Source organism: Triturus cristatus, chromosome 7, assembly GCF_964204655.1.
Source record: "Triturus cristatus chromosome 7, aTriCri1.1, whole genome shotgun sequence".
NCBI classification, from domain to species: Eukaryota; Metazoa; Chordata; class Amphibia; order Caudata; family Salamandridae; genus Triturus; species Triturus cristatus.
The window spans coordinates 426,354,228-426,498,406 of NC_140590.1; the positions used below are offsets into that span (position 1 = coordinate 426,354,228).

The window sequence follows — 144,179 nt, forward strand, 5'->3', positions numbered from 1 at the left end:
AGTTTGAGCTATTGGCATTGTAAAATTACAATGCCTTTTATTTATGTTTTGGTTTTAAAACAAATAAAAGGCATTGTCATTTACAATGTCAGTAGCATAAACTCGCATAAAAGCAGTGTGTGGAGTGCAGCAGTGTGCGGCGTGCAGCAGTGTGCGGCGTGCAGCAGTGTGTGGTGTGCAGCAGCGTGAGGTGTGCAGCAGTGTAAGGCATGCAGCAGTGTGCGGTGTGCAGCAGTGTGTGGCGTGCAGCAGTGTGTGGCGTGCAGCAGTGTTTGGCGTGCAGCAGTGTGCGGCTTGCAGCAGTGTGTGGCGTGCAGCAGTGTTTCGTGTAGCAGTGTGAGGCATGCAGCACTGTGTGGTGTGCAGCGGCGTGCAGCAGTGTGTGGCGTGCAGCAGTGTGCGGCGTGCAGCAGTGTGTGGTGTGCAGCAGTGTGTGGCATGCAGCAGTGTTTCGTGCAGCAGTGTGCGGCGTGCAGCAGTGTGCTGCGTGCAGCAGTGTGTGGCGTGCAGCAGTGTGTGGCATGTAGCAGTGTGCGGCATGCAGCAGTGTGCGGCGTGCAGCAGTGTGCAGCGTGCCACAGTGTGAGGCATGCAGCAGTGTGCGGCGTGCAGCAGTGTGAGGCATGCAGCAGTGTGAGGCGTGCAGCAGTGTGAGGCGTGCAGCAGTGTGTGGCGTGCAGCAGTGTTTCGTGTAGCAGTGTGAGGCGTGCAGCAGAGTGTGGCGTGCAGCAGTGTGTGGCGTGCAGCAGTGTGTGGCGTGGTTTGTAAACAACAAGAAAAGCGGACATCAAAGGAAGGGTGGGAGGGAACGAGCATATGGGGTGTGAGTTATAACGAAAGTTAATTGTTGTAAGAGGGGATGCAGGAAGTGAGGCCCAGCGCACGCTGGCGAAAGCAGTCTGCTGCTTTCAAGTCCGATGCCAGATGCCAGCTTCGCGCTTGAATGCCTCGCATGCACTGGCCATAAACCGCATTCCTAAGGTCTTGTGCCCCTTACTAAATCTCTCTGAATGCGTGAGGCGGCGCACGCACAGGAAGTAGCTGGTGGCAAATGGAATGTGCGTGGTTGTGCACGTAACCGCCACCCGATCCACCTGGGAAGCCTTTGGGAGCATTTTCTGAAGCCCCTACATAAGTCTCGCTGGTCGATCGCTTGCGCGATAGCCAGGCGAGACCTAAAAAGGTTCAACTAAGTACCACTGTAAGAAGGGAAATTTGACCATGATGTTGAATTGATTCTCGATCCCATCCTTCATCATGGTTTTTGGAGTCTAATAAAGTATATGTTCACTGCTGGGTAGCATTTTGAATAATAACACTTCAAGCAATATCTACTCTGAAGGATATCTCTCTAATTGTTTGGGCCTGGCTTAGTATACCTGACCGTGCCTCTCCAGTAGTGAATACGTTGAGTGTGCCCATACATGGCAGGGTTAGGCACATCAATTAGTGGTCAACATCATAATCCACTTAAGGCTTAACCTTACTGCAGTCCTTGCAGGCCCACAATAGCCTTCTCAGGGTCTGGTGGGTTATACAGACACTCAAGCAGAACAGAAGTGACATATTCTAACAAGGCTTCTCCCAAAGAGAATCGGTCCTAACTCACGTGCCCATTCTATGGTAAACTATCTCTGTTGTCATTTTCTCTCATATAAGTATTACACTTAAACTCTTCTCAAACAAGCATCCCACCCAGTGTCTCGAACTTAGCTCACTGAAGATAAAATTGTAAACTACTTCATTCAAGAGTTCCAGAACAAACTGCTTCTCGAACTCCATGCTTAGAAATCTTCGTCTTAGATTTTAAAACATATGCTTTATTATACTGCTGGAATTTTCAAGATAAATATTGGAAATCATAGGCAACATTTCATATTGATAATATTGACAAATTCTGTTCGGTAAATTAAAAAAAGCTGCCAAACATATGAAACATTACTGAAGCCAATCAACTGAACCACAGATATATGTTTCTTTCACATTTTATTCTTCCCTAATTAGTTTACAAATCTAAAATTCACAAGGTTCTTTTTTGCATTCAAAATGACAGCATGAATTTTGACAATCGTCTACGGAAATTACACCATTCCTAGATGTTTGCTTTTCATGTTTTATGTTGCAGCTGTATCGCGTTTAGTAAACTTATTGAGACACATTCAAACACAAATTTCAATGGGTGTGGATACCAGCATTTGATTATGGTTTCCATCCTTGGCTACGTCATCAATACTGCTGGATGATGACAGAGAGAAATTAGTGCGGGAGTCTTGGTTGATACAGTTCTTAGCATCACCATTTGCAAAAGGCAAGCCTTGGTGTTTAATTCTCGCGAACATATCTTCGTTCAAGTTCATTGAAGAAGCCTGTGAACTGTCTTTCTTCAATACCCAACATTTACCAAAGAAACACAAGACATCCTTTATAGAACAACGTTTTTGGGGTTCAATAGAAAGTAGTTTCCTAAACATTTTAAGGGCATTGGGGGTAAATCTACACCACTGAGAGGGGGTGCCAGCATTTTTGAATCTTTGCCATTGTAGAAATTCCTCATAGAATGAGTCTGAACTTAGAGCCTTTTCCCAGGGAAAATTTCCAGTCAACATACAGAAGAGAAGGACACCAAAGGCCCAGACATCAATGTTGTAAGTCACAAGGAACCCATCGTGCTTGGAAGCTTCGCAAAGCTCTGGTGCCGTATAAGGAATGGTGCCGCTTACTCGTTTCTCCATTGTGCCAGTGATGCGGGTCATTCCGAAATCTGACAGTTTAACTTTTCGACACTCCTTGTCAAATATAAGGATATTCTCAGGCTTGATATCCCTATGCACCAGTTTTCTGCTGTGAAGATGGTCCAGTGCTAATGCAACTTGATAAATACAACGCTTAGTGATGTGTTCAGACAGGCCGACCTAGAAACAGATAGAAAACACAAAGTATTATCCTCAATTATTTCAATTATTACGCTGGACATATTAAATTCTTCACATCCATGTACTGCTAAAAAAAAAGCCCAATTAATGGCTGTTCTTATTTCCTTGAGGTGCTGATCCAGTGTCACCTCTGCATTACTATTATACCATTGGCAGAAGCCTCTTTTTGACAGTCCCCTAACCCAGTGTTTCATAACCTGTGGTCCGCGGACCCCTGGGAGTTCGTAAAGCCTACTCAGAGGGTCCGCGACTTCTTAGAAAATGAAATAATATTGACAGCTTAATAACATGTATGTAAACAAAGACGTTAAATGTAAAACTGATAATTTTGAAACGTTCTGTAAATGTGAAGGAATTTGAAATTGGAGATTAAAAATGAAGTTGGTGTCATCAGATTGATTCGTGGGAGCAGCGCGAGTGCATTAAGCAGAATATGGTATGGAGGGCAGGTGGCCTCATCTCAATTAGGAATAGCTCCAACCTGCCTGTTAAAATAATTTCGATTTTTTTTATATTTGTGTGTGAATTAAATAAAATATTTCATCATTATGTATTTGTTTCGTAAATGCTTGTTTCTGCATTTCTGTAAATTGTTTTGTTGTACAAATCAATGACATTGCTTGGGCCGGGGTCCCTGGATTCTATTAATGAATCAAAGGAGGTCCTCGTAATCCAACATTGATTTAGTTGGTGGTCCCAAATTCCAGGATTTATTCAGAGGGGTTCCACAGAAGTCAAACGGTTAAGAACCACAGCATTAACCAACTCCCCTGCTCAATACATAATGGGTGCTAACTATATATGGTCTTCCAATGATGTCACGGTTATCTAAACAATCCTAATGTGCCCTATGCTTCTCAAAGAAAGTTTTATTCGGTTTATTTGAATGTAATGTTTGTCATATGAAGCAGGGAAATCATCAGGAAAGGCACACCCAGCCTAATTAATTACAGTGACTAATGGCCCACAACCTGCAGGGGAGTTTTCTAGGATGTTACATTTTTCTAGAAACCAAATGCCACATGTCTGCAAGGAGCCTTAGGATTTGAAAAGGAGAGGGGAAATTATCAAGTAATTAAGCAACGTCAAGAGTTTTCAAACTACACTGCCATCAAGCATGACATTTGAAAGTGAAAGAACAATTCAACATCTCTGTGCCAGAAAGTCATTGGAATAATGTTGTGATCGATGCCAATCCACTTTGAATGCAGAGTAGGCAACGCGCAATAGAAGAAGGAGACTACTTGGCCAGGAGAAGTTCAATGGTGTTTAAGACCATTATAGCAACAAGCATTGACAATGACAATCGTTTACGACGTTTTATTAATGAAAGGTTATTACCAAGATTCATTAACACAGAATAGAGGTCCAGCATGGGCAGCAACAGGACAAGCACCCATAACACACAGAACAGCAATTTAGCTTCTCTAACACAGAGACGCAGGACAAGTGAAGACCACAGTAGTGTAAGGTCCACACACACGCGCACACACACACATATCAAGTACAATCAATGTAGCAACAATGCACTTTTATTCACATACACAGAACATGTTTAGAATATGAAGCAGCAGATCAGGCTTTCCTCAACACAGAGCAGTACTGACACAAGGGCCAGCAGAAATGCATGCTGTGAACATGTTTTTACACAACAAGAGCACCTACAGAATGCCCTCAGCAGAAGGGGGGCCGAGGCATAAATGCTACCAAATGAGACAGGTGATGAGAAATGCAGACTTAGAGAGGGATATTTAACAGATAGAGTGAGGTGTGGATAGAGGGAAGGGAGTTAGTAAGGTGTGGAGAAGGCCAATTAAATGAGGTTTGTAGACTGTGGAAGGGAGATGGAAAGAGAGTTTAGGGGAGAAGGGCAAGGAAATGGGAGGCCATGTCTGTGGCTGTCTACCACTAGGGCTCTAAGGGAAGGGCTGGGCTCTCAGGCTGTGTAGAAAATGCTGCCCTCTTTCTCCTCTGGTACCAGGATATGGAGTCCTACATTCTTTGCTGGCGGTAACAGGACCTAAGTCACAAAGCAAGAGGGGGATGGGCTTGGGCCAGCATTGAAAAGCCCCTGTTCCTGGAATGATCTACGCTATAGTGAAGAATCATGGTGACACCCAATGCATGTCCCAGGTTGTCTCTTCCTTCCTCCTGCAGCAAGAACACTCCCTGGACACTGAGGTGAACTGTACATAAACTCTGAAGTGTCCTGGTTCAGTGTGAATAACTCTCTAAACACTGCACACTAGCACTTATAGACATAAGAGTGCTGTAGCACAAGTCTAACATGAAAACCATGTGACGCGCAAAGCCCAAAGAAGACCTAGGGCCATCTGGAAGGTGAGTGCCATAGACAATCGGCTACTTTGCTTATGCCTTAAACTATCTCTGGAACCAAAATGCAGCAGAATCCAGAAATATTCCATAGCTACAACATGGCATATGTTGATGATAGTTATCTTCCATAAAGATTATTTTCCTGATTTTTCCTGATATCATCACCCTTCTTGGATGGACCATTGAGAATTTTCAACTTTGGATGCATCACTACCCTCTTTAACTAAAATCAGCTGAAGCAGTCTTTTTTCTCACCCATTCCTCATTTCTATGCAATCCTTTTCAGACTCTCTGAACACTCAAGTCAACCATCAAAAAGTACACAACATCCTAAACTTTCATTATGTACGGGAAACTCAATTAACAGGCACACATACATAACTTAGCCAGACATGTGCAGAACCAAATGAGACTACTGAGATGATTAAACTTGTACAGCTGAGATTCCTATTTAAAAACGTGGTACTGTCCCTAGCCTGTTGTAACACACTATTGATGCATTTATGAAGTAGACCAACTGCCTTTAAGCCAGTCTCTTATGTGGTAGCAAGAAAAGCTTTTGAGAAAATATATATGAACATATTACTCCTAGCCTCCTTAATACTTCAAATGTTGCTGTGGATACTTTTTAATGTTCATATGCAATGCTCCATGAAGCTAAAGAGGCAACACAACAACCAGAGGAGTGAATTAAACCATTAAACCATCTGAGAAAAGGATACACCAGAGGCCAGAAGTGTGTGAGGAGCAGTATTGGATTTTAGTGTTTCCCTAAATCTTGGCAAACTCAACTCAGTCTACAAAGTAAGGGAAACATAATTCCAACTTTTTGCTGTTGGTCAATAAAAGATCTCTTACTCTTGATGACAGTTCTAACTTTGGACCCCTGCAGTAAGAATTGCTAAGCGAGTGTAGGTCTCCCCACAACATGCTACTTGGATTTATCAACCAGAAAATCAGGAGTTCTCATACAGATTGCCTTTTGGGAAATCAAGAGTGCTCAAGCAGATTTCTTCTGGATGATGGCCACAGCCTTGAAAAATATCCTGATTTACAATGCAAGGTGCTAAAAAGAGGTATAATATGCACTTGCTAGAAACGTCTCATGATCCATCTGTCTGCAGAATCCTTCACCAGCTGACAACTGGGTAATTCTTTCACTCATGAAAGAAAGATGGTTTGGACAAATTCCAACCATTATTGGACAAATGCATTGATCAATGAAACAGGTTTGGCTGATCAAAAGTACCAGCGTCTTGGCGAGCAGAGAGAAGGTATTAGCCACTTTAATAACCTGGGCCTCTAGAGAAAAGTTGGAGTCAAGAGCGCTAGTAGTAAGCTACCACACATCCTCGATTTAGGGAAGAGCTGAAGAAATACCTTGTTGGAGAATACTAGTTTCATGGACAACTCTTCTATCTGAAACCAGCACCCACCTACCCCCCTGATTTTATATCTGCCTTTTACATTGTAAAGTACTTCGTTGCCTTTCAGATTGCTTTTCACTATACAAACTCCACATAGATACATGCATACATACATAAGATGGAATGATACATTATTTAATCCTTTATTGTATCTACTAAAGTTTGTCTCACTCATTTTCTTTATTGATCACATGCCGCTGTTTAAATGTATCTCCCATAAATTGTCCTGTAAAATGCAAGCGTATTACCTTCAATATTAATTTTCATTTATGCTTCAGTATTTATCTTTGTTATTCATAAGAATATTGCCTTGAAATAACTGCTATTTTCCCCCTCGGACTGTATTTCACTCTGTCTGTAGTTTGCTGTTTTACTCACTGCTGTTGTAAAATTGTTATCCAGTGTTCTGGTGCTCATTGGCCCTTTTCACAATATAGAGAAGTAGAAGCATAACATTATTATTTCTATTTTATAGAGTATTTTTTTAATTTAATAAAGTTAATTTGAAAAGGTCCATACAGGAAAATGATAGAATAAGGTTCATGTTAGATGCTAAAGGAAATGAGGTGTGAAAACGAACCAAATGAAGAATAAGGGGAAGGGAAAGTCAAATTTTTTAGTATTACGTAATGTCTTTATGCCACTTAGCTCAGACAAAAAGTGAAGAAATCACATTTTGCATTAATGTGCATTTTATCTATTAATGCTACTGCACATTCTCAAATACGGAGTTACAATTTTTCTTACTTACTGAAACTATTTTAAAAAGTAAAACAAAGGCAAGAGGAATGATCTGCCTGCAGAGCTGGACTGAAACAGTCCATTCTTAAGAATCCAAACTCATGTATTAGCATAGGCCAGCGCCATTTCAAGACGTTTAGCCTACCCCGGGGTACCCTGAGAGTCCACACTCTCTATGAAATGAGGGGCGAGTGAAGGGACCATAAACACTTTGGTATACAGTACACTCTTACACACAGGGCTTGGACTGAAGAATGTAAGATAGATGTCTGTTCCCTAACTTCTTACTCACATTAACAAAAGAACCACTCAGAAGATACAAGGCTTGGCTTGGGATACTCTAAAATCATTTACACATTGCTCGTGGACAAGCTAATAATGAAATTGAAGAACTACAAAAAAAACTGTACATCAAAGGTGGATAGAATGTGCCTTCCACACCAAATCTCATGAGGTCATCTTTGAAATTGATCTAAAAATATCTCATAAAAGAATACAAACTGCCTGTGTCTAGACTATTGCAACTAAGTGTACAGTGGTATGTATGACTCTGACCTTCAGATCTTATAACTGGACAGAACATGATCGCAAGACCTGTAGCTGGTAATGGAATTCACTGGCTTTCAACTGAATGCAACAACCATATAAACACTTTTGCAATGTAGCAAGTCACTACTTTGAACCAAACATGTCTATAGATTTCAGTTGCTGCTGTTTTTGCTGTGTCTTCTAGTCAGGGCCGGACTGGGAACCAAAACCGGCCCTGGCAAAGTGCTCGGCCAGGGGGGCTGGGGGTGCCGCCGAGCTCTTTGCCAGGGCCGGTTTTCGGCCGATTTTGTCACAGGGCCGATTTTGCAGCTATGCTGCAAAAACGGCCCTGTAACAAAAACGGCCCCCAGTGGCCCCAAATCGCCCCCCACCCGTGCGGCGCACCGGGGGATTGCCGCGGTGCCGCTACGGCCAGTCCGGCCCTGCTTCTAGTACGTACTATTCATGCACTTTCAAAGTTTCTTGTTGGGGCATGTTCAAGTCTAAATCTGAGCAATCCTTTCTCAGTTTTAGGGGAAGATTTTCGAATATGGTAACATTTTGCACCCAGTTTTTAGAATGCCATAAAGCTTCAATGTAGAGGTGGTATTTGTTGCCGTTTCTCTGTCTCCCACAAAACCTTTATTAGAGTATGGAAAATCCAACTTATCATTTATGAAGAATTGGGCAAATATGCTTGAAGCCGGAGTGTTATGAAGATAGGTTTGTCATATTTATCAACTATCCTGCATGAGGTTAGTTTCTATTGAACTAACATTGTTATCACTATCCTAATTGCCTAAATAGGCATTAATTTACACTACAATGAAACATGCAGAACTTTGACTTCTGTAGATGCTTCAGTATGCATGCATTCTGGGGCATATTCAAGCAAGCCATGACATATAGTCAGGGAGTATCAGCATCCAGCGGCGACGCCATTTACTAATTATTCATCAAGAAACAAATGAGATCTACTTGCATCAAGCAAACACAGTCGATGCGAAACACACATGAAGATTAAAAGAATGCTAAAAGATGACATGTATTACAGTCCAATGACACACACACATAGAATAACAATGTACATAACAGCATTCGAAATGCTCTCGCTTCACATATGGGCGTCAGTGATCAGACATGATCATCCTCAAAGAAAAAGTATGTCACATAATTGCATTTCATTGAAAACCTTCACATACACACACATACATCCACACAGGCATGTATACACTCACGCAGATACAGACACAATCACACAGTGACTTTCCAGATCGAGTGCCCACATGACATCAAGAGAAAGATGTCTGAAGCAGGTGTGAAGAGCAGCTCACGCGTGAAAGCAGTGAGAGCTGACAGGCTGTGATCAAGTTGGGGCAGCACAACATAAATGTTTCTGCACATACACACAATGTAAAAACATCAAAAGAGCATAAAACTCAACCATGAGCAAGGAGACTGCTGAATAATGTGCCTGCTTCTCACAACACCCACACACATATGCATACACACGCCCACACACATATGCATACACACGCACACACACCTCCCCCCACATGTAGACTGGCTGATCACACACTCTGACTGTCATACTAATACCTTTACAGGTGATCACACTGATGTCACCAAATAATATAGATAGGAGAAGCCTTGCGGCAGTACAACACCCATGCAAACAGTTTCCTTAAAAATGCAGGTCAACAGCAATAGCTATTCTATGCCGCACTAATAAGACATGTTTCAACATGTTTACACCCACGAACAGGAAATCATACCGCTCTCAAATGTAGGAGGGTCATGGTGCAGACGAAATGGTACAAGGCCCATTGACCACAGTCCTAGCATGATTACTAGCCCAATCCCACGCGGAGCTTGTCCACACACAAAAACTCCTAAAGATGACAACAAGAGGATATTTGCTGGCTGCAAGTGATGGCAGTTACTTATGTGTTCAGGCATCATTCAGAAATAAAAGCAAATGATAGTGCAGGTTGACAATTCAGTTATTTCAGTCTTCGTGATCTGCGCATTCACTGTTCATCGAACGACTGTCAGCAAAAACGTGGTGGGTGCAAGCCAAGATGTTTTTTTATGGCAGTCTAGAATAAGAGGGATTTTGCATGTGTGTGTATAAATGTGTGTGTGTGTGTGTTTTACAGACTGGTTGAATGTTCTTGTGCCTGTGTGTCTGTCTGGTAGCCTGGTGTGAGCATGAGTATAGATGCTTTTGTGCCTGTTCCCCCACTGTAAGCGCATACATGAGAAATTAAACAAACACTTCCAGTCTATTGAAGGCTGGGACTTCAGTACTCTTCGTGCATGTGTCTGATGTTTGTGTGTGTATCCTTGCAAAGGGCATTACAGTTGGGCTGATGTAGCTAGGAAGGGAATAGACCTAATCCTTTACTTTTTGGATGCTTTGCTAGCAGCATCCCAGCCATAACATCGAACCATTTTTGACATTCGTTACTGTCCCAATATTCAAAATGAGCTGATTGTTTATATACTGTGGACCTTCTTGGGTACAATCGGGTTATGCCTGCCTTAACCCCTTCAGTGCCCGCCCCTTTCCCCGCCCTGTGCCGGCCGTTACATTAGCGGGCGGGGTTTATGACGAGCTGGACTCGTCATGGGCACAGCGCAACCGCGGCCCATGACGAGTCCAGCTCGTCATGGGCACCGAAGAGGTTAATAGTGGCAAAACAATGACAATATTGTGGGCCTTCATGGTGACCTTGGCAGGATAGTGGCCCGTGACAACATGGTGGCTAGCCCTTGTAAAACATTGTCCAGTCTTCACACATATTGTGGACTTTCCTGTTTAGCTTCTAGCCAGCCCTTGCATAATAAAAGCAAATTCTGGGAAACATCCTTTACCCCGCAGACAGAACCATGACATGCCTTTACTCCGCAGTCAGTACCCCTGACTGTGACATTAGCACAAGTTCCTTTACCATGCAAGTGGTACAACGACTTGCTTTAGGGGGTGCATTCTTGCACTGGTGTTGGATTTTAAGTCCAACACTTTCCCTACTGATACACTGACTGGAGTTGGAACAGTAATTTATACTACTCAAAAGTCCAGCGCCCCCCTAAGGCAAGTCTTTTTAATGACTTGCAAGGTCAGGGAACGTGTGGTAACGTCACAGTCAGGGTAGTGACTGCAGAGTTAAGGCATGTGTGGGAAATGCATGCGGGGTTCCTTCATACATCCACCAAATCTTGACATATTGTTGGAATCATATGCAGCTAGCCCTGGAATAACAATATCCCATCCATGACACATCATTGGCATTTGTGATAAAACTTTGGCTAACTGTTAGACCTGCCATACTTAGCGTGGTTTTCACTGACAGTTTGCTTTCTGACCTCCTCTTTTCGACTGTTTTGCTGACTTTGTTTTTTTTGCTGGCTTTAGGAATCTGGGAACTTTACCATTGCTAATCAGTGCTAAAATGCATGTGTTCTTTACTTAAAACATGGTAAAATTTGTTTATCCACAATTGGCATATTTGATTTATTTAGAAGTGCAAACATGTGCCCAAGGCCTGTAAATTATATGCTACTATATCTGTACTGGGGTGAATGTTTGAATAATTTGCTCCCCCCCATGTTGCTATGTATCAGTTACTAGCCCATTCTTTGCTGACCCCTAGGATTTGTAACTGGCCTTGTTATGTGAGCCCTATTTGATGCACTGTCTGTTTTATATTCCCATTTGCCTCATGTACTGAACTGTTACCTTCCTTACCCTCAGATTGTAATATATAAAACTTTATAAATAAAATAAAATAAAATAAATTGTGCAGAATTCTGTCCATCAATTGTTCGTTTTGCACTTGTCACCCGAGTGGGACTAATATGCCCAGACGTGGGTCCCGTGCTCTCCATGCCACTGGAGGCAAGCTAGCCTGGATGATGAGGGGTGAAACCGGTCCCACGATGCTTATTTCCAGTCCAGGGAGGACCTGGCCTGGCAGTTTAGGCTGGACTGTTCCCATGGGAACCAGGGTCAAGACTGATTGGCATATGGCTGGGTCTGCACTGGAATGGTATGGGGAGCAGACTGATTGGCATATGGCTGGGTCTGCACTGGAATGGTATGGGGAGCAAAAAACACAATGAATTGAGACCCAGATCTCTGTACTGGGTGAATGTTTGACATTGTGCAGCATTCTGTCCATCAATTGTACTTTTTGCATTTGTCCCCCTGAGTAGGACGGGTATGCCCAGACGTGGGACCCATGCTCTCCATGCCACTAGAGTCAAGCTAGCCTGGCTGATAAGGGGTGATGCCCCAAAACCGGTCCCAGGATGCTTGATTCCAGTCCTAGGAGGACCTGGCCAGGCAGTTCTGGCTAAACTGTTCCCATGGGGAACAGGGTCAAGACTGATTTGCATATGGCAGAGTCTGAACTGGAATGGCATGGGGAGCAAAAAAAATATGGATTTAGGCCCAGATCTCTGTACTTGGGTGAATGTTTGACATTGTGCAGCATTCTGTCCATCAATTGTTCTTTTTGCATTTGTTACCTCGAGTGGGACGAGTATGCACAGATGTGGGCCCTGTGCTCTCCATGCCACTGGAGTCAAGGTAGCCTGGCTGATGAGGGGTGAAGCCCCGAAACCGGTCCCAGGATGCTTGCTTCCTGTCCAGGGAGGACCAGGCCTGGGAGTTCGGGCTGGGGTCAAGACTGATTTGTATATGGCTGGGTCTGAACTGGAATGGCATGGGGAGCAATAAAATGATGGATTTAGGCCCAGATTTCTGTACTCAGGTGAATGTTTGACATTGTGCAACATTCCGTCCATCAATTGTTCTTTTTGCACTAGTGGGCCTGCAGCACTGATTGTGGCACCCACTAAAGTAGCCCTTTAAACATGTCTCAGGCTTGCCACTGCCGAGTCTGTGTGTGCGGTTTTCAAACTGCTATTTCGACCTGGCAAGTTAACCTGCTTGCCAGGCCCAAACCTTCCTTTTATTACATAAAGGTCACACCTTTGGTAGGCCCAGGACAGCAGATGGCCAGGGTGCAGTGCACTTAAGAAGTAGGCCATATATTTTTAAGTTTAAGATATCCTGGTAGTAAAAATACTCTTAAATCTCTCCTATAGGATAAAGTTTCCAATTGGAAAAAGATGAAACCCCCAATATGATGTCTCTAGAATCACAATTTAAAAATACAACTGATAGTGAAGTTTGTTTTTAAATTGCAATTCTGAAAAAGCCACTTTTAGAAAGTTGACATTTTATTACAATATTCATGTGGTGCCTTCTGCCTGTCTCTGGGGTGGGTGACAGTTGGCTCTCTGCATTACCACTGGACAGTCACAAACAAAGGAAGGGTAGGTGTGACTGAGTGGCCATCTACATTTTGATGGGTCATCCTGAGTAGGATGGGAGAGAGGAGCTGACACATACACCTGAACGAACTGTGTCCTGTTTACACACAATGGGTTGCATACCGTCCTGTAGTGAGTCTGAAGCCAGTGCAGGAAAGGCAGGGTCATATGCACTTCAAAGGCATCTCTTTGAAGTCTCCCTACTTCAAAGGCCCAACTGGGTATAAGTACTGGACCTCTGACATCACCAAATCAGAATACTTCTGGAACTGAGGACATTCTACCAGGAAGAAGGGTTGTTGTGCTGCCAGGAGGGACTGCCAGTTTGATGAACTGCTTTGCTGCCTGTAACTTCTTGCCTAGGAGTGAGAAGGACTGGACTTGCTTCTATACTTCCCAGAATCAAAGTATTTGCTAGGCTTGTTTGCTTGTCTCCTGTTTCTGAAGTCTCAGGGATATAAAAGACTTCACCCTGCAACCTGTAACCAGCACATGGACTCTGTCTGCTGTGAGTCCTGCTCTGCCAAGTGGTGCCAATCCAGTCCTGCGGCCCTAGAAGTACGTTTTCAGTGCTGCAACACAGAAAATACACGCATTGACAAAGTTGAGCTGATCGGATCCAGCGCATTTCCTTCAACACTGCAGCATCACCGCTGCTGCACGTACCTCAGACACAACATCACCGACAGTGCAATGCATTGTTCTCTGTTTTCGATGCATCTCCGACTTTGCGTGGCTCAGCTACTGTGCATCGCTTTGTGCTGCACTCATCGCCTACAGCCCAGTAGTTTGACAATGACGCATAACACCTATATTCATTGCAATTTGACTCTCCATGCATCTTGGACTTTGCACATCTCAGAACCGACGCATCGCCCTCTCTGCAAGATTGACAGTGGTGCATCGGCTCATTTACCACATCATTCGTCCTCGATGCATCCAAGGTACTCTTCAGTGGGCCAAGACTGGTCCCTGTACCCGACACGTACTCAATTTCGGTCAGCCTGAACTTTTGGATTCGCCACGGTTAAGCGTGACCAGATAGCCCCGGTTGGCACTATTTGTTTCTAAGCACTACAAAACTGTTTGTTCTTTAAAACTTCATAACTTGACATCACCCAAGTGGATTGTTGTGGATTGGTGTGTGGAATCCTTTTTTTGGTGCTTTTACTGTGTTTAAAGTGTGTTGTTGATATTGATAAAATCGATGCCAATGCTTGTAATGAATGATACACTAGCATATATGAATTAAAATCACATCACAATTGTCAAATTCGCCCGTCATGAACTCTCCATCAACCCTGACTCAGAAATACATGGTCAGGCAGGCTCTGCAGGCTAGTGGTGAGCTAATTGATTCACAGGTCACTAGCGGAGTGGCATGTAGTCGGCAGACAAATGCGCAAACAGAAAACTCAGGTTCATCTCCCAGATAAACGCAGCGACACCAAAAGGGCCCAGGGAAATTGTCCTCAATAAAGCACATATGGTGTGTGGACATTCCCAAAATACCATAAATTCAGATGTCACATGAAGTTAGGACACAAAGCCAATCAATACACAGCACACACAGTACACGCGCCCCTCATGCTGGACATCTGGACACATTATCCACTAGCCCACATTGTGATAATGGACTTGCTAATGTGCGTTATAGAATTCCAATAGAAGCCCAGGTTAGATGTGCAGGGCATCTAACCTGGGCTTCTATTGGAATTCTATAACGCATATTAGCAAGTCCATTATCGCCGTTTTAGCGGCAGTTTCCTGCCGCTAAAACAGCGATAATTTTAACGAGGTTCTTGCTAATATGCCCCATGGTTCTTTAAAGAACACTACAGGACAATGCAATAATATTCCGCTATAACACTTAGAAACCACCTATCTATTACATGTTGACTTCTTTATTGCCCTTTACTCTGTACAGCACTCAACTGTCTTTTGACTAAGTCGCAATACCTATATACCACCTATAAACATACCTAGTTACATACATACATTCATACATACCTAGAACTTGTTCATGAAGTTGCACTTGTTGACTGATTATGGGAGAGGATTGATTTTCAGATCATGACAGGTTAGAAGAGTGGTTTGCCTCTGTTTATTCCTTTGTTGATTGTCATTTTCCAGATGGTGGCTTTGGTTTTGATGGTGTGGGATCTATTTGATGAGCAGAGTGTTTGAGTTCAGTGTGGTCATCAGGGGCAGTGGTCCACTTCCTGTTCTGCTCTTATCTGGTATGGCACACTGACTGTCTAAAACTTTGATGGTGTACAATCATTCTGAGTGTTTAGGTTTAATTGATTGTATATTGTATATTAGGGGTGCTTTGAGTTTCACAAGGTTCTTTATGGTGTAATTGTAGACAATGACAAGAGTGTTGATATCCAGTTGGCTGGTGAGTGTTTCATAGGTTCTTGACTAATTATTGAAATGTGTACTGCCAGGCTGACCATTTCTGCGTTGTTGATTGTTAACCCTACTTTCACACAGCGTGGTCTTTGGGTCTGCCCCTCACTTATGATTCAAAGGCTTTATCAGTGCCTTGTTCTTGAATCAATGGTGTTCCTCGCCTTTCTTGTGCACACCCTGCCTCTGGAGTATTTGGGTCTCACCATCTTTTTACTGGATGAGTCGTATCTTTCAACCTCTGACTTAACAGAACTAATTTTGCCCTTTGCATGTCTCTACACCATTGGACTTGGAGCACTAAGTGATAATGCATGGCTTCTTACCCCTTGTGTACTTGTATCTGGTTGTTAATTCACTCCTCATTATCTTTCTACTTTCCCTATTCTCTTCCCCATCCATGGTCTCAGTGTGAGTATAGGTATGGGGATTGCTAAATGGTGTGTGTTGAAAATTGTGTGGATATTTGACCTGAGTGTCAGGCTTTCTGGTCTTAAGACCATCCCGACCTGCAGAGACCCAAACCCACAGCACCTTTTTCTTCTTCCACTCTTCACAGAGGATGCTTAACCACAGGTCATCTCTCGGTGCCGACAGCAGAAGGGCGTATGAATGCAATGGTTTGCTCTGTCCAGCTACCCTTTAGCAGGTCACATGACAAGATGACAGACTACCTGCTCAGGTCTGCTGGAAAACTACTTGGGCTAAGTGGCTGAAAGCACTTCTCCCATGTGATTGTGTGAGAAATAGTTGTGGAGGATCCCAGAGCAGCTAGAAGGTACGGGGTCTCAAATGTCACAGGGGTCTTTCACGTGTGGTGTGCAGGGGTTCCTGTACTTTGGACCTCTACACGGGGCACTAAATGTCCCTTTCTAGCACCTGACTCTCTCTGGCTTGCCAGGCAGAACAGTCCAAGGCTTACTCATGGGAGGTGCTCTGGGCTAGTGACTAAAAACTCAGCAGCACAACAAAGAACTCTTAAAACGTTGCTGCCCAGTCATTGTTTTTTATTATAAAAAGAAAAGTACATTGCTCCACACAAAACTAGATACTAAGCATTAATTAGCAAGTAAGAACAGACTGGGGAGTGGTATCACCTATGGTGATACACTCTAGAGGGCTTCCCAACATACAGAATGAACGCAGTAAAGAATATCACCCAGGTCAAAGAACCCCCAAAATGTAGCCTGAATCCCATATGCCAGAGGCACCTATGATGGTCCGCATACTAGCATTACCCCCCTTGCGTTTATCACACAAGAGGTATGAATTTACGAACATTCAGGCCTACAGGCTTCTTCAGAGTGTCACCATAATAGTCAAAGTCTAACCATAAACCCTTCCACCACTGTGCTTTCCAACGTTTGTGCTGCTATTAGAAATATGCACAGAATGTAACTTTTTCATTTGTCCTAAGAATATTTACTTATTTAAGTCTCGCTTGAATGTGTCAAATAAGCTTTGAAAATTCCAGTGTCCAGGGTTATTTTTACTTTACCTCAGTTGCCTACCAATCTCAGAGGACAAAACATAAATTAAATACAATAAAGAGTCCTGCACTCCAGAACATCTAGGCTAAAGCCACAAAAGAGCTTGTATGTGCTGCAAAAACCCCGGGAATCATGGATTTTTAGCCCAAATGTGATTCCTAAAAATGTGACAAAGGCCCCTTTTGTCTACCACAGCTCTTTTTAGAGGTCCCCAAAACACATCAATACTATCAGCTGGGCCTCTCCTTATCCAAATTGAGTGAGCCCCTGTGCCTTCTGTAGAATGCAACTATTTTAAGTTTGAAACCTGTCACCCAGGTAATATTGCCTTCATGTTCTTTTTTTTGTTCATTTTTCTTTAGAAACAAAAGCACCCACTGGCATATTCTTTTTTTTAATCAGTGGATGCCCTTGCCTCAAATGGGGCACCAGCACAAAGTGCTGTGAAACCACATGGGAGCCCAATCCCACACACTCAGGCTGGATTCTGACTTAGTCAATCCACTCCTCCTTGCACCATGCTGGAATTCAGACCACCTGCCTCCCAGTGGACATGGGCAGGAAGCTGTGCCAGTGCTTTCCATGCTCCTAGGGAGTAAGAATGAAGTGTGAAGAGTGCCATGCTTGTTTTAGATATTTTTCCGTGGCACTGACCCTCACCCAGGGTAATTCGAAGGTCCTGCCAGGGACCAGACAACACAATCTGGTTTGGCTGGCGGGGGGAGGGGGGGATTAAAGAACTTGCTGGGGCACTGGGCCTCCCTTTGTGATAATTAGAAGCTGGGAATGTAGAGCTCAATGTGCCCATTACAGTAGAGTCCCCCAAGGGCATTGGCCCAGGGTAAGATGAAATGAATCCTGGACCCAGCAAGATTTTCTTAAGCCTGGAAAATGCCATTTTCTCCATCTACATTGGGCCTTTCTGGAAGGGGTTTTCTGTTCTGAACTCATAGGAGCACATTCCAGCCACCTGGAAGATTCATGTAAGGCCTTCTGGCCTCTACAATTGTGGTAATGCTGTAGAAGGAGCTTATTATTACTGCTCTCCTCAAATTAAGGCTGAAATTCAGGGAACTGCTGCACCTGCCCCAGCTCTATCTGCTTCTTGAACAAGGTTCTTCAAGCAGCAGCATCCTGCAGCTTGACTAGAGACTACACCACTTGCCTGGCCTCCATAGTCCCCATAGCTTCCTGGCCCTGAAGGGTAACTTTGTGTCTTGCAGGAGTCTAGGATAACCCTTCCTAGGGCAACTCCAGCCAGAAATGGTCCACAGAAGTTGAAGGGAATGCACTCTTTCATTGTCCCCAGCACATCCACCCTCTACTGTCCCCTTAGACACGAGCCCTGGAAACAGTGTCCACAGAGTCACAGTATGAGCCTTGTCCTTCTTTCTCTTCTCTCAAGTCTATAATGGAGGTGTAGAGTTGCTGAGAATGAGCATCTCTGTCTAATCTAAAGATGTCACATCACCCATCCAACCCTAACAGACATTTCATAGGAGTGGTCCACAGCCTGACCCACCTCCTTACACTCCATATTGGGTATGAAATGAAAGACTCAAGCTGTGGTTTGCAAGAGCTTTCTCTATGCCTTTGCTCTGCCCCCATTTGACACTGCAAAACTGGTTCCTTCTCACCAAAACCTCAAAGGGAACCTCTTTTCTGGCTGATACCAGGGTTCATCCTGTTCCTCATTTGCTCTGTAAGACAGTCTTGACAAGGCTTATTACTGGAGTTAGCCATTGACCCTGTCTAGATTTCTCCTTCCCTTTATCCTCTACTAGGAGAAAGCTTATTCTCTGCAAATAGGTCTAATGTCTAGGAGAGCTGTTGAACTACCAGCTGACCAGCATATTAATAAATATACAAAAAAAGCAGGGTAGTAGTGGAGCAAGATGTCGCACCTCGTAAAATGAACTATTTAGTAGGCATGTAGTGTTAGTAAACTAAGTATACACTACACCCTACTACCTAAGATGTGATTGCACAACAGACAGATCCCTTGTGTTGAAATATTTATAGAAAATGTACCCCCGCCCTCCAAAATTACTATGATATCTGTTACAACATCGGTTTGTCCTCATACAAGACATTTTTTATTCTTTTCACAGGTTACAGAACAACAAATAGATTTTTGTTAATCATTTTCTTAAGTTTGTCAGTTCAATTATAGACATGATACATTTATTTCAATGTTATTAAAAAGAAGTCAAAACACAAAAAACTAAACAATATAATGGTGAAATTTCCAAGTGCAATTTAAGGTAGCAGTGTTCGGTGACAGACAACAGTCGACACGTGTTGTGTCACTGATATGACTTTTTCAAGGCTGTATAATGGTAAAACAACATGTATTTCAACAATTCTGGAACACCAATATTGGATTGATTAAGAGAATAGTTTATTTCATGCCCAACCTAAAGCAAGTGTCATAGGGAAGATTTTGCTAGTGCAAGCCCAAAGTAAAGAAAAGAAAAAATGGTTCAGTGAATGGTAGATCAGCAGTAATTCAAGTACTTCGACAAGAATGGAAATTGAAGGCATGCAGAGAAAGTGTTAATGGACAGGCCCTTTATACTGCCCATAGGCAATAGGATTGATAGGTTGAAAATAGAAGATGAAATGTTACACCAGCTGTGGTAGATTTGGTATATCTTAAAAATGGTCTAACCTTCAAACTACTGCCCCCGCATTGCACCGAGTAACATAAGGAGTATGGTTTGGAAAAAGAACAATATCGTCCCAAGAGCTTCTTAGTACCAGTCTTGGCTGTTATGTATATAAAATAACACGAAAAGTAGGTCAATTGGTTTATTGAATCCCTATGTGAAAGGTCTAATATGTATCATAATCTTCCAATAAAGTAAACTTACGTGTTCTTAAAAAGTCAAATTAACTCCAAATTCTGATATTATCAACGTAGCAGTCATGTGCAGAATGTACCGTCTTCAACAGAAAGGGAGGCTTTCCAACTCCACTATACGAAGTAGGAAAAGGATATATAGAGAGAGAGATGCGAGGGGGAACGGACAGAGAAAATTATAAACAAATTGGTTGATTGTATAATATAGTATCCTAGAATGAACTATACATTGCCCTACCTGTGTTGCTGTGTTTTCAATAATAGTGCCGAAACCACATAAGTCATAAAAATTAGGCAATTATCGATAGTCTTCAAAATACCAGATACCACAGTAAGACTGGTATTGAGGTTAAAACTAGTAGTCCATGTGCAAAAAAGAGTTATTAAATACAAAAGCACCAGGTACAAAATGATAGATTGAATGTCTCACTATGGTGTGAGAAAGTCAGTCATACACAGTATCCCTGTAACTAGTTACACCATGTAATGGTCAGTGAAGCAATATGACTGCTTGAAGAGGAAGGATCTCTTCGTTCTGAAATACAAAGATCAGGTAAGTAAATACTGTTTTACACAAAAACTAACCTCATTGGGTTATTACAGCTGCATTCCAATAGTTTATAGAACTCGATTTAGTAGGTCTCATGCAGGCCATGATATGTTTCAGTGAAAAAGCGTAACCTAAATGAGACAGGGACATCAACCGCTATCCGACTGTATGTCCATTCCTCGTTAAATATGGGGAGAGGAGAATTCTATTGGAATAGTGTGTCTATAGTACAGACGACGAGGAACTGACCTGTGTTTTGATCGTCTTTGTTGTGTAAAGTCGAGTGCCTGGATCAGTTTGTGCCTACTTTATTTGAACGGACTACAACTTCCGGAGTAAGATGCAAAAATTGAAAATGGACCAGACGTATGTGCAAATAGTTACGATTCAGAACAAATTCCATCAGGCTCGGCTGTCAAAGCCGGTGCCCATCTTAAGTAGGTACTTGAATAAGTCAGATTGAGAAGAGAAACAGAGTCAGGCACCCCTGGGCAAGGGTTGGAGAGACAGTATGCAGATGTTTTTTAAATTCATTCAATTTTTACAATTATTGCTATGGAATACATTATGTGAATTCATTTGTTATTAGCTATATATAAGATCAACATGTCCAGTCTATCATTAAGCAAAGCATATATATCAATTACAAAGTCAATACATGCCTTTCTTAAGTATATAACATTCCATCTTTATAGTAAAAAGAAAATATATAGTGTTATACAGGTATTTCATCTGTGAAGAAGTGTGACCTAGTCAAGGCCTATTTCAGAAACAACATGAGCCCAGCATAGTAAAGACACATTGGCTATATCCCAATCAGTTCAGTATCCTGTTCACATGGGTTGCTCTGTGCCTGTACTATTCCATGAAACCGGATGTTAGTCATGGCCATGGAAGAGTGAGTTGTGTTGAAATGTACAGCTAGTGGATAATCTGTGCTGGTATTCTGAATAGCCCTGATGTGTTTTCGGATTCGCTCTTTTTAGTGTTTGAGAGTGTATATAAGTCCACAGTGACATTTTATACAATAAACGACAAACCTGGACTTACAGTTGATGAATTGTCATACGTGATGTGTGGTAGGCTTATTGTATTGAAACTGTGTTAACTTGTTATAAGCGAATGGAAAGACACTACATTGGGTGCATTTGTAAAAGCCATGCGTTCTGTTTGATAACCAGGATGGATCTTGTTTTTTGGGCATTAGGTAGGTAGGACAAAGTATGTTTCTAAGGGTTGTACCCCTGCTATATGTGACCTTCAGTTTATTTCATGACTGATTTGTCCAGTCTTGATATTTGCCAGTGTTTATATAAGATCTTGTAGATAGCATGGCTTTGTGCACTGTATCTGGTGATAAAGGTCAGCTTCCTGTACTTGTGTTTTTTGTATTTACCATCCCTGTTCCTTAGTAGTGTCTGTTGCGGTGTAGAGAGTATTTTGATTCTTGCTTGGTTCAGAACCTCTGTGAATATCCCCTACTGCTGAAGCATTGTTCCAATTCTTCAAGTTTTGTGCGAAAGACCGAGTCTTAACTACAGTTTCTCCTGATCCACGTTATCTCACCCAATCTAAGTATATTAATAAACTTTGCCCAGGAGGCTAGTTGAAAACCTGAATGTCATTAGGGGTTGCTCAGGGAAATATGGCATTAAATTAAAAAGTCTGCATATGCCACAACCAATTTATTCAAAGTCCCATCTGTGACAGGCTACTGTGTGTAGATAACAGGCTAAGTCAGACAGCAGTCTTCTTCCCTCAGTCTGCACATGTGTGCACATGTCTTCCTATGTAACCAGAGCAGAGCCACTTACCCAGCGGCGCAGCAGTATGATTGATTTTAAAATGCAGGCACTGGCCGGTATCAATAACATCCATTTTAGTAGAAGCTTACATTAGGTGCGACTACATTTTGATATCTTACTTATAGAAGAGACTCCAGAATAGAAAAAATCAGAGGGGACTATGCGGGTCAGAAACTTCTTCCTAACAGATTAACTGTGCGTGACCATGCATTACATACGGTGGGAATTCATGGCAACACTATGACTATCAATAACATAATGGTGGGCTATCGTGTGCAGTATTAAAGCTTTCTTCAGAACGTTCCAGACATCCCTGACATAATAGTTATCCATCCTTGACATATTGTGGGCATTACTGACTTTGGTTTGGCTATCAATGCCACCATGGTAGTCAATCCATGATATATCTTGGACATTTTCAACAACATTTTAGCTGCCCTCTGCCTTACTATGGCCATTGTTGACTTAATGCTGCATTCCCTGACATATGTCTGTCTATGTCTGGCATAATTAGTGATAATAATCTCTGTCTACATGAAGGATTAACATGATATTTGATAATGATGATAAATAGGATTTAGAGGTTGCTGCTGTCCATGTGTGACAGCAGTATGTATTGTTGCTTAGTGTAAAGGATGAGCAGATGTTTGGGGTCCAAACCTGTATATACTAAAAATGCTTTGCCTAACCCACCTGCGAGGATCCCACAGAACCAAAGAAGATGACTATCTACATGGCTTGAAAATGTTTGTCAAACAGTTGCAGTTACAGTGCATGGAAACAATTACATTTTTTATTTTTATCCCATCCATTATTCTAATTAACTGTTTGGTTTGATATGGGAATTGATTGTTCTTATGTAAAGTATGTGTTTAATTTAATTAGTGCCAAAGTTTGACTTAAAGCACAAAATAAGCTCTTCAATACCTATTCATGTGATGCTTACCTGGGGTGGTATGATATCAAACAGGTCCCCAGCTGCTGCATACTCCTGTGCAAAGACATAGTGTTCATCTGTTTCAAATGCTATATCATACATGCCGATGATGTATGGGCAGGCAGAGAGGTATCGTGAAATACAATACTCTTGGAGAAAACTCTTCTGTTTTGTTGTTTTCTTTCTTAGAAACTTTAAAGCCATCTTTGTACCTTTGATAAAAGCAAACAAACACTTGATGATAGTAAACTGTGTATTTATTCAGTTTTTTAGATTTTACAGAAAAAAACTAAATATACATTTATTAAAGATACAACATAAAAGTGTTTCATTGAATTTCAATAATTGGGAAAAATGTTGCTTTTCATAGACCAAATTTTCTTATAATGATGTTAATAATCATATGTGCATTCCAATAGTAGAAGCAACCTCATACAGCCATTATGCCTACACATGACTCTGAATCTGTTATCAATGTGATTGCCTTCTATGTTTTTAACCAGTCTCTAGAAAAAATCTGAATTTTTTCCTATCTATTGGTGAAAGATTAAAATACAAACTGTTTCACTGCTCAGGCATTTAAAAGGATTGTGTCTTCAGTAAGGCTGCCTTTGGTAATGTTTGATAGCATTGTGGGAGATGTAGTTATTCGATCTTTCATTTCCTTTTCAATATTAATCAAGCAAGAAAATGTTGAGCAATTTTTAATGAGATAATCACTTTTTATTTTAACAATTGGTACAGTTAGTTATCTTTTCTCTGAGGTAATATCCTGACATCATGACAAGTCACGTTTATTAAAGTTCTTCAAATTAACTTAACCTTGATTGATGGTGCTGAATTGCAGCATTTTGTTTGAAAGACCTACTATACTTGGAGAGTTGATGAGCAAAGGTGATCAAAATGAAGATTAGAAAGTTGTTTATGAAATATGATATGAATTCCCTATTTGAAGGATAGAAGGCAGATGCAGATAGTGTACATTTGTAAAAAACCCACATTAGAAATAAATCTTTTGACCTTTCTTATAGAAATTATTTAGAGTTCATTTATAGAAAATTTTAATTTGTTCATCTTTTTGATTTTTAAGTCACAGCCAAACCTTGCTCTGTACATGGTTAAAATTATATCACTTTAGGTGCTTCTTAATGCTATTGAGGGTGGCACATATTCCATGCAATTATAGTGTTTGTGTGGAAAATCGAATGGCAAAGTAGGGTCAATGTAAGTGTGAAGATGCTTTTTGGATGACAGTTCACATATTTTGCTACCCCGCTTCGAATTCAAATAAACTATTTCTAGAATACTTAGGGGTCAAATAATCAAGTATTCAGGTTTCTCTTTATGATATAATCTGATCCTGTAACTCTAGCTGTTGACTGCTTATTTTCTAATAACATTTTATGTACTTTCAAGGTGGATACTGAAATGTCAATGGGTTATTATGGTTGTGCCTGAGGTAAACCTTGTTTTAATGTTTGTAATTAAAATTGTGGACTGAAATGGTGCAAAAGCACAAGTACCTGTTCCAGTAAGGTACCAGGTATTTGGGAGAATTGAAAGTTAGCACCATCTAATGAATACCCCAAAAATGTGCTCTTAGAAAAATTGACATATTTTCTGCAATTAGACAGAATCTTTGCATCATGTAGAAAATTAAGATTTCTGTGAGGTAGAAACACATTAAATACTAATAAGAAAATAGATGGTTTGCACATTGCATATAGTATATAGCAACACACACTCACATTGTAGTCCAGTTAAATAAATCTAAAAGTCAGTAAGAAGCACCCAAACCAGTGAAGCAAAATGTTGTAATGGGCTGTACATGTGGCCTGGGATTTCATGTCAGGCAATAATTAATAAAGAAAAAATATAAATAAAATTATAGGTTAATACGCCATTTGTACCACACCAGATGCCATTCCTTACCTCTGGTTTTGTGGATGACTAGATCCACCCTGCCATAGGTTCCCTTTCCAAGCTCTCTTATCACTTCATAATATTTATTAATTTCAAGCTTTTCCATATGTTTTGCTGTTAGTATCTGAAGCTCATTCAGAACATCCATTGGTCCTCTTGTCTGGAGCGATGAAAAGTTCATTATAGACTTCTATTCACAGTATTTGGTCAAGATGTACACGTTCAGTATTTACCTACAGTATTGAGAATGGAAGGTTATAATTTTGAAATCATGTTCACATTATAACATATTTAGTAACATTAAATACAGAAATGAAGACTGCGAGATTAATGTTCTAATATCCAACAAATATTGAAAATTGGTTAGGAACAGTGCTTAATTTCTGCCGGTGGTTGCAGGTGTTGTGCATCAACACCCATTTCTAGGGTCTGGAACTTTTATTTCATTATAACACTTTGGCCAGAAGCCAGACAGAAAATAGATTAATTAGAAAAGGAGGAAAAAAAAGACAGCAAACCTACCACAAAGGGAACAGGTTTTGGCAAATTCGATGTGTCTCATCTGTAAGAGCTATTGGCTTTGGCAATGTTTTGTAGCCATGCTGTACAGCAGAGCAGATGCTTTGTAGTGTGGTGAAAACAATTTTTTAAAAAGTGACATGATTCAGCCAGCGCTAATGCTTTTTTTAAAATAAAAGTGCATTAGCGCTGGGTGCATAATAGTTAATTTTCTTTTAATTATTTTAAATCGTGCTGCACAGCAGCCATGCTGCTATACAGCAGGGCTACAAATCATTACCAAAGTCAGCGATGTCCATGCTGCATAGCATTAACAAAAGGTATTGGCGGAGCCAATAGTACAAAGAGTTAGAGCTATTGCCTCAGCCGATTCTTGTTGAGTCTCAGCACAACACCCCTGTAATTCTGAGCAAATCAGTTAATCTCCCTATGCGTAAAAAAGATAAGAAATCTGCCATTTGAAAATAAATCCTAACACATAGAGAAAGCAATTGCGTCCATATCCATGTCTTAGTGAAAATGTATTTGGAAATAGATAACATCTGTTGTCACAACAAACACAGATTACATCTGTTGGCACAATAAACATACATTTCAAATGAGAAAATGGCTTCTTTGCATGAGGCATAGTAAAACATAGCTACAAATGGTAAAATGCTCAACAAGTAGCGCCTCATTCACAGCGTGATCCGTGGAAGGACAGCACTCGAGCTCAAGTAATAAGTACTTGGTTCATGCTCCAGCGGAAAGAAGCAGAAGCGAGGTTAGCATGTGCTGGCCAATTAGGAGGCAGACAGCAGCAAATAGGAGTGACAATGAAGCCAACTAATGTTACGCAATAAGGGAGCTGCACGCTCCCTGTTAAATACAATATCTCTGGTAAGCAAGAGCTCATTCAGTGCATGCGTTGTCGCAGGCCAGACCTAAACCACACGGTTGGGCCAACGCAGAAGATGGCCACTTCACCTGGGAGCTCCTTGTCGTGGCGGGGAAGTTTTCTCTGAGGAAATTGTTGCCTGCTATCTAACTTCTCTGCAATGAGGTAATCCTTGCCTTGGAAAGCTTACAGGCAAGTGGGATGCCCTTTCCCATTCTCTGAGTGCTTCCTTTCTCTGACAGTGTGGAGGTGTCTCTGCTTTCTCTACATCGTGAGATGCAGCAGCTATTTTGAATATCCTCAGTGCTTCTGAGTCGGAACACTATTCCTCACAATGATGATAAATTCATTACGAGGAAGAAAGTTTTTCTTTCAAAAACTTTTATTGCCTGCAATTTCGTATGAAGCACTGAGCTAACACCTTCTAACATTTCTAGGTCCACCATGCCTTCACCTACTCTGAGACCACAGAATATTACCTCCACTGATAAGCGGGCAAACAAGACCCTCTCTCTCCTTTAAAGTCATAGTCACCTATCTCATTGGAACTCTTGCTTGAAGAAATTAGCACCCTGCGCCCCTTTGTAGAGGATACCAATCTTCGCATACAACATTTGGATGACAAATGGTCTAATATGGATGCAAGAGTCTCTATGATGGAACAATGAATTAGAGATGGACAGGATGAAACTCATAAGATAGCTACCTTGGAGAACTAAGTGGCTCAATTAAAACTTCAGATGGCGGACTTGGAAAACAGAAACAGGCGAAACATTCTTAAACTTTAAGGGTTTCCTGAAGGAATCAAAGCCACAGATCCACTATATTTTTCAACAACTTTCTTGCCCCAACTAGTTGACTTGCCACCTTCCACAGTTATCATTATTCAAAGAGCACATTGACTTGTCCAGTGCCCTCACGCACCACATACCAGCACTAAACCTTGTGGAATCATTGTTTTATTTAGTGGAATTTACTGATCTTCTGAAAATCCGTTATGCAGCACAGACTAAAAAGCAACTATTCTGGTCAGGAAAGAAAATCTTCCTTACTCAAAATGTCTCAAGGGCAACAGCTAACAGGAGGAAATAATTTCTAGACCTCCCCCTACAACTTCGTGTAATGGGTGCTCAATATGGTCTGCTTTGTCCGTGTTCCTGCTAAGTCAATTTGCAAGATAAAAATGCTACTTATGAAAATCCTATCAACCTCAAAAATTGTCTAAGACTTTATTCCTCCAATACTATGGATGTTACAGGTCCTTTTAAGTGTTAATATGATGTTTTGCCTTATGGGTTGCTGATGTTTTATTTATTTCATTCTCATTTAGTCATGGTTTAGCAGTATTATAATCTTTTTACTCATTTCTGGTTTGTTCAATGTTGTCTTTTATTACCTTTTTTCTCATGTGCAGGTGTACTACTCATCCTTGTCTCTTCATATGTGCATTAATTGACCCTGTAGATACACCTTATTCCCCTACGGTATCATCTTCACCTTGTGCTGTTACCATCCAATCCTTATTCACTCTTTCTCCACCATGTTTTCTTTTCTGTCTTTTCCTTTTTTATTGATTTCTCCGTTTCAATTTATTTTCAAACATTGTTGTTCTTTGCTCATAATGAACACCTCATGGATTATACTGCTGCTACTGTTTGTAACATGCAGAGTAATCTCATTGAATCTCAAAGCATCTATTAATCCTATAAAAGTACAAAATAAAATATCCCCTTGGAATCAAAAAGTATCACCACAAAATAAAACCACCACTCACTTGCATCTACACATATGTTAGTCATTCATATATACCACCAAGAAAGAAATTTCACATCATAGGCTTTAATTAAAATTTAAAAAAATCTTTGTATAAAACTCATGTTACTTCATTTGTACACAAAAAGCAGATACTATATATAAAAAAATCTCCCTATAGAAAATTCTAATTTTTAATCCCCCTAACACAGAATACAATTTGAAACACACTTAAAATAAAAACACAAGCGATACAATAAAATGGACCCCAACTCACAACAGGGAGTACCCTAATGCACAGTATGTAAAATTCTGTTGCATATACTGATCCAATAACAAGCAGCAAGTCTGAGTCCTGATGAACGTTAATTAATTCATCACAGTTTCTATTCGTGATTGGATCCAGTTAAACCTATAAACCTATAACTTATAAAAGGACAGAGAGTTTTGTCCTATCTAACAAAATATGATCCCGATTTGTTTTTGCTTGAAGAATCTCATATTACACAACTTGAAGATTTAAAACTCAAACGTGGTTCGATGAGTACAGTTCTAACATCATCGACTCCTCATAAAAGAAATGCTGTAATTATTCTGTGGCACAAAAAGCTACAATTTATCTCAAGTAACAGATAATGAAGGTAGATGGATTACTGTTAAATTCCTCCTGAATAACGCATACTTAACAGCTTTTAATGTTTATGCTCCCACACAAAGTAAATGTAATTTTTGCCCTGATGTCTCTAAACATGGTTTGCAATTTAATGATAAATATTTTAATACAAGAGTCAATTATGACCAGATTATGGATCCATTTCTTGATCGTCATTCCACAGTGAAATTCATACCATTGATAATGCATAAACAATTTTGCTCCACCATTACTCAAAGACACTTGGTTAGCTCCTGAACACTTTGTAATCCCGTTTCAAGAGAATATTCTTTCTTTTTCCCTACACATGGCTCACTACCTAGGTTAGGCCATATTTCTCTTAGTAAATCTCTCTCCCAAATAATATTAAGTCTTACAATGGTACTCCTTTGATTTCTCACCATGCTCCGGTGATTACAAGTTTTCATTCCAGTCCAGTCCAATCCAAATTGAGTAGGTGAAAATTAAATAACTTTTTACTGCAAGAGTCTCTCTTTTTTTCACATTTCTCTCCTTCGTTATAATTCTTTTTATTATTCATGATGATTCTGAGATTTCACCTCAACTTCTTTGGGACACATTTAAAGTGACTACATGCGGTTTTATCATTGATTTTGGCATCAGAAAAAAGAGAAACTTTGATAGAGAGCATAAATCCTTATTAGCCACAATCAAATGACTAGAACATTAATGCTACACATCTAAGTCTGCTGCTGGCTTAAAGGAACTTATATGAGCCAAACTACATTTTAATGAACACTCTACAAATAATGCATCTTCCATATTACTATGGTGATCGCAATAACATTGGCAATCTATTAGCTAATTATCTTAAAATTAGGAAACAGCACAATCCCATTGATTCTTTATGTAATTCCAAAGATTATCGTATCTTTAAAGATAATGATATACTGACTAATTTGTAAAATATTATCAAACTCTGTATACTTCAGAAATTATCCCAAAATCTTCAAGCATGGATCCCTGTTTAGATGATATTCCTAAACCTGTAACAATGCTTTTAATTTTCCTCTTCCTGATGATAACATTTCTTTACCAGAGATTGCTAACATACTTAATGCACTCAAGAGGGGTAAAACCACTGGTCCGGATGGGTTCACAACATAATTTGTTCTTAATTTCTTAAATATTTTGCTGCAGAGATTATTATAATAATTTTTTTTCTCTCCATTACCTACGTGGCTACAGGTACATTTCAAGAAGCCATTATCTGGTTTATTCACAAGGAAGGAAAGGATTTCATGTACTGTAAAAATTACAAACCAGTTTCTCTTGTACACATAGATTAAAATGTTTTGCTAAATTTCTGGCCCTACAAATGGCTTCCTTTCTAATCACCTTATTAAGGAAAGAACAATTGGGTTTTATACAAGGAAGACTTGCCTCAGATAACCTTAGATTATTTTTTAATGTCCGTAATGAAACTTTCCTTCTTCACTATCCATTAGCAGCCATAACAGTAGATTGAGAGAAAGCATTTGATAGGACTGACCAGAACTTTATGCTAAAATCTTCAGCTTGACATAGCCTTGGCTCGAAAATTATGTCGCATATTTCCATACTGTATGTCTCCCCAAAAGCGTCAGTTTTGGGAAATGTTCCCCTTATTCCTCCCTTCAAAGGTGGGTTCGTCAAAGATGTCGATTTTCCCCATTATTATTTGTTCTGGCTCTCGAGCCTTTTCTTTACCATAATCGAAATAATCCCTCAATAACTGATTTTCATTATAATGATAATAAATTTAAATTATCAGCTTATGCAGATAACATTATTTTCTATATCTCAGATCCCCATACTTCCATTCCAACTTTACTTAAAGGAATGTCTAATTTTTCCTCAATGTTAGGTTATAAAAATAATGCCAATAAGACTGAAATACTCCCCTGCAATAAATTCTCCTTAAAAATGTAACTGACTTTCAATGGAACCCTTCAAACATTAAATATTTGGGAAAATGGTTTTCACCCACTATTAGTGATTGAATTTAGATTGACCTCAAGGAAGGTTTGACAAAAGTTAAATCATTTATTCCATCCTGAAATACCTTTTTTCTTTTTCGGAAGCGGTCATCTTGACCTGATTAAAATGATCAGCCCTATTTTATTATTATATTTCTTCTGCATAATCCCTGTAAATGTCCCCTCCATTTATTTTTTAGAAAGATTGATTCTCTCTTTTCTAATTGTTTTTGTGGAGACAGAATATTCCAGAATCTCTATAGCAAGATTTAAGAAACCTAACTAGAAAGACGGTATCAATTTTCCACATTTCTCCTTCTATCAGCGTATGGTTCACAGAAGCCTCTTTATGGATGTCCTAAGCTCCTTTCCCATGTTTTCCCAATCTGACTTAATATTGAAAAATCTTTTTTAACCCTTTTTCGGCTCGAGAGGTGATTTCTTTCCCCTCCCTTTCTTATATTGTATCTTCGCCCCTGTTAAACATACTTGCTGGTTGTTAAAACCTTAATGTTCCCGAACTGTCTTCAAATGTACTGTATTTGTGAAATTATCTTTATTCTATAGTAGGTTTATTAAATTAAATAATAGATCATTACATTGGAAATACCACATCTTTCCCACTCTTTCAGAAAACTTTGAACTGTCCGAATTCATTCCAAAAGAACTTCTTCAGTTTAATGAATATTGTGTTGGTAGCTTTTTATTCATTAGAGGATACATTACCTCCTACTTCAGCTTCTTTAGAACCTCCATGCTTATTAGATTCATTTTATAAAGCCTCCCTCATATTTAAATTTTTTTTCTCTACAAAGATTTCTCAATCTAAATCCATGATAGAACTTCTCTGAATATATGATATGAAATGTCTCTGGTCTGTTGCACTCTGGGATAAATGATGCGGCACCGAATAAAATTATGTTTAGCAAGTGAGTTTTACCCCATTTTAAATCCTGAGAACTGCATTTCTTTTCTCACGGGTACCAGTGGGCAATTTAGTGACACAAGCACTGACAGTGCATTTATACACGTTTTCACCGTTTTTTTCTTCCCTTTTCTCACATCTGAGAATTTCAAAAAAGCACACACTTATTTCTTTTGGTCAAGAAAGTTACCGATGATGATAAAGTGGGCGAGCTAGTAAGTACCAACCAGCAAGCCCCCCTTGGTGATAATACCATGAGGGACTTTCTGACCTTTCTCACATTTTTTTCATAAACTCTGTGTGGACACAAATCTCTTTTTTATGTGGAATGTGGTGTATTGATATTCTTTTCTTGGAATTGAACAATCAGACAAACAGGTTAGTGACAGTGAGCATTTCCTGCGAGGAAGTTTAAAAATGTCTTTAAAACTCCTCAGGTGTCCTTAAAATATAGTTCATTGTTCAGAACTAGTCAGGTCTTTTTGTGCTTGTATACCATTGAGTGGGGGGCGGCCTGACTGTTTATCCCCTGGTGCTCCTTTTGTGTTTCTCATATATTCAGCCTAACAGTAATCTCATGCATATGTTATTTTGGATCCCGAACACTGTAACTTGTTGGCATAGAGTTTGGTCTCAAATCAAAGCAATTCTCCATTTTCACAAACCAATTCAATTTTAACCATTTTCTGGGGGGTTTAGATGATATCACCAATTCCATTGTTCATTGAAATAAGTTGTTAGATTTATTGTTGGTTTAAGCTTTTCAACAAATAACTACTGATTCGAAATTGTCTTCTAATATTTCATACAAAGCATTGTGGTATAATGTATGTCATCATCATAGACTCAACAGGGCCTTTGTGCCTCATTCTCTTCCATTAATACAAAAGGACCTATTTTGATTATGCGTTTTCTGGATAACTGTTGTACGAGTACTTTAAATACTATTTCAGTATTATCAGGAAATGTTAAGCCTCCATGAATGTTGATTTATCTGTTGTTTTCTTTTTCTTTCCCAGCAGTTTTCTATTGCATAATAGTTATAATCATTTTATAAGTGTAATGGTTTTCATTTTAATTAATATTTGATGCATTTATTTCTTTAGTAGTCCTATATAACCCCTCCTCGTTTGCCCTTACTCTTCATAAACTAAAATAGTTAAAAGCTTATTTTCTTGATAACAGAATTTTCTGAATGTTTGGTACTTTTTTCTTTCACTTTCTCTATCCATTGTAATTTTAGATTATTCATAAAGACATTTTGCTCTTTATATCTTAATGTTTATGTTTTTGTTGATTAATAAAGCTTTTCAAGCAAAACATTAATAAAAAGCTTGGGTAATGGAGAATCTGCAAGTGTGAGATAAAGAAACAAGAAGTAGAGTACAAAAAAGAGGCATGCGCATGAGATGGAATCAATAAGAGGTAGTCTAGTTACTAAGCAACCTTAGCATTCAGCAAGTTTGGTATTCAGCAGGATTGGCAGTGGGCCTGTGTACTTGTTTATTATTTTAGAGATCAGGAGCTGAGAATATTGTGAAATAGTATTCTTTCATGGGTATTAGGTGCAAATTTGTTTTATAGACGTCAAACAGAAAATCACAGTCAGTTTGTACAACCTCACAACATTTATATCTAATAAATACCAGACATAACAATGTAACATTGATGAGTAACAACACATAGCTTAAAAAAGAAATAATGTCAATGTTGAGGTGTTAAGTAATATCACCAGTGATGCCATCAATGCCATTTGTGATTTCATCTTTCACATCATGGGCGTGGGTATAGTTTCTGTATTTAAGCACACAAGACAAGTGTCAGAGGTTTTTCAGTTTTATTTTGCAACCATCACTTTATTTCATATATATTTTTGAGCAGATGTGTTTTTTAAACATATGTTAATGTGTAATGACCATAACGCACCTTGACATCACTCTATAGTTATGGTTCAGCCATAATTTGCAGTGAAAAGAAAAATTCCTTATAACTTTGTACCACATGGACAAATTTTCATGAAGCATGCAAATCCATTAACTCATACAACTAAAGGTTCGGCATGCCTAGTTATGTGAATATTCCTGCATGGGAAAAAAGTTAAGGAGGCTGGAAAAATGTATGTTTTCCCATTTTAGCTCCTGTATGGAATTATGTTAAAAGATAAAGCAAAAACCACTAAACAGATTTACACCAACCAAAGCATGAAAGTAGTACTTTACTCAGAAATAGTGCTTTTTTGATCTGGTTTGAATCTGTTTAGTAGTTTTGAGAAATGTGCATTTAGAAAAGTGCTGGGGCTGGATTTATTTTTGTACTTCTTGTAAGTTGCAAAGGCCTTTGTTAATTTGCTTATATCTTTAGCACTGTTTGACAAATTTGATCACAGATTACTTTTGTTGTTTTTGAATTTGTACATATTCATATAGTGGGAAGAAAGTGTTAATATGCTAAAAAGTCTGGAACTTTCTGATGCGTGTGCACAAATATTTCCAGAAGTTAGGAAGGATTAGTTTTTTTATTGGTGTGTCAAACTGTGTGCTAATACATGTTGTGGGGACACAGCCAAAGGGGGGGTGGGGTTTAATAAAAGTTTAATTTACTTATTACTTTGATGCTGTTTGATCAAACTGTGGTACATGTCTAAAGTAGTTATGAAGTAATGCCCAATGAAGGTATTTTAGGTTTGCTAAAGATGCAAAGATAAACGGGGGGCAAAACTTATTTTGATTGAGGCACCTTTTGATGGATCTGCACAAAATTTGCCAGGGACTTATCATGGATTATGAGTGACAAAAGTGTTCATTTGCTGATAATATTGGTACTATGGATTAATCTGCAGAATCTTAAAAGGTTTGATATTTGACTGGCATATTAGTCTTTTAGCAAACAATGAATCGCTTATAACTTTAACACTCTTGAGAGAATCTACATTAAATGTGGAAAACAGTTAGTAAGTTAAACTCAGGTATTTCAAGATGTTTTGCATATCCAATGGGGAGTGGAGTTAAAGATAGTGTCAAAAAACATTTGATTTACTAATAACTTTGGCACTGCCTGATGCAACTGCCTGAAATTTGGCAGCGACTTAGGATGTTTAGCCTACGCTTGTTTTTCCTAATTTCTTAATTCATTTCCTAATCAGGACCATCAAAGGGAAGAGGAATTTAAATAGGGAGCACAAGAAGTGTTTATCTTCTATTGAATGTGGCACTGTTTGATAAATACACACACGATTTGGCAGACTTTTAGCAGGCTTAGTTTACTGATTGGTATGCCCGAATTTGAGCAGCACCATTTGGGGGACAATGGAAGGGCAACTAGAGTTCATTCATTAATAACTTTGACGCTGTAAAATAAATTTGGATACAATTTTGCAGCTAGAAATGTAAGCTTGTTACAAAGCCAGGCACGTCCTGCAATCAAACTCCATTGCACACAGCCGAAGGTGGTTGGGCCAGGAGCTGGCTGGAGGCTGTGCATAGTACAGAATTAGGCACATGGCAGGCCATCAGTGGGTGTTGGGTGGCTATGGCAAGTTGGAAGCAGGACCCCCTGAACATGACCAAAAAGGGTGTGCAGCAGAGATTCAAAATTAAGTAGATCATAAAAAACATACATTTGTCAGGTATGGTTATCAACACAAAAACACATCATAACTTGTAGTACCACCTCTCATATTATGTTGTTATCTGGAAAAATGTTTATGTATGTCTGTGCTGTTGGTAAATTGGTATCTTGAGTATGGAGGGTTATATGAGTTATGGCATGTGTTGTGTGTGTTGCTAGCCACAACTTGTGAATTTCAGTGATTTATTGCATTTGTGCAAGTCCCTTAACCGCTTAACTTGTTTTTTGCAGTGACTATAGAAAAGTAACTTGATTTGATTGTAGTGTCGATGGTACCAGAATGTCTACAGACGTCTGTTCCTATACTCCAAAAGAGAGAAAAATGAGTGCACTGCTGTAACCAAGTACTTCGCTTCAGATGACACACATTCTGTACGTTATGATACGTGCCATTGAAAAGTTCTGGTGATAGCTTAACCATGAGGCCAAAGTCATAGTGATTTATGAATGTCACTATAATGCAGTACCATGAACTACTTTGAATCAAGGGGACATTCCGTGGGTGATGTACTAAAAATGGCATGAAATTTTATGAGAGAGGCCCCTCACATCAAAGGGACAGGGCTCTATGTAGAAAGTAACATGAATTCAGTACTCCTCTTCATCTCAAACCTAACCAAACACTGCCAATCATGCAATTCCAATCTCAATCACATTTTGGATGTACTTCTAGAGCCCACATTCAATTATAGTACCACAAACAAACGAATCATATAAATGATATGGTAGACAGGCCTTTGTGAAAAAAAGGTATGATTCCTTGAAGCAGGGGTGAAGTTTGCGCAAAATTTGCTTTCCTTTAAAACATTTCATAATATGAATTGGTGCAACACTCTATGGCACACATACGAAGTAGGAGAAGTATTGAGCTATATCAAAGCATGGTTGTTTTACTTCCAGTACAAAACCTATGCTTAACTAAATTATGCAGTTATGGATGAATATATATATATATATATATATATATATATATATATATATATATATATATATATATATATATATATATATATATACATAAATATATATATATATATCCAAAGTATGCAAAAGTCTCGTAAATACGCTCTCAGGAAGGAAAGGCAAACACAATAGTCCCAGTAACCAGTTTAATGTATATATTCACTGAAAAAACCATGGGTTTCACACATGTTATAGTTAGGAATTAGCATTTAAAAAACCTTAGAAATTCAATGAAAAAACCAAAGGTTTCACACATGTTATAGTTAGCTGGACATTTCACTCGTAAAAAACCAATGAAATTCCCCCGTTATAGTTAGTTCAGCTAACTATAACTCGCGCGCCCGCAATGCACTACTGATGACGTCACATATTACATCACTCATGACATGGTCAGTGACATCACTCATGACATCACTGATGACATCACTGATGACATCATCCAGTGAATGTGTGTTTTTCTGAAAATTAAATATGTTTTATATATGTATATCTCAAGGTTGATGGAAGAATAAATGAGTATATAAGTGTCTAAATTTATGATTTGTTTCTGAAAAATTGATTGTATAACTGACTGATTAAGTGTATCTTTTTGAATACATGGCTTAGTGAGTAATGTTTAAATGTGTAAATACCTGTATCAGTCTCTCACTTTGTATATAAGTGGCTGCATGGGTTGGTGAGTAGCTACATGAGTGTCTATATAGGTTAATAGTTGGTTTTTGGAGTATCAGTATGAGTGTCTGAGTGTCTTCATGGTGCGGTGGGGGGTATTACGTAGTGCATAGATGCATGAATGAGTGACTCACTGTTTGTATGTGTTGAAGACAGCATGTGTGCAGGACTGTATGGGTGGATGAGTGTGTGCATGGGTGTGTTAGTGAGTGAATGACTGTCTCAATAGTGTCTTCATAAGTAACTACATATGTTTTAAACTAGTATATGTGACTATTGTTGTTTATACGTGAGTATATGTGAGAGTGAGAGATTGGAAGAGTTCCTGTATGAATAAGTATGTGTTTCTATAAGTGATTGTTAAAAAGACTAAGTATGTGTAAGTTTCTGTTAAAGTAAGTGTGCTGGTGTGTGTATAACTGTATATGCAAGTAAATGGATGTTTGTTTCTTTATTAGCATGAGTGACTATGTGTGTGAGTAACTCTATGGATTAGTGGGATTGTGTAACAGGATGTATAGGTGTATAAGTACATATGATGAGTGAGTACATGTATGAGTGACTGTATAGGATTGTTGGTGGATGAGTGGATGTGTATGTGGATCTTAGAATTACTGAATAGGTTGTTGTAACTGTTATTGGTATGTCCATTGTTTTGAAAATTTTAGTGTCTATTTTTGAATGTTTGTATCAAAGGTTATATTAGGGTGAGAGGAGGTCTACCACTCTGTCACAAGGATAATGTCATCAGTGATGTCATTTGAGATGTCATCAGTGATGTCATGAGTGATGTCACTGACCATGTCAAGAGTGATGTAATATGTGACGTCATCAGTAGTGCATTGCGGGCGCGCGAGTTATAGTTAGCTGAACTAACTATAATGGGGGAATTTCATTGGTTTTTTACGAGTGAAATGTCCAGCTAACTATAACATGTGTGAAACCTTTGGTTTTTTCATTGAATTTCTAAGGTTTTTTAAATGCTAATTCCTAACTATAACGTGTGTGAAACCCATGGTTTTTTCAGTGAATTTGCAAGGTTTTTTAAATGCTAATTCCTAACTATAACGTGTGTGAAACCCATGGTTTTTTCAGTGAATTTGCAAGGTTTTTTAAATGCTAATTTTTTTTTTTTTTCTTCTATTTTTTTTTACATATTTTTATTTTAATTTTCTATCCTTTTTTAAAGACTATGGTTAAATTTTTAAAATTCTATAATATGTTTTTTTTAATATATTTTATAAAATAAACATGTAAAATTTATTAGCAATACATTTTTTCCTTTTTTTAAATTTTTTTTTTAGTACGCGTACCGTAAGCTTACGGTAAGCGTACGGTTTACGCAACGTCCGTAATTTATCTACGCTGTTTGCGTATAGTTACGCAATTTGCGTAGCCGCGCGTCCTCCGCGTGGGACGCGTACGCGTGTACGCTACACGCGCACGTTACGCGGAAGTGTCGGGGAGTGACTGTTAAGCGCATGGGCGCAAGCGCGTGTCTTTTTTACGCGCATGCGTACTTTTGCCGTAAGCGCACCGTAAGCGTACCGTAAGCGTACGGTACGTCATGTGATCATGAAACACAACTTTTGATTGGTTGAAACTACTTTCAGTTCTAGAACTCTCCTACACCACACCCATTCCCCTCATTTCTGCTTGTGATCCCTTAGGAGAAGGAGCTGGGTTGTCTTTGTGATACGATGGCAGAACAGCAGAGCCCTTCTGAGAGTGAGGCTAGCAGCACTACCTTGAGGCAGAGAGCGAGGAAACAAAAGACCTCTTACGTATGGGATTATTTTACTTTTCCAGAAGGCCAGCAAAAGGTAAATGCACCCTTAGTGACTTGCAAGCTGTGTAAGCGTGTACTTTCAAGAGGTAATCCTGACAGGAAGTATTCCTTTGGGAATCACACCATGATGAGACACCTTAAGGATGTACACAGAAGGACACATGCTCGACTTACTGAAGGTAACCCTTCAGTAAATCAACCAAGCACATCCACAGCAGCTCAGCCTGGACCATCATCTGCAGAGCCGAGTCCTTCTTCTGCAGGTCAGGTGAGCCCTTCATCTGTGGGGGGAGCATCTCCTTTTTCTGGTCCTCTGGAAATTAACCCTCGGTTTGCGAGGGTTGAAGTACGGTGCGCCCATTGTCACGATCTAATTACTTATAGGGAGACCAGTGTTTCCCTAGTGAACAGTAAAATAGATCAGCACACTTGTCGTACCGTCTAATATTCCCAATCTTTCTTTCCTCTGTCCCTGCATGAACACAACGGCTCTTTTAAGAGCCAACCTTACCTTTCATCTATTTTTTATATATTTTTTAAAAAACTTTTTTTATTTTTTTTTACCGTACGCTAAACACTAAAAATCAATTATCACATTACAAGGTCCTTGAGAGACTACAATTAAAAACTGCAAATGTGATTGTAGAGAAGTGGAAAAAAAGGGACCATGACATTATTGACTTACCATAGCCACTCAAAAAAAGATTTATTCATTTAATTTATTTTTAATTGCTTTTTAAATGGTTACAGTTTTCGAAAATTTTCTATCTCAATCTGAAAAAAAAGAAAAAAGTATTAATATTTAATAAAACATTTAATAATACAGTACACATATTTACATATTTTTCAAAAAATATTTTTGCCTTTTTTTTGCTGTTTTCAGAAAATATTGCATTTCACTATAAATTGTGAAAGCAATTGCATTCATCATTTAACAGCAGGCAAAAAAAAATTAACAATCTCAAAGATTGTTTTTAAAAAAGCCCAGAATCTCTTTTTTCATAAACATAACTTTAAAGAAATGCATAATATTCTAAAAAAATATCATCTAATATCTATACTTATTTCTTTAAAATACCGTCTGATATTTTTGTTTCAGAAGTATAATCACAATAATATATGTCAAATAACTCCACAATACATCTGGTTCCATTTCCTTTAGGCCAAATAGTAATTTTAAAATTCTTTTTTTGTTTAATTTCCAATGGTAATCCAATAAAAAACAAAAGTTTAAATTGTACAGATGTCACCGTTTCTCTGTAACATTTTGGTTTCCGAAAGATTAATTAATAATTAAATAAGTCCACAATAGAATTGTTTACTTTTCCGCATGGCCAAATAGTAATTTTAAAAATCTTTTTTGAAACAATTTCCAATGGCAATCCAATAACATTCCAAAATTTAAATTGTGCAGATGTTACCGATTTTTTCTAAATTTTTGGTTTTCCAAAATTTCCTTAAAAAATGGAAAAATTCCACATTACAATTGGTTACCTTTCCATTAGGCCAAATGATAATTTGTTAAATCTTTTTATTAGTAAATTCCAAATGGTAATCCAATAAAATGGTAAAATTGTTTTCTCCAGATGTTGTCAAATCTCTCTAAAATTTAGGTTTCAGGAAGATTAGATAAGAATTTGCTAAATCAAAAGGCAAACGTTGCTTAAAAATCAATTGGGAATCATTACACAGTGTCCAGCCTTTTTCACATTTAAGATAAACTGTGTAATGACCAGAAGTTACAGTAGGTCCATCATGGAAAATTATTGCAACTGTTACAAAAGTTTTTCCTGAAATTGATAATTGCTGTCCTGTAAACTTCTTTATTAAAGTATCCAATTTTGAACCATCAGCTCTACATCGTTGCATCATTAAAATCACATACTGTCTGTATTCCTTTAAAATTAATGTTGAAAACATGTCAGATTTACACTCACTGCATTGCATGCTATGATTAGCATCTTTAACTAATTTAGCAAAAGTGACTGTTTTACTCTCTGGCAATGTTAAATAAATAAACCTTTCCGAATCAACATTAGAGCCACATATATTATAACAGTTTTCACAACTATGTTCCCATTTATAAGAGAGACCAAACATATTTTGTATTTGCACCCCTTCCTCTTCCAGTACCTGAAGAAAATACATCAAGAATTCCTGTGCATCTTGCTGTACATTTTGAGAAAACTGTGTTCGTCCTGAACATACATCTAAAAGTTTTCTAATTTCAGTAGCACTTTCTATTTGAGTTTTATCATTACTCAGCTTTTCAAAAAGGAGACTCAGCACAGTACAGAATCTTTTTCCCTGATTTACTATTATCTGCTCTTGCAAACTTTCCAGATAAAATGCAACATTCAGCACTACATTAGCGTAGCAGTTGACACCAGAGCTATTTTCAAAATGACATCCTACAACCTGTTCTTCATTTTCCTTATTCTTTTTGCTTGCAATTACATCACTCCTCTTTTTTTTCCTCCTCTCTACATCTTCATTACAGATATTCTCATTTCTCCTTTTACGAGAAACTACACATTTCTCCAACACAGGATACTGACCTAAATGAGGAGCATAGCTTCTTCTTAATCTATTATACTCCTTTACACAGTTTGTATCAGCACTAACTTTTGAATCATCAAAGTCTATCATGAATAAACCTGATAATGTTTTCACTCGTGACAAAGCAACATATGCCATACCTTCTTTGAACACAGTTGAACCAATGTTCACAAATGCACAATCTACAGTCAATCCTTGAGACTTGTGAATAGTTACAGCATATGCTAGAGAAAACGGAAACTGCTTCCTATGTACATATAAGTCTTTCACAAGCATGAAACGAACTGTACAACGACAAATATCTTTAACTTCTTCTATCTGATCAAATTTTATTTTTAAACATTCAATTCCATCTTTTTTCTGATAATTAATAAAACCCACAACTCTTCCCATAGCTCCATTAACTAAACCTTTTTCAACATCCAAATTTCTCCTTAAAAATACTCTACAGTTCATGCAAACATATAGATTTTTTTCTAATCCAGCTGTTTTGGAAATCTTCTTCTCTAGTGTATCCAATTTATTTTTCAGTGTGCCTGTTAATGTGACAGTAATTCTTCCATCCTCAATTTTGTCCACTGCTTCCAATTTCCTGATATCTTCCTTTTCCAATTATAAAAAGCTCCTCATTGAATATTGAGCACTCACGTAGAGTTGGCATTAAGCAGATGACACTTTTGTTTTCTGCAATGTTCTTGTATATCTTCTCTGCAACTATTTCTTCCTTTGGAAATAAATTATGTAGCAGCCGAGTCTGTAATGCTTTTTTGCCAGCTTCTGTGAGTAGTCCAATCCTGATATCTTTCAGAATACTTCCATATTCTTCATCGTTTGCTTGCCTCATATTAGTTGTAAGTTCCTTGTACTCAAAGAAGGACCAAATATTTGCATTACCGATGCTTCCCAATGACTTCTTCGTGTCTTCATGTGTCACAGTATTAAACACTGGTTGTCCTTTAACTGGAGTAAGTTGCAAAAGATCTCCAAAAACTATGACGTGTTTTCCTCCAAATAACACGTCATAGTCTGACTTCAGAATTTGCTGCATTCTTAAATGCACAAAGGCAAGCATTAATGAGAACTTGCATCTTCTTCAATACTCTTGAAACTTCCAAGCATGCTTCTCCAGTTAGCTTGTTGTATTGTATTTTGTTCTCATGCTCCACTGGTAACATTAGCAAACGATGTAAAGTGATTCCTTTTATGTTATATGCTGCTAACCCAGTTGGAGCAGTAACCACACAAGACAAAGTAGAATCCGTTTTTTGCTGTAGGTAGCTTCTGATGACTTTTATAAGGAAACTTTTTCCAGTTCCAGCTTGTCCGCTTACATACATCCTGATTGGATGAAATGATGTGCATGAGCACTCTTTTTTTTCATGTAGAAATCCGTGATCAATTTTGTTTCTGATCTCTTCATAAATTTGTTGCTGCTCTTGATTCAGTTGTCTTTCCAAATTTTGTAAGTCTATAAATTCTTCTTGAGCTTGATTCATAGCTGTTTCCACTTCATTCATGGCTATTGATGCTTCATTTTCAACGATTGGTTGTCCTAGGGGATCTTGACTGAGTGTTCCTGAACTTTGGCTGTCCTGAGAACTGTCTCTAGCTATTTCTGCTGCAATTGTAGTTTCCTGTTCAATTTCTTCATTTAACATTTGCAGATAAGTTGTGAATGTTCTGCATTGTATGCTGTCTTTGCAAGCATTAAATGAATCTTCATAGCTTTGAAATTCTCCCAGTAGTTCATCCTCTGTACACCATGGTTTAAACAGCTGTAAAAGAGCCAAGTAGTAAAATTCCTTTTTGTCAGTAGTGTCGCAACTCAGCTTCCGGTGATTTATCAATCTTCCTTTTGTTTGCTTCACCAAACATCCTTCCTCACCAATAACTTTATATTTTCCATTGTTGATGTCTTCTGCGGCTTTCCGTGAATAAATGTAGTTCTGCAGCACTTCATAGAGACACATGTTCTCCAGATGATGACTTCTCTTTGGGTAATATGTATCCAACATGTTTGATTTCAAAATATCTGTACTTTCTGGGTCATTCTCGGCCAAATATTCAATTTCTCCAACAGATTTCAGTACCCGATTTCTCATTGCTGCAAGGCCTAAACTTGCCCAAATTATTCTTCTTGATTTCGAGTAGAGACTTGCAGAAGATAACCTATCTGAACATTCGTAGGATCCAATTTCTCGATGCGATAACATCTTCAAACTGAAACTGTACAGCTTCTTACTGACAGTTTTCTCGTGAGAAATCTCTTCCCACATTTCCTTCAATTCTGTTTTTTCTGATTTCGTAATGTAAGACGTTACATATCGAGCAACAGCAATGGAATTGTCAGCTACATACTGTATATCCATGTTAGCGTTCCACATGGATAAAATCACTGGGTTGTAGTCATTTATATTTTTTGATTCTTCTTTTCTTTTAAGGTTGTAGGTATTCTTAGGTGATTTTCTTGTGATAGTATGTCTCACAGCTGACATAAAACTGTTAACTCTTCCTTTTGAAAGAACAGGTCTAGGAAATCCAAATCGACATTTAGTGTAGTATTTATCTTTGCTCTTGTATTTCCGTCAACAGTATTTTCCACACCGATGACTTTGGAAACGTAAAACTTGCTCCTTTAACTTTTTCTCTTCTGTGCTTTTTGGTATAGCACATGTTGCATATTCTTCAATGTAAGATAACACTGCTTCATCAGTATCTGTTCCAAACTTTGGGGCATCCTTGATCCACAACAGCATATGAATATGAGGAGCACCTCTTGCCTGGTACTCTTTTCTCCAAAAGAAATCCACTACTTCTCCTAGAGGTGGATTTTTTTTATTGCAGATGAAGGACATCATAGCCTCAAATCTATGATTGAAATATCTGCAAACATTAACCGGATCCAATGAGCACAGTTCTCCTGCTGTTTTGTATTCGATGTTTTTAATGTTTGAATTTGCCTCTCGTAGAAAATCCAGTAAATCATCCCAAGCGTACTGAGCACAGCTTAGGGTAAGGAACCATGTTGGTGTTCCTAAATTCCGTAACATGCATTTTAATTCACCATGGCGTCGGTACCAATATTCATTTGTCCCACGCTGACAAGCCATCAGATTGATCAGTTGTGTTTCCAAATGATCATCTCGGTGCTGCACTTTCTCCATAAAATCCTTAGCAGACACATTTTGTAAATGTACTCCACTTTTTAAAATGTGATTTACTGCATAAGACAGTGCAGACAAGTCGCTTTCAAATAAAAGATGGAACAAATAAGGAATACTTTGTCGAAATCTGGGATCTTCAGCATATAGTCTTGTAGTCCGATACTCAGAAGCTGGAATCTGTTCCGGACGTTCATCGTATCGTCCTCCTTTTCCTTTAGGAAACAGCTGGGGAAAACATCGAGCTTCCAAGCTCTCCTCCCATACACTCACGGGAGTTCCTTTTGCTTTCTTCATCTGAAATAGATCAATATTGTCTCCCATAACTTCTTTTGAATGAAGAGGATGTATGCTAAAATGTTCATAAATTTCTTCTTCCTTTGACTTGTCCACTTTTTCAATTTGTCCAGTTGGTGTTTCTGTGTCTTCTTGTAAATCTTCTTCTTCTTCTTCTTCTATATAAATTGATTCATACCATTTGTTATTCCTTTTCAAATACAAATTTGCTCTTTGTACTTTCCGTACATCTACCAGCTCCTGCCAAATCTTCTTATTCTTTGTAGGTACACCATTAACCAGAATAATTAATGGTTCAGTTTCCAAAGTATCCGCATCAATAGTTTCCATATTTTTTTTCAAATCCAAGGGCAAATACACCACTCTACCTTTTAAACCTCTCAGTAAATCTGAAGGAGGTAATTTACCAGTTTTGGGCTCCATACGTACTATGGTCTGGAACGGATGAACACATTGAATGAGTATAGACTCATATGTATTTAATTCAGAAAGTTCAGCAGGAATAGCATCCAATTCTAAATTATTATGTACAGCTCTGGTCGGCATTCTATTTTCCTCTAACTTGTTGTAACAGTATTTACAAATACGCTGAACTTCACCCAATTCAAAACAATTTTCAAGAAATATATAGGTGGCAAAATCCTTCCACTTATAATTATCTTCATTTTCACTCTTTCTGTAGAGATCAACATACCTGGTTTGTTTTCTATAATGAGTTCTGCGGCAACAAATACAAGTTATATTTGGTCTTTCATTAGAGATTATTGCAAATTTTGTTATGTGATCATTAAATGTCTTACTTACAGAGGGTTCTACATTTTCTTCCACTTCTTCCTCATTTACTGTGTCCTTCTCTGCACTGTTTTGTTCAGGACCAATGTAACAAAACTGAATTTCATCAACAACCTTCTCTACATCTGATACCGTTCCACGGAACAGAGCCCTATTCAATTCATCTAACTTTATTGCTGGACTTTTAGCAAAATACAACCGTCTCACAAACTTTCTCATTTCAGTATGATGAACAGCCAGCATCCTAAAATGATGGAAAACACTATTACACACTTTTCTAGATAGACAAGCCAGAGAATGACCCTGCAAACCAGTATTCTCTCTCACTCTGCATGGATCTAGACTTTGAAGCACCTTAATCTTCTGTTTCACACTTTTTTTGCTATATTCTCTTAGAAACTCACGAAATTTATCAATAGATTCCTGACGCACAGTGCAAATACTACTACAATTCCAAGTGTACACTGGGGCTTTAGGACGTCTCCCCATAGCCTCATCCGCCATCACTTGTACCTCATCTCTTGGAACCATTATCTCCTTCTCCATTATGCAACCATTTTTCACTTCATAAGCACGACCTCTGGTGTCAACTGCATGCAGCAAACTATTACTTTGAAAATAGCTCTCTTCATTAAAAAAAGGTTCACTACTTGAACTATGCATCCATTTTCCTAAAAACACTTTACGAAAGTTTGTTCTGTTCACTACTCTTTTCCTTTTGCTATGTGATTTCAGTACATTAACCATTTTGTCTAATGTACGCATCCTATTCAAAATTAAAATAAATAGTTTCCTTTTTAATGCTAATGCCTTTGCTGCAATGGCTTCAATTTCTTTTTTTCTCTTATAAAACTTTGCCTTTTGCTTATATTTCTTCACATCCTTTATCAAATTGGACATAACTCTCCTCTGAAACATTTTTCTACGTATCTCTTTAAACGCAGTTTTTCTGTTTAAGTTTATCTTTTGAGTTGCAGAAGGTATATTTGCATTAACTAAATTCTCAATTTTTTCCTGTCCTTTTCGATTCAAATCATTCTTTCCAGTACAGACATTTTGTACATTTTTCCTTTTTTTGAATATGTTCCTTAGAAAATCTTTTTTTTGCTTACCAGAAGATTTTTTCTTCTTCCCAACATGAGCATCTTCAACTAACTTAGGTCCTCCAGTTGTCTTCAAATATAGGTTTTTTTTCTGCTCTTTTTTTGCTCTGGATTTTGTAGGCATCTTACATTTTGTTCACTGCTCTTCAGCAATACCTGAAAAAAACTAAAAAAAAAAATCCTTTATTTTATTTAAATATATTACTACATTTGTTTTCACATTAGTCACAAAACGAAATTTCTTTGCCAATTTGAAAGCACACTTACTGCTCTTTTTTTTGGCAAGTGATAAACACTTTTACAGACTGACACATTATGAATCCACTTTTCAGATTTTTTACAAAGCACATGTCCAAACTGCTTTTTCAGACCAGCATCATTTCTAACCTGGGTGTCTGCCTACACTCCAGCAAGGGCAACCAGCCTTAGTGATGCTGAATGTATTTGCATTACTGACTGAAACCTCAAACCCCACTCGCTTGTGAATACTGTGCATGATTCCACATGGTAAGCAGCTACCTGTGTGCTAAGAGTCTGCTTCTGCACAAAAAAATGGCTCCCCCTTTCCATCTAATGCAACTGTGAAATCTCCAGAGCAATACGCAATAAATCTCTGCCTATAATTCCTATTTGCACACAGAGTCATGTTTTCACATTAGTCACAAAACGAAATTTCTTTGCCAATTTGAAAGCACACTTACTGCTCTTTTTTTTGGCAAGTGATAAACACTTTTACAGACTGACACATTATGAATCCACTTTTCAGATTTTTTACAGAGCACATGTCCAAACTGCTTTTTCAGACCAGCATCATTTGTAACCTGGGTGTCTGCCTACACTCCAGCAAGGGCAACCAGCCTTAGTGATGCTGAATGTATTTGCATTACTGACTGAAACCTCAAACCCCGCTCGCTTGTGAATACTGTGCATGATTCCACATGGTAAGCTGCTACCTGTGTGCTAAGAGTCTGCTTCTGCACCAAAAAATGTCTCCCCCTTTCCATCTAATGCAACTGTGAAATCTCCAGCGCAATACGCAATAAATCTCTGCCTGTAATTCCTATTTGCACACAGAGTCATGTTTTCACATTAGTCACAAAACGAAATTTCTTTGCCAATTTGAAAGCACACTTACTGCTCTTTTTTTTGGCAAGTGATAAACACTTTTACAGACTGACACATTATGAATCCACTTTTCAGATTTTTTACACAGCACATGTCCAAACTGCTTTTTCAGACCAGCATCATTTGTAACCTGGGTGTCTGCCTACACTCCAGCAAGGGCAACCAGCCTTAGTGATGCTGAATGTATTTGCATTACTGACTGAAACCTCAAACCCCACTCGCTTGTGAATACTGTGCATGATTCCACATGGTAAGCAGCTATCTGTGTGCTAAGAGTCTGCATCTGCACCAAAAAATGTCTCCCCCTTTCCATCTAATGCAACTGTGAAATCACCAGAGCAATACGCAATAAATCTATGCCTGTAATTCCTATTTGCACACAGAGTCATGTTTTCACATTAGTCACAAAACGAAATTTCTTTGCCAATTTGAAAGCACACTTACTGCTCTTTTTTTTGGCAAGTGATAAACACTTTTACAGACTGACACATTATGAATCCACTTTTCAGATTTTTTACAAAGCACATGTCCAAACTGCTTTTTCAGACCAGCATCATTTGTAACCTGGGTGTCTGCCTACACTCCAGCAAGGACAACCAGCCTTAGTGATGCTGAATGTATTTGCATTACTGACTGAAACCTCAAACCCCACTCGCTTGTGAATACTGTGCATGATTCCACATGGTAAGCAGCTACCTGTGTGCTAAGAGTCTGCTTCTGCACCAAAAAATGTCTCCCCCTTTCCATCTAATGCAACTGTGAAATCACCAGAGCAATACGCAATAAATCTCTGCCTGTAATTCCTTTTTGCACACAGAGTCATGTTTTCACATTAGTCACAAAACGAAATTTCTTTGCCAATTTGAAAGCACACTTACTGCTCTTTTTTTTGGCAAGTGATAAACACTTTTACAGACTGACACATTATGAATCCACTTTTCAGATTTTTTACAAAGCACATGTCCAAACTGCTTTTTCAGACCAGCATCATTTGTAACCTGGGTGTCTGCCTACACTCCAGCAAGGGCAACCAGCCTTAGTGATGCTGAATGTATTTGCATTACTGACTGAAACCTCAAACCCCACTCGCTTGTGAATACTGTGCATGATTCCACATGGTAAGCAGCTACCTGTGTGCTAAGAGTCTGCTTCTGCACCAAAAAATGTCTCCCCCTTTCCATCTAATGCAACTGTGAAATCACCAGAGAAATACGCAATAAATCTCTGCCTGTAATTCCTATTTGCACACAGAGTCATGTTTTCACATTAGTCACAAAACGAAATTTCTTTGCCAATTTGAAAGCACACTTACTGCTATTTTTTTTGGCAAGTGATAAACACTTTTACAGACTGACACATTATGAATCCACTTTTCAGATTTTTTACAAAGCACATGTCCAAACTGCTTTTTCAGACCAGCATCATTTGTAACCTGGGTGTCTGCCTACACTCCAGCAAGGGCAACCAGCCTTAGTGATGCTGAATGTGTTTGCATTACTGAGTCCAACCTCAAACCCTTAAACTATTCTTTTATTATACCAGTACACCTTAATTTATTGTGAAAACATAGTCCATATTATTTTACATGTTCCTCACATTTAAATTTCTCCCAAAACAGAAAATAATAAACACAACTTCAACAAAAAGAATTGCATTTCTATTATTCATTTCTTAATTTACCATATACATCCCCTCTCAGACTTTAAACTCACCTTTAAAATTAGTTAGTTGTGAAAGAAATGTGGCACTCAAACAGCAGATTATCAGAGCCAGGATCTCTGTTCTCTACACCTCTCTCCTCTCAGCAGAACCAGATAATGGCAAACTTTCCCTCTCTTTTTCCACACATATACATGTTAGTTTCAAATCTCAGTGCTTGCCCCTTTTTTTCAAATGTAATCACACATTTCTATTGGTTGAAAACCCAACCCTTTTCCAAAAGTACCCTTCCCCCAACTTGACTTCTGCCTAGTACCCTTCCCCCAACTTGACTTCTGCCTGCTACCATAGCAACAGCTCATGGAACACTGCTGTGTGGAGTCAGGTCAGAAGTTCGCCAAACAATGTTTCAATTCCAAAGAGCAAGAGTGCTTGACTTTTCAAACCTAACAGCAAATCCATAGTACTGTTCTTTGGTAACACATTTTTCTGTACCAATACAAAACATGCTTCTATTAATTTACACATACAGCCTAGTTTTTATTCTAGAATGGTATGAAACAGCCAATCAGTTCTTTTTTTTTTTGAAAAAAATATGTATGCCTCCGTTTCCAAACTGTCTTTCTTTTCATATTGCCATTCTACTGAAAGATACCTCCTGAGTGCATCCAGTTCTCCTTTGAAGATGTTCACAGTGTGGATTGTAGGGCTCAGCTATGTCTTCTGGAGTGAAAAGTATGCAGAGAAAACAGATATGGTGAGAGACCTTGCTTTGCCAAATGTAGACATTAAATGGATTGGTCAGAGAGGGTTAAAGTGGCACCAATTGATGCCATTGGTGAAATCCTTCATGCACATCCAACACCCTGACCTCATAATAGTGCACTGTGGTGGCAATGACCTAGGCACTTTGACTGGGGTAGGTCTGGAAATGCTTATGAAGGAGACCTTTGCACAACTGTTTTCACTTTTCCCTAAAACTGCCTTTGTGTTTTCTAACATATGCCAAAGGCAAAAATGGAACTGGTCCAATCATTTCTGTCCGCAGATTGACAAAGCAAGAAAGCACGTCAACAAATCTGTTTCTGCTTTCCTCCGTGACTATGGTATGGGTTCCATTTACCACAACAACTTGCGTTATGACATGCAAGACATTTATAGAGGAGATGGTGTACACTTCAATGATGAAGGGAACAGAGTCTTCCTCTTGAACCTTAGACTCTGCATCGGTACTTACTTGTAGGTACCACTAAAAAATCACTTAATAAACACAACGGCTCTTTTTAGAGCCCCCTAATATCTAAACACTTAAATCTGATTTTCATTTCTTTTTTTATTTTTTTTTTCTACCGTACGCTTACCGTACGCGTACCCCGTGATTTTTTTTAAAATCAATAAATGTTTTCTTTGTACTTTTCTGTCCTTCTTTGACCCCCTTACAAATGTTAGGGGGTCTGTAACTCTCCTCCTTGCCCCCTTTTCTTGTTATCACTCTTTTTTTTCTGAGTGAAACACACGAAATGGCGGCCGCCGCTTCCTGGTTTCGACCGATTCGAATGTTTACTAAGATCTAAGAGCCAATCAGAATCGCGCTCGCGCACGCCACCGTACGCGTACGGTAAGCGTACCGTAAGCGCACCGTAAGCTGGCTCAGATATATATATTGATTTAAAGGCTATTTTCTCAGAATCTACTGAACAGATTTACACCAAACCTACAAAAGGCACTTCCTTGACCTGAGGACTACCTCTCTGCCAAATTTCTAGTAATTCTGTTCAGCCGTTCGGGCTGTAGCTGTGTCTAAAGGTCCTATGGAAAAATGCATGGGAAAAACGCGTTTTGGGACCCCCCTTTTATCTCAGCCCCCGCTTGACGAATCCCCCCGAGACTTTCAGGGAAGGAGCAGAGCGTAGCGCCCCACCTATTTTGAAAAATTCGCGAGGATTCGTCGACCGGCGCCAAAGTTATTCAAAATAGAATGTTGCGGATTTCCTATGGAAACGTGGTCCTAACTATAACTACCTACTGGCGACCGCCAGTAGGTAATATATATATATATATATATATATATATATATATATATATATATATATATATATATATATATATATTTTTTTTATTTTTTTTAAATCAGCCTTTTCATTGATAAAAAAAACCAAAATTTTTATAAGGAAAAGATTTTTTTTAACTGTTCTTTTAAACGTGCACCTAAAATGGGTTCTGTTTGGAATTCAAATGTTCTTATTACTTTTGATAAATAGATTGTTGATAAAACAATAGACAATGTTTCACTACCAGTAGACATATGCTATTCTGTAGTGTTTAAATAATATTTATAGATCTACAACAGTTTTTACAAATTTGCAGAGTGTAACAAAAATGTTGAGGGAAATTTACTAACACTTGGCAGTGGGTTTTACATCACAAAATTGACACAAAATTGGTGCAAACTGCTTTGTTGGGATTTACTTCCCAATGCACATCCTGATTTGCATTGGGAAGTTATCTAAAGTAAAGCAAAGTAGTGGTTTGCAATACTTGCTCTACTTTATGTCAAAGGGGCATTCCGTGGGTAGTACATATGTTCCCACGCAATCTTGAGGTTTGATGCACAGCCATGCCTATAAAAAATAGACAACACTTTGCACCAAAAAGTTACGCCTTTTTAAGGCAGACAACGGATTTGAGAAAAGTTCTCTTTTCTAATACTTTTCAAACTTTGCATGTGTGTTGTACTCTACAGCAGGAAAGTATTACACTACGTCAAAGTGTACCTTTTATACTGGAATGGTACCCGTCCAGCATAAAACCTATGCTAGACATCACACGTGCAATTCTGTAAGGGTCTTTGCACTCATGCAAAAATTTCAAAAGTGAGCCAGTGCAGAGGGATTGAAAAATAGCACCATAAAAATAGTACCAAATCTTAGTATATATGAAATAATGTTTCTTTTTCATTTTGACACAATGATTAGTTGCGTCACCCTGTTTGTTTTTAACTTAATTGGGTCACAATATTGGTGCCAGAAAATATGCCACATAGTGATACATAATCTTCATTTTCTTTCTGGAGAGTTCTAATAAGCCTGCTGCTATATTTAGTTATTCATTGCTATATAAACCTTTTTTTCCTGAAACTGGTGCAGCTCTGCACAGGGTTTAATAAGCTGTCATTATAATGATATTCATGTTTTACTAAGATCTGTAGAATATTTTCCAAATGCTGCAGAAATTACATCATTATGACAGTCACTGCAGAGCTTCACCATTGTCCATTATTTAATTAGTAACCTCTGCATGAGGGTCAAATTAACCCGGAACTTTCTAATTGCAATCAGGATCTATTGTGAGCAATGTTTTCCTGGCAGTTGCTTTAACTATCTCTGGATATAGCCACTGTCTAATGTTTACTCAGCAGTATATTTATAAATGCTGAAAAACTAACTGCAATCAGGCCCCATTCTTGGAAATGCCTTGCTGGCACTAGCTTCAACAGTCTTTGCTTTCCATAGTCAGTGTTTTTAAGAAAGAAAAGCATATTTTACCTGACACACTGTATTCTCAAAAACATACTATGGACAAGCAAACAGCAATGTCCAGTATTTAACTTGCTGTTTTAATAAACCATTCCCTGTTTGAAATAATTATATTGATTTCATGATAACTGCACCAAAAAAAAAAGATGTTATATACAAAAGACATACACAAAACCAGGTAAACACATGCGCTCCAACTAAAACATGCAAGTGCAAGCCAACACCTTCAGAACTCTAGCACTCCAAAAGACTTTGCAGACAACAAATGTCCCACTCACAGATAGAAAAGAATGGGAAGAATAACATAAACCCCCAATTAATTCATGTTACTGAAGTCTCTCCAGATAACGTGCTGACAAGTCATCACATCAGTAAAAGCAAAGTGCTATCCCAACACCATCAATGAAGCTGCCAATGGAAGCAGAATGCTCTTCAAGGCAACAGGGCACTGGATCAACCCCCTCCATTACCCTCTTATATCACACATCAACACTTTTCCTCAGTTAAAAAATACAGAAGATAGCACTTACACAACAGCAAGACTTCTTCATCTCTTATATCCACACCTTCTCAGAGCATCCTGTAATGGTCATCGTTCATAACCCTATCTCTTGCAGACCTCACAGACATACACAATTCTCTCAAAGTCACCTCCTATAAACATGATGAATTTCCTTCATCAAACTCTCACTGGAGAAGTTCTCTCCACCATACGCATGCAATACAGTTAAAGCCTCTTTTGTTTAATGCATCTTCCAGAACTGCTAAGTACAGGATAAAAACTCCTACTCTTAAAATAAAAAAAAACACCAGCACTAGAAAATGATGAATGCCAACTACAGGCACATCACTCACTGACCCATTGAAAATGCACTCTATGCTCAACTCCAAGATCACATCACTGCCAGCCGTCTCCTGCATGACTACCAGTCTGGATTGAGATTACGCTGAAGCATACATATATGGTTTATATAGTAGACACCCTCCACACTACCCCTGCCTCCTAATTTTGCTGGTCCTCCCAGTAGCCTTCGATACTGTTGCCAACACACCTTCATCCACATCCTGAAGTTTCAAATGTGATGCACTAGCACTGTCTTTCAATTGTTCTTTCTTACCTTTTCAACTGACCTGAATTTGTTCACACTAGCACATCCAGGTCTCAGAAGATACAGAATCTCACACGGTACCATACTGTGCCAATCATCTTCAACCTCTACATGGAGCCTGTTGGAATTCTACTCACCTAGAACAGCTTTAAAATTCAATAATATGGAAAGGATACACAACTCTACTTGAAAGTCTCCTCCACTTCAGGTATCCAAAGTCTCAAATAATGCCCACACGTCATCAAGACACAGGTGTCCGGAATCTACCTAAAGCTCAATCTTAACAAGACAAAAGTCTTGTTATTTACCCAGAAAAACAACTAAAGAGTGCAAACCTGGCTCAATAACATGTACCTTGTCTTTGAACCACAACCTTCACCCAATGCGAAGTCACTTATATTCAACCTGGGCACCAACCATAACCTTAAGGAAAACATTTGTGAGAAAACAAAGATGGTCTGATACCAGCTCTCTCCACTGAAGAAAGTGAAACTGTTCTTGCTAGAAAGTGACTTCAGAACTGCTGTTGATGTCCTTGTACTCTTGCAGCTGGATGGTGGAAACTCTGTGCTCCATAGTCCTCAAAAACTCCACATTGACTCTCCTTATAGGCATCCCATACACCATTGCATATCTCATCTTGGGCTCGAAGAAATATGATTTGACGTTATCCCCATCCTAATCAGACTCCACTGGCCCACCTTGCCTTCCATTACATCCTCCCAACTAGCTGCATCATTTACATAGCCATAATGACTTCCACCCCTACTTTTCTGGCTGATAAGCTCACCATCTCTGGTGGCTTGCAGCATATCTACAGTCAGAAGTGTAGCAGCAAAAACAAGCCAACTGACCTTTTCCATATATGCACTCAGGATCTATCCACCAGGACCACCCCAGCCTTGCTCTAGTTCAGCAAAAATACTCCTCTTTAAAGAACACTCCGTCATTGTGTGGTAACAGTCTTCAAACCAACTACTTCTCAAAGCACTTGTTGACTATATACACTTGTCTTTGACCCTGTGCATCACTCTGCTGACTTCTGTTTTGTTTTGCACTATGCAAAAACCACAGATATATGAACATGCATGCATAAGGATAACTTCTGTTATGTTCTATATGGCCATCTTGTAGTTTTGACAACATTTACAAACCACTCTGCCTCTGGCCTTAAGTTTGTGATGTTACCTGAAACCCTTAATGTCAGTATAGGAGCATGGTACTTGTTATGTATTCAGGCACACACAATGCAGCATGCTGTTTATCACCATTACTGGGTGCTGAGAAAGACATTGACTTGGGGGAGGTGATACCTTGAGTGGGTCAATTTTGCCCCTTCACTCTTTCAACAGTAATAAAAATAGCATATTACCTGATGTGCATCTACATATGAGATTTATGCCAGGCTGTTATGTTAAGTTAATTATTAATAAACTAAAGTGTCTGATCAGAAGCAGGATACAAGGAGTTAAATTCATACACTGAGATAAAATTACACTGACTATGCTTTCCAAACATTAGCAGAGCAGTTTTCATTTACCAAATCATTGAGACACACATTCTGAATGACAGTAAGAACTTCAATACAAGTTGGCCAGACAAACTAGCAGGGAAACTAGTGATGTAGAATCTAGATGGAATCCCTACACCTAAATCTGGTCATTATGCATTAAAGTCTCCAAAATGGGGACTAACTATGCAGAATGGGGAATAATGTAGGATTTCCCTAATTGTTGGGTCTATTTCATGGACATTTACTAACTGCTCTATCCAGGTGGTAAATGTCAATGGTGGGTGGGGGGCGCTTAGAGGGCGAGAAGGATGACCAAAGGCTGTGGCCTGGCTTGGGGGGTGGGGGCATTGTATGTTTTATAAGTATTGCTGGAAAGAACAAGGTTCTTGCTACCGGGAGACCCTGTTCCTCTCTAGCTGCAGGTGTACGTGGTGCTATCTGGTGCTAAACATCACCTGATAAAAAAGAGTCTGGAATTTTCAAACCCAGCAATTTCACTTTAGGAAACACCAGAACACACTTAGGGGACAGTTTAGAAATGTAAATTTACATGAGTACAAGATCTACTGCCATGTAGGTCTACCACGACACATAGGTGTATATCTCAGCTTTTTTGCTATCAACCATTTCTGAGTGTAAATTTACATCTAGGTGTAGACTTAAGAGTCTTCACACCTTCAAGTGAGGAATTAGAGCCTCTTATCACCAATTGTACTATTAGTAAAATTCAGGCTGTTTATGGAGCTCTCTAAATGTGTAAACATAGGAAAAATTATTAAAGCTTAATATTTAAAAATATATATAATATACATTTAAATTAATTTGATAACATTTATTTTAATTTAGGATTCATAAAATTAAAAGGTACAACACATTACAGGCTCAATTAAATTTTGTATTACATTTAAAATAATGTAATTTATCAATATTAATTTTCAAATGACAAATTAGAAATAAAATCCCATCATCACTAACATTTATTTGTATTTCATTTGTAGTAAAGATAATTAAAAAGTATGTTTTGGGGACGTGGCGAAGATGGCGACCGAGTAGGACGTGCCTGCTTGTCGCTCCGTCTTGCTAACCGGGCCATCCGTAGGAGCGTTGAGTTGCGGGCCGCTGGTGCCGGTAAACAATCGTACCGGCTGGCTGGAGCCTAGAGACACCCCTTCACAAGGAATGTTGAGGGAGAAGGGGTGAAACGTGCCGAGAGAGCAGCGAGGCCTGAAAGCGGCCTAGTCAGAGCCTGGGCCTGTCGGCTAGAGGCTGAGCCAGAGACTGGGATGCGGAGAGGGTGTCCCGATTCGCTGAAGCGGGCAGACGGAGCAGATAGCATAAGGGGCTGAAGGAGTCCCCAGAGGGAGTGAAGCTCTGCGTCAGCCCACCCACCCGGAGGAAACTGAGGACACATCGCAGAGCGGCAGACGGCTGGATTGGCCGGTGACCCGACGGAGCCGGTGAAGGTGAGAGAGGCCCCTGAGCGTGGCACGGCAGCACCCCCCAGAGAAGATGCTAGAGGGGTGAGAGTGGCCCAGACCTCCAGGAGAAGCACCAGGAGAGGCTTGTGGGCTAGTTTTGCCGTTCCTGTCACCAGATGCGAAGGGCGTGACCCGTGAGACCCATTGCGGCAACGGAGGTCCTGTAGAGGCTTGACGATCCGAGTGGCTGCAGAAAGGGGGGAGGGGACCTGGTGCCCGCCTGAGGTATACAGATTGCAGCTGACCCTCAGACCCGGCCTCAATCGGGACTGTGCAAATCGAAAACTTTGAAGGGGTGATGCGTGGCCCCGAGCATCGCAGGAGCAGCAGAGACAGGAGTCTTCGGCAGTCTGGCGGTTACTCATCCAGGGTGACGCGTTAAGGCCAATGAGACCCGCAGAGCCAGCAGGGGGCCTGGGAGAGGTCCAAAAGACGGAGCATCGGCGGAGGCCGAAGAGGGAGTCATAAGGCCCAGAGATCACTGATCACACCAGGCTGGAACCAGAGGGGTCAGCGGCTAAAAAGAGACCTGTCTGGCTCTACTAAATAAATCTCAACTGGCTGTCGGTTGGAGTGCACCAGAGTGGGCCGGGAGGCCAAGCAGATAGGCTAAGGAGCACGAGCGAACCAAAGAAAGCAGGTACTGGCTGGGAGTTGGTGATGGGGGGGTGCAGAGACCCCCCGCGGAAAACAAGCTAGCGGCACCAGGAGGCCTGACACGAGAGGTCTGAGTGTGGTTGGAGGACCACACACCCAAGCGCAGAGGTAGAGGCAGACTCGATCGGGGTAATAGAGGCTGCACCCTAAAGAGGTGGTCCTGGACAACAGAGGGGTACCTAAGTTAAAATACGAAGCAGTGGAGAGAGGGAACCATAGACTGTATATGTCTGGCATGCAACAACACGGCTCCCTGCTACAACCGGTGCGGTTGGTGAGTGGTCCAAGAGTAAGGGGATATAGAAGCCCACCTAAAAGAGAGACCAATAACCGAGTCTGCCTTAACAGATTTAAAGCACACAGGCCCTTCTAATTCTATTGCCACACCATTCGAGTCCCATGTCAAGCTGCAGCATTGAGCATTGATTTCTACTCATGTCTCATAGCAGAAATAGCCTCCAGGGCCTAAATGCAAAACATTTAAATTACCCTGCATTTGTCACAATCTATAGATGCTTCTCTTTGTAGCTGCCAAACTCTGTATGTGATTCCCTGCCAATCTATTGCTAAAATAACTATCTAGCTTTTCTGAAAAACCTGAAAATATGGCTGTTTTCTACCAGTTGTTTACGTTTCTGCATTAGCATCAACTAAACATCTAAAGTTTATTTGTCTCATCTCTGACTGAGTGCAAGGTAATTTCTCCTTCATCTTAGCAGTGCTAAGACACAATACCTAAAAATGTTGTTTAAAAATTGATCCATGATTCAATCAAATTCAACATACTAGTCTCTCACTCATACACACAAAAAGAAAGACTCAAACACACGCATCCTCTACTCACTCGATATAACACACCTACAGATAAAGAAGGTAAAACATAATAGAAGAAGTGACCTCACTCATAGTCATTCATAAACAGAAGTATTCCTTTACCTCGGTTTTTCACAACTCCATCTTTCTTCATCCCCACAAACTTTCTTCTTCCTTCCAATTAACTCTGCCTGCCTTTGTGACAGCAGATAAATAGACTTTTGAAAAAACAGTGGTCCTTGTTAGGAATAATTAAGAAACCACGAAATGATTATAGAAAGAAATCAATTCTATATATATGCTATCCAGCCGGATAGTGCGATTTAATAAGAATTAAACAATGTCAAGAAACAAAATGAATGAGTAGTGGGATACAGTCCTGCATCTGATTTCACATAAATGAACAAAAGGGTGACAATTGACAATTTACAAAGACATATTTTTAACAGAAAACATGAAGCAAACAGGCGAAACAGAAAGAGTTGCTTGTACTTCAATACAAAAGATGCAACAAGCATGATAAATGGCTACAACCGTGACACATAATAATAAAATTGTTAGTGTGTACGGTGTTTTAAGGTGACGACGACGTTTCGATCCCTATTTGAAAAATATTGGGATCATCATCAGGACAGTGATAATGTTGGCCTGAGCAATTAGAACAACGGATTGTACATACACATAATAAGGAAGGGAGGGAAAAATGAAGGGAGAAAAAATATGAAAGACATAGAAAGTTAAAAGGAGTTTCCCAGTAGTCGTCAAAGCAGGTACCAGGCAGGGATCACTCCTCTTCACTTCTCACGGGAAGCCTCGATAAACAGTCAGCCATTATATTCCTGATAGCGGGAATGTACTCTATTTTGAAATAGTACCCCTGCATTCTGTACTGCCATTTGGCAATTTTGGGAGTCGCTCTGCCAGCACCTTTCATAGTAAATATTTCGATCAAAGGTTTAAGATGTATACAGATCACAAATACTGTCGAAAATATTTCATACCCCACCAACAAGCTAGGGCTTATCGTTCCACAACTGAGTATGAAGCCACAGCTCCCTTGAGACTGTGACTGGCAAAATAATCCACTTCTTCTCTCCCATTTCCCTTTGAAGCAAAACGGCTCCCAAACCATACTGAATGGCATCCATGATAATTATACTAGGATCCTTAGTGTCAAAAGGTTTTAGAGGATTGAAACTTGCAATCTCTCGCTTCATATCAATGAATTCTTTCTCACATAAATCAACCCATACACATTTCTCATTTTTCTTTAACATTGCATGGCATGGCATGTGTTCTTTGTGCACACTAGAGATAAACCTGGAATAAAATTCCATCAACCCAGATCTCAGTTGATCTTTTCCTTGGGAAACAGGCACCTCAACAATGGGTTTGACTAAGCTTTCTTTGGTTTCAACAACCACAGTTGATAACTTATGCCCCAAACAAGTAACTTCGGACACTCCAAATCTGCACTGGTCATCTCTGAGAGTGATAACTTTCTGTTCTAGAACATTCAAAACATGAGCAAGATGTCTATCATGATTGCACTTGGAATCACCAAACACTAGCACATCATCTTGAAAACAAAGAATCCTCTCTACATCTTTAAATAACACCTCCATTAGCTGTTGAAATACAGCAGACGCAGAAGCAAGTCCAAAAGGCACCTTAAAATGAAAAGCCCCTTCTGGTGTGACAAATTAAGTCAAATAACAAGATTCTTCATGCGCAACAATTTGATGATCAGCAGAAGTCATGTCTAGAGTAGAAAACCAACTGGCACCCTTAATAAGAGACAACTTTTCTGTTATGTTCGGTAAGGGATGGCGATCCACCCATATGTTGGTATTTAAGTCCCTGAGATCGACACACATTCTCAAACTGCCATTTGGTTTCCTCGCCAGAACTATGGGTGACAGCCATTCGACCTTCTATTGGTTCTATGATATCCTGACTCTGTACCTTGTCCAGTTCTTTCTGCAGCTCAGCTCTGATGGCAAGGGGTACTCTCCGTACCTTATGTACAACTGGTTTGGCTCCAGATTTGAGCTGAATACAATGTTTTCTTCTTCTAACCTCACAAGTATTTCAGAAAAAACCTTGGGAAATCTGAACACCCACTTAGACTCTTGTACTTCAGTCAGACACAAAATAAATTTCTTGAGCAGCACCTGATCCATACTGTTGGTATCCAAAAAGATTCCCAAATTCCGTTGTTCAAACCACCCCAACAATGACGTATTGTGTTTGGCAACATAAATAATGGCAGATGTGTTATTCCCTTGGAAAGAAAGCCTGGCCTTAAATTCTCCCACTACTTCAATAGGTTTCCCACTATACGCTACAGATTTGATGTAGGATTTTACCAATTCCACCCCTTAAAATTCTTCCACTCATCAATACTTAACAATGTAAATGTAGAACTGGAATCTGCCATCATGGTGACTCCAATATCATTGACCATAATTTGACAGTAAGGTCTTTTAATGGGATTGCTATACACTTGCATAATTACACCCTTGTGCTGTGGTTCATTTGGCACTATATCTACACACAACACCTCACTTTTATCGCTGGTACCAGATGAATGCTCCTCTTCTGGTTTACACACATTACCAACTAGCTTAGATGTAGACGCTTTAGGTTTCACTTTAAATCTGCACACTTGTAGAAAATGTCCTTTCTTTTTACTGCCAGAACATACTTTGTCACAGGCAGGGCACGACATTGAATTCCCTAAATGATTTGCATTACCACACCTGTAGCATAATAATAGTTTGGTGTTCTTTCTTTTTTCCTTCTTTTTGTTACAAACACATACAACAGCTGCCATATTTTTGGATGAAGCACCCCCAAGAGACATTTGCGACATGAAAGATGGTGTGCTCTCAATACCTGCTGCTAACTCTACAGCTTTATGTAAGATGAGGTTAGGTGTAGTTAGTAAGGCCTTTTGATTTTTGTTGTTGTTGGTGTATTCAACAATTTGGTCTCTAATGAACTCTTCTTCAAACTCCTTGTATTCACATGTGGATGCTAACATTTTTAAAGCTCCAACATAAGTCTCAATTGGTTCTCCTGGAAGTTGATGATGTTTATGAAACGTATATCTTTCTAGAACTACATATTTATGTGGACTGAATGATGTATCTAGCATCCTCATGGCAGACATATACTGGCACATGCATCAACAATGCCATTTGCGATTCCTTATTAGCGAAAAATAAGGATTCGCTTATAAGGAATAGCAAAAGGCTATGCATGTAGAAATCGCTTACAAAATAGCGATTTCTAAACATTCCTTAATTGCGACTCGCAAATTGCGAGTCGCAATTAAGGAATACCTCCCCATTTATTCCTGGAATGAATGGGAAGACTTTCTCAATTTGCGATTCTCAATTAGAGAATCACAAATTGCTCATGCAATTTCAAGGGTGCCAAGGTGTCAAAAGGACACCCTGTTGCACCCCTGAAATCTGCATATGAGTACATCTTGCACACACACATACCCCAAGGGCATGTGTGTGTGTAAAATGGAACTTTGAAAAGTGCACTTTAGTGCATTTTTCAATGTTTTTGCAAATTACCATGAAGTTCAACTTCATGGTAATTTGCTCCCCCTATTAGCTAAATCGCTAATATTTTTACTTTAATGCATTGCATTTAAGGAATCTCAATTTGAGATTCCTTAAATGCAATCGCAATTTAAGTAATCGCAATTTAGAGATTACTTAAATTGCGAATTTTGCATTTGGGATGATGCATCCCAAATGCAAAAATACCGGTCACAAAGGGGCAGATTCTGAGAATCTGCCCGTTTGCGACCGGTTTTTGATTTGATGCATGTGGGCCATAATCATTAACCTTCCCCCAAAATCGACTGTTGTGGTAAATGCTTCAAGATTTTTATACCTTCCGACCCTAAACAATGACGCAATAAAGCATATTTCTTTTTCTAGGTAAAATATTCATCATCAATAGCAGCCATATACACTTTGAAACTTATTTTCCACAATTCCCAGTCAACGCCGGCATTGTTTATACTAGGAGAAAATGAGGGTGGAGGTACTATGCTTTGATACATGGCACCCACAACCTTGAGTTACCAGCAAGAACAGAGGAAAAAGAAAAGAAAGGAAGAAAAGAAGAAAAATAACTAAATACGTGTATATATATATATATATATATATATATATATATATATATATATATATATATATATATATATATATATATATATTCACTTAAAAAACCATAGGTTTCACACATGTTATAGTTAGCTGTACATTTCACTCGTAAAAAACCAATGAAATTCCACGTTATAGTTAGATCAGGTAACTATAACTTGCGCACCCACAATAAACTGCTGATGACGTCACATATTACATCACTCATGACATGGTCAGTGACATCACTCATGACATCAATGATGACATCTGAAATTACACATTGTGGATTGCGGTCGCGCAAGTTATAGTTACCTGATCTAACTATAACGTGGAATTTCATTGGTTTTTTACGAGTGAAATGTACAGCTAACTATAACATGTGTGAAACCTATGGTTTTTTAAGTGAATTTGCAAGGTTTTGTAAATGATAATTCCTAACTATAACGTGTGTGAAACCTATGGTTTTTTCAGTGAATTTGTACGGTTTTTTAAATGCTAAGTTATGTATTTATTTTTTATTTTTCTTTCTGGTTTTTCACTATGCGCACCGAGCACCCACGTTGCACAGTCCATGCCGTGCACGCCTCGCCTTTTTTGACACAGTAACATTTGTTTTTTTCTCCCTTGTGGGTCCTTTAATTTATTTAATAAATGTGATTGTTACTTCTTTATTTTATTTTTTTTTTTTTTTTGCCGTGCGCGTACGGTAAGCTTACCGTACGCGCACCCCGCGTTTTTAAAAAAAAATTATTATATGTATTTTTCGTACTTTTGGGTCCTTCTTGGACCACCTGACAAACACTAGGGGGTCTGCAACTCTCTTCGTTGCCCCCTTTTCACGTTCCCCACCTTTGTTTCTCAGTGCGAGAGACACAAAATGGCGGCCGACACTTCCTGATTTTGACCGATTCGAATGTTTACAGTCATGTAACCACCAATCAGAACTGAGCTCGCGCACGGCACCGTACGCGTACGGTAAGCTTACGGTAAGCGCACGGAGCGCGCTTACAGATATATATATTGATTTAAATGCTATTTTCTCAGGACCTACTGAACAGATTTACACCAGACCTACAAAAGGCACATCCATGACCTGAGGACTACCTCTCTGCCAAATTTCAAGTAATTCTGTTCAGCCGTTCGGGCTGTAGCTCGGACTAAAGGTCCTATGGGAAAATGCATGGGGAAAACGCGTTTTGGGACCCCCCTTTTTTCTCAGCCCCCGCTTGACGAATCCCCCCGAGACTTTCAGGGTAGGATGCGGAGCGTAGCGCCCCATTAGTTTTGAAAATTTCGCGAGGATTCGTCGACCGGCGCCAAAGTTATTCCAAATAGAATGTTGCGGATTTCCTATGGAAACACGGTCCTAACTATAACTATCTACTGGCGACCGCCAGTAGATAATATATATATATATCACATGCTATTAAGTCATTGAAATGCTAATAATAATGCCCAACATAAGAAAGCAAAGGTAAAGGGAATATTGCCTTAATATAGTCCCATGTAAGAGTTTGTAAGCCTGCTAGCCTGAAGATATTATAATAATGGTTGTGAAAAGCAACAACCAGAAACTGTTATAATAATGTTTGTGTGGAGGCACATAGATAGATGCAAGAGTTAAGAGGTGTGCCTGTCACAGCAATTTTGAAATAATGATGACGGGCTTTATATTAGGTGTGCCTATCACTGCATTCTTACTGTAAACGCTGTTTCGCGCTTCCTTGGTGTGCCTGTCACTGCTGTCATTTTCCACAATGCCATCCAGCAATGGGAAAGAAAAAGATTTCGGTAGTGCAGTAATACTACTGTATCCGAGTGGGGCACTCCTAAAATTTGTGCTGGAAAGAGATAAAACAAGGTTCTGCTACGTAACAGAACAGCAGACCATGATTTTTAAATTCTTTCTTACTGAGGATGCACTAGAAGACAAAAGCAGGCCACCTTTTCCACAATGCCAGGAGGACAACATTGCCGGCCCAGGTTGCTAGGAAACCAGGAAGAGCCCAATAACAATGCCGGGAGAAGTGACGTTGCCAGCACAGAATTAAAGGTTGCTAGGAATGCCAGAAAAGTCAGATGAACACTGCCTGATGAAGTGACGTTGCCGGCACAGTAAAACTGGTTGCTAGGAAACCAGGCGATCCCCGAGGCCCTTACAGGAACTGGAATGAAAACTCCAGGAAATGATACCAAGGTGGAGGAGGAGACAAACGAATGCCTGTTGAAACCGATCAGCAACAGCAGCGCAAGGAGGCAATATCGCCAAGTGAAAGGAACCTGAGGGAGCAGCAGGAACACTCTCACCAAAACAGCAGCAGCATCCAGGAACGAAGGTGCAGGTGGGCACGGAAGACTCATGTGTGACCCTGTCAGTCCACTCGTCGCCAATATAATGATGTGGAGTCAGGTAAGTACTTTTCCAAATCAACATTTATTGAAGAGCATCTTATAATATTGACTGACAGGGAAGAAACCTCACATCAACTGCCGCACTCTGTTCAAGAATACACATTCCACATACACAATGACCTACATTTCACATTCTAGATTCTGCAACCAAGATCCCCAAAATGCTCCACTGATTTTGATTATTGATTACGTGAGTTTAATTGTGATATATGGTTTGACTAGCTAGACGCAAAGCTAGACTCAGACATGCAGCCCTATTTTGTATACCGATGATGAGGGAGCCTCCACATTCTGTCAGATGCACACATATGATCACATACAACCTTGAAACACTGAATACTACCCACTGAAACCCTCCCCACCAAATACCCTACAACAGACCATCCGCTACTGTTTATCACCTGTGCACAAGAGATGGTAAATGGAAGTATTAATCTCCACATAGCGTCACATTCTCTGCATAATTTAATCTGTAAAAATTGAGTTTGCATGATTTATTCCCCATTCTGTGTAGATTCACTTATAATCGTAGTGTTTCCATGGTGTGTTTCTGCATGGTATCAGTGTTTATAGGTGCAAAGTATGGACTCTGCCATTACCATGATACTCATAATAGGGGCTTCTAGAAGACCACCTCAGCACATCTCAACAGTGCTTAAAGAAATACTTAATTTCTGTGAATCCAAAATTACCATCGTCAGTCTCAGTACTCTTTCATGTTGCCACATTTATTACATGCTTTGTTCTCCTCAATTACTCATTTAGAGATCCCAGATCTGCTCAGCGTGGCCACCAAAACTAAAGCATTCTTCTCACATATTAACTTTTGCTCATCTTTTGCCTCAAACAATTATTTCTCTTGTTACAGAGACAATAAACATGATAAATGCATTCCTGTGACTTGAACTTGTGCCTTTTTCCTAAAAGCACACCATATATAACTGCACCTTGACTACTGATCCATCACTTCTTCTTTCTTTTCGACTTTTACTTTTCTGCATACTCTTTGCCATAGTCTACACTTTATTCATATTTATCGTGCACACAACCAATTGTAGCCATGAGCATGTATTGATTGTAAATTTGCTCTCCCTAGACCCTTACATAACAAGTGACACCAAAATCCTACATAGCTGCCAAACAACTCTTAAATCTTCTCATCTTGATATTTCCCCTTTATCCAAAAACGATACTTCAGTAAAATTGGGTTCACAGTTTCTGAATGGAAATTCTGCTCCCAATACCGACAAACCTTTCAGTTCCTGTGATCCTTGATGGCATAATGTCATTGTCCTCTCTTTTTTCTGTGAGACATTGACCTCTACTTTCTGTGTTCCTCCATGAAACATGACACTGAAAGCTAATGATAAATTGTAGGCAGGTGACATGCAGCAAAAAGCATGAGATCGATGTACATGAAATGTACTGTTAGTGCGGCCATCAAACAATGTTCTCAATGGTGTTGTTAGACCTGGCATCCTTAGCTTCGTTTCCACTGAATTTTTGCCTTCTGACCTCCTCTTTTGCTATCTTCATTTTTGATGACTTTAGGATTCTGGGAACTTTACCACTACTAACCAGTGCTAAAGTGCATATGTTCTGTACTCTAAACATGGTAACATTGGCATACTCACAAATGACATATTTAATTTACTTGTAAGTCCCTTGTAAAGTGCACTATATGTGCCCATGGCCTGTAAATTAAATGCTACTAGTGAGCCTGCAACACTGATTGTCCACCCACTCAGTAGCCCTTCAAACATGGCTCAGGCCTGCCACTGCAGAGCCTGTGCATGCCGTTTTAACTGCTGTTTCGACCACGCAAGTTAACCTACTTGCCAGGCCCAACCCTTCCTTTTTATTACATGTCCATCACCCCAAAGATAGGCCCTAGGTAGTTGCATGGACAGGGTGCGGTGTATTTAAAATGTAGGACATTTACTTTTTAAGTTTTGCATGTCCTGGTAGTGAAATACTCTTAAATTCGTTTTTCACTACAACAAGACCTATCTCTCCCATAGGTTAACATTGGGATTACCTTAAACACCTTTTAATTTCCAATTGAGATCAGGAATAAATTTGAAGGTTGCCGTCTTTGGATTCAAGCTTTAAAATCACAACTTATGGTGAGGTCAGATTTTAAAAAGTCTGAAAATGGCACTTGCAGAAAGTTGGCATTTTCTTACTTTAACTATTCTGTGCCTCTGCCTGTCTCTAAATACAAGTCTGGGTTGAGTGATAGGTGGGCTTTGTGCATTCCTTCTAGACAGTTACACGAAGGGAGAAGGGGTGTGGCATTTGCATTGTGATAGCTTATCACAAGGCTGATGGGCCTTCCTGCACTAGATTGGGGGGGTGCTGATACTTGCACCTGAATAGGGCTGGGCCTGTTCCCACACAAAGAGCTGCATACCCCCTGCATTATGTCTAGAGCCAGGGCAGGAAAGACAGAGCTTGTGATCTTAAAAGGCTTATTTGATGTCTCCCCCACTTCAAATGCACATTTGGGTATAAGTACTGGACTCCTGACAGCACCAAATCAGAACTCCACTGGATCCAAGGACTTTCTGCCTGGAAGAATAGCTGCAGTGCTGTAGGGGGAACTGCCACTTTGCTACTCCTCTGCTGTGTTGGCCTGCTGCCTGCTAATTTCTGTGCTAAAGAACGGACTGCCACTTTGCAACCTGCTCTACTGTGTTGGCCTGCTGCCTACTGCTTCTTGCCTGTGAGTGAGAGGGACTGGACCTGCTCTCTACATTCTTGAACCCAAAATTATCCAAGGGCTTGCTGGCTTGTCTCCTATTTTGTGAAGTATCGGGAGCACAACATTCTTCTTGCAACTGCTGGTGTTGCTGGACACTGCCCTCTGTTCCTGAGGTGCTCCCTCCAGTCCTGGGCCTCAGAAGTGGGTTCTGCAATTGTTTTCCTGCAAAAGCCGGGGCATAGACCCAACTGCGTGAGAAAAATTGGAGCATCACTCTTTGATGCTGGCGCATTGGCAAATCGACGACCCGATTCCCGACCGAGAGGCTCGACAACGATGCAGCACTGTTCCAAGGACATCCCTGCGTGGCTTGATGCCATGCAGATTCTTCGAAACCATTTGAGAGGCTCGATGAGACGCTGTGAACCGGAACCGAAGCATCGTGTTCTTGACATTGACGCTTTGCTCCATACAAGCTACTTTTTCAGTGGACCCTACATCGTGTTCTGTATTCGCCCTGCCCTCTATCACGGGGTCTGAACTTTGGATTTGTAGAGCTCACTCTCGCCTCAAGTAACTTTTTGATCACTAGTAAACTCTAAGCACTGTTTTCACATTAAGGGCCTGATTACAATTTCGGTGGTCCAGTGGTGGAGGTGCGGTATTGGACTGCCACACCAGTGGTCCGACAGTGTGGCTGTCAGACCGTTAGGGTACCGCCACAACCGCCAGGGATTGTGCAGATGTCCGGAGGCTGCAATATGCTTGCCGGTGCTGCTGCAGCCAGGCGGTGAGCCCTGCCGTGGAAAGTGGGTTGGGGAGGAAGCAAAGGAGGCCCTACACAGCAGCCTTGTGCCTCTATGCTGGGGATACATGCAGGGGTGCACATGACATGCCCCCCTGTGTGCATGCCCCCTGTTCCTGTACGGCATGGACTTAATAGTCCATGCCATGCAGGAATGGCCTTTGATTTTCCCATTGCGTTGCCTTTTTGAAAGTCACCGCAGTGGGTATGCCAAAGGGTCACAAGCCAGACTACATAAATACTTGTAATCTGGCGGGCAGCTGACGGTGAGCTTTGGTGGTGCAGGAGCAGGCCAGCATCATGGCGGCCCCCTCCCATACTGCCAAAGACATAATCAGGCTCTAAATCTTGAAAAATTCATATGTCAACTTCTACTTATTGTGCTTTTTTGTTTTGGTCTTGATTTAATCAGATAAATATTTTCTATTTTTCTAAACTAGTGGGGAGTCTTTTTGTGGTGTTTTCATTGTGTTACTGTAATTAAAGTGTTGCACAAATACTTTACACATTGCCTCTTAAGTTAAACCAGACTGCTCTGTGCCAAGCTACCGGGGGAGAGTACAGGTTAATTTATGGAGCATATCTGACTTACCCTGACAGAGTAATGGTCCCTTCTTGATCATACTCTGCCAACTAGTAGTCCCATATCTAACAAGTGTTATCAAGAGTACGTGATGTATAAACATTCTAAATAGAGAAATTGTCAGTACCCTTCCACAGTGCAGTTCACTTGGTATACTTGGCTTACTTCATAATGGCTTATTGTGTCAACATGCCCATATCGCAAAATATTCTGCATAATATACAAAGCCTACAGCACACACTGTATCAGAAATTATTGCAAATATTTGCCGCTCAAAAGCAGAGATGGTCAACTTCTGTCACTTTCAAATTACTCACCTTTGAAAAAATCAGTCACACTGTTTAAGTTCCACCAAGGAACCTCTTTTAAAGTCTACAAATTGCATTTAGGGGTATTCTAGGTTTCAAAATATTGGAGATAAGAACAGAATGTCACAATATTCCCATGGCAATCAAATGTGTGGCCTTCCTTGGAAATGTGATTCTCTTCCAGGGTATTCAAAGCTCTCCCCAACAACCATGAGAACAATGAATTCACTGGATATTTGACACTGTGAGGGATTGCTGACACCTGTCTATAAGTTGATGTACCTTCCTATAAGGGATCGCCATGAGGGAAACTTATTTTAACTATGTCTGTTTATGCTCAGTAAAGGAGAGGGGATAGGACTTGTTGTACAGAGGGAATGAAGCTACATCTATGTGAGTTGTTTGTTACCCTATCAGAGCACTAGCACTTGAGGCCAGACTGCTATTTGGGAGCAGGTCATGCTTAATTTCATGTGAATGATGAATAAGTCATTGAGATAATACATGAATTAATGGATAAATACATTTAAATAACACAGTGCCACATACCTAGTCACCAAAGGTGCTTATTTTCTAGAGAAAGGGTGACCTAAAGGTTAACCTCGGTGTGGCTGTCAAAGGAGAGAATATCACTTTATTGAGGACCCTGAACTGCAAAAAGAGTTTCACTTTGACTTGCAGTGTGTTCGGATCGTTTGAAGTCACATAGTACTGCTTTGTTTTGTCACAAAGAGGTCTTAATCATTTTTCCGCTGATACATCTGTGAATGACCCTGAGGATCCTGAAAGTAACCATTTTGTTTGTAGGGAGTCAACACCGTGTCCTTAGGCTAAAATGTACTTTTAGAATTTTGCTATGAGTCTGGCCTAGTACATGTAGTTTGTGTAGTCAAGGGGCAGGTTTATTGTAGATCACACTACTAAGTCTGTGAAGAAAAGACTAAAGGGACCTTTATACCATCATAGAAGAAAGTGGAGAAAAAAGGAAGTAATAAAACCATTATTAAGGCCTCACTTAGAGACGTGTGGTAATAGAGAATTCAATTAAAAAGGCAGACTCAGAGAGCTTCACATAATGCAACCATCAGTGAATTACCAAAATACTGGTTTTAAAATACTGTGTGACATGACTATTGAGTCCTTGGAAGTGGGATACCAGGTTTATAGGGAAAGACGGTAAAAAGATATAAAAAATTCTATATTTTAAAATTAATTATTAAGCTAAATTATTTTTTATTGAAAAACATTTGTAATTTTTATTTAGTTTGTTTAATTAATATCCTCATTTCAATATTTTTCATTTATTTTTTGGGTGTTTGTGTTTTTTACGAGTTGTAGGTAGGGAAGTCAATTTAATTTAAATTAATTGAATTTTTGTAAATATTTTGTTTTATTTAAGTGTATATTGTATGCATGTTTTACATAAAATTAGTTTAAAATGTATCGTTGTTACATTTTTCAATGTTGTCTAGAAAATAATTATGAGTTGGAATGGCAAATGTAGTCCATGCAAAGTTCAACACTTTCCCTACTGTAATGGGAATAGTACCTTTAACACCTCTGAAGTCTGTTACTGTTACTTAGTCTGGAGGTGGGAATAGTAAATCTAAATTTTCTGAAGTCTATCACTTTTCCTACTATTATTTAGACTAAAGTGGGAACAGTAAATCTAATCCTTCCAAAGTCAAACACTTCCCCTACAGTTGCTTAAACTGTAGTGGGAATAGAAAATCTAACCCTTCCGAAGTCCAATATTTTCCCAACTGTTAATTAGACTGTAGTGGGAATAGTAAATCTAACCCCTCTGAAAGCATACACTTTCCCTATTGTTGTTTAGACTGGAGTGGGAATAGTAAATCTTGCCCTTTCGAAGTCCAATTCTTTCCCTACTGTTGCTGACACTAGAATAGGAATAGTAAATCTAAATCCTCCGAAGTCCGACACTTTATCTTCTGGTGCGTAGACTGCTGTGAGAATAGTCAGTCTAACGCCTCTGAAATCAAACACCTTGTCTACTGTTGTGTAAATTGGAGATGGAATAGTAAATGAAATCCCTCTGAATTCCCACAGTTTCCCTGATATTGATTAGAGTGGACTTATATTGTTGTTTAATCGTATTTGTTTAAAAAGCATATTTTGTTATTTAATTGTTTTATTATGATAAAATGTATTACTTTAATTAATAATTTATGTTTATATATACATACACATATATATTTACACACATGTATGTATTTATAAGTATATATATATATATATATATATATTACCTACTGGCGGTCGCCAGTAGGTAGTTATAGTTAGGACCACGTTTCCATAGGAAATCCGCAACATTCTATTTTGAATAACTTTGGCGCCGGTCGACGAATCCTCGCGAATTTTTCAAAATAGGTGGGGCGCTACGCTCCGCTCCTACCCTGAAAGTCTCGGGGGGATTCGTCAAGCAGGGGCTGAGATAAAAGGGGGGTCCCAAAACGCGTTTTTCCCATGCATTTTTCCATAGGACCTTTAGACACAGCTACAGCCCGAACGGCTGAACAGAATTACTTGAAATTTGGCAGAGAGGTAGCCATAAGGTCAAGGAAGTGCCTTTTGCAGGTCTGGTGTAAATCTGTTCAGTGTTTCCTGAGAAAATAGCATTTAAAAGCATATATATATGTGGGCGGAGCCTAACCACAAATCTCATCCTGAGATCTGATTGGCTGTCAGCACTTCATCCAAGAAGTGTTGGCAGCCATCTTGGGACCAATATACATGATAGCACCTCATTAAAAAGCATTGTAGTTAATAGAAGGTTTTAAGACTTTAGTTACATTATAAATCATTTGTTGATGGTACCATACTCATTTTAGGAATTGTGGTATGTTCTAAGGTGATTTCACCATGTGAAAAAGCCTTCTGCTGGGATATCATGATTGAGAGAAAAATATTTTCTCATGCTTTTACCACAGAGGTTTGGAAGGTGATCTATAAGCTAAACTGAGAGCTTATTTTCTGTAAATTCACATTATCTTTCTCAGTCATGTGAGAATGAAGTCTGACATTCTCAGTAAAACATGTACATCCAACAAGGGCAGAGACTGTCAGTTGATTCCTTTGTGTTCTACTGCAGCTTCCCAGAGTGTTCCAAAGAACTACTAGAGCGCTAACAGTCCTACCTATGATAAACGTATGGCACACCTGAAGCCATCTTGCTTGGAATAAAGTGGTAACTCTTAAAACATTTAATTTCAAAAGGAACAAAATGAGGGGGTTCATTTTTCCATAAAAAGTATGATTAGTGCTGCAGAAAGAAAAATTAGGGCACATTTTGAGTGACTTCTCAAATCCTCTTCTATTTCATTAAATAATTCTGACATGCAGACTGAAACATGCACTTTCAATACCAGCAGCAGTTTTCCCTGGTGAGCAGTAGCTTTACTACAGTGATCTAATGAGCAAAAAGAGTGCTAACATTCTGAATTTATGGCAAATGTGTGACACATCTGAATGCCTTCTTGATGGAATCAAAGTAAAAAACTGAAAGTATTTCCTACTGAGGAGACTGCAGTAAATGAGGAAATTAGGAAACTTCATAACAAATAAGTCTCCCAAGATGGCCACCAGAGACAAAAGAGCCCAAATGTAGCCCAAATATCACCCAGATGTAGCCCAAGTATAGCCCAATGACAGAATGTCCCAGAATGTTCTTAAAAACAACTAGAGCGCTTACTGTCTTCATTATGACAAAAGTATGGCACACCTGAAGCCATCTTGATTGGAATAAACTGGTAACACTTAAAACATTTAATTTAAAAAGGAACACAATGAGGGGGTTCATTTTGCCATAGAAATTATGATTAATGCTGAAGAAAGAAAATGAGGGCACATTTTGAGTGACTTCTCAAATCCTCTTCTATTTCATTAAAAAATTCTGACATGCAGACTGAAACATGCACTTTTAATACCAGGAGCAGACTTCCATGGTGAACAGTAGTTTTACTACAGTGATCTAATGAGCAACTAGAGTGCTAACATTCAGAATTTATGGCAAATGTGTGACATATCTGAATACCTTCATGATGGAATCAACGTAAAAAACTGAAAGCATTTCCTACTGAGGAGACTGCAGTACATGAGGAAATTAGGAAACTTCATAACAAATAAATCTCCCAAGATGGCCACCGGAGACAAAAGAGCCCAAATGTAGCCCAAAATCACCCAGATGTAGCCCAAATATAGCCCAATGACAGAAGTGTGCAAAACACTTATTATTTAGTGTTTTTGCAGTGTTATATAGTGCAGACTTGTCAGGTATTGGAGTGCTTTACATGAGCATTGGTTACATCACACAAGCACAAATTCATTTTGGTTGTAGACATGGGGAGACTAAGTGATTTGACCAGAATCACAGAATGTCGAGCTGAAGCAGAAACTTCAACCTGGTTCCCCAGTTGCAAAGTCTGCAGTTCTGGAAGTAACACCACATCCTCTCCCCTAAGTACAACATTTAATCAAGTGGTCAACTGGATAAAAAAACATAAAGATATCAAATAATTTAAAAGTGCTTTGTCGCTATTTGAAAACTCAGACAAAATGTCCTTATTTTAGTCTTTTAGAGCACTAACCATAATTTTGATGCCAATAAGACCCTCTCATATATGTAATTTCTAAAGGAAATGCTCTAGGTATTACAGTTTTGATTACATCAAGATGATGTCAGGCGTTCCACACTTTTGTAATAAATATAGAATGTTAGCAATCTAGTTGTTCATTGGGATACTGTTGAGAGGCAAAGGCCAGGGGCACGGACTCTGAAAATTGAAGGCAGGTAGGAGAGTGCAAAGGCAACAATTTAACCACACTGAGCAGGCAGGAAGGGCCGTGGAAGCACAACAGACTATGGAGGGCAGTGGAAAGGGGGGCAGGGGCAACAAACCAACAATACAGGACTTGCAAGAGAGGCTGTTGGAGGGAAGATCTATTACGGGTCAAGGAAGCTAGAGGCGGTCCCCAGAGCCCCGGGAGCCACCACAGAACTGAGCAGGAGAGTGAGTCAGGGTCAAAAGGGGCACCTTAATTTGAGCCGGGGTGCCTAGGAACGCTTGCTCCAAAAATGAAGAAAACAGACATATGAGACATGGAATTGGTGGCAGAATACAATGGCAGTTTAATGAGAAGATACAACTTCAAAGAAACCGCAGAATAGAGACATAAAGTACAAAATACAGAATCCAGATAATCATACAGCTGTCATGATATTCTCTGTATCTCAATTAATGTACTGACAGAGAGAGAGAGAAAACACATCTATAAATGCATCATGAGAAACAAGTTACACCAAGGAAAATGTTACCTAGGAACACTCACGTTTACTCTTAGAGCAAGCATTCCTGCAATTACAATACAAAATCTTTTAAATGCAAAAGTAAAGAGAACAATGGTTAAACATAACATGACATTTCATATAGGTAAAATAGAATAAGATACTTCAAGCAAAGCAGAGCAAGACATTTTAAGCAAAGGAAGACAAGAGCTCCCAGCTCTTGGGGAAAACCTGCACAGCCTGTTAACCTACATACAGACGGCGAGGTAGTCCGTCGATATCTGTGGGTGCTCCCTTTTTATATCATTTTGTGGGCTCCTTTGCACGCTACATCTACCTACGTATGCTACCCAAAAGCTTTGTCTGCAGATTTTACCAGACATTTCGTCATTTACCCACTTAATGCTGACAATGGACTGGGTGAAAAGGTCAGTCTCTCAGGCCAATCGCTTATCGTAAGTTCCATAGAGCAAGCAGAAAATAATGGGTATTGTACGGGAATTCAATATATTCATGTACAAAATCTCCTCAGTTCTCCTAACTTGACGCTCTGCGGTTGCCACTTCCTTAAAAGCGGGAAACCTGCCCAGGAAGCAAGTACCAGTCCAGGATGCAGCCTACTGTATGTCGACAGCTTCAGTGGGATGTTGAACTTTGATACCGAGCACGGAGCACTCGGGTAGGGTGGGGGCTACTAGTTTGGAGCAGAAGGCCTCGCAGACCTGCCTTCAGACTGCTATACACTAAAATTGCAGAGCTATGGTCAATTTAACAAAGAGGCCTACATATTGAACAGAAGGGCCTACACAGGGGTTTTATGCTGGCTGAGTGGTAAGGATGTCTCAGGATAATTATATAGCAACACAGGACCCGCTGGTCAATTTAATACGGCCTACAAATGCGGCTGGCAGGGCAAGGACAAGGGTCTCATACTTCAGGTGTGGACAGAACAGGCCAGGGGCCCCCTGTGATACAAAATCTACCCTCCTTCAAGGCTGTGGCAATGTAATAGACCATTGTGGGCAGAAGGAAGAGGCAATGGTAGTACAACCATACATGCCAACAGACCCGATTCAGCCAGGAAACGTCCAATGTTTTTAAGCTCAAATGGGCTTTATTTGATCTGTCTCCTGTCTACAATATCCTCTTTTTCAATGTAACTCAAAGGGGAAAATCAATACCCCAGTTTTTTTTCAAAATCTCCCTCTTACCAAGTTCAAAATGTTCGCAAGTATGGTACATTGGATCATGGAAGGAAATGGGATAGGGACATGGACTTGGATAACAGAGGACAAGAGGGACATGGAGAGGTGCACCAAACTGACCCTGCAGGGCAGGCATCAGGGTTTGCAGCAGCACAATACACCACACAGGGCATGCAGGACGGGAGTGCAGCACAACAATCCATAGAAAGCAAGAGGGAGGGGACAGGACCATGCACATGGACAACAGAGAACAGAGGGGCAAGAGGCAATGGTAGCTAGCTGACCATAATGGACAGACAGGAGAGAAAGCTGCAGCATTACAGACCATAAAGGGCAGGAGGGACGGATCAGGGGCATTACAATGGAACAGACAAGCCAGGAGGGAGGGAGTAGGGGTCTTCACATGTAAACAGAGGGCTGGGGGCAAGGGGGCAGGGCAGGAGCAGCAAGATAGCCATGGAGGTCAGGCAGGATGGGCACTAGAAGCAAGACACACCATGAAGAGCAACAGTGAGACTGTGATGGCATACACACAGACCATGGAGGGAAGGTGGGAGGGGGTCAGGGGCAGCTAACTGACCACACAGGGAAGGTGGGAGGGGCCATGGCAGCACAGAAGACCAATGGCTATGATGGGCAAGAAGGAGGGTGCAGGGGCATGCACAAAGGACGATGGAGGATAGAAGGGAGGGTCAGGACCTGTGCACAGACAAGAAAGTTCAGGGGAAGGGACCTCACAACAGACCACACGGGGCAGGCAGGAGGAGCAGTTGCAGCACAACAGACAAGGGAGGGCAGAAGGGTGTGGCAGTACAATGGACCATGTAGGACAGGAGGAAGAGGATAGGGGCATGGCATGTGGACAGGCAGGGTGGAGGTGGCAGGGACAGGTTACAGTCATCTGACAATGCTAGGCAGGTGGGAGGGGAGTGGCAGCTCAACAGAACACTCAGAGTAGATAGGAGTGGCAGGTCCATGGGACATGGTGGGCAAAAAGGATGGAGCAGGGGCATGCACAAAGACATCGGAGGGCAGGGGGAAGGAGAATAGGGGCAGCAAGCTAAGCACAGAGTTTAAGCAGGAGGTCAATGATGGGGCATAGAATTGGGCAATGGAGGGCAGGAGGAGTGGACTGGTACATCATACTAAATTGAGGGCAGTGGCAGCACATCAGACCATGCATGGCAGGAGGGAGGAGGCTATTCCATGGATTCACACAACAGAGGATAGGGAGGAGGGGGATGGGGCAGCAAGCTAACTGTTCAGAGAAGGCGGGTATTAGGAACTTTATTGTTTTTAAAACATTGAGTCTGTGCGAACTACTTAAAATATGAACAAGTATGCAGCATAATCTCACTTTTATTCAGGAAGAAGAGGACGTTTGTGACTGTGACTCCGGGCTCACTTGGCAGAAACACCCCCTGACCCTCCACCCCCTATCGCAAAATGTAATGCCCGTGAAAAGGGTAGGTGAACACAGTGTTATATAGAACATAGTCCTGAGAGCACGATTGAAAATGAAAACTAGATATAGTGTATGGTATAAACTATGCACCAAAAAGTGTGATATAAGATGAACCGGGCGTGAAATATAATATGCAATACATTGTGCGCAATGACAGATTCATTGGAGAGCGCGAGATAGCACAGGCACTAGCGCGTGCTATGCGATATGCGCCTTGGAGTGTAATATGCACAGGGCAGTGTTGTGTAACCTAACTAGTCTCTAAAGTTGTAATATAAAATATGTGCTGGGGAGTGTAACGTTGCATATGCACTGTGACACAGATATGGATCGCAGATTGTAATATGTATGGCATAGCACTGTGCGTTATAACATAGGCATCGAGGAAGGCACGTTAGATGGGGCAATATAACCCGTGCGAAGACAAGTGTGGCATGACATATTCACGGGGTGGTGTTACAGTGCACATGGGCTAGAGAGTGTCATAGCATATGCACTAGCTAGTGGAATACAACACAGAGGTGTGTGGCACTCGGCAGGCAATGGTGGGTGTAACACAGCATTGGGCTCTGTCAGGAGCGCGCTGTGACTCTCAAGTGATGTTCGTCCCCTTTCCAGAGAGTAAAATAAAAAGTATTACACATCCGGCAGTGGATGTGTGTTTTATTAACCGTGAGGGGGGTTTCTTGCATAGTTTTGGTCGAATTTTTGTCGAATCCCCTTTGAATGGCTTGGTGTGCATGTGTATTAAATGTGCCCGTCAATAGCTACCCATGTTTGTATTAATAAACGACAAGGGTGTCTACCGGGATTAGGCACGGTAGGGCATCAGACATGTCAGAGCTTCACTAGTAGTGTAAATACATTCCACGTGGATTCATTGCATGCATAGTCGCCTTTTAATGAATATCCCGCAAATCGTCATGGTGATAGGTACGTACGGTTTGTCCAGCATGTCCTAGGTGTGTCTATAAATAAATATTTTTTTAAAATAATAAAAAACAGTGGCCGGCCCTAGGGATTGGGGTCAAAAAAATATAATTAGGAGACAGGCCCTGGGGGATGGGGTCATCAGGGCCAATAAATTAGAATAAGAAGGGGAACCACACAGCCCCCCTTCTTAAAAAATTAAAATAAATAAAAGACTGGCATCGTGCCGGAGGCCATGCCCCCTCCGTGCAGCACTCTGCAAACGCACCCCCAACAGGCATCTCCAGTATGCGCCAGGGAGCTGCGCTGCAGACAGGTGTTCTGAGGCCAAGCCCCTTTTTACACCTCTCTGCAACGCAGCTCTGTGGCGCTTACTGGAGGTACCTAGTGGTCTAGTTTGACCCTAGGGACCCTTAGGATTCAAGGGGACTTAATCTCTCAACTTAGAACAGCCACAGGGCGCGTTTACACAGTGGTGAAGGGAGGGGACGGGGCCTGAGGTGACGTGTGCAAACACGCACTATGGCACGTTTTAAATTGGGGATATAATTTCCCTTCATTACTGAGGGCCCCTGGGGGCTAACTAGCCCACCAACTGCTTCCAGTAAGCGCCACTGAGCTGCATTGCAAGGAGGTGGTCCAGGCCGTGCCACTTTTTACACCTCTCTGCAACACAGCTCTGTGGCATTTACTGGAGGTACCTAGTGGGCTAGTTGGACCCTAGGGACCCTCAGGATTCAAATGAACTTAATCTCCCAACTAAAAATGGACACAGGGCGTGTTTACACAGTGGTGAAGGGAGGGGACGGGGCCTGAGTTAACGTGTGCAAAAACGCCCTGTGGCCTGTTTTAAGAGGTAGTTTTAATCCCCATGCCCTATTATATACTAGGGGCTTACAGAGGAGGTCATGCTAATCACAGGGGGACCCCAACGCATAATGTTCCCTAGTGTATGTAGGTGTTTTCACTGTATTCTAAGTGTCTTTTAACATAGCACTGGCTCTAGGACTGGCTAGTCAGACTCAGTTACCACCAGTATCCGTCTGAAAAAGTTGAGGGTACGGGATGATTTTGCAACAAGGCTTCTTTCTGCTCTTCTTTTTGTTCTTTCTGCATGTTATCCTTCTTCCTGCACTTATCTTCGTATTTGAGGACTTCGGTTGCTTCTTTCTGCACTTCTTTTGTTTCTTTCTGTGCATTTTTTCTTCTTTCTTCACATGTCCTATCTCTGTAGGCATAGTTAGAAATTAGCATTTAAAAAACCTTTGAAATTCACAGAAAAAACCATAGGTTTCAGGCACGTTATAGTTAGGAATTAGCATTTAAAAAACCTCAGAAATTCACTGAAAAAACCATAGGTTTCAGGGGTGTTATAGTTAGCTGGACTTTTCACTTGTACAAAACCATTGAAATTCCCCCGTTATAGTTAGTTCAGCTAACTATAACTCGCGCGCCCGCAATGCACTGCTGATGACGTCACATATTACATCACTCATGACATGGTCAGTGACATCACTCATGACATCACTGATGACATCTCAAATGACATCACTGATGACATCACTGATGACATCATCCTTGTGATAGAGTGGCAGACCTCCTCTCACCCTAATATAACCTTTGATACACACATTCAAAAATAGAGACTACAATTTTCAAAACAATGGACATACCAATACCAGTTACAACAACCTCTTCAGTAATTCTAAGATCCACATACACATCCACACATTCACCAACAGTCCTATACAGTCACTCATACATGTACTCACTCATCATATGTACTCATGCACCTATACATCCTGTTACACAATGCCACTCATCCATAGAGTTACTCACACACATAGTCACTCATGCTAATAAAGAATCAAACATACATTTACTTGCATATACAGTTATACACACACCACCACACTTACTTCTACGGAAACTTACACATACTTAGTCTTTTAAACAATCACTTATAGAAACACATACTTATTCATACAGGAACTCTTTCAATCTCTCACTCTCACATATACTCACATATATACACCAATAGTCACATATACTAGTTTAAAACATATGTAGTTACTCATAAAGACACTATTGAGACAGTCATTCACTCACTAACACACCCATACACACACTCATCCACCCATACAGTCCTGCACACATGCTGTGTTCAACACATACAAACAGTGAGTCACTCATTCATGCACCTATGCACTACGTAATACCCCCCACCGAACCATGCAGACACTCAGACTGATACTCAAAAAACCAACTAATAACCTATATAGACACCCATGTAGCTACTCACCAACCCATGCAGCCACTTATACACAAAGTGAGAGACTGATACAGATATTTACATATTTAAACATTACTCACTAAGCCATGTATTCACTATGATACACTTAATCAGTCAGTTACACAATCAATTTTTCAAAAACAAATCATCCATTTAGACACTTATATACCCATTTATTCTTCCATCGACCTTGAGATATACATATATAAAACATATTTAATTTTCAGAAAAACACACATTCACTGGATGATGTCATCAGTGATGTCATCAGTGATGTCATTTGAGATGTCATCAGTGATGTCATGAGTGATGTCACTGACCATGTCATGAGTGATGTAATATGTGACGTCATCAGCAGTGCATTGCGGGCGCGCGAGTTATAGTTAGCTGAACTAACTATAACGGGGGAATTTCAATGGTTTTGTACAAGTGAAAAGTCCAGCTAACTATAACACCCCTGAAACCTATGGTTTTTTCAGTGAATATATATATATATATATATATATATTTATATATATATATTCACTTATTAAACCATAGGTTTCACACACGTTATAGTTAGGAATTAGCATTTAAAAAACCTTGCAAATTTACTTAAAAAACCATCGAAATTCCCCCGTTATAGTTAGTTCAGATAACTATAACTCGCGCGCCCGCAATCCACAGCTCATGACGTCACATATTACATCACTCATGACATGGTCAGTGGCATCACTCATGACATCACTGATGACATCATCCTTGTGATAGAGTGGCGGTCGCGTGAGTTATAGTTATCTGAACTAACTATAACGGGGGAATTTCGATGGTTTTTTAAGTGAATTTGCAAGGTTTTTTAAATGCTAATTCCTAACTATAACGTGTGTGAAACCTATGGTTTTTTAAGTGAATATATATATATATATATATATTCCAGACTTTGCTCCTTCTGTCTCCCCTCGCCCAAGGCAGGCAGGTCGTCCGATGACGGCGGAGCGCGCCGACTTTCAAAATTCCCAAATTAATAATTGCCACGACCACAACAGGGCTTATCTTTCACCAGATCTTTTAATTTTGGTAATGCGTTTCGCCTGACACAACAGGCTTGCTCACACATTAGACAGTGGGTTAAGCTCACGTATATACCATAAGGGAATTCAAACAGAAAACAGAAAACGGACTGTGATTGTCATCTAGAGTGTCTGTTACTATGGCGGCCATTTTAAGCTAGTCAGTACATGTTTAATATCATTTCCTCAGCTTAGTGCTTTATAAGTCATTATACATTATGTTCCTATTGTAAAAACATATGTATCAGAAGACACTGGACTATAATTATTCAGTTCATAATCTGTTATACTTAGAACTGGTCAAATTCAGACCCTTTAAATTCATGATAAATCATTTTTTCATTAGCATAGTGCTCATGTAAATCAAAGAAAACGTCATTATTTTCTCAACATTCGATAACTCAATAACCTCTCCTGGATTATCATATACTAGTTATTGACATAGTGTCAAAGAAATTTGTTATCTACTGTTGATTAATTCTCCCATTGTTTAAGTACGTTACATCATTTTCTTCCCACATAACTAAAGATCCACACCCTTGCAAGAAAAAACATAATCGTTATTTGTGTCACCCTTTATCCTTCTTCAATCCAAACTTAACAGAAAGTAACCAAGACATATCATTAGGAATACGAAGGTTCTCTTATCTGTCATATGATTCAATTTTCATGCTCTGGAAGAAAAGGGTAGGGGTATATCTCGATTCCCTCCCTTAAAGAGAGAGGATATCTTGGGGATATACTGGAAGCTTGTGTTTTGACCTACCAACCGACAGTTTGCCATGGAAGAAGGGCGGTGATGGCCCGAAACGCGTCGCAAGTGACTGTCGAATGTTTGAGGTGTCAGCAGCTCCTTTTTGGAACAATGTCTCCAGCGAGTGCTTTCCGCAAAAGGCAAACCCTGTTTCTCATGTATTCCGGCCCGCCAGGTCGAGGGAGAGCACCACCGCGATACCCCTGCGGGTCCGGTGCTGTTTATTGGGACAGCTGATTCCGTGAGCTGGAGATTGCCTGGTAATGGGGAGCTGTGCTACACTCGAACATTGAATAAGAACTCATGTTTTAATTTTTTGGAATGGTTTAAACAGATCCACATGGATTACTTAACTTTGAAATAAAACTTCCAGTCCCATAATCCTTCTGTCACGGCGTTTGTACTCTGCCGGCCCACATGGGCGTGACTTGCATTTAAATTTGGGGATATACTGGAAGCTTGTGTTTTGACCTACCAACCGACAGTTTGCCATGGAAGAAGGGCGGTGATGGCCCGAAACGCGTCGCAAGTGACTGTCGAATGTTTGAGGTGTCAGCAGCTCCTTTTTGGAACCATGTCTCCAGCGAGTGCTTCCCGCAAAAGGCAAACTCTGTTTCTCATGTATTCCGGCCCGCCAGGTCGAGGGAGAGCACCACCGCGATACCCCTGCGGGTCCGGTGCTGTTTATTGGGACAGCTGATTCCGTGACCTGGAGATTGCCTGGTAATGGGGAGCTGTGTTACACTCGAACATTGAATAAGAACTCATGTTTTAATTTTTTGGAATGGTTTAAACAGATCCACATGGATTACTTAACTTTGAAATAAAACTTCCATTCCCATAATCCTTCTGTCACGGCGTTTGTACTCTGCCGGCCCACATGGGCGTGACTTGCATTTAAATTTGGGGATATACTGGAAGCTTGTGTTTTGACCTACCAACCGACAGTTTGCCATGGAAGAAGGGCGGTGATGGCCCGAAACGCGTCGCAAGTGACTGTCGAATGTTTGAGGTGTCAGCAGCTCCTTTTTGGAACCATGTCTCCAGCGAGTGCTTCCCGCAAAAGGCAAACTCTGTTTCTCATGTATTCCGGCCCGCCAGGTCGAGGGAGAGCACCACCGCGATACCCCTGCGGGTCCGGTGCTGTTTATTGGGACAGCTGATTCCGTGAGCTGGAGATTGCCTGGTAATGGGGAGCTGTGTTACACTCGAACATTGAATAAGAACTCATGTTTTAATTTTTTGGAATGGTTTAAACAGATCCACATGGATTACTTAACTTTGAAATAACACTTCCAGTCCCATAATCCTTCTGTCACGGCGTTTGTACTCTGCCGGCCCACATGGGCGTGACTTGCATTTAAATTTGGGGATATACTGGAAGCTTGTGTTTTGACCTACCAACCGACAGTTTGCCATGGAAGAAGGGCGGTGATGGCCCGAAACGCGTCGCAAGTGACTGTCGAATGTTTGAGGTGTCAGCAGCTCCTTTTTGGAACCATGTCTCCAGCGAGTGCTTCCCGCAAAAGGCAAACTCTGTTTCTCATATATATATATATATATACAATGAGACTATGATGGCATACACACAGACCATGGAGGGAAGGTGGGAGGGCGTCAGGGGCAGCTAGCTGACCACACAGGGAAAGTGGGAGAGGCCATGGCAGCACAGAAGACCATGCATGGCAAGCGGGAGGGTTAGTGGCAGCACAATGGTTATGATGGGCAAGAAGGAGGGTGCAGGGGCATGCACAAAGGACCATGGAGGATAGAACGGAGGGTCAGGACCTGGGCACAGACAAGAGAGTTCAGGGGAAGGGGCCTCACAACAGACCACGTGGGGCAGGCAGGAGGAGCAGTTGCAGCACAACAGACCAGGGATGGCAGAAGGGTGTGGCAGTAAAATGGACCATGGAGGACAGGTGGAAGGGGATAGGGGCATGGCATGTGGACAGGCAGGGTGGAGCTGACAGGGACTGGTTACAGTCATCTGACAATGCTAGGCAGGTGGGAGGGGAATGGCAGCTCAACAGAACACTCAGAGTAGATAGTAGTGGCAGGTCCATGGAACATGGTGGGCAAAAAGGATGGAGCAGGGGCATGCACAAAGACATCGGAGGGCAGGGGGAAGGGGAATAGGGGCAACAAGCTAAGCACAGAGGCTATGCAGGAGGTCCTTGATGGGCCATAGAATTGGGCAATGGAGGGCAGGAGGAGTGGACTGGTACATCATGCTAAATGGAGGGCAGTGGCAGCACATCAGACCATGCATGGCAGGACGGAGCAGGCTAGTCCATGGATTCAGACAACAGAGGATAGGGAGGAGGTGGATGGGGCAGCAAGCTAACTGTTCAGAGAAGGTGGGTATTAGGAACTTTATTGTTTTTAAAATGTGTGTCTGTGCGAACTACTTAAAATATGAACAAGTATGCAGCATAATCTCACTTTTATTCAGGAAGAAGAGGACGTTTGTGACTGTGACTCCGGGCTCACTTGGCAGAAACACCCCCTGACCCCCCACCCCCATCGCAAAATGTAATGCCCGTGAAAGGGTAGGTGGACGCAGTGTTATATAGAACATAGTCCTGAGAGCACGATTGAAAATGAAAACTAGATATAGTATATGGTATAAACTATGCAACAAAAAGTGTGATATAAGATGAACCGGGGCGTGAAATGTAATATGCAATACATTGTGCGCAATGACAGATTCATTGGAGAGCGCGAGATAGCACAGGCACTAGCGCGTGCTATGCGATATGCGCCTTGGAGTGTAATATGCACAAGGCAGTGTTGTGTAACCTAACTAGTCTCTAAAGATATGGATCCCAGATTGTAATATGTATGGCATAGCGCTGTACGTTATAACATAGGCATCGAGGAAGGCACGTTAGATGGGGTAATATAACCCGTGCGAAGGCAAGTGTGGCATGACATATTCACGGGGTGGTGTTACAGTGCACATGGGCTAGAGAGTGTCATAGCACACGCACTAGCTGGTGGAATACAACACAGAGGTGTGAGGCACTCGGCGGGCACTGGTGGGTGTAACACAGCATTGGGCTCAGCCAGGAGCATGCTGTGACTCTCAAAGTGAGGTTTGTCTCCTTTCCAGAGAGTACAATAAAAATTATTACACATCCGGCGGTGGATGTGTGTTTTATTAACCGTGAGGGGGATTTCTTGCATAGTTTGGTCGAATTTTTGTCGAATCCCCTTTGAATGGCTTGGTGTGCGTGTATATTAAATGTGCCCGTCAATAGCTACCCATGTTTGTATAAATAAAGGACAAGGGTGTCTACTTGGAGAGTACCCACAGGTGGGGGCACCGGGATTAGGCACGGTAGGGCGTCAGACACGTCATAGCTTCACTAGCGGTGTAAATACATTCTATGTGGATTCATTCTATGCATAGTCGCCTTTTAATGAATATCACGCAAATCGTCATGGTGATAGGTACATACGGTTTGTCCAGCATGTCCTAGGTGTTTCTATAAATATATATTTTTTTAAAATAATAAAAAACAAAGGCCGGCCCCGGGGGATGGGGTCCCCGGTGCCATAAGTGGCCTGAGGAGGGGGGCAACGCAGCCCCCTCCTAAAGAATAAAAAAAAACAAAAAGGCCATGACCCGGGGGTTGGGGTCCCCAGGGCCGATTAAGGCCTTGGGAGGGCCAAATTTATTTTTTTCAACAAAAAAAATTAGGGTGCAGGCCCTGGGGGATCGGGTCCCCAGGGCCAGTAAATTAGAAAAAGAAGGGGGGCCATACAGCCCTCCTTCTTAAAAAAATAAAATAAATAAAAGACCGGCATGCGTCGGAGGCCACGCCCCCTCCTTGTAGCACTCTGCAAACGCGCCCCCTGGCCAGTTGTAAGTTGGGGAATGAATTCCCCTTCAATACTGAGGGTCCCTGAGGGCCAACTAGCCCAACAGGTATCTCCAGCATGCGCCAGGGAGCTGCGTTGCAGACAGATGTTCTGAGGACACGCCCCTTTTTACACCTCTATGCAACTCAGCTCTGTGGCGCTTACTGGAGGTACCTAGTGGGCTAGTTTGACCCTAGGGACCTTTAGGATTCAAGGGGACTTAATCTCCCAACTTAAAAAACGGCCACAGGCGTGTTTACACAGTGGTGAAGGGAGGGGACGGGACCTGAGGTGACGTGTGAAAACACACCCTGTGGCGCATTTTAAGTTGGGGAAATAATTCCCTTTCAATCCTGAGGGACCCTGGGGGCCAACCAGCCCACCAGGTGCTTCCAGTAAGAGCCACTGCTCTGCGTTGCAGAGAGGTGGTGCAGGCCGTGCCCCTTTTTACACCTCTCTGCAATGGCGCTTACTGGACGTACCTAGTGGGCTATTTTGCCCCTAGGGATCCTCAGGATTCAAGGGGACTTAATCTCCCAACTTAAAAAACGGCCACAGGCGTGTTTACACAGTGGGGAAGGGAGGGGACAGGGCCTGAGGTGACGTGTGCAAACACGCCCTATGGCACGTTTTAAGTTGGGGAAATAATTCCCCTTCAATCCTGAGGGCCCCTGGGGGCTAACTAGCCCACCAGGTGCTTCCAGTAAGCGCCACTGAGCTGCGTTGCAAAGAGGTGGTCCAGGCCGTGCCACTTTTTACACCTCTCTGCAATGCAGCTCTGTGGCACTTACTGGAGGTACCTAGTGGTCTAGTTGGACCCTAGGGACCCTCAGGATTCAAGGGGACTTAATCTCCCAACTTAAAACGGCCACAGGGCATGTTTACACAGTGGGGAAGTGAGGGGACGGGGCCTGAGGTGACGTGTTTCAAACACGCCCTGTGGCGCGTTTTAATAGGTAGTTTTAATCCCCTGCCCTATTATATACTAGGGGCTTACAGAGGAGGTCATGCTGATCACAGGGGGACCCCAACGCATAGTGTTCCCTAGTGTATGTAGGTGTTTTCACTGTATTCTGAATGTCTTTTAACCCCTTCCCCGCTCATGACGGAACCGTTCCGTCATGAGCCACGGTTGCCGTGTGCTCATGACGGAACGGTTCCGTCATGACACGCCCGTTGGCGGCCGCTCCGCCTACGCAGCACTGTTTCCCTTCTGTGCGGGGGGACAACGCAAATGGGCGGAGTCATGACGGAACCGTTCCGTCATGAGCACAGCTCAACTGTGGCTCATGACGGAGCGGCTCCATCATGAGCACAGGCCCACCGCGCTGCCCCCCTGCCCCCCCCAGCGCTGCAGCGGAATGTCCGCAGCAGCGAAGGGGTTAATATAGCACTGGCTCTAGGACTGGTTAGTCAGACTCAGTTAACACCAGTATCCGTCTGAAAAAGTTGAGGGTACAGGATGATTTTGCAACAAGGTTTCTTTCTGCTCTTCTGTTTGTTCTTTCTGCACGTTATCCTTCTTCCTGCACTTTTCTTCGTCTTTGAGGACTTCTGTTGCTTCTTTCTGTATTTCTTTTTTTTCTTTCTGTGCGTTTTTTCTTCTTTCTTCACATGTCCTATCTCTGTAGGCATAGTTAGAAATTAGTATTTAAAAAACCTTTGAAATTCACTGAAAAAAAACATAGGTTTCAGGCACGTTATAGTTAGGAATTAGCATTTAAAAAACCTTAGAAATTCACTGAAAAAACTATAGGTTTCAGGGGCGTTATAGTTAGCTGGACTTTTCACTCGTACAAAACCATTGAAATTCCCCCGTTATAGTTAGTTCAGCTAACTATAACTCGTGCGCCTGCAATGCACTGCTGATGATGTCACATATTACATCACTCATGACATGGTCAGTGACATCACTCATGACATCACTGATGACATCTCAAATGACATCACTGACGACATCACTGATGACATTATCCAGTGAATGTGTGTTTTTCTGAAAATTACATATGTTTTATATATGTGTATCTCAAGGTCGATGGAAGAATACATGGGTATATAAGTGTCTAAATGGATGATTTGTTTTTGAAAAATTGATTGTATAACTGACTGATTAAGTGTATCCTAGTGAATACATAGCTTAGTGAGTAATGTTTAAATATGTAAATATCTGTATCAGTCTCTCACTTTGTGTATAAGTGGCTGCATGGGTTGGTGAGTAGCTACATGAGTGTATATATAGGTTATTAGTTGTTTTTTTGAGTATCAGTATGAGTGTCTGAGTGTCTGTATGGTTCAGTAGGGGGTATTACGTAGTGCATGGGTGCATGAATGAGTGACTCACTGTTTGTATGTGTTGAAGACAGGATGTGTGCAGGACTGTATGGGTGGATGAGTGTGTGCATGGGTGTGTTAGTGAGTGAATGACTGTCTCAATAGTGTCTTTATGAGTAACTACATATGTTTTAAACTAGTATATGGGACTATTGGTGTACATAAGTGAGTATATGTGAGAGTGAGAGATTGAAAGAGTTCCTGTATGAATAAGTATGTGTTTCTATAAGTACTTGTTTATAAGCCTAAGTATGTGTAAGTTTCTGTAGAAGTAAGTGTGGTGGTGTGTGTATAACTGTATATGCAAGTAAATGGATGTTTGATTCTTTACTAGCATGAGTGACTGTGTGTGAGTAACTCTATGGATGAGTGGCGTTGTGTAACAGGATGTTACTGTATAGGACTGTTGGTGAATGAGTGGATGTGTATGTGGATCTTAGAATTACTGAATAGGTTGTTGTAACTGATATTGGTATGTCCATTGTTTTGAAAATTTTAGTTTCTATTTTTGAATGTGTGTATCAAAGGTTATATTACGGGGAGAGGAGGTCTGCCACTCTATCACAAGGATGTTGTCATCAGTGATGTCATTTGAGATGTCATGAGTGATGTCATGAGTGATGTCACTGACCATGTCATGAGTGATGTAATATGTGACGTCATCAGCAGTGCACTGCGGGCGCGCGAGTTATAGTTAGCTGAACTAACTGTAACGGGGGAATTTCAATGATTTTGTACGAGTGAAAAGTCCAGCTAACTATAACGCCCCTGAAACCTATGTTTTTTTCAGTGAATTTCTAAGTTTTTTTAAATGCTAATTCCTACCTATAACGTGCCGGAAACCTATGGTTTTTTCAGTGAATATATATATATATATATTACCTACTGGCGGTCGCCAGTAGGTAGTTATAGTTAGGACCACGTTTCCATAGGAAAACCTCAACATTCTATTTTGAATAACTTTGGCGCCGGTCGACGAATCCTCGCGAATTTCTCAAAATAGGTGGGGCGCTACGCTCCGCTCCTACCCTGAAAGTCTCGGGGGGATCCGTCAAGCGGGGGCTGAGATAAAAGGGGGGTCCCAAAACGCGTTTTTCCCATGCATTTTTCCATAGGACCTTTAGAACGAGCTACAGCCCGAACGGCTGAACAGAATTACTCAAAATTTGGCAGAGAGGTAGTCCCTAGGTCAAGGAAGTGCCTTTTGTAGGTTTGGTGTAAATCTGTTCAGTAGATTCTGAGAAAATAGCCTTTAAATCAATATATATATCTGAGCCCGCTTACGGGACGCTTACCGTACGCTTACGGTAAGCGTACGGTGGCGTGCGCGAGCGCGATTCTGATTGGCTCTTAGATCTTAGTAAACATTCGAATCGGCCGAAACCAGGAAGCGGCGGCCGCCATTTTGTGTATTTCACTCAGAAAAAAAAGAGTGAAAACAAGGAAAGGGGGCAATGAGGAGAGTTACAGACCCCCTTACATTTGTGAGGGGGTCAAAGAAGGACTGTAAAGTACAAAGAAAACATTTATTGATTTTAAAAAAAATCACGGGGTACGCGTACGGTAAGCTTGCGGTAAGCGTACGGTAGAAAAAAAAAAAAAAAAAAAATGAAAATCAGATTTAAGTGTTTAGATATTAGGGGGCTCTAAAAAGAGCCGTTGTGTTTATGAAATGATTTTTTAGTGGTACCTACAAGTAAGTACCGATGCAGAGTCTAAGGTTCAAGAGGAAGACTCTGTTCCCTTCATCATTGAAACGCAAGTTGTTGTGGTAAATGGCACCCATACCATAGTCACGGAGGAAAGCAGAAACAGATTTGTTGACGTGCTTTCTTGCTTTGTCATCGCACCGCGTGCCCACCGTGCGTGCACGGCACTAACTGCGTAAAGTGGGCGCGCGGTGCGCGAAGCGCACCGCGTGCTCACTGTGCGCGCACGGTGCGCGAAGCGCACCGTGCGCGCACGGAACGAACTGCGTTAACTGGGCGCGCACGCCACGAATGGCGTAAAGTAACTTAGCATTTAAAAAAACGTACAAATTCACTGAAAAAACCATAGGTTTCACACACGTTATAGTTAGGAATTAGCATTTAAAAAACCTTGCAAATTCACTGAAAAAACCATAGGTTTCACACATGTTATAGTTAGCGGAAATTTTACTGATAAAAAACCAATGAAATTCCCCCGTTATAGTTAGTGCAGGCAACTATAACTCACGCGACCGCAATCTTCTGCTGATGACATATGTGTCTTTATGAAAAAAAAATATTTGTAATCTATGTATAGCTAAAAATTTATGGAAGAAGACATGGGCAAATAAGTGTCTAAATACAGTATTAGCATCAGCAGAGGATTGCGGTCGCGTGAGTTATAGTTGCCTGCACTAACTATAACGGGGGAATTTCATTGGTTTTTTATCAGTAAAATTTCCGCTAACTATAACATGTGTGAAACCTATGGTTTTTTCAGTGAATATATATATATATATATATATATATATATATATATATATATATATATATATTATTTTTTTACATATATTATCCAACAAATTGCCTGTGAGCTCAGGAGCGCCCATGCAGGTAATGAACCATCCGGTTTTGTTTTTTAGGCATTTCAGTCTTTTAGTTCTGGCTTCAATAATAAGACCTGGCGCGTTTCGAGGAGCTCCCTCTTTCTCAAAGATCATCATGCGAGTCTGGCACACCGGAAGTTCTGCATGCATATTTATTTATACTTTGCTTAGTGCATTTCGTTTAAGTGCATGATGGGACTTGTAGTCCAGTTCAGAACAGTCATTCTCCTTATAGTAAGTCCCGTGTGCGCAAACCGCACTATAACTATATTCACTCTAAGTGGGCCCCAGACCTCAAGAAGCAAGTTTGTCACCTCGTTGCATGTGCTGCTTTCCATGCTCAAAAACAGTTCCGAGCTCGCAGCCTCCTCGTACTCCAAAGACGATGCCGCTCCTCACGGCAGGGTCGCTGTGTCCATATTTCATCCAACAAATTGCCCGTGAGCTCAGGAGCTCACACAGGTAACAAACCATCCGGTTTTCTTTTTTAGGCATCTCACACTTTTAGTTCTGGGTTCAATAATAAGACTTGACGCGTTTCGAGGATCTCCCTTTTTCTCAAAGGTCATCATGCGAGTCTGCACACCGTAAGTTATGCATGCATATTTATTTATACTTTGCTTAGTGCATTCCGTTAAGTGCATGATGGGACTTGTAGTCCAGTTCAGAACAGTCATTCTCCTTATAGTAAGTCCCGTGTGCGCAAACCGCACTGTAACTATATTCACCCTAAGTGGGCCCCAGAATTCAAGAAGCAAGTTTGTCACCTCGTTGCCTGTGCTGCTTTTCACCCTCGCAAACAGTTCCGAGCGTGGACGCGGCGGCCTTGCCATGTACTCATGCAGTTAGCCAGGCCTTAACACATAGACTGCTTCAAATGCCTATTCACTATGCATGCAGGCCTCTAACCACCTACACAGTTGTCTTTCACACCTTCAATTCCCCAGTCAGTATTCATACACTTCTAGCAAACACCATCTTTGGAGTACGAGGAGGCTGTGAGCTCGGAACTGTTTTTGAGCGTGAAAAGCAGCACAGGCAACGAGGTGACAAACTTGCTTCTTTGCGTAGTAGCGCTACGCGTAGCTGCGTGAAGTGCACTTTGCACTACACACACTACGCGTAGCTACGCGACTGCGTAGTGCGATAGGGAAATGCTGTTCCACACTGTGCAATCATTGCAAACGGCATCTTGCACAGTGCAAGCGGTCGTTTTCTGCCGCTCGAGTAGATTTGTACCCGAGCGGCAGCTTTCTCAACGCGGACTAGTATTTTCTCATCGCGAGCCGTCAGGAGCATACGCAACCACTCGCAATGAGAAACCTGACCTCCCCGCTTTGAGAATCTCGCCGGGAGTTTTAATTTCCACGCTCGCCATTGGTAACTTGATGTTGCTGATCGCGAACGAGGAAAAAGTCTCGCCGGGATGTTGATTTTGCTCGCTAGTGGTTGCCAACTTGACGTTGAGGACCGCGAGCAAGCAAAAAATGCCCGCTATGTTGAGCTACGCATTTTTGCACTGTGCTACGTGCAATTCGCGTAGTGCGTAGTAGAGCAAACTACTCACGCTCCGCGAGCGTAGCGTAGTACTACGCCCAGGGTTACTACAAGTCCCATCATGCACTTAAATGGAATGCACTAAGCAAAGTACAAATAAATATGCATGCAGAACTTCCGGTGTGACAGACTCACATAATGAATTTTGAGAAAGAGGTAGATCCTCGAAATGCGTCAGGTCTTATTATTGAACCCAGAACTAAGAGTGAGATGCCTAAAAAAGAAAACCGGATGGTTCGTTACCGGCGTGTGCGCTCCGAGCTCACGGGCAATTTATTGGATAATATATATATATATATATATATAGTTCCACAAGTTGCCCCTAGAGCAAGGATGGGCTGGAACTTAAAGTTCCAGCCTGATGCATTTCAGAGCTCCTTGCTCCTTTCTCAAAGGCTCAACACTTTTAAATTGAAAAATGAACTTGCACTCTGAGGCCCATTGGAGGGCTGAAAATCTGCAACAACCTGAGAGACACAGCACCCATTTGGGCAGGTATTTTTTGGCACACACTACAGATCCCAGAAGGCAATGCTCATTAGAGGGCGGGGAATTAATTATTCAAAGGTGTGTCAGCTTGTGAAACTCAGTGTTGAGCCTTTGAGAAAGGAGCAAGGAGCTCTGAAATGCATCAGGCTGGAACTTTAATTGGAATGCAAGTTGCAGTTTTTGTTGAAATAAAGGCTTTCACAAGCAAGCTGCTGTTCGAGTGCATCCTTGCTCTAGGGGCAACTTGTGGAACTATATGTATATATATATATATATATATATATATATATATATATATATATATATATATATATATATATATATATATATATATATATATATTATCTACTGGCGGTCGGCAGTAGATAGTTATAGTTAGGACCTATTTTCCATGGGAAATCGCAACATTCTATTCCCAATAAGTCTGGCGCCGGTTGACGAATCTTCGCGAACTTTTCCAAACTTTTCGCCAGCTCTACTCCGCTCCTACCCTGAAAGTTTCATGGTGATTCGTCAAGCGGGGGACGAGAAAAAAGGGGGGTCCCAAAACATGTTTTCCCCATGCAATTTCCCATAGGATCTGTTGTCGCAGCTACAGCCCGAACCGCTGAACGGAATTACACCAAATTTGGCAAAGAGGTAGTCCTCAGTTCAGACTTGTGCCTTTTGCATAAATGGTGTGAATCCGTTCAGTAGTTCCTGAGAAAATTAGAGTCAAAAGTACATATATATCTATGGCCGGGGAGGATCCGCGGACCCTACCCGTACCGTAAGCGCACCCCACCGAACCGAGCGTGCACCCTCCCGATCGCGTGCTGAATGCTAATTGGCTGTCGATTGTCTGTCTACATTCGAAACCAGGAACTGTTGGTGGCCATTTTCTGCCTCAGTAGAAGCGAGGCTGAAGAAGGAAGGGGAGTAAGTGTGTAAAATATATAAAGGGGGCAGAGTGGAAATACTCTGACCCTCTAGAGGTGCTTAGGGGGTCCCAGAAGGACCCCCTGGAGCCCCCTTTTTTTTTTTTTTTTAAACGGCGGTGCGCGCATCCAATCGCGTTTGGTGCACAGATCCTCTGGCGTTGGGTGCGCGGATCCAAGGAAAAATAAATTGAAAGAAGACAAGAAATCATTGGTTGTATGACAACTTTCTACACTGAAAGGTAGGGTGTATATTTCTGTTTTTTAAAGGCATGATTCTTATTGGTTAACAAAAACTGATTGTAAGGAACATTATATATGATAAGCTGATATGTTGAAAAGTGAAGCACACTTGCTGTCTTGTTTAGCAACATTGTGTGCTGAACTTGTGACCTGTGTGCTCAGTGCAGTGTTCCATGACCTGTTTCTATGGTAACAGGCAGAAGGCAGATTGGGGGAAGGGTTGAAATGTATTTCATTTGGAAAGGGTTGAAATGTTTAACCAATAAAAATGTGTGTTTGCTTTTGAATTCATGTGTGAAGGATTGTGATTTGATGTTTACATGTATATGTGTGGAAAATGAAAGGGAGACTTCCATTCTTTGTTTTTGCTGAGAGGTGCACAGTGCAGAGATTCTGTAAAAGAAAATCTGGTGTGTGACTGATATACTTCTTAATCTACAAAACAACTTGAAAGGTGAGTTATTTAATTGTGAGGGGATGTATGTAGACTATTTTGATTTTAATCAGACTAATGTATTTCTCCTGCTAAAGTGTAGGGTGTACTTTTTTTCTCTACAATCTTAATGACAGTGTGTGTGCATGTAGAAACCATTCTGTGATAAGCATTTGTGTTTTTCATGTGTTTGCAGACAGATAACTGTGCTGTTTTTATATTTTGGTAGAATTAGAAACGAGTTATGTTTCTATATTAAAATGTAGTACTCCTTCTATATGAAGAAATGTGTTTTGGTATAGTGCAAGGGATAGTGTTGTTTGTCTAGAATCACACAGTGAGTATGTGTGCATTTGGGAACCACTGTGTGAGAAGCATTTGGTAACATCGTGTATTTGCTGACAGATAACTGTTTTAAAACCTGTCATGCTGTCAAGTTTTAGTAGCATTAGAAGCCAGTCTTTGCTTATGCGTTGATTAAATGAGTCATGCTTTGAAACTAATGTGCTGTACTTAAATATGTAGATTGTGTGCAGTACCCTTACCTCTTCTAGACTAGTGAATGAGTTTTGGTAAACTGCTAGGGATAGTGTTGCTTGTCTAAAATCACACTGTGAGTCTGTGTACATTTGGGTAAGGATTGTGATAGAAGTATTTGGTAACAAGGTGTATTTGCTGACAGATAACTGTTTTAAAATCGGTCATGTTGTCAAGTTTTAGTAGCTTTAGAAGCTATTCTTTGCTTATGCATTGATAAAATGAGTCAGGGTTTGACACTAAAGTGCAGTACCATGTACTATTCTCTTCACTGTGCCAGAACTGAAAATTTAAAAGTTTTACCCAGGCACTGTCCTAGCAGTAGTCTGATGATTTAGTCAGTTTCCAAGTACTCATGTTGTGAACCATACATTACCACATAGACTGCTTCAAATGTCTGTGCAGTATGCATGCAGTCTTCTAACATACTATACACTTGTCTTTCACATCTTCAATTCCCTAGTCAGTATCCATACAGTCAAGCAAACATCCTGTCACTCCCTTTGCACTCCTCTAGTGACCCATTCAGTACCAAGTACTAATCCATTCACTGTGTCAAAAGCCAACCACTTATAAATTCACCCAGGCACTCTCCTTGCTGTACTCTAATCATTCCGTCAGTTCCCAAGTACTCATGCAGTTAGCCAGGCCTTAACACATAGACTGCTTCAAATGCCTATTCACTATGCATGCAGGCCTCTAACCACCTACACAGTTGTCTTTCACGCCTTCAATTCCCCAGTCAGTATTCATACACTTCTAGCAAACACCCTGTCACTCACCCAGTGTGTCTCCTTATAGTACTGTAATCATTCGGTCAGTTAGCATGTAGTCTTTTAGTGAGGTAGGTTTTAGGGCATGAACTGCTTCAAAGTAGTATGCACTATGCATGTAGTGTTTTAACCATCGTCACACTTTTGGTTCACGGCTATAGTTTCTTAGTCAGTTTTTATATGAAATGTGTTTGTACAGTAATGGAATAGTATACATTTGAAAATTATTAATATACATTTATTTGTGATTCTTTTTTACAGGTACAGAACAGGAGTGTTTCTCATCTGTTTGCACTCTTCTCGTGCAAGATTGTTTGGATGAAGGGTCCTTCGGTGTTTCATCATACTTGCCGTGTCGTACGAGTATTTCTTGTTAGGATCCCCTTGCAACAGAACTCTTTTGCAAATCTTGCACGTGACCAATGTGGCATTGATCTTTGTTTGCCCCTCAGGAAAAGTAAAAAATTTCCACACCACTGAAGGAAAACGTTGTGGGCATGGTGCGTCCTCCAAAAATTCATCCTTAGATTCGGTGAATATTTTAAAGCGACAACATTTACAGTTTTTGTAAGTTAAACTTATAAAAATGTTGTTAGCTGTAAGCATTTTATATATCTGTGATTTGTACCTTGTGGTATTTTGTTGAGAATAGCATGTTGTTTTTTTTTTAACAATCTTTTTGATTGTTTTTTTTTTGCCCGCTGTTAAGTGATGAGTACGATTGAAATCACTATTTTTAGTGAAATTTAATATATTCTGAGAACAGCAAAAAAGGCAAACAAATTACTTTGTGGAAATTATGCTGTGTTGTAAAAAATGTATTATTACATGTTATAATTGTGTTTTCCTTTTCTTTCACAGATCCAAATGTAAAAATAAGCAATTTATATGAATTTAGCTTGCAATGAAAATCTGAAAAAAATATATACCATTTTTTATTGCTATTACTGTGAAGGTAAGTTTAACTAAGTCTCAATATGCAGAATGAGGAGGTCTGCAAGAAGCTACAAAGTTGAAACACGTTTCTAAAAACACTCTGTTTATACCTATGTAGTTTTGAAATCTGACCATAATCAGATATCATGTGACCTGCAAAAAAAGAGATTTGAGGGGTTCATAATATTTCCCATTGTAACTATTGAAGGACCGCAATCATTTCAATCATTCTTCTTTCAACATCTTTGCAGACAAAACTCTGTGCTTACCTTCTATCATTCGCAAGGAATTTTTAAACTGGAAATATGTCACTTTTTGTAACATAGTTATTGCGCAAGACACTCTTTCATATTTACAAAGAGAGGAAAAGGCACTCTGTGCACTTTTTATACTCCATGTAAATACAACCTTATTATGCACACCAGTTTGCGTTGAAAGGGTGTTCTATAAGTGTTGTTGTGCATGATTGCACTGACTACTCATAGAACAAGACACATGTCTAGATTTGTCAGAAATAATAAAACTCAATTTGTGTGTGAATGCTGCACCATTCTAAAATTGGTGTAGGAAAGCACAACAAGGAGAATTGTTTTCATTTCTCCACATTTTTACATCTTCAATGCATGCTAAAATGCTCAGCATACATTGAAGGAGAAAAATGCATTTTCTCATTGTTTTTGTGCAGGAAGGTGTGTCTTCCTGGAGAAAAACAAACAGCACATGACACAGATATCCTTGCACTATGGTGCAAGGGTGCCTGTGTCACCACATGGCTGCAGTTTAAGCAGCCGTGCAGAGAGAAGCATAGATTTGCAACATATTTATGTACATATGTTGCATCCCTGTGCTTCGGAAGTACTTCAGCACACTGTAGTTAAAGAGGTTACTGTGTGATGCTGCAGCACTTCCTCATAGTTCTGCACTTATACATTCACCATACGCTACTAATGCATTCATTCACTCAATTACGTACTACACATACATTCATCTAAACTTTCACACACTAACAAAGAAATGTAGCTCTTTTTTTAAACCAGGAAAGTTAGTTCTTACAAGAACTTTTTTCTTTATTCTTTCATATATTTTTTTGGTTTTTCTAACAATTTTGTGATTTTTTAGTTTTTTCTGGAAAAAAACAAACAAAAAAAAAAAAACAGGAGGAACCAAACAATGAACTTCAGGGAACAAAAAAACCAATTTTTTTAAAAACTAGCAAATGTGACTTTCTTGCCGGCGGCAGATCAGATCGATCCACTGCTCACCGTAGCACAAAGTTGCATTGCACTTAGTGCAGAGCACTTTTAAATATTGAAATTGAGGACGGATGTCCAAGTTTTAGGCTGATGGATGCACTCTTGAAGTGCTCGGCTGCGATGAGGTGGAAGGCGCAGGAGCGATCCCCTCGCGACAGCACTCTTTTGCAAATCTTGCACGTGACCAAGGTGGCATTGGTCTTATTCTGCCCCTCGGGAAAAGTAAAAAATTTCCACACCACTGAAGAAAAACGTTCTTTGGGTGGTGCCTCCTCCAAAAATTCATCCTCAGATGTATGAGGAGATGCAGGTGATGCCTGCTGCCCTCAAGCCATTTTTAGCTGAAAAAAGTTAGCGCTAAGTGTAAACTTAGTCTAAAAAATCTTCTTTTCTGCAAAGAGATGCTCCTCCAAAGAGGGTCAAAGAAGAATGATTGAATTGGGTGGGGTCTTTCAATAGTTAGAACAGGAAGTGTAATGAACCAATCAAATCTCTTTTTTTGCAGGTCACATGGGATCCGCGCACCCTGCGCTTATGCAGCACGCACCCAGCGCGCATCCGCGAATTTGAATTAAAAAAAAGGATTATATGTAAAAATATATTCGTTTTAACACTAGTTTAGAGTTTGTCTTCAATTAATATTCTCATGAAATACATATATAAATGTTTTTTTAAATGTTAAATATTTCGCGGGATCCGCGCACCTACTGCGTCATAGACGCACAGGACGCATCGTGGAAGCGCGTAAACGTCATGTTACGTACATCGAACGTGTCGCGTATAGGCTGGGAGTCGCGTACCAGTCGCATTGCAATCGCACACTAAACACGAACCCAACTCGTACCATGCGCGGGTGCTAACGCGTCGGGATCGAGAACGGTGCGCATAGAGTGCGCGGATCCAAAAACATGGAAAAAATATATATAAAATAAAGTTTTGAACATATAGTTAAAAAAATATTTTGAAAAATATAAAAAAATATGTTTGAAAAACCCATTAAATTCAAATAATATTTTTTAATTTTTAAAAGAATTAATGGAAAAAATAAGTTAAAAAAATGGTGATAAAAAAGTATTTTAAAAAAAATATAATTAATTAAATTGACACACTGAATTTGAAAAATATAGAAATCCAATCAAAATCATTAAACATGATATCATTAGAGATAAGTTATAGTTAGGAATTGGCATTTAAAAAACCTTTGAAATTCACTGAAAAAACCAAAGATTTTAGGGGCGTTATAGTTAGGAATTGGCATTTAAAAAACCTTAAAAATTCACTGAAAAAACCATAGGTTTCAGGGGCATTATAGTTAGCTGGACATTTCCCTCGTACAAAACCCTAGAAATTCCCCTGTTATAGTTAGTTCAGCTAACTATAACTCGCGCCCCCGCAATGCACTGCTGATGACGTCACATATTACATCACTCATGACATGGTCAGTGACATCACTGATGACATCACTGATGACATATATCAACAACAATAATAGCTTGGCATCAAGAGGACTCACGTATCAATTCAAGGACCCCCACTACTATTGGGAACAACTTTATTCCACCCACTGGCAGTATGTCCAAAAAATTGGCCCGGTCCTGAACCTCTTGAATTTTAATTAAGATAATCTGCAATACAACCCTTCATAGCCTTACAGAAAGTGTTTCACCACAGCTCACAAAGAAAAAAGAGTAGTGTGATTCGTGAGAGATGAGAGTAAAAGGAAAAGATGAGAAGGCACCTCACGTACGCAACACCAGGAAGGCTGCCAGCTGGTTCTCGCTAGTATGCCCACGTTTTGTCATCATTGGTTGCCAACTCATAAAGAAAGTGTCCAGTAAAGAAAAAGGTAGATAAACAAAGGAAATTTTTGACAGTAAAACTTTGCTGTCCCCATAAACAAAGAGTAAGAATGAAAAAACCCAGTGAATTGCTAAGAACAAGACGTTCAGAGCAATAGTAAAATTGAGGTATGAACTCACTGTTAGGTCAACCTCTTTATTCACAACCAGTGAGTTCACTCAAAAGTAAAAGCACTATATGTCGCTAACCTTTATAAAGAAGGCCAACATGTTTCATTGCCATTAATCTTTCGGCAATTTCATCAGGGCATGGGGTTTTGAGCACTCGTATAACTGGACATCCACTTTACTGTTTATAGAAGGGCATGCAAAGGCCGAGGACATTCATACCAGCCTTCACAAAGCCAATCGGAATTATGTTTAGTAATCCTTTTTCCGATTCTCTGAAATGCACTGCAACTAGCGCGTGTTCCACCGTAACCTCTAACGGAGCAATCCTTGTCTCGTCACCGCCTCCCGACGAGACAAGGATTGCTCCGTTAATTCACAACCGTTGAGTGAACTCACTGGTTGTGAATAAAGAGGTTGACCTAACAGTGAGTTCATACCTCAATTTTACTATTGCTCTGAACGTCTTGTTCTTAGCAGTTCACTGGGTTTTTTCATTCTTACTCTTTGTTTATGGGGACAGCAAAGTTTTACTGTCAAAAATGTCCTTTGTTTATCTACCTTTTTCTTTACTGGACACTTTCTTTATGAGTTGGCAACCAATGATGACAAAACGTGGGCATACTAGCGAGAACCAGCTGGCAACCTTCCTGGTGTTGCGTACGTGAGGTGCCTTCTCATCTTTTCCTTTTACTCTCACCTCTCACGAATCACACTACTCTTTTTTCTTTGTGAGCTGTGGTGAAACACTTTCTGTAAGGCTATGAAGGGTTGTATTGCAGATTATCTTAATTAAAATTCAAGAGGTTCAGGACCGGGCCAATTTTTTGGACATACTGCCAGTGGGTGGAATAAAGTTGTTCCCAGTAGTAGTGGGGGTCCTTGAATTGATACGGGAGTCCTCTTGATGCCAAGCTATTATTGTCGTTGATAGATTTTGAGTGGAGGGTGGCTTGGCATTTTCCCTCTAGAGCTCCAATTTGAAACGAATCACTGATGATATCTCAAATGACATCACTGATGACATCACTGATGACATCATCCATGTGATAAATTAGTGCATCTTCTCACACCCTAATATAACCTTTGATACACCGACTCAAAATTTCAGGCGGCCATTTTGAAAACCATAGATACTCCAATACCAATAACTACATACCCACTCATTAACTCTTAGGTCTACATACACCTCCACTCACTCACCTGTACAGTCACTCATACTTACAGTCACTCCGTACAGGACTATCACATGCATTTATACACCTATATAGACACTCACACTCCGCCAATCATCCATTGAGGTACTGACACACCTAGTCAGTCGTGCAAGTAATTAAACACAGTCCAATTTACTTACCTATACAGTTAAACACACTCAAGTTCACTTACTCATAAAAATAGTACCACATTCTTACGCTCTTATACAATCATTGATACAAGCACACACTCATCCATACAGCCACTCTCACAATCACACACTCTCACATATACCCACTTATATACTTTTACACACATATATACTGCCTATCACATATGTAGTTAGTCACACATGTACCACTGAGATATACATTCAATCCCTAACACACCCATACATACACTCACCCAACCATACAGTCCATCACAGATGCACTCTTAAAACCATGCACCCATAGAATCACCAACTCACACATCTATGCATAGAGTCACACACACCCTACCCACACAAACACTCAGGCACCCATACAGATACTCAGACAACCAATCAATAACCCATATAGACACTCATATAGCTATTCACAAAACCATGCAGCCACTTATACACCTACACACAGACACATACAGACATTCACACAGTTTAGTCACTAGTCTGCAGTAAGATACATTTAATGACTCACTTATAGAGTCAGTTACGCACCTAGAAAATCATCCATTCACACACTTGTACACCCACTCATTCTTCAACAGACCTTTCCCTATATATATTAAACATATTAAAACTGTACAGAAACACATACTCACTGGATGATGTCATCAGTGATGTCATCAGTGATGTAATTTGAGATGTCATCAGTGATGTCACTGACCATGTCATGAGTGATGTAATATGTGACGTCATCAGCAGTGCATTGCGGGGGCGCGAGTTATAGTTAGCTGAACTAATTATAACAGGGGAATTTCTAGGGTTTTGTACGAGGGAAATGTCCAGCTAACTATAACGCCCCTGAAACCTATGTTTTTTCAGTGAATATATATATATATATATATACATGTGTGTAAATATATATATGTGTATGTATATATAAACATATATATATATATATACACACACATGATATTTTGACTCAATATTTCTGTCTCTCAATATTATTGTTCATGATATTCTGTCAAACAATCCAACCATCTAGCAGGCAGCAACATCTCTATCTTCTTATTTGGCTTGCAAATCTTGTGTTGACTTGTTTTGCCTTAGCAGAAAAAAATACATTGAAGACATATGACTATGAAGCATTGGGTCATGAATTGCACTAGAATGCATGGTGAGGAATGGAAGAGAATTTCTGGAGTACTGCCTGCATGAGCTTGAATATGTCAGTGAATGCATTCACACTGCCAGTAAGGGATGAGCGGCGTGACTGTGCAGCAATCAGGATTCGAAATGTTTCACCTAGAGCACTCTGAGAATTGGTCAGAGAGCCTTTCCTCGATCTGTTACAGCAAGTAATGGAGTGTGTCGCATAGTACTTTCCTTGCAGTGAAAATAGTGTGGTATTTGAATCACCCCCCAGTTGGGAATGGAGTTTGTCACTTGAAACACTTCCAGCAACCAATGGTGTATCTCATGGTGAGCATTCTAACAAGAGATCAGAGATTGTCACCGGAATCATTTCCAAGCCAGGATGACACATGTTGTTCCACCTTAACAATTCCATGCAGAAGATAATGTGCATTTTGTGGAAGAGTTCCGGCAGCAGGCATCTAGCCAGCCTGCAGGGGAAGAAGTGGGTTTCCTGCTTCTTTTTAAAAAGAAAACTGAGCTGTACTGTGAAACCATTACTTGTACAGAAATTGTTTCCTGAACTGACAGTGTTGGTTTAATAACTAGGTCCACAGTGATTATTGCATCAGCATATCCTATGAAACCTGTCACTCTACTCCATGGTGTGAGTAGGGGTGGGCGGAATTTGCGGAATTAACCTTCGCAAATTATCGCGAGAATGTTTAAAATTATCGCAAACAAGCAGAAATATCGCAAAGATGCGGAAGTTTTTTTCCGGCATGTTCGCGAGATTTTCTGCATGGTTGCGGGTCGCCAACTTACCCATGTGGTTGCTTGCGGGCGCGGCCATCTTGTTTTGAGTTGTTCTCGCGGTGCATGATCGCGAGAAGAAAGACGTGATCGCGCGACGCATGACGTCACTGCGGGCGCGAACTGTCGCGAGACAGCGCAAATGGCTAAAAACAATACAACATCTCATGGAGAACGCGACCGGATCAAGAAAACTTGTCGGCGAACGCAGGGATTCAGGTAAGGCGATCGCGCGCGCGCGAGAATGTATCATTTTACAGCGCGAGCAAGAAACAAATTATCGCCAAGCTGCGGAAACCGGAATTTTTGACATTTTCGCGCTCTCCGCGGAACGCAAAAATGTCAAATTATCGCAATTTCCGCGAACGGAACGAAATTTTTGCCCAGGCCTAGGTGTGAGAGTGAAAAGATATCCAACCAAGAAGAAGCCACAGAATTCTCGAGCTGTGACTGTATGAAGAAAAAACTGTCATGGAGAGCTATATTAAAATTGTATTTGGGTCAAACTGATTTCACCCTTTCAAAGATTGTAATCAACACCCACTAAGCCAGGAACCAAGCTGAAAGTTTCCGTCCAACCAGCATTAGATGAAGGACTCAAATAGGGATTTTACTGCTCAACCTCACCAGCCTTTTTGATTGCTTTAAGACATAAGTTTGAAATTTGCAATCCAAAGACCTGGAGTGTTGAGTTGCATTGACTCACATCCAACCTTTTTCCCTCAGTGGTCATCTGTATGTGATTTTACCAACAGAAAACACAGCTATTTCATCTCTTTCTAGCAAGAAAAGTACTTGAGATAAAGCTGCAACTGACAGTGATTCTGAGTCACTGCAGCTTCAAACCACCTGTGGCCAGATTCAATGCCACAATGACAGGCATTATGTGTTAGCTTGGCCTGTCTGACTGATACAATGAAATTCAGAAAGACAAAGACCTCTTCACCCTCTCCAAATTTACAATGGTAGAGTAAGCTGTTTCATGGGGGGAGTCTGCCTTACCACATTTGTAATATCAGTACTCTGTTTTGTCTTGTTTCTTTTAATGGCATTTTAAATTGTTTCTATTGCTATTATTGAAACCCTTGCACAGGCTCCTCAATTCCTAATGTTTGTACTGTTAGTTTTATATCTATAAAAAACTGGGTATGTACATTTTGAATCTTTAGTTTCAAAGTGTACAGTTTTTTGGACCATTTCACCTAACACTTTATGCAGTTCTCCCCTCCTCTACTCCATTGCTTCTAGTATGGGCTTTGTCTTTAGGTGTAGAAGTGTGTGTGTGCTTATATACATACAGATTTGTTCAGGTGGAGGCACCAAAGAGGACTAGTGTAGAGTTCACAAGAGTCTGGAAATGCAGGTGAAGTGACCCTTTCAAATGTGGGCCGAACCCTGATAAAATGCTGCACCTAACCACACTCAATGAGTACAGCTTGTGGCTGTGGGCAGACAGTATGTGATAGAATGGACACTGAGTTGGTTGGCAGTGGTTTTAAATGATCTTTGAGAAAGCTGCTTCGCACACTGGTGGTCGCTGCTGGAATTAATAATATATTGATAGGATAAGCCTTCAGGTCAATGATACACTGTTTAGAGAAGGGGAGAAGTCTAATTTAGTCTTAACAGAAAACAAGAAGCACATAATGCATCCGCTCACTAGTTTTGTGCAACAGGTTTCAAATTCAAAGCAACAGAAGTCTGCTCATACTTTAACTTTAAATGCATCCTGTCTATCTAAAAACAAACGTTGATGCAAAAATACAAACTACATATAATACTCTAAGGCAGCTTCCCTTTAATTGGTGCTTCTGACTGTAAGACTCTCAAAGCTATTCAGCTTAGACACTCTGAGGTATTCACTGTGATGAAATTGATGATGCTATCACATTTTAAGAGAAATGAAGCACAAGGGAGAATACATTAAACCTTCCACAATGCAGTAATGACAAAAGGGAGGAGGATGTAATTACAGTCTGGGCCTGCCTCGAGGGGTCCTGAGACAGTCGAACTCATAAACTGTAGCTAGCAGTCTTTCTTCTGCCAACTGACTTAACTCGGCTGTGAGTATTCAGAGCAGGTTTTAAAAGCATGTTCCATTTAGCCCATATATCTTTATCTCTCTGCTTTGCTTATGTTTAGAGTTTTGATTTTGGAGAATTTGCAATTGTTATTAACCAAGGGATGGTAGAAAATCTATTTTTTCCCTAACATTATTTCAGCAAAGTTCCTGTTCTCATGAATCGTTTATTTCAGCACAGTTTCTGTTCTCATTAATTGCAACTCAATAATTTTGGTAATCTCACAACATTTACCAGATTGAGCAGGCCACAGTCTGCAAATGGCTCATCCTACAGAACCAGTTTGGTTTTCTTTCAAGTGTCTTCCTAAGGCCGGCTTCCAGTCTCAGCCTTTGTGTAAAGTGATGCTTCTCACAGCAGGGCACGCTGGGCTGTCTCATGACAGAAGCACCCACAACCCAAGCACAATGAGTTGTGAGATCTCAGTACCTTGCTTTTATTAGGTACAGACAAAGGCCAGGCCAGGGCTAGAAACTACCCCACCTTGAACAACTGAAACTACAATCGCACCCTCACCTCTATCATCTACCAAATGGCAGAGCTCGGTTTATAATCTGTCTCTCCACTCTCCAGCCATGGGAATGCAGGAAATACACTTCCACTATCTGGAGAAGCTGTCCTCACTCTAATTTTGCATTATGATAAACAAGGCACATCCAAAAGGATTCCAAGTTACTTTTCTATTGTGAGCCACACTTAAAGGGTGAACATCTGAGGACATTTGCTCTAGCATTTATAAAATATCCTTTTAGGATGTTTGTATTATTTACCCAGTGTATTCTTTCATGTTCCGATGATCATGAGTTTACTGTGTCCTTCACGTGCAGTCTTTAGGTCTCAATATTTCATTATACATGCATCCAGGTATAACTTTACACTTCCAACCCTGAGTTGATTAGCTCTTCTTGCTGAAGAGGTGGTTGAGGGGTAGCCTCGCAGTGGGCAGACTGTTTTCTGTTTCCCTGATTCTAGTACCTATCAAAAGTACATAATTTGCATTATCTCACATGCAGATTAATTTGCTTTTTTCTACAGGTTTGCAACCTCAGATTACATGCTATTTCAAAAAGGTTCCCTTATATTACCAAAAGCCTGCATGAAAAATTTACCATGATTTAAATCTTCTGATTGGCCCCATCCCTTTCTTTCAAATTTCCCCTCCTTACTTTCCATCCTCTGCATTCCTACTCACTGTGAGCACAGCCTACTCTAAGTCATTGGCATGTCTGCTTTGATCGTGTTTCATTTTATTTTAAAAAATTCGAAACCTCTCATTGTTTGAAAGTCATACTTGCAACCTAACACAATATAATCTAGTTTGAGTCATCTATTTATCCCACCAACCATCCGCATGAAGTCAATACCTGCCCACACTAACAATTACATCTGACTCCTATTCATTCAATCCACCACAGAAAAACAGGATTAAATGCATGGATATATTTTCTTGAGACCACAAGACTAATCCCAGTAACCAACAATAACCAATAACCTTTGGATTAATCACCAACATTGGGTTCTGGAGCAGAGTGCTGCCTGGCGTTAAGCTCTTCAATACCGCTTCAAGGGTAGTAAGTGCTATATAAATGCAATTACAATACAATACACTTTTTTCCCATGACTCTTTTGCTGTTCAAACCTAACTACCAGCGGTGAGCTAAGGAACCCAATTACCACATGACCCTCGTACAGGGGTCTTCAAACTGGGGGAGCGCGCCCACTAAAAGGGGCCTCAAGTGATCCCAGGGGGGCGTAAGGCTTTAGTCAAAAGAAGCATTATACTTATAACAGTCTTTTGTTTTCAGCGGAAACAAATGAGTGGCAGTAAGCCGATCTTTAATGGGCAATCATTAATATATTTTGTCATTTATATCCTGGCTGGCAGAAGGTGTCAAAAGAGAAGGGACCCCAAATATTCTTCAAAGCCCCCACCCCTATTTCTAATAATCACACTGTGGATACTTTACACTTTAGTAAGGCCTGCCTGACCAGAATAGTATGTTTTATTGCATTTTTAAAATGGTAACAGAACTTAACTTCATGTTTAAATGAGGAGTCTAGACATATTTAAACATTGCCAGTTTTATAGAATAATTGTGTAAAAATTTGAGTGGGGTGCCCGATGATTGTATTTTGCACTGGTGTGGGGGGGATGCGGCATGAAAAAGTTTGAGGACCACTGCTTTAGTAGATCTTAAAGGTAATATATGGTATGGGGCACAATTCTGGGGCTGCAACATATTAAATATATTTGAGAATTTGCTGTAATTGTCACATAATCCACCATCAACGGTATAATATAAGGATTTGAACAAAATAATGTTTTCCCTTTTAAACATATCAAAGGTTACTTTAAAAAAATGAAATACTTTGTGCCACACAGCGGCAGCCACTTTGCATAGGTAAACTGGTCACCTTGCCATTGCTTATGGTGGTATTCAGGAGTTAAGCTAGTACTCATGAGGGCAACAGTATGACAAATGAGTGAAATAATACTGCCCCAGAATATTTTGCATTATGTTAACTCATTTTCAATTCTTGGCACATAATATAGTAAACCTGCCACATCATTTGATCTTCCATTACTGTATTATATCAGTGGTCTTGCAGCCACACCAAGCTGCCAACCAATTTCCTCCAGCTCAAACCACAAGGATTGTGCCACTTACAGCTCTCTAATTATCTACTGCACCTCACTGAGTGCATTCAGCAATCTGTATCCCATGGAGCCACTGAGACAGTGGATAAAGTGTGTCACCAAGAACACCTCATCTCAGGATAGAAAATGTTGCCCAGAGGGTCACCCGGCAGGGAACAGAGTGGGACTCAAGAAGCGTGCCAAGCATCGAAAGGAGTTTACTCACAGAAACACAATCAACAGGAAACCTAGAGTGACATTCAAAGTAATTCACATAAAGGGGATGCTGAAGATACTTCAGTTGCAACATTTTCAGAATGGGGCTGAGTGCCACTATTTGAGGCATTCCTTGCACTTAATGCAGTATGCCACCTTAGGCCCTCCCTCAAGGAGAAACAGAATTTTATATTGAGCAGTACCTGACTGGGAGACAGTTTGCCACCGGGAGCGTATCTACATGGGGCAGGGACTGTCACTTGTAGCACTGTAAACGTTAACACACTATGTCCTTGCGAGCTCTGACAGCTGGGTGCAGAGAGGGTCATCCTGAACACGCCTGCACAGGATATAATGCATTGCTTTGAGCACTTGCAATAGGGGACAGAGCATATAATCTGAAACAATATCAGGAAGAGACAGAGCATGTAACTTTGAGCTTCCAAGCCTAAAAGGAAATGTGGCATTCACAGAAGTGAGAATGAGGAAACAATAGATATGAAATGGAATTTGAAGAACCATCAGTGGGGAAGGTATTTTGTCACCTGGAACATTATCAAATGAATATTCGGAGCATAATATGTGCAATATTCCACACTAGAAATATGTGTTTCATCTACTGCACTCACAGTAGAGATTAAAGTCCACTACCTTGGGAACACAAGGTTGTGATAGATGTGTGGCCCAGAGCACACACTTCATTGATAACATGTGTAACCTTCCTCATTTTTAGTGGGAAAGAGAGAGTGGACCTTCAGCGCAAGCTGCATGGATGTTATGTGTTACTTGCAGCATACATTGTGTGTATCTGATGTGCTACCTGGGATACACACTACATGAATAAGATTTCTCACATAGAGCAACTCTAATGTGCTACCTGAACTCTCCCAGTAACGGAGGAATCGTGGCATCTAAAACTGTCCTTTAGGGTCACAAGTGTGTTACCCAGACCATTCCAGGCAGAAACCAAAATGCAATACTAGTAAAGTCATCTCTGTATTTGAGCATTTCAGGTGTAAAAATCCCAATTATGGAACAACGTGTACCTTCAGTAGCACTCCCAGCAAGGAATGGGTCAGGATTCTGGAGCAGTTCCAGGAGGGAACAGAGTGTGGTATGAAGGCAATTCCAAGGAGGGAAAATATAATGAAATATGGACCAGTCCTTATTTCAAGTGGATTTTGTCACATGGTAAATGTTCAGACAGGTGTGGAGAATCTCACTAGGAGCACTGCCAGTGGGAGCCATATGTTCCATCGAAATTCCGAGGACATTAGCTGAAACATTCTTATAGGAAGAGACGGAGAATGTAAATGAAACACTTCAAGGGATGGGTATGTCACCCATAGCATTCGCAGAAAGTACAAATGGTATCACTTAAAGAACTACCATCTGGCATTGGGCAACAGACTCACAGCTATCCCACCCCAAACAGGGGACTGATCGTACCACCTTGAGCACTCTCAGTGAAGGAGGATTCTGTTCCCTTCTGACCATCAGATAAAGCCTGTTAGTTGGACACTCCCACCACCAGGTCACAGGTTGTCAAAGTACTCTCTGCACTAGATGATGTGTTTCAACAGGAGCATTTTCAGTGCCTGGTCAAAAGAGAGCACCCACTGCATGAACTAAAACTGTTGCATGCAGTCATGTCATTAAGCGCTCAATGTGTCACCTGAATCACTTGCAGCAATGTACGGAGAGTGCCACGTGCAGCATTTCCGTTTAGGTGGAATGAATCACCCAGGGCAATACCATTGAGAATGGCATGGGTCATATGAACTACTCCGAGCATGGGAAAGCATGTGTGCCCTACAACAACTCAAAACAAGCATTGGCATAGCCAATAGGTCTCACCTTTGGTATCTTATAAGTGTTTAGCAATGCAGGATATTATCGTGGGTTGTCTGCCACTAGGAATTCTTGAGCTATGCAACAAATAAACACCATGATGGACACATGCATACAAGTGCGCTCAATTTCACTACTCACAATGATATATTTGATCTCCATATTAATAATCCTCACCCTCGGTTAATGTTTCCATCCACTGCTAGGGTGGTTATAACACAATCACAGATGACAAATTCAAATATCGAAAGCTTTTACCACCAACAAATGGACATACGACCAGCAGAAATCTTTTAGAGTGACCAGGTAAAAGCACAGCCTTAAATATTAAGGCCTCGAGTACAGTGTGTGTATGTATGCAGTGCGCTCTTGAATCCTCAGAGGCTGAGGCCCGTCGGAATCGACTGACGGATGGGCCCTCACACCTGATTATCTGCTGTCTCGCCTCCCCCACCCACCCACTTGATAATACCTTTGTCTGACCTGTCGGAGAAACAAGCTAGCGCCAACAGTTCGGCACTGCGGAATCACGCCAGGACTGTGTGCGTGCGCCCACGACTGCAGCGAGACATGCTGAAATGGTTTTAAAGTACGTGCTCACGCATTCCCTGGGAAGCCTCTGAAGTGAAGAGGGTGGGGGTCAGGGACGCCTGCAGGCTTTGAAGTCTCCTTTCAGCTTCTACCAGGTATGCAGCTTTCGCAGTTTAGATGCTAACCGGGCCATAGGAGCCCGGTCCGTGCATAACTCCGCCCTGCTTTGTATGAGGGAATGATTTGGAGGGAGATTGGCGGGATGAGTATTAGCAACTACAATAGGAGCACACTGCAGCCCTCCTCACCTTCACCTGCCCCAGAACTACCAGCAACGTATCATACGTCATAGATAGGGTTTCCACCTCTCAAGACACAAACGGAATGCGGAGAACGGGAGGGGGTGGAAGCATTGTGAACATGGACAGTGGGTGGGGGGGCGGAAGCAGAGCAACCAAAAAAACATTAAACAAGCGTAGCCGCAAAAGTGATGGCAACTGCGCTGTGTTTAATTAGTAACATGAGCCACGATAAGGGAGGAATGCAGCTGGCACAATGCGCGCAGTTGCTCGCTCCGGAGACCCAAATGCCGTGGGAGGGATCCTTTAGAGAAAAGGTGAGACATGCACCCGCGTTTGGCCATTTGCGTGCTTTCGTTATTGAAAGCCACACGCAAAGGCCAATAGAATGTGTGGGAGTTACCACACTCACACTGAGAAGTTTAGGGGAAGTTTGGAGTGCTCACAAGAAGCCTCCCATAGAGGAGTCCATGCAACCTAAAACTGATGAAGTGTGCTAAAAGTGGGTGTTTCCATCATGGGATGGAGTTTGCCAAATTAAATTCTGCCAATCGGTGTATTAGGATGTCACTTTATGTGCATTAACTTGGAATGCACTAGCAGAAAACTGAGAGACATCATCTTTGCCAGCCAACTGCTTACTAGTTCTTCCAGTCTTGATTGGAGGATGGTTTGAGTGCAGTGTTGCAGACATCCCATCCTTATTGTAAGATTAGTTGTATCCAGTGTCACACTGCATCATCTGTGGGCATGAATCCTGCCAGAGCATGGGAGAAGAGAATGAAATACTTTGAAGTATAGCAAGATAAAAGTTCAATTCAATCATTATCTCAGTAGTGGAGAGATACTGTGAATGCCATCTTCAATGAAGGATAAGGGAGGAAGATATGCCCTTGTTGGAATAAAAGTCCACCATGTATTCTACATAGTTCTAAGGTGATTTAGACAGAATAATCACTGCTGTGTGTGTCAAGTACCATGACCTTCAGATGGTTGCACACAAAAATATTAACGGTTCAAAAAATGGTTCAGTGCCATCATCTCAAAAGCACCCTTTGTATCACCACCAAAACCACAGCGAAAGGAACAATTGGTGCCACCTCCACCAGAATCAACAGCATGTGCAGAAGAAACCTCAATCATGCAACTTCCTTTGACCGTTGTCTTATTTACACCACTCCTTCTTGAAGGAATACACAATGCTGTGATTATTTTTTTCAGTAGAGTATTGCTTAGATATTTATGCTTTGTATCAAAGGAAGCTGTTTTATTTGCTGTCAATTGATAAAGTTTCTTAACTCTCACGAACGGGCATTAAAAACAGAACAGTTAGCTATCACTTCGATACGTTAAAAAACGTTGTGTTCCACAAAATTATATATCTGACATTTTAGAATTAAGTCTCGAAGGTAACTCTTTGATTGTACAGAGCATCATGATTCAATTAACACGCAGAACGCACTTATTGTAAGCTAAGTGCTCTTGTATACTCTTGTATATTTATAACTGAGAATGTAAAGTTTTAGGGTTTTAAGGAAAATGACAACATTTTATCGTTGTTTATATATAAGTGACACATTGTTATGGTTTTAATGAACTAAAACAATAAAGATTTATTTATTACCATTACCATTTGCCATTGTGCTTAATGTAACCTAAACCCTAAGTAAAACAAAAAGCATGTGATAGGTTTCAGCATACATCATGTGTTATGTCTATTAATGTAATATCAGTGAAAGTATTTTTTGACAAGTATCATAATCTTTAACAAATATAATTAACCCACATTCACACATTTATTTTTATATTGCACAGGTCAAATTCCATGTTATCAACATAGAAAAGTGTCACTAATATGAGATAATGCTCATTGTCTTAAAGCTTCCATATCACAATACCTTGATATGGGAAAACAGTTTTGTTAATTTAAGAAGGTATATTTAATGGGATTTTATTTTTTGAATGTATGGATTTAGCCCCTTTTATGCTATGGCTGGTTAAATACCTTTTATATAACTGTAATAAATTACACAAAATGACAGAACAGTGTGGCATAAGCAACATATGAAGATATGCATTGAGTAATGGCTATCTATTAAAATTTCGAGGGAGGAAAGGGAAAGCATGGCCCACTCAAATCTTCAGGGCTTGTGAAACATGGTTTCTTCCTACACTCAAAACAATTGAAATAAATAGCATATAACACTTTGTGCATCTGCATATATACAATATGTTGCACTTTAGTGGTTGTTTTTATTTATCAAAATGCAGTGGTTTAAAAACTCATATTTTATAGGGATGATGTCATAAATGGGAAATACTTTCAATAGTTAGCAGAAATGACTTTGTTTCGGTGAAAATATGAGGCATATGGAATCGAAAGACTTTCTAAATATGAGTTTCTTCCCTTCATCTGCTAAGTCTAATAAACCCTGAAAATTGTAGTTGCAATCACAACCCCTTGTTAACTATTATTTCCAGGCGACACCTATTTTAATATGTTTTCTTCTTTTTATTACAGAAAATCAAACAGTATAGTCCAGAATTTTACTTAGTCTTTTCAGTTCCCTGCTTGAACAAGCATTTACAATGCAACGGTCTCGGCATTGTTAAAGTTAGACCTATTGGCATTGCTCATGACATTATTTTTGTTTTTAAAACATTTAAAGAAACGGCATTGTTATTTACAATGTCAATCGCTTAATCACTCTCAAATGCGAGACCTATTGCATTTGTACCCACACACAGAGCCACACACACAAATAGAGCCACCCACACACACACATAGAGCCACCCACACACATAGAGCCACCCACACACAGAGAGCCACCCACACACACAGAGCCACCCACACACACAGAGCCACCCACACACACAGAGCCACACACAGAGCCACCCACACAGACCCTGAGGGTCCCTGAAGAATTGGAATTCCTTGTCGCTGTGGAAGTGGTGATCTGTGGATATTTAGACTAAAGCTAAGTAGTGCTTACTATGGGTACTGGTAAAGAGTGTGTGGAAAACCAACTGTGGTGGAGTTAACAAAAACTGTAAACACTGATCAGGAGACTACGTCTACCATTTAAGTCCAGATGTGGTTCCCTGCATCTTCACAAAATATCACCAAGGAGCACACGAAACTCGTGAAAGCGCACAAGACATAAGGGTGCATGATGCGATCCCTCGCCTTTGAATATGTGTTTTTTGCTTGCTGTGGCATGAATGCAGCACATCTCTGATTGTGGGGCAGATGACCTACACACACACAGCCTACCTCTCAGACCTTCAAACATGCATGACCAACCTCCTGGGAGCATGCCCACTACAGCGCTATGATCATCCACCTTATCTACAGTGAGATTTTGTGACACACAAGTGTCAAAGTGAGTTTCTGCAATCCCTTATAAGACTGTGTGGGTGATGTCCCTCTTACAATTCATGTTTCAACCTATAAAATGAAAAAAGATAGGCGCAGAGTTCTGAATGCTCGCCTTTAACATAGCTTCCCTGTAAGCTATGCAGGTGCAGTTTACCAATATGCTCATCTATATTGAAGATTAAACAAAAATAGTTGGAGGTTACAGCCCCATAAACTTGCTAAAAAGAGTTAAATACCACCAATGACCTGCACATTCGCATTAGACCAAGCCAACGCCCTATAAAAACCAATGCCAAAGGTGAGCTTTGATGTGTGCACTTTGTCAGTGACGTTCCTCTGAACATCTACATTGGCGCCAACACTGTGAACCAAGGGTCGAATTGACTGCTCTCCTATGGCGACCTTGTCTCGCTCGCCTATGGTGACCTTGTCTCACTTGCCTATTGTGACCTTCCCTTTGGCAATGTTATGCATATGGACCATTAAACTGGTGTCTTACAAAAGCTCTGAAGGGATGGGGTTCCGTTACAGCGACAAGTACCCCTTAGTCACTGACTGTGAAAAGCCGCAGTTCACCTAAGCAGGCCAGCAATGCATGCCTACATAAAATCCTACAAGTGGCCTCTATGCAAACTTCCCTCACACTTAATACCGTTGCTGTTCCGAAAAGCGCCTAGAAGCATTTGAATTACGTTGTGTGCGCATTAACATAACAGACTTTCCGGCACACTAGTCACACATCGTGAAAAGCTGGATTGAACTCACCCTGCGATTCCTTCAGCCTCCTCCGACCCTACTGCATGTTTAGAGAGCCTGGGGCAAGCAGAGAGTACAGCCACGATGCCACGAGTGTCCTGTGAAATAAAGAGAGCTTACCAGCCTGCGCGCATGTGAAGTGCTGCTGCGTCCGGGTCCAGTGAGTGCACGCGTCCTGAGGCTCTGTGCATCCGCCATTGCTCAAGGGCAACAACCCGCGAGTGGTGTGGTGTTGGCCACCATTATTAAACAAATATGAAACTGAAAGCATGCACGGCACGCTGAAAATCGAAACAAAAAGCGTCCGCCATTGCTCAATGGCAGCGTCCCGCGAGTGTTGTGGTGGCGACGGCCACTATTGCTAAACGAGGGGTGGGTGGTGTAAACACCAAGGGTGGGTGGCGGTGGAGGGGGGGGGATAATCGGAGGGACTGCAGCATTATTTGCCTTTACTTGCCACATTAATTAATGCGAGCCAGGGCGCCATTGTTATACGTGCGCACCCGCGTTTTAAAAGTGAAAGCAGGCTTGTGCTGCTAAATTAAGCATGGACCCCAGGGAGCAGACTTAGACGAGGAAAGAACAAACAAGGAGCGAGGGGCGGGAGGTGGTGGGGGCTGACAACACAGAGGGTGGGGGGGTACAGCACAGACATGCATCGAGCACTGACACAAGAATGAATCTAACAAGGAGGTAACCGGAGGAGCCGCTAAAAAAGATTACAGCGCAGCTCCAGGGAACTGTAATGGGAATCTTCAACACGATGCGAACAAGGTACACATGAAGAATTCTAAACAAGAATATACGGAGACACCGCCGCCTTTCTCCGAGGTGAAGCAGAAATGCCTCGGATTCGGGGGCGTGTTTTTTTTTTCTCTCCTCTTGCCATTGGCTGGAGGAGAGAAAAACACGCCCAGCGAAAAGTAACAAAAAAACACGCCCCCGAATCCGAAAAGGACGGGGCTTGTTTTGCGAGACAAGCCTCTTCTCCAATGGCTGGCCAGCATTTAAGAGGCCAGCCAATGGAGAAGAGGAGAGAAGAGGGGCGGGTTCAAGCCCCTCTTCTCCAAGTCATTAAATCTCGTGAGCGAGACTGCGCAAGCGCAGCCTTCGCTAGCCGAGACCTAACAACGCCATTTTCATGTTAACTGCTACAAATTAAACATGGTAATATAAAAATCATACACTGCAGGTAGCGTGCATAGTGTGGTACTACATTGCTATGTTGGGAATTTTGGTGACATTTACAAACCACTCAGTTTTCTGCCTCATTTATGATGTCATCAGAGCCCTTCAATGGCAATTTAGCACTATCTATTTTATCTATCTTCACTGAAAAAAACAATGGTGAAAGTGACAATATATTAAGGTGTTGGTGATGTTGAAAACACAAAAACACTGATATACACCAGTTTAGTTTAGTAAACAAAAAATAACCTGCGCCCCAATCGTGCACTGCTTATGACCTCACATATTACATCACTCATGACATGTTAAAATCACCATTATCCGCAAGAACACCATCAGCTGGACCCCATCCACAGACATGACATCCTCCAGCATGGAACACCTGTCTTTCAAGCTACACATCACAGCCAACTTCACCTTAAGTGACACTCTTATCGATAGACCACCAGGACTGCACACAAACTTCACCAACACCATCATGGACTCCATCACACCCTCTCCCTTTATGCAAGCAATTGCATCCTACTCGGAGACCTGAACTTCCACCTAAAAGACTATGTCAACCCTACCTCCTAGGTTCCTACCCAAGTCGCTGTATACCTCATGGACCCTAGTTACACTGAGCAACATCCAAGCCAAAAAGCCCACACCAGACCCCTGGACAGACCATGCCCAGGACAAGTTCAGCACCCCACCCCACTCCAGTGCACATGCACAAACAACAGACCTGACAACTGGAACTGCATCACTGACAAGAACTTGAACATTGCTCTCAACACTCAGTGACCCGAACACAGCAACAGCTTCCAAAATAATTTTAACAATTGGATCACCTTCTCTGCTGACTCTCTGCCCCCCCCCTCAAACACAGCAATACAACAAATTCCAGACCCCAGGCAAGTTGGTACACAGAAGAACTCAGATGATGAGACTCCGCTGCAAACAACTGGAATGCAAATGGAGAATGAGCCAGGATGCAGACAGGACCACATTCAAATCCGACCTAGGACACTAAAACCAACTGATCCTGACCACTCAATGCGCCAATCTCATAGGCTGTATTGATGCCATGAGCTACAAAAGCAAAGAAATCTTTCCCATTGTGAGAGACTTCACTTGACCATCAGCTGCCTCCAGATCAATCACCCTTCTCAGGATCTCTGCAACAGTGTCTCTCAATTCTTCAGCAACACAATCATCACCATTTACAGCAACAATAGCCCACAACTGAACCTGACAGACCTCGACAAATGACTCCACATGAGTGTCACCACCGAGTTACTAAACAGACTGCACACCATCCAGAACTCAGCACCAGGCTCATCCTTGACCTACCTCGTCAAGCCCACATCACCCTTCACCTCAAACAACAATTGGCTGTTCTTACACAAAAGGTGTCAGTTCAAAATGCTGACCCATGCCTACAAAGCCCTGCACAATCAAGGACAGGCCTGCCTAAACTACAGACAGAATTTCCACACACCGGCTAGACGCCTGCACTCTGCCTCTGTGCTGACTCCCTCTGCTTCTGCTGAAGCAGAAGCGGCAGACGCTTTTTGCCCTACCTGGCTGCAAAAATCTGAACAGCCTACTCCTCCACCTCCGGACCTCACCCACCCTGCAAGAATTCAGACACGCTCTCCCCCCCCTTTGCCTGGTTACCCTTGCCGGTGATAAGCATCGCTTTACGAATCCTGAATGATTGATTGATCGATCAGGCTATATGGACATTAGGCTTAAAGTGAATTAAGCTGTGTGGGGAGCATCTGGTAACATTGCACAAGTTGCCTAGTGTTCAGTAGCTCATAATGATTTTCACTGATCATAAGTAGCTCTCACTACAGAAAAGGCTGGGGACCCCTGATAGATAGATAGATAGATAGATAGATAGATAGATAGATAGATAGATAGATAGATAGATAGATAGATAGATAGATAGATAGATAGATAGATAGATAGATAGATAGATAGAAAGATAGATAGATAGATAGATAGATAGATAGATAGATAGATAGATAGATAGATAGATAGATAGATAGATAGATAGATAGATAGATAGATAGATAGATAGATAGATAGATAGATAGATAGATAGATAGATAGATAGATAGATAGATAGATAGATAGGATGGGGGATTCACCAATACAGCCATATTAGACATATTTAGCAATTTAGCAAAAGGCAGTGACTGGGGAAGACTGTTTAGTAGATCATGTCCAAAATAAAAATAGTGAAACTTCTGACAGGCCTAATGAGGAGGAATTATATGAGTGAGTACGGTAAGGGTATTGCTATTAGTTTTACATGAAGTCTCCCATTTTAACTGAATTAATCATTAATCTGCCTATTGTTTCTATTGTGATCTCAATATAGCATCATTTATTCACGTGTTATGCATAGATATCCGTTTATGTTAACACATGACGTGGCACACATAAAAGGATGACGCTAAAGGGGCAATGGGCCATGAACAAAAAATCCCCCCGTTTCTCGGCGTATATGCTGGTTCATATAGAGAAAATATGCACATGGTAAGATATAATTCTAAATACTCAAACTATGGCCGTGGATGTGAAATTTAATTCCGAGGCTGATGTATATAGTCCCTGTATTTATTTTTCTGAATGCGACATACATAATCTATCAGTGACGTCTGCAATATTATAGGCCCTAAATATATTCTGCTCTACGTGGGTCTGCTTTAATGGTGAAAATGATGTCGCTCCTTGACAACATAGGACCATCCCCCTCTTTATGATGCAGTGGGCAGTCGAGGTCGTGTTTACTATACGGTTCCCATTGCTGCGTACTTCCGCATCGCTCTATTTGCCTGCCATTAGATTATTTCGGAAAGACAACACTCGTAAAAATAAACACACCCACAGTAAAATCTATGTAAACATTCCGAAACATTATTGTTGGTTCTTACCGGCTGCCCAGACGTGGACGTAGATGCGTCGTCTTTTGTTCCTTACCTTGCACCTCTGGAACAATCGCACCCTGCATTCTGCGCAACCCTAGAGCAGGCACTGCTTAGAGCATTCAAAAATATATGATGATTTACTTACATGTATAGCGTTTTGGCCTTGTTTGGATCCTCTTTGTTACCGTAGAAGATGAATAGATTTGGGGGGTTTTCCGATCCCCTTCAGCACATCCTCGCCCCTGCTCGCATTGTTCCTCCTGCCCCTGCAGTCTCCGCAGCAGCTGTATCCTAAAAGCAGGTTGGTCGTGGAGCCGCTAGCCCCGCCCACCGCTGCCGCTGACAAGCACAGGCGTCTGAAAAGGATGGAATGCAAACAGACACAATGCGTTCGCAACCTTAATCAATGAATAATCGAATCATTGCAGATGTAATTTTACGGCTCTCATACTTTTTGATAGAACATCTCCATATTTAGTTTTCAAGTTTAAAGGCCATTTACTTGTTTCGGAATTTGCTTTTGCAGGTCGGTCGTCACCGTTTAAGATGCTCGTAGGTGGCAGAGGACCGTTTCTACCCAGCCAGGTGTTTACGGCCTTTTTAGGTCTGGCTTAGAGGCAGCTTCAGCGTTTTCATGCTTCATGTTTTGAAACAAAAGCAATATGTGTGTATATTGATATTAGCGCTGCCCTATGCCAATGTGAAAGGGGAGGAATGCACCGTATTTATGAAACACGGTGCAATCCTGTCCCCCCCCCCTCTCCACCCCGTCCCCTCCGCCCTCCCCCGGCGTATACTTTGCTGCCTAGCGCCAACGCTGGCACCCTGGTGCAAGTGTGTCTGTGTTGCATGCAGGATTTTTTAGTGCAGGAAGGGGCACATTCCTGCATATAAACAATGTAGAGAGGAGCTTTCCTTTTTCTATGTGCTTCAGAATACTGCACACATAGAAAGAGGAAAAAAACGAGGAGAAATAAAAATATTTCTCCTCATTACGCCTGCTCTAGGGAGACGTACGGGTCTGGCGCTACCCCAGGTTTATGTGATCAAGTGAATCTGAGGCAGCGTCAAAATCCATGGGTGTTGCCACAGAAAGCCCACTGGCAACACCCATAGAAAACCTCCCTGGCGCAGAGTAAGGCAACTCAGCGACTTGCACTGCTTTCTCTTACTCCATGTCTATGAAGCTATGCAAAGCCATTAAAAGTGGCTTTGCGTGGCCTTATGAATATGATTGAGAGGCTTGCGTTCTCGGAGACTTAAAATAAGTGACGTTACGGCGTTGCAAGCCTCATAAATAAGCCCCTAAGTGTGGTGCATATAACTTCACAAAAGGCTTAGAATGCAGAAAATATTAGAAAAGATTGATTGGACCTGCATAGACTACTCTACTTTCAAATTAAAGTTACTGTCACAGGAAATAAATATTATGCAGTTGAAGGCAGCCTATTGCAGGTGAATATGGCCTGTTGAGCTTTCTCGACTTTACCACTTTTGTGTGCCACTTTACTAGATAAGCATTACCTAACATCCGTGTGGCAGGGCAGCTTCATTGTACTGAGACTACTGACGTTTAGTTGCTTCCTTTCTGGGTGACATTTGGACCAGGGCAGCAGATCAAAAATTGGATGAGGGGCTTACCCTGGGGAAAAAAAGGTTAACACTATCCTTAGATTCAACACAGATACATTTAGCATTTAAAAAATACTGGTCAAACTCGATATAATTACTACAACTATGTTTTAGTGGATTGGACAATGTTTATAGGCAGTGCTGGAATTGGAAAAGGTGTACTCCAGGGTCTCATAAATTGGGGGTCAAGGTGTGGCAAAGGATAAAGGATGGAGTCATGTGGGATGAAGTCAACATTTACATTTTTTTTTTAAACTGTGCCGCAAAGAAATTTGCAACAAGGACAAATGTGATAGTAAATCTGTTCTGGTTATTTAATCAAAAAAGGTGCATTTTTCTTATGATGTTAAGACACCTGCTGCAGAGATCTTTGTGTGCCTAGCAAATGTAATGGGGTAATAATAATAGTACGATTACTCTGGTGGTACATACATTAGCTGGAGAGATCTGTGTTTCCTCTAGCCACAGTTTAAAAAAAAAACATTTTATTGACAATTCAATACACATCGAGTAGAGCAGTTCACAGCCATGACCGTATTCAGTTAGTAATCCATATGCTGCAACACACAGTAAGTTCGTACACAATAAAAGGACATGTAAATACAGGTGTGCCCTCCCCATCTCCATATAATTACCAAGTTTCTTTGATGCACATTTGATATTTTCTCATAGCATATCCATATTCTGAAAATCAGTCACTCATGCCAGAATCTGAGTCGTTGGGAGGGGGGGTACATTTGTTTCCCTGAAAGTTGTTCCATTTCCCCCACACTCGTGTCCATTTTCGGGGGCATCCCCTATTAATAAAGACTGCCTTTTCTGCCACCATGGCGCTGTCAAGTTCTCAACACCACTGCTGATGGGAAGGTGCAATTTGGGCTCCCCAGTGTCTTGCAATGTTCCTTTTAGCTAGGGTGATGCTGAGTGTGGCCCAGTTCTGCGCCGCATGGTTTAGATCAGTGGGTTCCCACACATTAAGTAAGCACATTCGGGGTTCGAGAGGGACCTCAAACCCACATACCTGGGTGATCGTCGTCATAACGGCTCTCCAGTATTGTGTGATGTGGGGGCAGTCCCATATCGTGTGGTGGAAAGACCCAGTGAGCCTGCAACCCCTCAAGCAAAGTGGCGTGTCAGCCCTCCCTATTTTATGCATTACCGACCGCGTATAATAGGTTCTGTGTAATATTTTGAGTTGCACAAGTTTTAACCTGGAAGGGGTCGCCACCTCCTGTGGGAACGCCAGCACCTCTTGCCACTCGTGTTCATCCAATTCCCCCACCTCTGCTTGCCATCCCTCTTTTAGTGTCTGTGTGGAATCTTTCTGATTATTTATCAGCTTTCGATAAGTGAGAGAGATTGCCTTTTTGGATAGCGCGTAGACGGTCCTCAAGCGGGGAGGACTCAGGCAGATCTGCTCCTGGGGGTATGGTCGTTGTAAGGGCATGTCTTATTTGGGTATAGCGATATTGTTCCCTTCCCGCCATTTGATACGTCGCCTGCAGCTGTGCAAAGGAAACCACCTCACCTTTTTTCCATAAGTCGCCAACTTTAGAAATGCCTATGAGGTCCCACCTTGTGAAACCTTTGCTCGTGCGCAATTTGCCGAATCTTGGGGAGTCCCACAATGGTGTGTGCTGAGTTATCACTCCCTCCCATCCCAGTGCTCGCTGCGCTGTGTACCAGATTTGCACAGTGTGGGCCGTGGGTCCTATTAGCGTGTTTTTCTTGTGCTTGTCGTACAATGCACCCAGGGGACCATTCACCCCTAACATGAGCCTGTACATGCGCAGAGCTGGTTCATCCTGTGGGGCGTGCAGCCACTTATTGATCACTATAAGCTGGGATGCCCAGTAATATAGCTGTATGTTGGGCAGGGAGATACCGCCGTCCTACCAGCTGCGAGTTAGTTTACTCAAAGCTATTCGGTGAGGTTTTCCCTCCCACAGGAGATGGCCCACCTCCGCCTCGATGGCTTTAAAATATGAGTTAGGAACCGGTGTGGGGGTATTTTGTAAAACATATAGGAACCTAGGGAGGGCATCATCTTGAACAATGCCGCTCTCCCCAGCAATGTCAATGGGAGTGATTGCCAGTTTTTTTACATCATTCTTCAGCCTCCGCAGCTGTGGGAGCAGATTACGTTCCATAAATTGTTTGTTGTGGGGCATGATATTTATACCCAGGTATTTCAAACCGGTCTGTGTTATCTGTATCTCTGCTCCCCGGGGTAGGATTGGGGGAAGGCCCTGAAGTGTATCTAACATAGATTTGGCCCAGTTGATGGTATAACCGGAGACCCTTCCGTAGGACGCGCAAATGTCAAGTAAGCAATTAATGGACCGTCTGGGGTGTGTCAGGTATAATAAAATGTCATCGGCGAATAGGGAGACGGTCCTCCCATCCGTCCGCCCACCTCAGTCCCTGAATTACTGGGTCTCTTTGTATCCACGCCGCCAGCGGCTCCAATACCAGGGCAAACAGCAGCGGGGAGAGCCCTGTCTGGTTCCCCGCCCCAACGGATAGTCCTCTGACAGGCGCCCATTGACCGTCACCCGAGCCAGTGGCTGTGCATAAAGCAGCTGTATCCAGGCACAACATTTGGGTCCAAAGCCAAAGTGCCGCAACACCGCAAACAGGAAGGGCCACTCAACCCGGTCAAAGGCCATACTGGCATCTAGGGAGAGTATCACCGCTTCCTCTTGGATATAGGGCCTCCTAGCCAAAACCCCACGTAGCCGTCGAAGGTTCATCTCAGTGTTTCTGCCAGGCATAAAACCGGATTGTGATCCCAGATGGCATAGTCTAGGGAATTGTGTTGTCACTGCATGACAGTGGGTTTCAACCTGCAGATTATTAAGCGTATGGAGTAACGGTCGTGTGGCTAACTCTTATCTGTTGTACTTGCGCTCATGTGTATATAGCGAGAGAAACATCCATGAACAAAAAACAACAAAAACAACAAACCCCCCCAACACCCACCTCCCTGCTCCCCTACCAGACGGAACCCCAACTACCCACCACCCCAACATTGCAGAGTGCTTTATTCCCATGAAACAGTACATGCGTGCGAGGGGAGGAAGTCCGTTAGGCGCCTCTGTCGTTCCCCTGCTTGAAGACAAAAAATAAACTACACATTTTGGCTCATCGGAGCAGTTGTAGAGCCTTGGTGCTCTGTCTCAGGTTGGCGTCCTGGACGACCATTTTGTCTGGGTCCTTCGACTCCTTCTAAGTAAACTTTCCCCAGCGCGGCATCAGCTCGCCAATGCCGTCCCAACAGTTCGATGTTGCTTAGGTTTTACATTCCAGCCTCTGTCTGTGGGGAAGCCCCTTCTTCACCCTCTCATCTCTGGTCCCGATTGTTGTCTTCTTCTCCGAGCCGCTGTCAAAATCTCTCTGTCTGGCGTAAACCCCTACGCGTCTCCAGCCCTCGAGCCAATCCTGGGCCTCCTCCAGTGTGTCAAAAAACCAAGTCTTCCCGTCTGCCACCACACGTAGTTTAGCTGGAAACAGCATGGAGTATGGCAACTCCCTGCTTCTGAGTTCATTTTTAATCTCGAAGAAGCTGCGCCGTCACTTTGTGACTGCTGCTGTGTAATCCAGAAAGAATGAGACCATCGAGTTCTTTATGCGTATCGGGGGGCCACCCGCGCCGTCTGTAGTATAGCGTCTCTATCCCGTAAATTAAAGATGCGGGCCAGAATGGGCCTGGGGGGGGCCCCGGGCTTAGGTCTGCCTCCGGGCACTCTACGTACTCTTTCCACCGAAAAAAAGGTTGAAAGCCCCCTGGGTTGAAGCCTAGTTTTTATGAGGTCGTCAATGTAGAGATCCATTGCCGGGCCACCCTCGCTCTCCGGAACACCACTAATTCTCACGTTATTGCACCGGGAGCGCCCCTCCTGATTGTCGAGTTTGGCCGCCATGAGCTTATTCTTGGCCTCCAATTGACTGACCTTCTTTAGCAGGGTGGTAGTATCTTTAGTGAGGGATGTCGTTACTTTCTCAACCTCTGTAACCCTGGCGGTCATTTTTTGAAAGTCTGCCCTGAGGAAGGAAAAGTCAGATGAAATAGACCCCACCGTTATTGTGACCTTGTTAAGGGCAGACATGATATCCTCCAGTGTAATCTTGGCTGGACCCTCTGGCAGTTAGGTTTTGTCAGATGGGGCTAGTCGTTCTGGCAGGGCTGGGAAGTCCTTAGTGTATGCATATTTGTCGAGCTTGACCTGGGGGTTGTACGTGGACCTCTGCCCCCCATTTATAGCCAATGATCGGGTCGCTAGCCGCGTGTCTTCGTGCCACGTGCGGTCTGTCGGTTTTCCCACTGTGGCTTATGTTCGTGATGGGTGGCAGGAAAGGAGTATACACACACAAGAGAATAGGGGGTCTAGTGGCAGACAGCACAAAAATAGAGAAGGAGTATGGTGTGTAAAAAATCAATCAGACCCGTACGTTCTCAGAGCAGAGCATGGATTACCATCAACCTTCCTCATCCAATGAGATAGATAGTGAGAGCAGAAAACCTCTCGTGATCATTTATATCATCTGGTATCCAACTAGAACAGAGGTATGTCTCTCGATCATGGAGACTGCCCCACTAGTTAGAAGCTCTATTGCTCCCTCGGGCTGATGAGTATGCGTCAGAAAGACACGTGAAAAACGGTGGCATCCAAACAAAGTAAAGGTGCAGTGCAAAAGAGACTGTGAAATCTAAAAAAGGTTGTGTAAAGAGTGCGATGTGATTCAATTCACTCCACACACCTTGATTAAAAAAGTGTGACAAAGTTATAAGCAGTGCTGGCTAGTCGCTGCTAAATAAGGGTCGACATGTTTCAGCCATCAAGGAATATTTCCCACGGCTTTCTTCAGGACCTTTGTATTTCAAAATTACGCTACTGCATTAAATTAGTACATTTCCAATAGTAAAACATGCCCCCACTTCTAGGAGAAATGTGAAAATAAACAAACAAACAAGGTAGTAATAAATATGACCTCAAGTTGTCCTAATCCTCTGCGTCACAGGGTGCAAGCATCACCCAACGTGATCAGGGATTGCACCTCACCTACCCTGGAACCTGGCTCAGGTTAAGGAGGCCCCGCTCTGTCCGTCGTTGCCCCAAGAATTACCGAGCAGGAAAGGAGGCCAGCCGCATCAGGTGCAGTTCTCCCAGCTGCAGGGAGATGTGGGTGATGCTGATATCTTCCTCCGATATCGTTTGTGAGTCTATGGGACTTCTGTTTCCTCACTCCCCTGCTCATAAGCATCTGAATGTGCCGCAGGCACCTTGGATGGGCTCACAGGACAAACATAGCGTTGCACTTCATCTGCCCCCAACAGGTGAGTTATTTTGTCAACGTTACTTCAGCTTCTGCCCAGACCGACCGACACCAGTGTTTCTCCAATACCTTAGACCTTCACAGGGGCCCCCGATGTTGCCCTGCTCAATAACCACTCCTTATTATTTGCTGGGGTTATCTGTTCGTGGCGATCTGCGCCTGTTCACCATTTCATGCTCCCAGCCATACCGCCTCATCATGCCTCAGAGTCTCGTCGGGCCTCCTCATTAATCGAGGCCCCAGCTTCAGTCGTCCGTCTAGGCCCCAAGGGCGATGAGTCTCAGGAGGGTGATGCAGTGTAGGCACCAGGAGCAGGGGCCGCCTCTCGAGTTCCGATGCAGGTCCAGGGCCTCCAGGCACCACCAGCGGGGCTCGCGGCGCCGGGCCGCTCCCTTCTTAATTCGGCCTTCACATCAAGCAAGGCCCCGGCTTCAGTCACCCGTTCAGGCCGCCACCGTCACCTGGAGGCACGGAGAGCGTTATTCAGGGCTGAAATCGGGATCGGAGGGAGCCTCGCGCTCTCCGATGCCTGGATACTTCTTCAAGCGAGGATAATTGGGTGGATTAATTAGCGGATTAGCGGGGGAACTCGCGCCTTCTCCGGAGTTCCTCTAAGCCGCGGCCATTGAGATCGACTGCAAGCCACGCCCCTGTCTATAGTCACAGTTTTGACTCATGAAATTGCATAGAGGGTTAACTTGTCCCTGGCAAAGCACATTACGTAACATCCAGACCACAGATTTTTCTTTTACGCAGATAGGTATGTTGGTTACTGATTTCAGGGACATCTTCAGGATTTTGGGGTCCCTGGGCAACTGTCTATTCCGGCCCCTGTTCGGATTAGATTTGAAATAATGCTCCAGTTCCAGCTCTTTCATGCCTTCTTTTGCAGATCACTAGCAGTGCAAACAAATTCTAAATATGTTTACATTAATATTCAGGTATAGTGATGTGTGTGTTCAAAATTGTAACCCAGCAGCAGCTCACTAATATTACTGCAAATAATCTTTGACACCCTCCCATTTCACATATGTGAGATCCTGTTTGTATCTAAAAGAAACTGTTTTATGGCTGTTGCATGAAATATAAACAAAACCAATGTCTGTAATAGACTCACACATTAAAAATAAATTAAAGGAAAAAGGTATAACAAAACAATCTGTTTAAGAATTATTCAAGGTCATCAGGGCAGGACTCTCTGCAGACCAGAGCTGGCCCTATCAGGGGCCCGCTGAATGGGTGGGGCACTGGGTCAGAGGCCACTCTGCCCATGCCTTAAAACATCCCTGAATGCTTTTCACAGAGAGATCCTTTTGTTGCTACTACATCATAAATTGCAATCCTTCTTATATATTCCAGTGAGCTACGAACCAGCATCAAGGAGCTGCACACTGTAGTACTGTGCATGTAATGGAAACACCAACAAATTGGAGGTCCACACGGTGCATGAAGAAGTGCGTGCTTTATTAGAGAGGGAGAGCGAACAACTGCCGGCAGGCAATACAAAATAGTGTCTCACCCCACGTCAGTGCATCCACAATGTATTGCGGATGCATGACGTGGGAGAAATACTAGAGTGCAACACCACACATCTTCCCCCTTTACAACCTGATACAAAAGGGTAATTGCAGATATTACGAATATGAACCAGAGGTGGAACAAGTATCCAATAAATACAGGATAATGGAACAGTGGCATAAATAAGGGGGAAAGGGAGCAAGTCTTAATAAATAGCTGAATAATAATTATAGAGGACAATCAAATAAATACCATTTAACTACAACAGTGACTAAAAATAGCAAGTCCAAATAAATAGTTGTGAAATAAATATATATGACAATCCAATAAATAACTGTGGAATAATTATGTGGTGGAAGCTGAACTTAGCATAAAAGGTTTAAGTAGGTTGCATATCAAATTCATCATATCTTTTTGGCAACACCTTAAGTCCTTCCCCTACGGGTGCACTTAGGGGAAGCAGTGAATGAGTGTACATCTCTTTCTAGGGACTCAGACCCAGATTCAATAACCACATCCTCATTAATGCTTTGGGCAGTGGAGCTCTGTGTCTCAAGGTTTTCGATATCACTAAATTCAGGGTGAGGTGAGCTGGGTGAGTGATTTGAAATTCCTGATTCCCCTGACTCATGAGGACTGCTCCGTTCCTCACTAGAAGCTGATTCCCTGTTGTCAGCAGTGGGCAATGGACCTTCTACCTCTGACCACAACCACTCATTGTTTCCCTCTGCAGTGCTCATGTCCTTCCCCCACCATAGTACCTTGTTGCATTTGGCCATTCTGGTGAGAGACCATATTTTCCCATTGCTTAGCATGGAGGATCGGGAATACAGCTCCTTGATCTGTTGGGGCTGGCTGAACCTGCTACTCCCCTTCTTACAGGTGGTGCCTAACTTGACCCTGACCCAATCACCAACACTAAGGTGTGAGTCCTTCACTCCATGTTTCTTGTCGTAGTATTCCTTATATATTTTCTGTGCCTTTTCTAGATTGCTTATCACAATAGATGGGGACCATCTGCCCTGTAGTTTGAGGTTCATCCACACGTTATTATCTCGGGTGTAGGGTTCTCTTCCATGCATTATTTTAAAAGGACTGTATCCGGTCAAGGTGGGCTTTATGCGATAAGCCCATACCATTTTCTCAATCTCCGTTTCCCAATCCTTTCCAGCGTTTATGGCTGCTTGAATAGATCCCATGATGACGCGGTTGAAATGTTCTACTAATCCATTTCCCGCAGGATGGTACACTAGGGTGTGTTTTTCTTTAATTCCGTTCCTTCTCAGGAATGCCATCCATTTTTCCGATGTTAATTGTGGGCCGTTGTGGCATAGTATGGTCATTGGAATGCCTTCGACCAAAAATGTGCTGGTTAAAAATGAAATTATTTCAGAGGTATCTGTTATCTCACAGATTTTATTGCTGGCTATTGAGTATCTGTCCATTAGTACGATGACATATTTCGCCACACCAGATGAGTCAAGGATGGGGCCTTGATGGGTGTTGACCCATCGATCGGCCTCGACGGCGAGTTTTCGTGGGTCGGTCATCTTGCTGTCGAGGAGGTGTTGCCTTAGCTCCACAAAGCAATTGTTGGAGAGGTGTTCCCAAACAATGAGGTCGACCAGCTGCCCGTAGGTGGTGACTTTGCTACCCTTGATCCATCCTTCTAGGGCCCGGCTGAAAAAGTCCACATATTTCACCCAGGTGGTACCCGGGATCTTCTTGCAGTCTCTGAACCGCTGGCGGTACATTTCCGCGGTTAGCCCGTAGCGGGTGAGCAGGGCCTCCTTCATGTGGTCGTAGGAGGTCATCACCTCCTCTGGCAGCTGGAGCAGGGTGTCTCGACCTTCACTCAGGAACCGACCCCACAGGCCGGCGCCCCAGTCCTTTCGGGGCACCCGATGGGAGGTCATGGCCACCTCGTACGCCTTGAACCATTGTTGGATGTCGTCATTCTTATAGTACTCCTTGACGACAATTTTCGGGATATGTACCTTGGCCTCGGCAGGCGGTAGGGTGTCTCTATCGCTGGGGGTGTCGGTCCCCCCGTTCTTTGCCTTGATTTCGAGCTCTTTGAGACTTCGCTCGTGCTCAAGGGTCATTTTTTTTTCCTCCAACTCTCGGTGCCGTCTCTTCTCTTCTATCTCCTCTTGTAGCCGTAGCTGCTCTAGGGCCAGTTTCTTTTCCGCCAGCTGGTGTTCGCCGTCCAGCCGCAGTCGTGCGAGCTCTAGTTCGTGGTTCCGGACCTTCTCCCGCTCTCGTATCTCCTCTTCGGAGAGGCCGGTTTCTAGGCTCTTTCCTCCTCCGGTTGCCGGAGTCGGTGCGGTTGATGTGGCCACAGTCAGGGGCAGGGGACCTTCTTCCTGGGAGTGGCCTGCCTCGCCCTCCAGCCAGGTCCTCAGGGCTTTCTGCATCTCCTCTTTGGTACCTAGGCCGGTGGTTGCAATGCCTTTGTCCTTGCAGAACTGTTTCAATTCTTTGTGCGTATATTCCTCCAACCGTTCGGGCTGGAACTCCGTGGTCGCGTTATTTTCTTGGTTGCTCATGACTTCTGTTTGTCTGGATGGGTAGCTAGTGGGTTACTGGCTGGTACGTACTGCGTTCGGCTCGGATCCCGTCGCTGGCCACCAAATGTTGGAAGGCGGACCCCGAGGAGTCGGCGAGACCACTCAGGGGGGGCCCCCACATTGTACGAAGTAGCCGAGCGCTGCAGAGAAGCCTCCTGAGAGATCCTTCTTCTATTAGGTACTAGCACAGTAACACCACCACACCGGACTCAAGGAGGTTGTCTCAAGATGAGCAATTCTTTATCAGCACGTTAAAAGGTTACAAGTTCAATATTTACACAAAAAGGGGATCGAGGGATCCGCAAAAGTCTCAGTGTCTCTTTAGAAGGAAAGGTGTAGCGGGACAGTCTTTGGCAGGAGCTTGGTACGAGGGTACCTGGGGCCCAGTTCTTATCCTCAAGGTGGAGGACCTCCGGATCTCGGAGGGGTCGAGCCGCGACGGCGTCAGCAGGTCTCTGGCGTTCAGTTCGTGGAGAGCCGCGATCAGGTCAGCAGGGCTCTCAAGATGGTTTCTGCTCAGCTCGAGCTGCGACGTCGTCAGCAGGGCTCCGAGGGAGGTTTCAGCGAGGTTGGGCCGCGACAGCGTTAGCAGGGCCCCGATGTTCCGGGGGGCTTCAAGGTTTCAGCAAGAAGGAGCCGCGACGCAGTCTGCAGGGCTTGTGGTGGTTTCAAGCAAGAGTTCTTCTCCGTAGGGTCGGCCGCGATTCAATCAGCAGGGCTCTCGACTCCGGGATACAACTGCCGGTCTGTGGCGGGGTCGCCCCAGATATAGGTCTGGAGCCCTTTGATGTCCGGACCCTTGCGCCCGGGGGGCGGAGAGGCCGGGTTGGGAGCGGCCAGACGCCCAGCAGGAGAGGCGCTCGGCCCAGGAGAGATGGAGGCCAATCGCACCTTGGTGTGTGGGGACGGTTGGGGGTCCCATCGATACCGCCCTCCGCCAGGGCGATGAGGTGTTCACGTGACACCCCCTGGCCAGTTATTGGTGCCTCAATGTCTGGGCCTTGCTGGGGCCGAGGCCGGGTCGAGCGGAGTCAGGAGGACTGGTGTGCAGGGTCACGTGGCAGGCAACAAAATGGTGGAGCCCCGAGGTGTATGTGACCTCGTGCGGCCCGAACGGGTAGCTCGTGGAGGCTAGGGCGGGGAACGGGCCCAACCCCCGGGAAGTCCGGACCACGCCACGAGGCCGGGTCCAACAATAATTATATAGGACAATCCAATAAATACCATTTAACTACAACAGTGACTAAAAATAGCAAGTCCAAATAAATAGTTGTGAAATAAATATATATGACAATCCAATAAATAACTGTGGAATAATTATGTGGTGGAAGCTGAACTTAGCATAAAAGGTTTAAGTAGGTTGCATATCAAATTCATCATATCTTTTTGGCAACACCTTAAGTCCTTCACCTACGGGTGCACTTAGGGGAAGCAGTGAATGAGTGTACATCTCTTTCTAGGGACTCAGACCCAGATTCAATAACCACATCCTCATTAATGCTTTGGGCAGTGGAGCTCTGTGTCTCAAGGTTTTCGATATCACTAAATTCAGGGTGAGGTGAGCTGGGTGAGTGATTTGAAATTCCTGATTCCCCTGACTCATGAGGACTGCTCCGTTCCTCACTAGAAGCTGATTCCCTGTTGTCAGCAGTGGGCAATGGACCTTCTACCTCTGACCACAACCACTCATTGTTTCCCTCTGCAGTGCTCATGTCCTTCCCCCACCATAGTACCTTGTTGCATTTGGCCATTCTGGTGAGAGACCCTATTTTCCCATTGCTTAGCATGGAGGATCGGGAATACAGCTCCTTGATCTGTTGGGGCTGGCTGAACCTGCTACTCCCCTTCTTACAGGTGGTGCCTAACTTGACCCTGACCCAATCACCAACACTAAGGTGTGAGTCCTTCACTCCATGTTTCTTGTCGTAGTATTCCTTATATATTTTCTGTGCCTTTTCTAGATTGCTTATCACAATAGATGGGGACCATCTGCCCTGTAGTTTGAGGTTCATCCACACGTTATTATCTCGGGTGTAGGGTTCTCTTCCATGCATTATTTTAAAAGGACTGTATCCGGTCAAGGTGGGCTTTATGCGATATGCCCATACCATTTTCTCAATCTCCGTTTCCCAATCCTTTCCAGCGTTTAAGGCTGCTTGAATAGATCCCATGATGACGCGGTTGAAATGTTCTACTAATCCATTTCCCGCAGGATGGTACACTAGGGTGTGTTTTTCTTTAATTCCGTTCCTTCTCAGGAATGCCATCCATTTTTCCGATGTTAATTGTGGGCCGTTGTGGCATAGTATGGTCATTGGAATGCCTTCGACCAAAAATGTGCTGGTTAAAAATGAAATTATTTCAGAGGTATCTGTTATCTCACAGATTTTATTGCTGGCTATTGAGTATCTGTCCATTAGTACGATGACATATTTCGCCACACCAGATGAGTCAAGGATGGGGCCTAATACGTCAATTGAGAGTTCCTCCCAAGGATTCTCAGGAATGCTATACTCTCCCAATGGCGGCCTCAATGTGACTAATGATTTGTCGGCTTTGGCGCAATGGACGCATGCCCTCACCTTCTTCTCGATTTCGTTGTCGATGCCAGGCCACCAATAGCATGACTTCACTCTCCCCTCAGACTTGACGATCCCTAGATGACCTTTGTGCATTATATTAAGTATACATGTTCTCAGGATTTCTGGAGGAATTACTTTGTCTTCTCTCATCAGAAAAATTGCTTCATCGTTGATAGATAGTTCTTCTCGCAGCTGACAAAATGTTTTGTGCTCCTCTTTCAAATTCTTTTTTGCTGGCCATCCTTGCATCACGAAAAGCTTGAGTGGTTCCAATGCAGGATCCTTGTCATACGCCGATTTCCACTCTTGAGCGCTTATGACATCTTCTTTATCTTCCATAAATGCTACGCTGTAGTCTTCCCATTCATTGTGAGAGACTTCTGTTCTGCTGATTGGAGATCGGCTTAAGTAATCTGCTACTTTGTTCTTTTTGCCCGGCAGATACTCTACATCATAAACAAAGTCCAGTTATCTTAACATCATTTTGGCAATGCGGGGGGTGGTTTTAGGTTGCCACTGGAAGTGAGGAATTTCACCAGGGGTTTGCGATCAGTCCTAATTCTAAACTTTGTGCCCCATATGTACTGTCTGAATTTTTTCATGCCCCAGATGGATGCCAACATCTCTTTTTCGATCACAGAAATTCTTTCTTCACTGGGGGTGAGAGAACGCAAAGCAAATCCTATGGTTGCTTCTATCCCTTCATCCGACAACTGAGATAGAACAACTCCGAGGCATTTCTCACTGGCATCTGTAGTTAAAATACTCGGGGCTGACATATCGAAACCTTGTAGAGGTATGGCTTCACAGATGTCATTCTTGATCCTCTCAAATTCTCGGTTGGTTTCTGCATCCCATATGAAGGTATGTGTTTCCTTCAGATTATGGCGCATGGTATGAGTCTTGGTGGTGAAGTTCTTCACAAATTTGCTGTAGAATTCCGTTAGGCCTAGAGATGACCTTACGCCATCTTTCGATCTAGGTTCCGGAGATGACTTGATGGTGTCAATGATGTCTTTCTTGGAAGTTATTCCTCTTTTGCTAATTTAATGACCCAAGTACGACACTGAATGGAGACCAAATTTACACTTGCTCAGTTCTGCTGTAAGGCCATTGACTGACAATATTTTTTTTTTTTTTTTTTTTTTTTTAAATTTTGAAAACCTTTATTCGTGCATATTAAAAGAACAAATACAGGCCTACAACCTTCAGGCCGGCCACGATACGGTTAAGCACTGATACAAACATTACGGCCCCTGTGCTTCAACGGCCAAGATTAGCAACGATTTATGAATTATACACTGGAGAGATCCTTGACACCAGGGGGAGGAGAAGTGAAGGTTAATTTAAAGTGTTTCAAAATAATTTTATCAGGGAAAAAGTCAGTGAAGAGTAAGAACCAAGGAGATTCGAGTCCGCACGATATCTTCACCACACGGGAGAGCAGCAGCATCATTAAAACAGCAATGGAAGTAAAATCTCAGGCAGTGGGGCAATGCAGTTATATAACAGGATAGTCACATGAGCAATTATGCACCCCTCCAGTGCCGCCCCCACTCAGTCAACCCCACACCCGGGCCCAGAATCGAAACAAGTATAGCGCAGAAACATAAAAAGAAAAAAGGCCCATAGAACTAATTAGAAACAGTAAATTACCCCCCCATCCTACACCAATGCGGAGGCTACGGCCTGCCCCCCCCCCAACATAGTGCCTGTCGCCCAATAAACCCGAAATATAGACAAGAAAGAGAGTAAGAATAGAGTAAGAAAAATAAGAAAACATTACACCTATGATAAAGGGGGTTAGAAAAGAATAGGACTATTCTAATCTAAACTCCCAAAAAGAAGAAAGTGGGGAGGAGCCTACGTATCATCAGAGCGCCCTAAACCATCGGCCATCTATGGCCTCCACACACTGAGAACCCACTACACCAAAAGCGGTCGTGTGAAAATGAATTGTCACAACAATTTAAATGAAGGAAGACAGATCGCGACAAGTGCGCACAACATATACATACAGTTCCAGTCCCAGTCCAGCCCATCCGTGAAACCATGGCGATATAAATCAGTCTAGCCCTGGCCCGATCGCGGGCTTGAGATTAAGCCAGCCCCTACATGAAGGCCCCGCACCCCGGGCAGACAAAGACAATATGGCCGCTTGGGAGAAGATGGTGAAGTAGAATCACAAAATGTCCGCCGATCATCTGTAGCGGTCCCTTTGTGCACCACATAAAGTCCAGACATGGCATGTAAAGTACAGGAGTTCCCCAGACAAGAAGCAGTAGGCCACCGTGAACAATTCCTCGAGGATGTTAGGTGTTGCTCAGCTGGATACTCTTGCAGACGCGGTGAGGCAGGCAACAATGAAGCAGGCAGCAATGAACGGGGAAACAAAGTATCCGCTGTTGAGCTGGAGAGCAATTGATCCGGGGTGCCGGGAAAGCCAGTTGCAGGCATCAGTGTAGCACGATCACACACAGCCGTTGCGTCCCCGCAAGAGGACAAAAGCACTGGCAGACCCACGCCGTGTTGATGACAAACGGAGCGCTCACGACCCGCAGCCGACAGCATGGAGTCAAACCGCTCACTCAGCGCCTGCAAGCCAGCACACATTTGTAGACGAAAGTCCCGCAGGACAGCCAGAACGGAGCCGCATGTCAGCGGAAGCTGCACCCCCACATCGGCAGCAATCCGGGACGGCACTGTGGAGCTGGTGTCTGGTGGAGGGAGGGCGAAGCGGGCAGCGGGCAAGACCGGAGTATCACCCCCCAGCCGCGAGCAGGCAAACAACGCCATGTTTTACCGCCGGACGGTACAATGGCCAGGGGGGGGGTAGTAGCAAGGAGTCAGTTCCCCTCAGGTCTGCGCCGCAACAGAGAAAGCCAACAGTCGCCTCCCTTCCCTCGGGTTCTCTTTGCAGCCGACTAGGCAATGGAAGAAGGGGGTCGGCAGCCTCCCACAGCGCGGTCCACAGATCGGGGCAGGAGACCCGCCGCACCGGGGCTTACCTTACGGCCCCAGCCCTTCGGGCGCAGGGTGCAGGAGGTGTCTGGCCGTCCCTCCCCAGGCTCAGCTGGCGACAGTCCGTGGTGTGAGGTGAGGTCGGGACCGCGCGGCTCGGGTTTGCGCTAGCGGGTCCGGTGACTGCGGAGCCTCCAGGGGGCCGGCAAAGGCAACAATGGAGCAGGGGTCCAGGGCAGAGAACAAAAGCACTAAGAACTCCGGCATCCGGGCGGGCTGAGACTTCGGGGAAGCAGCGGCGTGGACAGCGCGTCGTCGCACATGTTTCACCTCGAGAATCGGCGAGGATAGGAATCAGGATGATAGTCCGAGGCCAAGGGCCGACGGAGCCGGGCGCTCAAGCGTCTGCTCCGGTCGCCATCTTGGCTCCTCGACTGACAATATTTTTAAAACTTCTTTCAGTTTGCGGTCATGTTCTGATTTGTCTTTTCCCATTATGAGTATGTCGTCCTGGAAATACAAGACACCTTTTATGTTCCTGAACAGTTTGTGCATTAATTACTGAAAAACTGCGGCAGCAGATGCTAGGCCGAAAGGTAGATGTCTGAATCTGTAGCATCCAAATGGCATTATGAAAGAAGTCAACTTCCTGCTTGATGGATGAAGGGATATTTGGTGGTAAGCTGCAGTCAAATCTACTGTGGAGAACCACTTGACACTTTTGGTTTGAGTCAACATTTCGATTATCTTTGGTAGGGGAAATTTGTCCACCACAATATTCTTATTAAGCTCCCTCAGGTCGATGCACAGATGCACACTGCCATTCTGCTTGCATGCCACTACTAAGGGTGCCAACCATTCGGCACTTTTGATAGGTTCGATGGTACCATTTTTTTCGAAATGGTCTAATTTGAGTTGCACTGCCTCCCTGGTGTTGAATGGAATTTTGCGGACTTTGTGACTATCTGGTGTCGATCCCTCTTTCAATAGTATTTTGTGTGTGAATTTTGAAAGTTTCCCTATGCTTCCACAAAAAACATCCAGAAAATCTTTTTTTAATTCCTTTTCGAAGCTACATGTCATAAGAACTTGATATGATCTGTTAGGATTGAGTGTGATTCCTAACGCTCCTTGATTAGCCCACCCAAGGACGGAAGGTCCTCTCTCTGATACGTACAATTTCCCTTCCGTATTTCTTCCCTTAAACTCAAATTTGAGGTTCCTGAAACCCACCATAGGAATTCTTCCCCCTGTAAATGTAACAGGATGCACGTCAGTGGGTTTAAGGTGTTTGCCTATAATTTCTGCGAATTCATCTTCCCACAAACTACGCTGAATTATGGTGTGAGGCGAACCTGAATCCGCCACCATCATTACATCTACTCCACCAATGTTAACTAGGCAAGAAGGCTTTTTCTTTGCACAATTGTCTATACCTAAAACGTTTTCTTCAATGCATAGGACACAGTCATCATTAGTGTATTCTTCCTCCTCATCAGAGTCGGTTCCATACAAAACACACTTGACAGAGGTCTTACCTGACCTCCTTCTGCACACTCTGGCCAGATGTCTTACAACACCACAATATGTACACTTTGTTCGAAAGGCAGGGCAATTTCTGTCATTAGCCATAAGCGTGAGGGTACCACATCTATAACAACTAAGGTGCTTTTCATTAACAAATTTGTTAGGTGCAGAATGATTCCTAACAGACTTCTTATTGCTTTTGCTCTCCACTGTAGGAGCATGTTTGTTACCCCCAACACTTTTACCTGACACCTTGCATACAGTTGAGCTATTGTCATTCTCTTTCTTGGCTGCTATGGCACACCTCTTTGGACATTTCAGCTTTCTTTACAATGGCTATGATTTCATTAAGTAGAGCATCCCCACATACCCACAACTTTCCTTGTACATTAGTATTGATTGTGTGCATTATAATCTGATCACAAACAAATTCATCATGAAGGTACCCAAACTTGCAATGAATAGCTAATTTCTTAAGTGCTGCAACATAATCCTCCACACTTTCAGTTTCACTCTGCTTCCTCTGAAAAAAATTGTCACTGTCAATTGCTGCATATATAACAGGTTGGTAATGACTTTCAAGATCTTCTAAAGCATGTTGGAAGACATCATTATCATATGCATTTCTGGGTTTCTTAACCATCTCACTATACACTCTTAACACTTCAGGACCCAAATTATGTAACAACATATTTTTCCTCCTCTTACTACTAAACTCTTCGTCACCCTCTTCTTCGATGGCAGACAAATAGTTCAAGAAATAACACTTTCAGTCAGCCCACTTCATGGCAGGCTCTCCTGGTTTGGGAAGAAAAGGAACAGGATTTGTCAAAGAGAATGTTTGCGCACACATGTTGATGAATGTAAAGTACTCGTGGTTTACAATATCGTAACAAGAGGAGTAACTCCTAAGGGCAATTCACTACACAAAGTAAATGAGTCATATACTCCAAACACAATAGACAAAGTAAAATTCTCAGTAACTGCGAGATGTGTGGAGAAGGTGCAACAGTATGTAATAGCCATGAGAGCATGTACTGGTGAGGCTACTTGACATGTTGCAAGGCAACTGCCTCTGTTTCCTGAAGGTTGAACACTGGCTAGCCCCACTTGAAAACTCCTTGGTGCTAGAAGGGAAAAGCTCAAGATGGAATGCACTGCTCTTTTTGCATGCTTGTAAAACGTCTTCCCTGGACTCTGAATCCAGAAGACTGAGTGCTGGCAAAACCCAACAAGAAAACTCCTTGGTGCTGGAAGGTGTGCACATCACCATGTGAGGATGGCGCAAGGCGAGCATTGCTTGAAGGGTTGAGTGAGGAATTCAAAATTATTTGCACAAAATGTAACTCCTTGGTGCTAGAAGGTGTGCACATCACCGTGTGGAGGTAGTGCAGTAAGAACACAGCGTGAAGCGTTGCATGAGGAATATCAAAAATGATTGTACAAAATGGCTGCCATCGCATCATAAGCGTGAAGAGAATGTTCTGACTGAAATTCAAATGAGCTTGAGACTGAATCCCAATGAGGTTCATCACCGGGAGATCGGAAGAAAGAAGTACAGTCATACAATCTCAGAGTTTTAATCCAGCCGATATCCTGAAAGCCAACGTATGTCGATACAGAGTGTCACTGGAATCTAAAATGGCAGCCTATAACTTTAACATGACGTGACGCACCAGAGGTGACAGGAATTCAATGAGTATAAAAGGCGTGGTTTGCAAATGTAGTCTCTCCTCACAGAAATATGAGAATAATTACTTCTCAATTACACACAAATCTACCGCTCTCCCTCTCCATGCACGTGATATAGATCAAAAACATCTAACGTATGCAGAGATGCTCTTTATATGCAATTGAAAGTAGTATTCCGCTTGCGTTGAATATCCGATGATATGCATTCACTCCGTGTCAAACTTCGTACAATTAAGTAGCTGACGGCAATGGATTGCAGAGGGTTCACTCGTCATCAAATTGTAGTACTGTGCATGTAACGTAAACACCAAAAAATTAGAGGTCCACACAGGGCATGAAGAAGTGCTTGCATTATTAGAGAGGGAGAGTGAGCAACTGCTGGCAGGCAATACAAAATGGTGTCTCACCCTACGTCAGTGCATCCACAATGCATTGCGGATGCATGACGTGGGAGAAAGACTAGAGTGCAACACCACACATACAAACTACAAGCCATGTGTTTAGAATCTTATTTTTTTCCTGAGCCTGCCGTTATGAAAAGGTTGCTAAAAGGGTTCCTTTGTGCAGTAATAAAGAATCATCTCTATGGACAGCCCCAAGCGCGTCATTACTTTTTGTTTCCTAACTTTATCGTTGTCAGTGGATAATGTGTGCATGTGAGGTAAAGTGCTCCCACACCCTACATTAGGATAGGAAAAATAGTAAGTGGTATTTAAATTGTCAGACTGACGATCCATGTAACATTCTTGCAGTGTATGCATATTGCTTATATACAGGGGTTGTACATAGTTAAAAACCTGCCTCCAGTGTTTCTCTGAAGTAGTTGTGAAGAGATAACAAGCTGTTGTCTTTTTTCCAATAGGCTCCAGGTAACCATCAGCCAGGATTATACTTCAAAAAAGAAAGGGCTAATACCCACTTAAACTTGGCCTTTGTTTTGGGCCCAGCTGGAATTGAAAATAAGAAAGCCCCTTCACTGCCTGCATGTTGTTGCTCGGAGCAGAAATCAGACAATGTGCAGGAGCTGCTGAATGTGTTCAGGTGTCAGCAAATTATACCGGGACAAATTCAACATATTTCACTGGGACTAGCCCTGATCCAGGTTCCGGCTCAATAATGGCTGCCGGATCCGGGAACTGTCTGGATCCCTATTTCCTTAATTGTTTTTAAGCTACTGGCAGAGCTTTAAAAAGGTGAATGAGTAATTAAACAATGAAAAAGCAGCTTCTGCAGATTTCAACACAAAGCATTTAAGGAACGATTTTTCAAAGCTATGTTAAGACAGTAAACCTTTTTTCCTGTTTGTCTGTGAAAGACTTTGACCAAACATATGTTTTTAATCTGCTCATCATGATTTTGCAACATATGCTTGCTTGATGCCACACACATGTAGATGCCTACAAATATTAGGGCTTCGTTGGTCAGCTCACCTGATGTCAGCACATTTTGATTGTGCTCAATTCGATGTTACAAAACATTCTTGTTTGAGCTACACACATTTACAGGTCTCAGATTATTGAGTTAAGTGTGTTTGCTCCCCTGATTCCAGGACGTTTTCAATCTGCTCATTGGGATGTTGCAACATATGTTTGTTTGAGCAACACACATGTACAGGTCTCAGAATATTAATCCTAGTGTGTTAACGCACCTAAATGCAGGATGTGTGACTGGCAAGTCATAGGTTTCATTCCTAGTGTGTCTTCCATTCCTACTGAGATTGAAATAGGTGAGTTCCAATCAGTTGGTAATATTACTGCTTGTTTATGACTCTGTCCTAAATTAAATTAAAATAGCTGTTGTTAGCACCCCACCTTAAGCAGTTCTTATATGAACTATATATAACGGGAAAGCCACCAGGCCTAAAGATGTGTCAAAAAGTGGTTGCCTTGAATTAACTTTCCAAAAAATCATGTTCTAACATGTAACAGATGCAGGTATTCTTTCAAGCTCCAGAACATCTAGAATCTGTAGCTGAGGAGAAATGTCTTGCTAAGAGGTCACTCCAGCAGAAACAAATATTGTGCCTCTTAATAGCATCTATTATCACGACCACCATGCTTATGATTCTGTTCTTAAGCCCCCAGTACATCATATAGTGCTGAATCGAATAAAATATCAATGTGTTTTTAAATGCTGCAGGGGCAATGTGCATAACACGCATAATAAACTGCAACATCTGTTAAGCCATTTCCCCAAAATTCCTTGTCTATAATGGTTGTTCCTCAATGTGTATTCTTATTAGAGCAATGAGCTTGGCTTGGGTAGAGAACAGGACAATCCTGAATGGGGCACAAGAGCAACACTAGACAGAAAACTTGGTTACCAGTTTGAAATTGTAACAATGCAACAAGTGTTGCACAGAGTAGTGTTTCATTGGGCGATGCTTTTTCATTGGTAGCCACTTATACCCATTATCAGAATTGTGCTACTTTTCACAGGCACAGGCATAGTCTGGCAGAGGAATAAAGCTTCATAAGGATTTTGCTGGCAAACTACACAAGTTTGAAGAGGGAGGGCACACTAATGAAATGCCTACAAAATGTGGTGCTGGTGTGCTTCCTCTGTATAGAAATCATCCAGAAGAAAAACACAGAGAAACACAGAAGGCATACATTAAAGTAAGTTCCACATCTGCCTTACAATGCACTCTGAGAAAAAGACCATAAAGGTGTTTGCTTTAGGTGGCTGAAGTATGCCTGTGGTTAGACTCCACATAGCTGAGCTGTCTCTCAGTCTATCCATAGAGTAGGTGACAGACACCTGAGATATCCCTCAGGTGATAATGTTCCATCTCCAAAAGACAAAAGACACAACCCATTATTCTGCTCAATCTGTTTTAAAATTGCCACAGGCCTTGCCTTGAGTATCGGAGGGCTCCCACTCACTATATTGAATGCTTAAACAAACACGTTCTGAGTTGTTACATTTGAAGGGCAACATGCGTGCTAAGGCATCTTGTCACCCATTTGACTACCAACATCAGAAAATATATGAAGATAATGAAGTAGATGAATTTTAAGAGCCTTCCTAAACATAAAATTGCCCACAATGTGGCAGATGGCCAAGACGGTGTGCATTCCAAATAGAGAAAGCAACAAAAGAGAAGGAACATAACAGAGCCATGGCATGGTAATACACGCAGGGAACATGTAGAATGACCCAACAATGCAGGGAGAAAACTTCCATCTCTGTTTTGTACTGAGAAAACAACTCCCATTTTAAGTGCTGCAACATGGCAGCTGCCCTGTAAGTCAGAAATACTGGCCCAGCAGGTGGGAATTTCTAATTAGGGTGGTCTGCCTTCTACCTGATTGGTAGAGGCTGCTGACCTATCACACCTGGCAGATCTGCTAAATCTCCACCAAGTTCTAAATGATTCCCCCCCCCTCCCAAGACAAGTGTACAAGGTTACTGTAGGCAGAGGAATTGATATATCAGGCAGGTTTGGTGGTCTTTGTGTATCATAAATATTTATGAATTTTCTTGATTATCCACTATGATGTTATTGTGGTGCAAGTGCAAAAATAGGGCTGCTTACTGCAGGACAATGGACAGAATAAATGAGTCCCATCACTGTTCCTCTTCAGACTGTTGTGTCTGTGATTCATGTGGCCTCGGCGCCAGAGAACTGCTGTACTGGGGCTCCCGGACCTCAGAAGACTCTTTGTGAAGCCCACATCTGTGGGCTGGGAGAGTCTCACTTTAGTTTGTTTCCTCTCATGCTGCAGGGTACTTGCCTGCTGCTCCTTCTTTCTTCAACTCCAAAATGGCAATCACCTTCCTGAGGTTTTCCAGATGCCAGTTTAGGTGGCTCCACATCCAGTCCACTTCAGTTTTTTTTTCCATTTCCATCATGGCTGTTCCTCCCTTGGTTTCTTTCTGACTTTCCCAAAAATTATGTTTCCCGTCTGTTGTGCTTACTTTTTTTTAGAACTCTTTTTATTTGGTTTTTACTAATACAAGACTTTTGATAATAAGTGTCCATAGAGTATAAATAACAGCAACACAACAAGTACGGTCCTCCGACTGCATCTGAAACACAAGATTAACACTGGCTACCACAGTATTACTTATCAATATCTGCTGAGTAACTTTGCCAGTCTCACCAAATTTTATGATCCTTTTCTGGACATCCCTGTGATGTATATACACACTGCTCCACATTAGCACAACTGTCTGTGGTGTTTGATGTCATTAACTTTTCCTGTTCTTTTAGAATTTTAAGGCCTCAGTCTGTTTGGAGGGTGCATCGCACAAAGTTGTGCTACTTCTCTTATTTCCTCGTGTGGCTTCCGGAAACAGTAACCCATTTATCAGACAGTGGAAGATCCAGATCAGATTACTGGTAAGCATCCAGACCTGATTACAGACCAACGAGGTGGAGATTTATTAGAGCCTAGAGGTTACAGCGGATAGAAAAATGGGCTAGCCAGGTGGACTTTGTGAACCCAAACTGAGACTTATATATTGTAAAGTATGCACCTGACTGTGTGGATATCATC

General features: G+C 41.7%; 1 protein-coding gene across 2 annotated transcripts; it reads right to left on the reverse strand.

Moving 5' to 3' along the window:
* Nucleotides 1–1,824: 1,824 nt before the first annotated feature.
* Nucleotides 1,825–120,130, reverse strand: LOC146809860 (serine/threonine-protein kinase SBK1-like). Of its 2 annotated transcripts, none has more exons than XM_085614394.1 (4): nucleotides 119,865–119,932; nucleotides 25,299–25,522; nucleotides 23,376–23,578; nucleotides 1,825–2,912 (listed from the first exon to the last, which is right to left on the reverse strand). In XM_085614394.1, exons 2-4 carry the CDS (start codon nucleotides 25,468–25,470, stop codon nucleotides 2,160–2,162), a joined length of 1,128 nt encoding a protein of 375 aa, XP_085470520.1. In that variant the 5' UTR covers nucleotides 25,471–25,522; nucleotides 119,865–119,932; the 3' UTR covers nucleotides 1,825–2,159. The 2 variants fall into 2 exon arrangements, with proteins under 2 accessions (XP_085470520.1, XP_085470519.1); XM_085614393.1 differs by lacking the exon at nucleotides 119,865–119,932 and adding an exon at nucleotides 120,004–120,130 and having other exon boundaries at nucleotides 1,826–2,912.
* Nucleotides 120,131–144,179: the final 24,049 nt, after the last annotated feature.

Coding starts and splice junctions, on each gene's coding strand:
- LOC146809860 (XM_085614394.1), bottom strand. CDS start 25,470: ATGAACTTTTCATCGCTCCAGACAAGAGGACCAATGGATGTTCTGAAT. Junction 23,579..25,298: donor AGTCATCCACAAAACCAGAG/GTAAGGAATGGC, acceptor CTTTTATCAAAG/GTACAAAGATGGCTTTAAAG. Junction 2,913..23,375: donor TTGATATCATACCACCCCAG/GTAAGCATCACA, acceptor ATCTGTTTCTAG/GTCGGCCTGTCTGAACACAT.